At 51.2% G+C, this 109,428-nt stretch overlaps 3 protein-coding genes across 5 annotated transcripts; 1 reads left to right on the plus strand and 2 right to left on the minus strand.

The window, feature by feature from the left end:
• Positions 1 to 592: 592 nt before the first annotated feature.
• Positions 593 to 10,437, plus strand: LOC144272979 (uromodulin-like). The gene is made up of 7 exons (XM_077831414.1): positions 593 to 734; positions 2,095 to 2,300; positions 4,121 to 4,278; positions 5,263 to 5,508; positions 7,754 to 7,913; positions 8,745 to 8,889; positions 10,309 to 10,437. The coding sequence occupies exons 1-7, from the start codon at positions 593 to 595 to the stop codon at positions 10,398 to 10,400; spliced, it is 1,149 nt and encodes a 382-aa protein (XP_077687540.1). The 3' UTR covers positions 10,401 to 10,437.
• A 1,635-nt stretch (positions 10,438 to 12,072) lies between these two features.
• On the minus strand, positions 12,073 to 27,140 carry ADGRG3 (adhesion G protein-coupled receptor G3). Of its 2 annotated transcripts, XM_077831274.1 has the most exons (13): positions 27,000 to 27,140; positions 25,104 to 25,133; positions 23,043 to 23,223; positions 22,369 to 22,510; positions 20,152 to 20,298; positions 19,432 to 19,554; positions 19,315 to 19,354; positions 18,205 to 18,305; positions 17,381 to 17,493; positions 16,322 to 16,602; positions 15,734 to 15,827; positions 14,140 to 14,429; positions 12,073 to 13,369 (listed from the first exon to the last, which is right to left on the minus strand). In XM_077831274.1, the coding sequence occupies exons 1-13, from the start codon at positions 27,067 to 27,069 to the stop codon at positions 13,257 to 13,259; spliced, it is 1,725 nt and encodes a 574-aa protein (XP_077687400.1). In that variant the 5' UTR covers positions 27,070 to 27,140; the 3' UTR covers positions 12,073 to 13,256. The 2 variants fall into 2 exon arrangements, with proteins under 2 accessions (XP_077687400.1, XP_077687399.1); XM_077831273.1 differs by having other exon boundaries at positions 23,043 to 25,133; positions 27,000 to 27,111.
• A 4,370-nt stretch (positions 27,141 to 31,510) lies between these two features.
• Positions 31,511 to 70,872, minus strand: ADGRG1 (adhesion G protein-coupled receptor G1). Of its 2 annotated transcripts, XM_077830976.1 has the most exons (15): positions 70,725 to 70,861; positions 46,989 to 47,170; positions 46,164 to 46,253; positions 44,906 to 45,331; positions 43,305 to 43,413; positions 42,890 to 43,037; positions 40,919 to 41,047; positions 39,233 to 39,349; positions 38,768 to 38,813; positions 37,826 to 37,926; positions 37,584 to 37,702; positions 36,565 to 36,839; positions 34,116 to 34,224; positions 33,467 to 33,735; positions 31,511 to 32,975 (listed from the first exon to the last, which is right to left on the minus strand). In XM_077830976.1, exons 3-15 carry the CDS (start codon positions 46,201 to 46,203, stop codon positions 32,848 to 32,850), a joined length of 2,016 nt encoding a protein of 671 aa, XP_077687102.1. In that variant the 5' UTR covers positions 46,204 to 46,253; positions 46,989 to 47,170; positions 70,725 to 70,861; the 3' UTR covers positions 31,511 to 32,847. The 2 variants fall into 2 exon arrangements, with proteins under 2 accessions (XP_077687102.1, XP_077687101.1); XM_077830975.1 differs by lacking the exon at positions 46,989 to 47,170 and having other exon boundaries at positions 70,725 to 70,872.
• Positions 70,873 to 109,428: the final 38,556 nt, after the last annotated feature.

Raw genomic sequence — 109,428 nt, forward strand, 5'->3', positions numbered from 1 at the left:
GAAGGCAATTAGATTAGTCAGCCATGACTTGCCCTTGGTGAATCCATGCTGACTGTTCCTGGTCACTTTCCTCTCCTCTAAGTGCTTCAGAATTGATTCCTTGAAGACCTGCTCCATGATTTTTCCAGGGACTGAGGTGAGGTTGACTGGCCTGTAGTTCCCAGGATCCTCCTTCTTCCCTTTTTTAAAGATGGGCACTACATTAGCCTTTTTCCAGCCATCCGGGACCTCCCCCGATCGCCATGAGTTTTCAAAGATAATGGCCAATGGCTCTGCAATCACATCCGCCAACTCCTTTAGCACTCTTGGATGCAGCGCATCCGGCCCCATGGACTTGTTCTCGTCCAGCTTTTCTAAATAGTCCCGAACCACTTCCTTCTCCACAGAGGGCTGGTCACCTCCTCCCCATGCTGTGCTGCCCAGGGCAGCAGTCTGGGAGCTGACCTTGTTCATGAAGACAGAGGCAAAAGAAGCATTGAGTACATTAGGCAGCTTGCCTTTAGCTTACTCCACTATAGCCAGTTATTCACGATGCACTTAAACATTCACATGTCCCTCTGCTGTAGCTGATCTGAAGAAGCCCCGTCGCCGAATGGAAGAGGCTGCCCTCCGTCCCAAGAGAAGCCCGAGATTCTGCTTTCCGAACCCATGTAAGCACCAGGGAGTCTGCCGGGTAGTTGAGGAGAAGCCAAACTGCACCTGCAAGGCTGGTTTCACTGGGACATTCTGCCAAGGTAGGACTGGGGCAATGCTGGGTATGGGTGGGGTGCGCGGGTCAAGTCTAGCAGTAGTGAGCGCTACTCAAGCCACTCGGACAAGTATGAGGGGGGGACTTTCCCTTTTGCACTCTGGTGAGCGCCTTTCTAAGCTGATATGAGGAAAAGATTTGCTGAACTAGGAACCATTTCATGGGAATGGCGTGGGAGTCCGCTGATTTCTCGTGCAAAAAGGTGCCTGTGATGTGACTTGTGTGTACGCTTGCACAATGAGTGGGGTGGGTGGACACCTTCCTTTTCAGGGGAGCAGTGGGTGTCTGGACATGGGGAGGGAGAGTGGGGTCTCTAACCCTTCCCACGCTACCCTGCTCTGTGGATCAGAGATGGCCCAGCACTTGCAAGGGGTGCATGGAGCTGCTCTGGTTGTAGAGATAAAACCCCTAACAGTCAAGCTAGGATGGCTCCTGCTGGTTATGGCCCAGTCCAAGGCTTTCTCGGTGAACAAAACTGGGCAAACTGAGAGGATTTGCTTGGTTGCTCTCTGTTGGGAATTACTCTCTGGAGTCACTTCAGTTGTGATGAGACTCGTGAATGGTGACAGTCACAGAGGAGATCTGGCCTTAAGAAATGTGAAGCCCTGCACTTAAGGAAAGGAAACTACTGTCCCTCCTCTCCTCCCTTCTTATAACTAAGCAGCTCCAGCCTATAGCACTGCATTAGAGTTAATTTTCCTTTCATCTCACACCCGTCCTCATGTTTCATGCAATGGACACTTCTGCTGTGGGATGGGGAGACTGCAATGCCTCTGAGACTATCTCTGTAATTCCAGGGGCCTTGCAATAGGAGGAAGCACAAGAACCACTGTCTAGCAGCATCCCATAGCTTTCCTTGGTCACTAATGGACTCTGGCATAGCAAAGTCAAGTGTCCCTTGAGGAAAGTGAGCAAAAAATGTTGCTTTAGACTAAGGTCTGAAGCAGAAGCACTTCAGCCTCATCTGGCTTCCCAGGGTGATAGTGCTGTAGGGTAATGACTGCACAGACATCGGTCACGGGGATTAAATGTAGCACCTCTGGATCTAAAAGTGGGAGCCCTCTGCTGTCCTGAGTTAAAAGGCCACGTCCCTCAGCTTGGAGGCTGAGCAGTAGACTTGGAAACATCTTGGTGTCTAACCACTAGAGAGAGACAAGCTCCCACTGGATTCATGTGGGTTCTCAATCTCTTCCACCCAGCATCCTTTGCAGGGCTCTGAAAATCATTCTTGGCCAGCAGTGAAGTGAAGGACACTCTCAGTATACCGGTGCTGGGTCACACCATAGCTCACATAGGGCTCCTTCAGGCCTCTTCCTTATGGCTATTGCAGATCGCTTTTTCCCCAGATGTGGTGCTGAAACTGCAGTGTGAGGAAGATCACATGAAGATGATGGTGAGAAAGGAAGTGTTCGAAGTGTTGAAAATCCCCTTGGCGCAGGTCCACTTGAAGAATGGTGCTTGCAAGGTCTCCGAAAAGGAGGAAGATGGAGCAATCTTCTTTGCAGCCAGTCTCACTGGCGAGAACCATACCCTGTGTGGGTCAGTGATTCAGGTAAGGTGGGGTGTATCTGATTAGATCTTGGGAGGGGAAGCCATTCTGAGACAAGACACAGTAGTGAAGGGGTTCTAGGTATTTCTGCTCTTCCTGTTTTATCTCTGCCTTGTAGCATTAGTACCCAAGTCCTAGCTCTAAACGGAAGTCTTCTCAGGAGAACTGGTAAGGTGGCTAATGTACACCATCTAACATAGTCAATGATTCTTTCTGGACCTCCACTGAGTTGTTGATTGCGGTTTGAGGGGGCAGTGCTTGGCTACTTCAGCAGAGTATGGGAGTCCTGAGTTTCTATTTCCCAGCTGAGAGTAACTGTCTTTCCAGCAGCTATTGTATGTATTAAGATGGAATAAATGGGCTAACACAGTTAACATAACCCAGTTACAATCCAACAGTCAATAGTATCAACTGAGGTCCGGGAATTGATATGCAGAGTCCTCCGCCTGCTTAGCATCATGGCAAACACGCTATAAAATTAATGTCACAGGTTATTAAAGAGACTTTTATTGGACCAAAATCTGTTGGTGAGAGTGACAAGCTTTCAACTTTATACAGAGATTTTCTTCGGACCTGCATAGGTCAAAAGCTTCTCTCACCAAGAGAAGTTCTTCCAATAGAAGGTATTACCACACCCACCTTGTGTCTCTAATATCCTGAGACCAACAGGGCTACAACAGCTCTGCAAATGCCAAAGATTAGAACTTTTTACTGATTGAAATATACAAGAGGAAAAGAATCAAAACCAGTTAAAGAGCATTAAAATGGAAATTGTCTTGCACAAAGTCCCTTTTTGGAGACTGAATATGGCTTAAAGCCTCTTATTGAACTGAACAGTCCTTGGTGGGGAAGAAAGAGTTAATTCTATTCAATTCTGAATCTGGCATGATAGCCCCTTTCCTGCTTTAGACCAGACTAAAACCACCCCCCTCCCCGCACCCTCATAATTTTGTCCACCAATTAGGTCTAATTTCCAACACACCAATTTTGGTTAATTTCCAATCCTCTACTCCTCTTTACTAGTCATTAATCTGAATGGTCCTTGAACGGTATCAGCAGATGCTTTCTGTTTAAACTAAATCCAACTTTGTCTCCCTCTCACATCTTCTCTTAAACAGTTTCATACAACAAATCCATTGACTATTCGTCAACCTTTCCCCACTAGTCATCAGTTAGGTTAATGATTAAAGTAGGCCTGCTAGGCCCCAATTATTGTGATTGCTGCCAACTTTCCATCCCATAGCAGGACTGTGTCCCATTCTGGTGGCTGGACTGCAGAAGAAGAGCCTTCCTTTTGCCAGCTAATGGAGGTCTTCCTCTATCTCAAGATATAGGTGGCTCTTTCTGGAGTCCAAGGTCCTGGGTTCTGTACCCTGCCACACATGGGGCGTGGATTAGCTGAAGGTCTGTGTGCAACATATCGATCTGCTTTGGTGCTACATGCTTAGCCATATCTAGTGCAGTACAGACGTGCCACTACCAATCTATTACATACAGTGCTTTCTTAATACAGAGATCTCCCTTATTGGGGAACAGATGACTTGTTTTGGGCCAGATCTCGAGAGGCACACAAAAATTAAAGGCTGAACTTGAGATCTGCCTCTTTGGACGAGCACCCAAAAACTCCAGCTGAAATCAACGGATGCTTCTAGCCTTCTAGCTGCTGGGCTACCTACAGTACCTGACCTACTACTAGCTCTAACTGGGTTCCTGACCACCTTGCTGCAGGCAGGATGGGGTGAGCCAGACTGAGTGCAGAGAGAGAGAGAGACATGTTCTTGGCATGAAGACATGTCTTAAATACTCTTTCTGGCCCATGTCAGCAAAACAGGTCACACGTGTCTTACGCCAACGTGATGGAGTCAGACATGGAGGCTACGGGCGTGATCTCCAGAAGCAGCCTTGTGCGAGTGCACTTCTCCTGCATCTACTCCTACGAGCGGGTGGTCCAGCTGCCCTTCTCCCTTACTGCCATCGACACGTGAGTTGCTTGTCTTCCCCTCTCCTCTGGACAGGCATTTCCCTCCTATACTAAATGCTCGTTGGCTGCCGCCCTCAGGTGGCCGAGTTTCACTGGTGAAGCTGGATGATTAAGGCCTGATCCCCGGTGGTGCTGAACCCCCACAATTCCAGCTGAAGCCGATAGGAGCAGTGGGTGTGTGACTCCTCTAAAAATAGGTCTCATATTTACAAGCCATTAAAGGGTGTAAACAGCTGTAAAAATAGCTTCTGTCGATAAGATGATCTGCCAGGCCACCAGGAGGTGCTGGTGAGCTTTGAGAGCTGTGTGTGTCACATCAAGATCCTGTACGCTCACTTCATACAGAAGTGGTCCTAAATGCCTGACTTGGACTGGCTGAAAGCCGCCTTCCTGCCCCCTGCTGCACTGGGCAGCTTGCCTGAAGGGGCCTGTGCTTTCAGTAGCACGTGTTGCAAGCAACTGAGATGTTCGTCAAGATGTGACATCCAATTCCTGCCTTTCTATCTGCCCCTCCACTGCAAATAAACTAGCTTGCGGTTCACCAAGTGAGCTGGGGGGAGGGTGGGGGGCAGGACGGTGACCCCCATCAGACTCCCTGCCACTTGGTGTGTGTCGGGGAGAGACCCTCTTGGGAGACTGCAGATGGAGACGTCTTGGGTGCATTCTTCTCAGATGCCGCTGTTCAATACCCCAGTGGGGCAGTCTGGATGGGAGCTGCTCTCTCCAGGGGTCCCTTGTTCAGAAGGGCTGCTCTTTCTGTTCTCACACCAGGTGTATCTGGGCAGGTAGCAAACTGTGCGTGAGTGTTGCTAAGGGTTGGCGATGGGACCCTGGCTGTAAGGAGAGCAACAGACAGGCTTCCCTGTGGGCAGAAGCTGGTGGCACATGGGGATCTGTCTGCAAGCTCCAGAACTGGATGCTTGGTGGCTGCTTCCATTCTGCCTTTTTCTAACTCTGGGCCTGGTCTCCCTGATCTCCTCCTAGGCTGGTGAAGTTCGTGGTCAAAGAGGGGGAGTTCAACGTGACCATGGCCTTGTACGAGACCTCCGCTTACCTGCAGCCCTACCGGCAGCAGCCCCCGGCCCTCCCCCTGTCGGAGTTCCTCTACATCCTGCTGCAGCTGGAAGGGCAGAGCCAGGTGCGGTACTTCCTGCTGAGCCTCGAGGACTGTTGGGCCACCCCGTCAGCAGATCCCAGCCATGACGTGCAGCACCAGCTCATCGTGAAGGGGTAAGAGCAGCGGTTTCGAGCTCTCCCCAGGCTCCTCACCATGGCGAAAAGCCATGTGCTTTACTAGCCCTGATGCTAGGTAATTCCGGGAGGGGAGGGGTCCAGGTCCAGGTTGCCATGACCGTTCCACCGGAGCGACAAGATGTCAAGTCTTCACTGGCTGGCTACGACCACAGGAGCCATGTCAAGACTTTGTAATTGCCTAGCAGAGAAAATGAAAATGACCACTAACCATGTGGCATGCGGAGCGAAGTGCAAAACCCACCTCTTCCTCCCACACTTCATCTTAAGAGGAGGAGTGACCGTAATCTAGAGATGTTCAGATCCCAGAATGATTCTGGGGAGAAGGCCCTGCAAGAGAAGCCGGCTTATCTCCTGAGCATGTCCCATCTTTCATATCTGTGGGAGAAAGTGCTCGCTCCCTCGATCTTTTCCCCCATCCCAGCACCTGGGACAGTTGGCCACTACTCTAGTGCACTCTGGCATTCATGCATTAAACGCAACCTGTCTTGTTTTAAAGCTGCCTTGTGCAATCCTAAGTGACTTCCTTGTTTGTATCGTGGTAGTAATTGAGCCCTTTGACCCGTCGTGGACCCAGGAGTCTGTTGTGGCAGGTGCTGTACAAACACCACTGCAAAGCTGGTTGCTTTCTTGGTAACTCTCTGCACAGTTGTTCGTAGAACAGCATGTCAAAAGGCAGCCTGAACCCGGAAGACCTTCTAGCCTGTGTTACTCTGAGATGTGGCTTAGTGTCCCAAAGGAGGATGCGGGAAATCAAGACTCCTGAAAAGGATGCGTTTCTGGTCACAGTCATGATCTGACCGGATTCTGGAGTGAAGCTACCTCTCCACATAGCATCAGGAATATAAATAAGCCATTGCTGAGTTCTCTTGCATGGATAAGGATAGTGAAGCAGGGGAACAGGTTACCTAGGGAGGTGGTGGAATCTCCATCACTGGAGGTTTTTAGAACAGGCTGGACAAACACCTGTGGGGGGTGGTCTCTGTTTACTTGGTCCTGTCTCAGTGCCGGGGGCTGGACTGAGTAATCTTTTGAGGTCCCTTCCAGCCCTACGTTTCTCTGAGGGAGTCAATGACATGTTACTGTCCCATGCAGCTTGTGATCCAGCACATGGTCTAGCAAGACTAGTTAAAACTATGGGGCACAGGCCTGCAAGGGACATGAACAGAAGTTGGATACAGGGAACAGTGACACCATTAAAGCAGTTTGAGCTGTGGGCATGCAAACCACTAATAGAACAGTGGAGAGCCCCAAAATGCCATGATGATGCATAACCACAAGGCACAAGCATCCTGATACACCAGCCTTTCATCAGAGGCAGCGTGGCCAGAGCACTGGACTGGGGCTTAAGAGACCTGGATTCGATTTCCAGCTCTGCCAGTGACCTTGGCAAGTCACTACCCCTCTCTGCCTCAGTTTCCGCACTGTAAAGTAATATCCTTTTCCTTGACCTGCTTTGTAAAGTGCTTTGAGATCTACTGATCTATATAGGCATTATCGCCTCCTTGGCGGTTGGGAGGAAGAGAATCTTTTCTTGCTGCGGTAAGGTAGGACTGAGCTTAGACCGTTTCTTTCCTCCCCCATCTATGGGCAGGGAGTGACTTGGAAATGAAACTCTCAGGTAGAACAAGGAGCACCCTTCCCCAGAGAGATGCACACAGATGCAGGCACGTAATGCTCTGAAAGAAACATCCCCTTCGTTGCTTCCTGCTCATCATGCATCATCTGGAAAGGGGAAGTGGCTTCCCTGCAGAGTTCAGATAAGGAATTAATCCAGAGGTCACAGCTGGTCAGAACTCAGCATTGTGAAAACTGGAAACTCTTCTTGGTTTCAAATTTAAAAAGAAATTCTTCCGGGGGGAGAAGTGGAAGCATGACTGTTTCTTGTTCCCCCCAATCCTTCCATGGGGAAGGGGAAGAAAATGGGGGGAGGGGAGAAACGGGGGTTAACATTTTTGAATTGAAAACCAATCTGCATTTTTGTCCAAAGCCATTTTCCGTTCATGCTGGCATCCTTTCTCCCTAAAAATCCCCTACCTCTACCTGAGACTGCATCTGGCAGTTACATTTGACCCCCACTGCGTAAAGCTAGACATCTCAAGGGCAAAGCCTTCTCCACTGAAAGACCAGACACTGCACGGGGACTGCTGGCACCTCGTGGTGTAAAACTCCCCAGGCTGACTTGGCTCTTGAATCTCTTCCCCCTCCCCCCCCCCCCCCGCAGGTGTCCCCGTGATGAGACTGTGATGTACATCAATGATATCGGAAATAGCACCATGGCAAAGTTCAGCTTCCAGATGTTCCAATTCATCAACTACTCGGAGGTGTTTCTGCACTGCCGAGTCCGCCTGTGCCTCCCTGATGGCCCCGAGCCCTGTGCAAAGGTGAGGTCCCCTCTCACTGCGAGCGGGACTTGTTGGAAACCCTTCTCCTCTGAGCTGCCTTAGCTGTGGCAGAGGGCTCTGCTCTGACCCTACGCTGGATTCAGCTAACCGTTGGCTACAGGCCTCTCCCTGTGGAACTGTTACTTAACAATAAGGATCCGTTGGACCCGTTTTCTTTAAGACTTGCCTCCCTTGTGGGGCCTGTAAATTGGATAGTGGGACCTGCACAGGAGAGCACTCCTGCAGCATGACCATATGGGGCCCCATTAAGGGCCCTTATCTCTGTCTGTCTGTCTGCATTACTACAATGCTAGCAGCTCTAGTCACAAGCCAGGACCCTGCCGTGCTAGGCAGGGTACAAACACAGACCAAAGAGACTGGCCCTGCCCCCAAAGAGCTGACAATCTGCGCTGGGCCTCAGATTTGCCCCAGTTCTTTCAGCAGCTCTCTGGCTCTCCTTGCTTCCAGAAAGAACAGAGCATGATGGTGCTTCCTCTTAAGAGGCGGCTGCCCAGTGATGGAGGGCCTCTTCTCCTTTCCCTCAGAGCTCCAAGATTACATTATGGAGGGCTTTTACTTTAACCTCCCCTTTAATGATAGCTGGTTCCATCCAGTTCATTGGTCTGCCTGGCTGCTGGATAAATGAACTGAAAACATCTCGTGTACCTAGTAGAAGGTTCCTGGGACCATGCAAGTGGAGGCTTTTCACTGCCAGTAAGTTGGGCTTGATCTCCAGAGGAAGGGCTCTTCCTACATGGCACGGGAGGGGAAAAAGCAAGCGTCCCATCCTGCCCCCGTGTCCTAGCTTTCTTCTCTCTGTTCCGCTCACAGCAATGTCCCAGGAAGACGAAAAGCAAGAGGGCACTTGAGGAGGACTACAAGAAGATTGTCTCTTATGGACCCATCCATCTCCTCGCCTCTCCCCTTTCTGGAGCACGGAGTGCTGAGTCGGGGACAAAACTGCAGGACCTTTGGGGTATGTATGTCCCTCCTGGATACCTGTACAAAGCCAGTTGAGTAGGAACAGTCCAATCACACTTGCCCCCTGTTACATATAGCCCTGTTAAAGGAGGCTGTTAAGATCTCTCCCCTGCAATGTGGCAGTTTGGGGTCTTTCAGCCTGTCACATCTCAACGCTCCTATATTGTGTTCTGCAGTGACTAGAAGTCTCAAGATGTAAATGTGTATAGAGCCTAGTCTGCCCCACCGAATCTGCCTCTTCCTAGACCAGACATCTGCCATGGTACAGAGTCATTTGGAAGACCAGGGAATGGCTTGGAGGAGAGGAGCTGATGGCAGGAAGCCTGTAGAATCCAGTGATTAAGGGCCAGGCTTTTCGAGAGCTTGGTGCTCCACATGCTGAGTGCTTTTGCAAATTGGTGGGTGCTACGCTCTCTGGAGAATCTGACCCTAAATGTTATGAGTGAGGGACTGGTTAAGATCAGGGCTTCAGATTTTTGGTGCTAACTGACAAGTGCCAATAAAACATCCAGATCCAAAAAACAAAATCAGTGTTTATCCAATAAAATGCTGGAAATAGTGATTTGTACCTAGAGAGCTTGTCAACACAGAGCAGTAATGCGGACTACAGGAATGTGACTTCTAAAGCACACTGTGTTGTGCGTGAATTGGTCTGTGTAGATCTTGCCGATGCACACCAAGGTTCCCGAGTGTGCTGTAACATTTGAAGCTGTCCTACATTAATGTGCACTGGCGAACATTACAAGGAGATGACTCACTATGGTATGAGTGTAATAAGTATTGTGTATATCTGGGATCGGCAACCTTTGGCCTGCAGCCCGCCAGAGTAAGCCCCCTGGCAGCACTCGGATGGTTTGTTTACCTGCCACGTCCACAGGTTTGGCTGATCGCACTGGCAGCGGTTCACTGCTCCAGGCCAGTGGGGGCTGCAGGAAGCAGAGGCCAGCACATCCCTCGGCCCATGCCGCTTCCCGCAGCCCCCATTGGCCTGGGACGTTAAACCGCGGCCAGTGGGAGCCACGATCGGCCAAACCTGCGGACACAGCAGGTAAACAAACTGGCCCGGCCTGCCAGGGGGCTTACCCTGGTGGGTTACGGACCAAAGGTTGCTGATCCTGTGTGTGTGTGTACAAAGTGCCTTGAAAAACTCCCAATTTTGGGGGCCATCTACATAAAACTCAAATGGCTGAAAATAAGCCCTAATTCAGAGACAGCCTTGAAGTCCACAGGCCTTATGGGCCGAGCGTGTCTTTGCTGTAGAGCAGTGTGTCCTGCTCACTGGTGTGGAGATCAGTAGCCATGATGGCTCTTGCCTATCACGAAGTGACCCCACCTTCCCAGGCCTACTGCAGTGGCAGGCTCTCGACTAAGGAATACAATTCTGGTTCTTCCTTGTAACTGCTTTCTTTTTTAGGGCCACACCTGTGGATTCCTGGTGCCCTGGTAACGCTGATCATAGCCGGCCTCTTTGTTCTGGTTGCTATCGCTAAAGCCATGAAGAAATGAGTGATATCAAGAGAGCATAATTTCTAAATAAACCTGCCACTTGCAAAGACAGCGGCTGTCTGCTTCTTTAAACAAACTTCTCTGGAAGAACAGGCTGCTTGTTTAGAGGAGGGAAGCTGGTATAATACTCAAATCGTTCAACCACTTGAGTCTCTTGGCTGCTTATGTTCTCTTGTGCCTATAGCTGCTGACACGGAGCAGAATTTCCCAGCATATCCCACAACATCCAAGCCCCTATGAGCAAGCGCTGTGCTGGATTTACAAAGCTTAACCACTCTATGGAAACCAAGGTGGTGATGGGTTGGAGCCATCAGCCAGCAAACAGGATATTAGGGGAGACTTGCAAAGGGCAGTGAGGTGCTCGAGCCCATTCCAACCACTGAGCTGGGTGCTTAACACTACTTTGTGCCTTTGACAGTCCTTCCCCTTGCTGTCCCCAAGAGTGTTGGTTTTAAAGGAAATGAATCCGATGAAGTGAGCTGTAGTTCACGAAAGCTTATGCTCAAATAAATTGGTTAGTCTCTAAGGTGCCACAAGTCCTCCTGTTCTTTTTGCGAATACAGACTTACACGGCTGCTACTCTGAAACCGGTTTTAAAGGGGATGGTGATGCGCTATGCTGGTTAACCACTGAAACAGCGAGCTGCAAGTGTTGGTTCCCCAAGACACTTGCTGAGTGGAAACACTTAGGGGAAGAATGATGGGGCTGTTGCTGTGGGAACCAAAACTTTAGAACTTGCTGGTCAATGCTTTAACATCCGCTTCCTCTCCCAGCCAGCCTGTTCTTGCCCATAACCTCTTGCCTCCAGTATCTATCTGGCTATCCATCTGAATGCACTGCAGGTGATTTTTCCATGCAGTGGGGCTCATTGATACATGCCATATCCAAGAGACTTGGACTCTTTTAAACACCAGCAGTGATGCAGCCCATGATCTTCATGTAGTTGGAGGTGTTGCTATTCAAGCCAAACCTCTGCCTGGAGCAAGCTTTCTAGCAGGTTTAATGCTTCACCGTGAATGCAGAGGTTTGGGTGACTTTAGTGAAGTCTGCAAGTTTGGGCACAGTGGGCACAAATCTATTGAACTATTCACCTGTAAGTGATTACCCTAGGAACCCTCAGAAAGAGGCATGTGGCTGTTTGCAGCAATGTAATGACTCATGTCTGCTTAAGGGAGAACAGACTCTTTGTAACTGGGTGCAGTTCCATAATTCTGCATGGAAATTGTAATTATTGCTCATTTGCATAGCCAAATTAGCACAAGTGCAGAGCCTCCCCTACAGGAACTGCGAGCTCTGGCCTGTGTATGACTATACACTAAGTATAAAAACCTCTTGCATTACTTTATCTAGAATTACTCAGTAACAGTTCTCACTACCCCTAAGTATTTCAGGGACTGTTAATGCCATTTAGGAGGCTATTCTGTACATAAGTGGTGAATGAGGTGTGTTGAGCCTGTTTGTAAAAGCAGTCATTGCAGTGAAATCTGTTCGTGCTTCAAACCATGCCCTTTTTCAGGAGAGGTGCAGATCAGGCAACTCTGTACCCAAAGGAAAGGAGTAAGCAGAGAATATGGAGACAGATCTGCTGCCCCCAGACTTCTGATTGTGCTCAGTGTCACACCCTGGAGGTTCCCAGTGGCGTCAGGAGGGAATAATCTCAATATGCAGGGTGTATTAATTCACTTATTTATTGAAAAGTGCTCAGCAGTACATGTGCAGTGCCATGGATTAGAAATGGATTCAGGAATTTTGATGGAATGGCCTAGTGCATAATGGAGTTCCCACTGATAAATGGAAGAGCTGCTTTTTCAACTCCAGGGAATGAGGAGGGAGAGAGAAATAAGTCAGCCGATCAAGCCTCTGCAGCTCTGAGAGATGTGTGCACCCTTCTACCTATCTGTATTTATTGGAATCTGCTAACTGGGAATTGTTCCCAGGAGCCAACTTATTCCCCATTAATATATAGCAAGAGAGACACCTGCAAAAGGGGGGACAGAATCCTCTTATCTGATTGTGCTATAGCTCAGTTAAACTCCATCCATGAACCTGTAGTGACTGTCAGGTTTCACCCCTGTCCTGCTGCGCTTAAAGATTTTCCTGCTGGCTCAATTCCAACCCCTGGTCCTCTTCCGCCTTAACTAAAGGGGCAAAGCTATAGAGCTTGAATCCATCAAGCTTATGCCTAGAAGTCTCCATTCAGATCTCATTCCTCTTCTCTCTCTCAAGAGGGAGCTCCTTAGAAGAAAAATCCAATGGGAGTAAGGTGCTTAAATACCTTTGCAGATCTTGACCTAAGTGAGTAAGGGGCAGTTGTGAGCCCACAAGAAAGCTGTGATGATCTGCAGGGACATTAGCTGAAGTAGGTGAGATGCCAGGTGCTCTAGGCTCTGTCTTCAGGTAACCAAGGCCCCTTAATCAGACAGAGAGGTTGGCCTCTGTGAAGAGTTTCTCTTATGGCAAATCAATTTCACAGGGGGATAAACTGAGCCATAGCTGGTAGCCTTGGGCAAATAACTTGACTCCTCTGTGCCACGGTTCACCCATCTGTAAGGAAGGTATTATTCTGATCCTCATGCAGTGCATCAGGTTCAGAACAAGGCACAGAACGCAGGCCACTTACTTCCAGTTCCCTGCTCTGACTGCTAGACAAAACTTCTCTCCCCCACCCACCATGGGAAGGAGCACAGAAAGGGGCTCATCTACTGCATGATTGTGCTTGCCACGCAAGCCTAAGAATGGCTCTCCACCTTGCTAGCGCTCTGCCCATCCCTCTCCGCTCATTGAGGAAGCTACGTGGACTGGGCAAATTCCTCTGAACTAGCCCCCCTCTGCCTGGAAGAGAAGCTGGGCCTACAGTTAGCTGTGGGAAGCGGTGGTGACTTTCCCATTCTTGCCGCTGCTGGAGGAGGATGTGGTTGCTCCTTTCTTTGGATAGTAGAGAACAGCGAACCAGATGAATATGAAGAGACCTGTGGAGACAGAAAGGCCTCGGTCAGGGTGGAAACGTTGGAATCTGTCCTGCTGGCGAACGCGATGGCTAATGGCCCAGGGACCTTTACCAGCACAAGTTTGAACCTAGCCTCATGAGCTCTTAGTACGTACAGGTGAAAGCGGAGATTGGCTTACACACCATTCCGGGGGGAACGTCCCCTGTCTCCTGCTGCCTCAGCAAGCCCATGGACTTCCGAGGTGAAGCTGAAGGAAGCTCCTAAACTCACTTGCCCTAGCTGAGCCGCTGTTAATGGTCCAGCCCTCGCTAAAGGGGGGATTCCGAAGAGTAAACTCTTGCAGGGGGAGAGTGCAGGTGGGGTGGTAGCCACCTGCGTGCCATCCCTCCCACCCCCTGAGAGCTACATCCCTCGCTGTGGGGGCAGGCAGCTCTTTAGCACTGTGCTCCGCAGAATGCTGCAGTTGGGCCTGGCCCCCCAGAACTGCCTTCCTCTTCAACAGGGAAGCGTGGCCTGCAGAGAGGTCCCAGCATGCACTGCTCTAGCTACGAGAGGTCCGAATGGCTTTCCGTTCGGTTCAGGATGTAGCACTGTTCTTTGCGACCTACAGCGCTAGTGGGTCACATCTCTCTATTAAAGGGGAGGGCAGCTGTGATCTGGTCCACCCTGAGCCACGGCTGCGGCCCTCCAGCCTGGGGCGAGTTGCCAGTGTAGCCACTCGGCAATGCCTGAGCACCTTTGGTAGGCCGTGCCGCCTGGCCTTGTGCTTTAGCTGGGAGCTGTGCCCTGACCTTGGAGAGAGTTCAGTACTGTGAAGAGGTACGCTGCAGGCACGGACATGGCGCCGTAGGTGAAGAAGGCCAGCCCCCAGGTGCCTCCCAGCAGGCAGGAGAGGCCTAGCACTGTGAGGCCCCCCTTCCAGGCCTTTATTTTCTCCTCCTTCCCCGCTGTGGCGCGCTGCAGGCTGAACAGCTTCCAGGCTACGACCACAAGGACCAGGGTGTTGAAGAGGAGGATCAGGCCGAAGTAGCTGCAGTTGGTGACGTAATGGACCACCAAGTGAGCGGAGTCTATCCAGCACCTGCAAGGGACAACACAGTGAGCCTGGATGGCGGGTCTAAGATGTCAGAGCTGGGGTGGGCGGCAGGCAATGGAATGGGGCCGCACACCAGGAAATTGCTCCTGTACGGATCGGCGCACGTGGCTCTCCCAGCATGGGGACCCCTCTGCATAGAGTCCCTCCTAGAAGGCAGGGCCGGGTGCTTTCAGAAGGGGGGTGCGGGTAGAAGGGTGACAGGGTCTGTGGTGGGGAATGCCCCGGTGCTAGGCGCCCCTGGTCTGTGATGTTGGGCAGTGACGTTCTTCCCCCTCTCTCACCTCGGGAACTCTAGCGAGCACTGCAGCAGACAGCGAAGCCCAAAGACACGGGGCAGTGGTGTGTACTGGGATAGGGCAAGCAGCCCTTTTAAACACAGGCTTCCCGTGGGCTGGAGCGGCCAAGCTCTAGGAATGGCCTCCACTCCCATCCCTAGGCCATATGATCCTGCCAGGAGCAGGCTGGAGCACGGATGCTGAAGGCCAGATCCTGCTTTCCTTGTTTTCCCCAATTCCCCGCTGAGGTCCGTGGGAGCCTCGGCTGCCCAAGGAAGGCACAACTGGGCCCTGAGTCTTCCCCTTTCACTTCTACAGTGGGTGGTGTCCCCATGTCACAGCTGGGGCACAGTCTGGGCATAGCGCTATGCATGGGGAGTGCATGGTTTCTCCATGTGGGGAGGCTGCAAGTGCCTGGACCGTGGCCCCCCCCCCCTGAGGCCCACCCCTGCTCAGCTGCCTCCTCCTGAAGCCCCACCCATGCTCCACCCCTGGCCCTGCTAAGCCCCCTCCCCAAAGCCCCCCCACCCGCTACTCACTGGCTGCCCACTCACTGCTTGCGCGTGCCTCTTCACCCCGTCCTGCGAGGCCCCCATGCGGGCAGAGCTGGGACGGGAAGAGGCGAAGCCGTGGGGGAAGAGCACGAGTGGGAGCGGGGCCTTGGGATGGAGCACAGGCCAGGCTACAGCTGGGACACCCACCCTTTCAACAGCGGTGCGCTCCAAAGGCGGTGGGCTGGCTGTTTGGGGAGGCTTAGCTTCCCCTGGCCTCTTCTACCTGCCCCTCTGGAGCTATGCAAGGGCCGCCCTGCAGTGAATGGGGTGGGCTTGTTAACACCGCTGCAGCAAGCTTTTAGTGCTTAACCTTGAACAGAGGGCAAAGCTGAGGAGCAAAGAAAAGATGGGTCCAGTTTCCTTTCTAAGGCAGCAAAGGAACAGGAGCGGGCTTGCTTTGTCCAAGCCGAGACACAGCTAATCCACACCACCGAGAGCCAGGAGCGAGGGTGCAACTTACAGGGTGACGGTGGTCCGGTTGGCCATATCCATAATGGTGTATTTTCCATAGCTGTTCATGCTGCCAGTGATGGTGACCACGAGAGCAGGGAAGCCTGAAAAAGCAAAGGGAGGGGTCCGTGAATGCCCGAGGAAGGGGGAGATGGGTGGCTATTTTTTCTTTCTGTTTCTAAATGCTCTGGTCTGACCTCTTGTCCATCTACGCCCAGGTCCAGACGTGGTCTGAGACAACAGGCAAATCTCAGCAGACACAAACTGTTTTAAGAAGCCATTTTGTGGAGCTGTGATACCATTTGGAGACTTAGGTTGGGTGGGCTCTGGTCTCCTTCTCCTATACTCCCAGCAGTGTTGCTGTGCCTTGTGAACCGCTGCTGTGCCCCACTCCAAGGGTGGGGTGGATTGATCTCTGATAAAGGTAGATATTTAAAATCCAGAGGATCTAACCTTCTTACTAAGGGAGGTCAGACTTTGGTCCCAAACAGGTTGTCTGTGTCCCTTTAAGAGCTGGCCCTAAGCTCTCCATGGCTAGGGAGCCCACCGTTGAGCCTGACAATCCAGCCCCTAGCAAGCTGGGGGAGATGCAGCCTACCCCAGCCGACGAGGGACAGCTTCGCCATGTAGTGCCGAATGTAGATGTTGGTGACTTTGATGACCAACAGGTAGAGCTGAAAGGCCTCAATGGCCATCCAGGTGAAACAGCAGAGCAGGGAGTAGTGGGTGAAGCCTCCGATGCCCTTGCATAGCCCTGTATGGCCCAGGCTGAAGATCCGTCTGTTCAGCAGGTAGGCCAGGTTCAGGAGGAGCAGGCTGCTCGTAAGGTTCACGTGGATCTTGGCCGTGTCATTGGACTTGAATATTTTGTAAGCGAACCTGAAAGCGAAATGAGGCTCAATGAAGACCCAAGACAGCTCAGGGAAAGAGTGACACCCATCAGAGAGCATCACTGCTCTCAGAGCTCCCATTCTCCGCTGCCTCTTAGGAAATCAAGGAGTGGTTACTCTCATCCTTCACTGGGGGTGAGATAGCCCCATGAATGTGGGTTGTTGATTTAATCTCTCCAACCATGTAGAGAGAGAGAGAGAGAGAGAGACACACGTTAACGCCGGAACGTCCTAATGAAACACAGAGCAGAGAGAGACGTGGCACGACCCAGGGGAAAACAAAGGACCCGGTTGGGGGAAGAGAGGATGAGAGGGGAGGAGACTGGAAGCCTTTTGGGGCAGAGACTCTTTTGTTGTTGGTATTTGTGTGCATGGAGACCAACATGACAGCAGCCTAGTCCCTGGTTGTGACCTCTGGGCCCTACTGCAATCCAAGTGACTGGCAGAAAATGAGACACTCAGAGGCTGCCCCTTGCAATGGGGTGACTGCGGCGCGAGGGATGCCTCAGGAACGCCGGACCATGGACGGTTCTTGCTTCCCTTCCCCTTGACTCAGGGGGGATTTGGGGCCAGTCTCAGCCCTGGTGTAAGCAGATGGTACAACCAGTGAAGTCACTGGAACTGCACCAGTTTACACTAGGGCTGAGCTTAGCCCATAGACTCTGCGTTCGCCCAGTTCCAGGCTCCAGCGGGAGGGCTGTATAGGGAGGGTGGGGATGCCAGGAACATTCAGAGAGAGCCTGAGAGAGAAGCTGGAAGTGTCCTACCTTAGAGCAAAGTACAGGCTGATGGTGAGGGCTGAGAAGACCACGGAAATCCCACAGCCGACATCTGCGATAGTAAATAACTTCTGGGCTGTGGCATTGTCTAGGGACGGATTCTGTCAAACACACACACAGGCGCTGGGTTACCACAGGCGCGGGCTGGTGCGACAGCAGTCAGCAGAGGACGCGAGAACGCAGGCAGCTTAACAACCTGCTGGAGCCGCTGGGACAGCAACGCTGACCTTCTGGGCAGGGTTGGGGTGGGGATTAAAGGGAGGGCTGCTGCTGCAGGTCCAGCTTGGAACGCCCCTGGGTGAGGAGAAGGGGAGTGGAGCGTGAGAGAGCTAGTCAGGCTGCCTGGCTAAGTGCAGCACAAAAGGAGAGATGTGGTTCTGAGCAGACCAGTCACTCCTGCCATGTCCTGTAAAGATGGGCGAAGGAGGAGCAGGGATTAGCTATGGTTGCAATGGACAGTAAAGACTGGTCAGCACCTCACTGGGGAGGCGAGAATTTAAGTCTCTCTGCCTTCGTATTGCAGGCCAGATGCTTAGCTGGAGAACGTCCCCCTCCGCCATCCAGCCACTGAAGGTGTTGGGTTGGGTTTGTTGCTGATTAGAGACCAGGGGCTTGGAGAGGTGGAGCCCAGCTTTGTCACTGGAGCTGGGCTGACTTTCTACAGGCCTCAGATGAGGTGTAAACGTACAGCCATCATGCCAGTTCATATATGGAACAGCTCCAGCGCAGATTGGACCTGGCCTCTGGAGTTCAGGATGGAGCAGGCAGCAGAAGCCAATGTAAAAGCAGTAGGTACAGAGGATACGTGATACCATTAAGAGGGTAAAGAAGGTCAGGTGATCACAGCAGCACATGGTCCCCCTGTCTCTGAGTTCGGTGAGGCAGCCAGATGTGTTCCATCCTCCGCGCCTGCCTGCAAAAGTCACATGGAGAAACCACGGAGTGGAAACTAAGCACATCCTCAATCCTCGCTGCGCACAGCCACCAATGAGAAACGGAAGCTGAATGGCCCTGCGAGTGCCCTGGAGACCTCAAAGTGAGTGCCCTGGAGACCGAGTAAAGCCTCCAGTTTGGGGAGGGGATGGTGAAGGAAAGGACGTGGGGTGGGATGAAGGCCTCATCTGTCATGGCTTGCAAAGACTATGGTATAGGCTCAGATGCGATACTGATGGGGGACATATGCATACATAGGTTGGTGTCTGTCTAGCCTATGAGAACAAAGGACATATACCATGTGATCGCCTCTGGCACAGCCAGAGCCTGGACATTAAGTTATTAAATGTGAAATACATCTTGAGGCAGAGATGATGAGGGGAGGGGCCCATCAGATACATGTACACGGGCTGGTTCCTGTATCGCTCACCTGGCTACAGGGAAATTCTGAGCTCTGCTCACCAGAGGCCTCTCTGGGGATTATTCTAACAATACATTAGCTCTCGTGGTTCCTGCCTGCCGGAGGGCCTGCCCCCACGCCGTTGACCAGGAACGGACCCAGGACTGGGCACTTCAAATTTGCGAGCAATTGCAGTTAAAACACACACAAAGCCAAACACGTCATGCAACCGCAGCCCAACCAATTCTGAGTGAGCACCGGCGCCCAAGGGTGTCCGTGTCGCCTTCCAGACAAGGCCTCGGCGCTGGAGGGCGCAGGTGCTCCACAGAGGTGAAGAGGCAGACTGGCCCCTGCCCCAGTGCTGCCAGCTCTCAGCACAGAGGGGTTGGCAGGGCGGCAGGGTCTCGTGGATCTAGTCCCACCCTGGTAGGCCCGAGGTGCAGTCCTTTCTGGACGCGCGGCTTGTCTCTGCAAGACTTTTCCTGCTCTCGTCTCAAGCCTCTCCTGGGCTGTGCCAGGGGCTGCCTGCACTCCCTGGGTGAAGCTAGTGTTTATTCTCAGTCCTGCCAAGGCCCTCCACCTCACGTACCTTTCTTGGTGTCCCAGAAGACGCACTGACGGGCCACGTTCTGCAAAGACAGAGTGGGTTAGCGAGCAGGGTGGCCTCCCTCGGTGAGGAGGAGAGGGGAGGGGAATGCTGGCTTACCTGGGGCAGTAGTCCGTGGGAGAAGGTGAGTTCTACACAGTCATTGAGCCCGGTGATTTGCCTGCCTCCCACTTTCACACTGACCATGACGTTGTCTAGCATGGTGCCTGTCTGGTCAGGGTCCTGCGGGACATTGGCATAGTTCCATGGCCACAGTTAGTCTGTACGCTTGAGGACCTCAAGCTCGCAAGGGTGGCAGAACCCGTACCCACTTAGTGCAGTGCTCTGTCTCTCTCTAGTGGAGACTCAGTGGTTGATGAGCCCCCTTGTCTAACAGGGCTGGATCCTTTAGCTCAGGTAGTCGAGCTTCATGCCTTTAGAGCCAGCAGTCCTAGGCTTGTTTCCCTGCTGCTGCCCCACCGACGGGTGCAGCATCGCAATGCAGCCCTTGTGCTGCCATGGGTCCTATAAGACTCTGTATGGCCACAAAGGAGTTAATTCAGTCACCTGGCCTTTATACCTCTCTGCATCAGCTGTGGAATCAAGTAGTGGCTGTCATGGGTCAGTGTCTACTTCATCAGGAGAATGTACCCTCGTGCTGCCAGGCATAATTTGATCCCCGCCATAGCCAACCACTCCCTATTCAACACCGCCTGATCAGTGAGATGCGTGATGGGGGCGTTCGCCTTCCTCTGGAGAATCAGGGATTGCTCAGGGCCAGAGGCAGAACGGCTAAGAGATCAGCTGAACCTCTGCTCTGACTGTTACGGCAACACTTACCTTAAACAGGCCCACCTGTCCAACGTCAAGCACCAACACTGCCACTTTGACGTAGTCTGTCTCGTTGTGAATGGACTGAAATAGTCCCCTGGGGAGTTTTACGTTGCTCCCGTTCCTCTTCCCACTTGTGTCTAGCTCCTTGGGGACCTACGCCGTGGACCATTAATAGTTGATTATTATTTGCTAACAATGCCTTGTTCTTCTAGAGCACCTTCTGCGACGTTACTGACATAACCTATGACCGTGTAAATCATTGTTGCAACCACTGTTATATATTTGCAGCAAACATTGTACAAAGGGTGTCGTGTGAGGTGTCTATGGAAAGGTTGTGAGTTGCTAATTATAGTTATGCTGTCTGAATGTGTGGATCGTTTTTGTAGTTGAAGTTATGAATACTGGCTATGTACTTGTATCTCAATGTGTTTTGACTCTGAGGTAGCCTTAGCAAAACATTTGGTCAGCTTCTTGAGAAAGGAATTTTCAAGGTAAGTGCCCAGTCAAGAAACACTTAACTGATAATAAACCTTGGAAGACTCCAATCCACATAAGAAGTCTTCCTGGGGATGTTCAAGATAGCAGGTGAGCAACGGCTGCCACCGGTAAAGAATGGAGTCATGCATGGACATGTGACTTGCCCATGTGACTCCAAACTCCATTTTGCTGTAATTTTCCACAGTAAGAACAAAGAGGTGTTCTTACACCTGGAAGAGACTAGGAAAGGCAGCTGCCTCATTTCCATCTTGTCTTCAGTCCTGCTCCTTACTTCTGGAGGGACTTTGCTACAAACTGAAGCTCTGACCAAAGGACTGAATGACCCATCCCAGCTGTGGATGTTCTCCAGAGACTTGATTTGAACCTGCAGTTTATTCCATCACTGCTACAAGCCTGAACCAAGAACTTTGCCGTGACTGTATGTCATTGATTCGATTTAACCAATTCTAGCTCTCATCTCTATCTTTTTCCTTTTCTGAATAAACCTTTAGATTTTAGATTCTAAAGGATTGGCAACAGCGTGATTTGTGGGTAAGATCTAATTTGTATATTGACCTGGGTCTGAGGCTTGGTCCTTTGGGATCGAGAGAACCTTTTTTCTTTTACTGGGGTATTGGTTTTCATAACCAGTCATCCCCATAATGAGTGGCACTGGTGGTGATACTGGGAAACTGGAAAAAGAAAAGGAGGACTTGTGGCACCTTAGAGACTAACAAATTTATTTGAGCCTAAGCTTTCGTGCATCCGATGAAGTGAGCTGTAGCTCACAAAAGCTTATGCTCAAATAAATTTGTTAGTCTCTAAGGTCCAAAAGTACTTCTGTTCTTTTTTGCGGATACAGACTAACACGGCTGCTACTCTGAAACCTGGGAAACTGGAGTATCTAAGGGAATTGCTTGTGTGACTTGTGGTTAGCCAGTGGGGTAAAACTGAAGTCTTCTCTGTTTGGCTGGCCTTGGTGTGCAAAGGAACCCCAGCCTTGGGCTGTAATTGCCCTGATTTAAGCAATTTGTCCTGAATTGATACTCTCAGAAGTGTCCCAGCAAGTGCAGCATTGTTACACCTTCCATCTCAGGATCCACAAACACTTTACAAACATTGATGAAGCCCCTGTGAGGTGGATATTATTCTACCCACTACAGAGATGGGGAAACAAAAGACAGAAACAGGAAGTGACTGATCCTAAGTCACTCAGAGCATCTGTGGCAGATCTGGGCCTAGAACCCAGGAGTCCTGATGCTCAGTTCTCCACTCTAGCCACTAGAAAACATTGCAGCCGAGCTGTTGCCACACAGGCTGGGCGTAAGCTCTGTGAGAAGAAGGAAGTTCTTGCCGATAAGGAGGGCCTCGGTGTCCTACGTTTGCTCGACTAACTTGGCCCACAGCAACCATTGTGGTGAATGTGAGAGCTACAGATAGCAAGATACAGCTGCCAGCATCCCCCACCTTCTCTAGTGGTGTTTTCAAGAGGCTCTTTTCTTCATAGCTCTAGTGCAGCTGGAATCGTGAGCTCTGAAGAAGCACCTGGCTGCATCATGGCTTGCAGTGCACTAGCAGGGGTTAACACCACATGGCAGTTGCCTTCAGCACTCTGGTAGTGCAGCCATCCCATGCTATCACCCAGGCCCTGAGGTGTCCGTCTGAGAAGCTAGAGACCCAATGATTTATTTCGCCCCTGCTCAGAAGGAGAAGATGCTGCCATTTTGGAAGGAAGGTGTTTGCTACCTCATTCGGCGTGAGTGTGAAGACGAGATCGTGGGCGATGGAGGTCCTCACGTTCTGGACCCGCGCCTTTGCCCCTGTTATGTCTATGACGCTCTCATTCGCATCGTTCCCGGTGAGGTACTCCTCGAAGTCAGGCCAGAAGCTGCAACGGGAGGAGGGACATGCTGAGAACTGGTGAATGGGGGGGGGGGGGTGCAGCTGTTCCTGCCAGGCAGGAAATGGCCACCATGTACTAAGTGTCCTATCCCCAGGAAGCTGACGCAAGGGAAGTGCTTCCTAGGCATATTTAAGCTAATGGGGAGCAGGGAAGAGAGCCAGAAAAGAGCCCGGCTGGTGTGGACTATGGGAATAACCCTTCCCAGGGTGGGAGGCCATGAACTCTTCACCTCAGCACAAGGCAAACTCTGGGACTGACAGACCCCTCTGTCCTGGAGTGGGCTGGGGGAAACTCTGGCATAGACCCCCTCTGTCCAGAGGATGAGCCCTTTCCTGCTGGGGTGGAATGAGGGGGACCTCTGGGCCAGGTTCCTCCCTCCTGGGCCAGGACATGGGGGAATCCTGGGTTGGCTGCTGTAGCACAGGCCTGCCCGTCTCCCTTAGCCATGAGGGACCTTCTCCAACAGAGCCCTGCCCGGGTGACACTCTCCTTCCCGCTCCCGTGCGCGCCCTCGTACCTGTGGATCTTGTCCCTCACACAGCTGCAGAAGGTGTTGTTCTCCTGCAGCAGCTCCTCACACGAGGCGGGGATGCTCGTGATTTTCCTGGCTGACTCCAGCTGTACTGGTAAATCGCCGTCGGTCAGGCCGATGTCACAGCAGCTGGGGTAAGAGTCCCCCCTGGGTTCTTTCTGCAAAGCTGAGGGAGGCAAACACAGCAGCGGGGGTGTTCCCAGGTCACCCCACATCCCGCTCACCCTCTGGCTGTCAGGGAACGTGCGGGGAGCAATTTGGAAACCCAGGGTTACGAAGAACAAAGGAAAGTGAGTAACAGGGTCCAGGAGGCTGTGACTGCCTGAAATTAATGGGCTAGAAAAGAACCACGAGGCCCCCCCCCACATGCTATTTCAGGGGCTCAGAGGGACTGCAGCTGGGCACCTCACAGGGGAGCAGCGGGAGGCTGGTTAGCTGTGCCGGGATGCAATCTGTAAGCCTTGGCAGCCCTATGCCGAGCTTTCATTGCATGGCCAGAGGAATCTGACAGTAGATCAGAACCTGCCCTCTGTGTTGGATTGATCTGCCCAGATGCTCTGAGCTGGATTCACCCTGGCACAAACACCTGCAACGCCCCTGACGTCAAAGGAGTTGCACCGACTTCCTTTCGGTCTCTCTCCCTCCCGCGGGGATCCTGCTGTCCATTTGCCTCTTGATTCTGCCCCTTAGCACCCATGCCAGCTCTCGAGGAGGGCTGGATCCAGCTTGCTCAGGAGCCTGCCAGAACAGCAGCAGAGCCCCATGGCTGGCCAGGTGGAAGGAGAGACTCTTGAGAGCAACACAAGACGCACTGTCTCTGCCCTCCCCTGGGATCTACTTTTGCTGCCGGGGGAGCTCAGGTTTGGAAACTGGTTTCCTCACCTGTCCTTTTGCCTGCAGCAACAACATCTCCTCATACTTTAAGCAGACTTTCCTCACTCCTAGCCTGCTATCTGGGCTCTCATCCTTTTTGCCTTGGTCCCATGGGACCAATCTAATTGCATTGCGACTTGGCAAGGGAGAGAGAGAATCAGCTCAGCATGAGACCTCATATAGAGCCGCTTTCGGGCTCTTGCAAATGAAGGCAGGCCATGGTGCATGCGATTCTAGCCGGAGATGGGTCTAAACCAAACATCCAGATCCAAACGAACCTGAAAGTCAGCCCCTACAGGGAGGGCAGCACTTCATGGAGTCACACCAGGGAGGTTTGGTGGCAGTGGCCTGGTTAATGATCAGATTGAATTCCCTGGACGTAAATCCCTGAATGGGATGTGGTTCTACCAATAAACCTGTGGGAGCAGCCTACAGCTAGGCACTTAAAGCATCTCCCAGGCTTTTAGGAACATCTGGGGTGAGCTGATGGAACAGGGCCCAGGATGGGCTAAGGGGCTGTTCGGGTGGGCTAAGGGGGTATAACCAGGAGTAATGGGTGAAAGTGAGACAATAGCAACGTGGGCCGAATATGAAGGAGAGCTTTCCTGGCAGTACTTAGTTTTCTATCTTCTTAGCCCTGTACAGACATTGGATAATTAATCCTATAGCACCCGGGAGAGGTAGGTGGGTCACTAGTCTCATCGCCATTGGCAGATGGGGAAACGGAGAAACGGAAGTGAAGTGACTTGCCCACGTCACACAGCAGATCTAGTAGCAGAGCCCTGATTGACTGAGGGCCTCCGAAGGGGGCTCCTTCCTCAGACCACTCTACGAGGCTGTGGCCCTGTCTCCCACAGGATGTAGCGGAGTCTGTCTGAACAGGGGTAGCTCCACTCTGCCTTCGGGCTATGGTTACTCTCCCTCATCAGCCCAGCCCTGGCAGTGCCTCGTGGCATCGCAGAGACAGGAGGTGGTTGGCTCTTTGGGTCATGGGAGCTGAGGGTGCGGGATTGGGGAGGAGGTCTGGGTTGGGTGTCTGTTTAAGGCACTCTCGCATCGGAGGAGGAAGGAAAATGGAAAGCAGAGGCAGAAGGAGGTCCCCTGGGATTCATCCTTAGCAAGCCTAACATGGATCTGCACCTGCGGCCTGGTTCAGCAGAGGAGGGGACTCACCCCAGCACTTGTCTTGTCCTCTGACGCAGTCTGGAACAAAAAGGAAATGGAGAAAACCACCAGGGTCAGTGAGTGGCATCAGAGGAGGAAAAAGATCGTCACCACAATGCACGAGACCCAGCGGAAGAGCCATTGAATCACTCGGCGCTTCCTCGGTCCCGCGACACTGGAGCCAGCCTCAGTCTGTCTCGTCCTATGTCTCCTCCTCGCCTTCGTTTCTTTCCCCACCTCTCTCCCTCCCTCCACCGGTTCCCTCCCATTGGCTTAGAGCCACTGGAGCAGGGCGCCTAGGGCAAGAACGTCAAGAACCCGTAGGGAAGGAAACAGGAAAGACTAGGAGAGGCGAGACCATCAGTGGAGGGTCCCTTAATATCACTCCTTTGCCTCAGCCACATGCACGGCCCCGAGCCAATCACATGCAGATTGTGACTGAATCGCCTCGCCCACATTGAGTTCACGCACATCTTCAGCATGGCACAGATGCCAATAGCAAAACCCCGGCCAGACCTACAGCTCGCCCGGTGTGCCAGCACCCTAAAGATACACAGGACGCTATTACACGGAATAGGTAATAATCCGTATCGCAGATCACTGTCCCTAATACCTAGCACGGGCATGCTACTGACACAGGGCCAGATCCTCAGCTGGTCTGAAGCGATGTAGCAGCTCATGGGCTAGCCAGTTATTTCTAGTGCCTTTCAATCCAGGGCTCTGTTTCAATACAACTGCATCAAACAGTGGTTTTTCTAGCTAAGAAACCTCAGAAGATTAGCAAGGGGCAGGAGCTCTCCAGGGCCCTTCCAGCCCCACATTTCTGTGAGTCTAGCTATGTCGAGAGAGAACGATACACATAAAAGATACATTAGTACATTGCATTCGTTGGGCTGGTAATCGGGGCTCCAAGGGTTAACAGATTTTTGTGTTCAGGTCAGTTGCTTGAATGTTGCGCGAGTGTTTGCTCGATCCTGCCCCATTTGGAGTCCCTGCAAAGACACCCAGTGACTGCAGTGGGTGCTGGCTCGGCCCACAGCAAATGCTCAGATTATCTTTGGAGCATATTTGCATAGATACTTCTGGCAGGATTCCCCCAGCTCTGGCTAATGTGTGATGTTCCAGGGACATCCGCCGGCCTAGCAGAGGTGTTCTAGACACCCCCTCATCATTCGGCAATAAAGCAGATCTGGCCTCCCGGGCTGTAGCCAGTATACTCAGCATACAGCTGGCGGTGGCAGGCGACCCCTTTCCACTGGATCGGGTGAATGCTCATGAAGTTGGTTCCCAACCTGCCCTATCCACTACAATGCAGGGAGCACAAAAATCACCCTACCAGCCGCTCCCTGTCAGACACCAGGGGACTGGCGCTGCAGTCAGCCAAAAAGCCAAACTTGGTCACATGATCAGAGAGCAGGCCCCCCCACCGGGCTGCAAGGCAACATATAGCGCAAAAGCTTAGGGGAAACCATCTCTCTTGCCATTCCTAGCTCTCAGCTGATCACTTTGGCCTTTCATAGAATCTCAGGGTTGGCAGGGACCTCAGGAGGTCATCTAGAGTCCAACCCCCTGCTCAAAGCAGGACCCATCCCCAATTTTTGCCCCAGATCCCTAAATGGCCCCCTCAAGGGTTGAACTCACAACCCTGGGTTTAGCAGGCCAATGCTCAAACCACCGAGCTATCCCTCCCCCTTTCAAATGGAAGTGTCTGTCCCACTGGTTAAACCAGCACTGCAGCCCCGTGGTTAAACAGTCTGTTAAGGGTGAGGGGCACTTTTCCCTTTTCTTTCTCAAAGCCCCAGATCCACTAGGCCAAAGCATAGGAAAGCCCCCAAAGCATCTGCAGGTAACACACACACACAGAGTGATTGGCTTCCCCCCACTAGCATCTTCTCCTCTACTCACCCAGCAGTGGCAGGAGGCTCAGGGTTGTCACCAGGAAGGAGTATTTCATGCTGTGCAGCAGATTCACCATTCTCCTTTCTTGTGTAAGTTTCTCTTTCTATCCACAGGGTTCTCTGCACCGTCCTGCTTCGTCTCTCTCTCTCTGGCTCTGTCACCAGCCCTGTGCTCTGAGGTTTAAATTAGGCAATGGAAGTGTCATTTCCTATCTGAAAACTTCACAATCCTTCCTGCTCCTTTACAGAGCAAACTAGCTGATAGAGGGTTTCTGGCTGATGAGTGACAGGTCGCTCGCCTCAAAGCTCAGAGCTGGGGGTCGCCTTTCCTAACTCCTGACCCATCTCGGGGTGGTTCTGAGGGTTCCTCTCCTGTTGTCATGGGGGCCACAATCCCATCTGAGCCCCTAAATCTCCTCTCTTCTAAGTGTCTGGCAAAAAACGTGCCCTCTGCCTCGGGTCCAAGGTCAATGCTGCTCAGTGGGTCGGAGGGCTAGAAGCGCCTGGGGAAGATGCGCCCCTTGCATTCCAGCCCATCAAGCACCCAGATGCTGTCACCTCTATGATGCCCCTATGCCCCCCGGCCCAGGAAAGTGATGGGCTCAACATTTTCTGGCCAGCGCTTGTGGCTTCTTGCTGGAAAGCTGGAAGGACCATATGTGAGCCCCAAATGTAAGTACCTTTCCAACAACCGTTCGCAAAAGCAGGATTACCAACTCCAGTCCGTCAGACATCAAGAGGTCAGTTCCCCCGAATCATAAGGTTGGCTTCAAACTCAGGAGACTTGAAGAAAAATAAATGCAGGGTTCCTTTCCTATGCGTTTTGGTGTCCCAGTCATCAGGGGGCATGTTTACAAGCTCTTCCCCCCAAACCCCGAGCATGAGGAAGGAACTTTTACAAAAAAAAAAATAGAAAGCAGAGAGTCTCCCCTAATCACATGACCCCAGGAGCTGGGGCTTTAAGAACAACCTCAAATAGCTTGAGACTTGCCATAACAGCATGAGAGTTGGCAACACCGCATGTGCCGTCAGTCCCAAGTTCCCAGCTCCTCCACACCACAGTGTAATGATGTCAGGGCCAGAACCCCTTGAGAGCTGACCAAAGCGACTAGCCTTTCTGACCACTCATGGGCCAAAGAACGTGGATTCAGAATTAAAAGCAGGGAAAGCTCTCAGTGGGCTCAGTGGGTTTCCATTCCTTGAGCAGCATGGGCAAATCAACTCTGGGGACTGCAGTTTATTCGCCCTTTCCCATCCCTGGAGCATCAGGGAGGGGTTAGGAATAAACATGAGGCCAGATTTTAGAGAGGAAATATGGTTCAGTGCTTAGGCTGCTAACAAGATTCAAGGGACCTAGGATAATGGGGCCTACAAGCTTCTGTGCAAGCGAGGAAGGGGCTAATGGGCTACTGAAGGCCCAGCTCGCCCAAAGGAAGACACCTGGGGCTGGAAACAGGATTCCAGGGAGCGGCTGGAAAAGAAGAGCCCAGCTCAGTTGCAAGGGGACAGGCAAAGAGAGCAGGCGCGTAGGTTGCACCCTGTGAAAGATAAAGGTGATAAGTCCAGGGGTGGGTCCCTAGCGGATCTCCCTAGAGGAAAGGGAAGTGTTTATGGCTATGTTGCTTAAGACTTGCTTTGACCCAAGGGCCTGGAAGGGGTAGATCTGTAGGTGACTAAGCTGGGAGCCTAAGTCGCTGCCCCCCAGAAAAATGTTGGAGAATAGCGGGAGCAGCAGACGAGTAGATAAGGAAACTGAGGCTTCTGCCCCGCACCGTGCTGGAAGGGGGTGATCTGCTGGGGGGGGGTGCAGTTCTCTACAGTTGGGGGGGGGGGGCATTTGATCATTCAGAGATTCCACGCACACACTGGCATGCCAATCATTTGGCCCACCGCCACGAACGAAACAACCCGTTCTAGACTAAAAGAATTTTTCCCACCTAGTTCGAAACTCGCTGCGTTGTCTCTTCTCCATGTTGCTTGGATACGTACGTTTCCCTCCGGGAGAAAGCCCCTCCGTATTTATTTGACAGCCCGTGGCCCCCCGCCTTCATAACAACACCGTCAGCTGGAGTATTTCTGCCTCCTTGCTCAAGAACGCTTGTGCCACAGAGCTCTCTCAGGTTCGGGCGGGGTTTGCATAGACCGCTCTTCCTGTTTGCGTGCGTGTGTGTGTGTGTGTGTGGTGGTGTTGTGTCTGTCGCTTGTTGCGGTTCCAGGATTCTGTACTGTGTAATTTGCCATCGGTCAGAACGCCTGCCAATGTAAATCAGATGTAGGAGCGGCTCATCTTACCCTCCTTTTGCACGTGCCATTACCCCATGAGTGCAGGTGTACAACTGCCCCCTTGTGGGAGCAAGCGCGACGGTTCTGGGCACCCAGAACCCTAAACAAACGTAGCAGTGGGGGGAAAAAATGACACCCGCGCAACAGCTGTGCTCCCTGGGTGTCATCTCGGCGATGGTGCCTCGCGGTACCGGAGACGCTCCGGTGAGCGCTCCCAGAGCCCGGGCAGCTATGGGACGATGTGCTGGCACCTGCTGGGGCTCATTCCACGCCAGCCAAAGCAACACGATCCTGGGTGAAATAAGTGAGTCAAGGCAGCTGGGCATGCAACCTTCAGCTTCGAGGGTAAGCTCTGTGGGGCAGGAACCCCGATTTGGCGTTTGTACAGCATCCAGCACAGCGAGCCCATAACGAGCCATAGACACTACAGTGAGACCAATATAGACTAATAATTGGCTTGTGCATGACCCCCACATTTTTACTGAGTTCAGTTTTTCCACATTTAATCACAGGGCTGTAATTCAGCCTCCTAAGCCAGTTGTGTGTGAAGCTAATAAATTAACTGACGTAATCACTTGGTACTGGGCCTGGCCTGGGAATCCCACTAATGAGCCTCAGGCATGAGCTGAGGTGGTACCTGGGAGACTGGCGCAAGAAGGAAATGATGGTAACAGCGAAGCACCACTCCCCGCCACATTTTTGGGCGAGTGTTCGCAGTGGAGCCTTTGCTAAATGCTCACCAGAAAGAATATGAAGAGAACGCGACAGTTTCAGGGCTCAGCACGTAAATGCTGGGAAATGGTAATGGCAGACCTGCAGGGATCACCTTAACTCTGCCCCTGTGTGTATGTGCCTAATGGCACGATCGCTCTCAATTTTTCACACACACGAACACCACAATTTTACCTCGCACTTTTCAGCCATGGATCGCAAAGGAGGTCAGCATCATTGCCCCCATGTTTCAGCTGGGGAAACTGAGGCACAGAGGTGCCTTGCCTAAGGCCATTTAGCAGCAGCGCTGGGACTCAAATTTAGCTCCGAGTCTCAGCACACTAGACGCTCGGCCACAAGACCTCTCTGCAATGTAATGTATCATTTCTTCTGGGGTGGCAGCCTTCTGCACGTCCCCAATAGGCCCTGGCTATTAACAAACACGCACGCACGTGTTTGTCTTTCGTCTGCACAGTGGCCTATGCATGGGAATGTGCACAATGAGGCTTTCCAGTGGGAGGCAGATGCAAAATCATGTAAAAACTTTTTTGGACGTGACTTTTTGCTGCCGTTTGTGATGCCACAGACTGGGGCCTAAGGGTCATCCTGGCACTTGGCTGGGGTGACCCGCATAATTTATTGAATTGAATGAAAAGAGCCCAAGCATAGGCCAGATACACCCGTTACGCATCCTTCCTCCTACAGACGTCTGGGCAGGGAGGGCAGACGCGTCTTTATTGCTACGTAGCTAGGACCACTCATGGGGATGGCTCGTGAGCAACTCTCTCCAAAGAAGTGGCAATACAAATGTTTATAATGCATCCCGTCACCCCAGAGTGCGTTTTCTTCCACTGTGGGTTGCTCCTCTTTTTCAATGAGAAGCCCTTGGCCTTTTCCATGCTGAAGCATGTTCGTTGTGGTGATCTCAGTATTTTATACCTGGTATTTACAGTCGGGCCAGTGATGACTCTCCAAGTGCTGTGTAAAGGTGACTGAGAGGAGGCTCTGGCTCTTGGGAGGAAGACCGGCCTTGTGGCCAAGACATGGGCTGGGAAGCTCTGTTACCACATAGACAACTTGCTTAACCCCTGAGTTTCCCCAGCTTCTTGTGCAAACGTGTCTCCCAGGAGTGTTGTGAAGCTTAGTTCAAGGGCTGGAAAGCACGCCGAGCTCTTCAGGAAAGAGGAGCCCACTGGTACCATGACACACTGCGGGAACTGTAAGAGTCCATGGCAGTTCTCTTGTGCAAGATGGGATTACACAGGCCTTGGTCCTCAAAAGGTGCCCCATGGAAATCTTTGGGCGTGAGGTGCCTAAATCTCTTTGACAACTTGGGTCCTAATTCCCATTGCCTTTCAGTGCCTACCTGCCATGTGCACCGTTGAAAATCTCTCCCTAAAAATACAACAGGAATCAAGTAGAGAATAAAGGCCCAACAGGGATCAAGTAGAGAATAAAGTCCCAGTGACAGACTGCAGTGGAATGGGAATGCTGTAATACGCAGAAATCAGATTTGACACCATCGAAAACTAGACACATTCGCCATGTAATATTTTATTTCGGGCGCGAGGGCTCTCTCAGCAGTTAGACAGATTATTGATTCCTATGTTAGGCTGGCAAAAAATGCACTTTTCCATCGGGTTCAAGGTGCGTGTGCAAAAATCCATCCATGGCCACCCACCTCCACCAGGCAAACCCCTTGGGGAAGTGACCCTGCATTGTGACCTACAGACAATGCGGGAGATTTCCTACAGCACAGCTGGGTTGAGATGCCCAACCCCCATTGACTTGCAGTCAGAGTTGGGTGCCTTACCCTGAAAGCCCATTAATTACATCGGTGTGAGAGGAGAACCGAGCCCTAGCAAACTCTCCCCCAGAAGCACGCCACACACATTGGGCAGGAGGGGTGATAGCACCCCCCAGGCCTTGTTACCTAAGATGCATATAACCCACACATGCCTACTCCATAGTGTTTGCCTGGATACACAGATACAAAGGTCAGAAGGGACCATTATGATCATCTAGTCTGACCTCCTGCACAACGCAGGTCACAGAATCTCACCCACCCACTCCTGCGATAAACCTCTCACCTATGTCTGAGCTATTGAAGTCCTCAAATCATGGTTTAAAGACTTCAAGGAGCAGAGACTCCTCCAGCAAGAGACTCGTGCCCCATGCTACAGAGGAAGGTAAGCTCTTTGCCTGATCCAGTCTGGACCCGCCAGAGATGCTCATGGGCCTGTCCTGCATTCTGAAGAAAATGAAACCTTTACCGTTGCCCAATCTCTCCTCTGCCCTTGTGGTTTCACTTGGCAGCTGCCTGATGTGACTGGAGCCCTGGGAGAGGTGGATACCAGGCTCTTCCCTGCCCTTCCTCTAGGCTGTGATGTGGATAGAGATGTAACAGGAGCGTGAAATAGACTAGGTCCATGATCCCCCATCAGAGAAGGCTGCAGCCCTTGCTGGCTTATAACACTCTTTTCCAGTGACGTTTATACTGAAGGGGTGATCTACCTGGGAGCCCAGGGGTATGCATGTGCTACAAGACTGGTGTTTAATGCTGCTGGGAACCAGGCAGGGCTGGACCCGAGAGATCCAGAAGGGAATGTGCAGAGAGAAACCGAGCTGCTGCTGTGGTCTTAGCGAACAACAGACTCCATGCCGGCAGCTCCCGGTTCAGAGTGTCTGGGTGTACGTGTGTGAATTTCTCTACATTTCTTGTGATTATACGTGGCCACGTGTAGCAAAGCAGGAGCATCAGACAAATGCGATGCCTCCACCTCCCCTCTGGGAGTGCGACGCCTGGTTCTTGACTCACAGGGCAGAGACCGTCCCAGCTATGACCAGAGAAAGCAGGAGATTCAGTCTGCGCTGTTGCGGCTGGTGCTGAACGGCAACATGGTGCTGTCAGAGCTATTCGGTGAGGGGTAGGACTTCAACTTTCTGACCTGCAGCACCATTGTCCAGTACCAGAGGAAGATGAGGAAGCCTGCAAGAGAAGGGAGAAATGGGTGAGCGCTCACTGGGCAGGGGCAATGCAGAGAGCAGGACGATGGGTCACCTGATTGCAGGGGGAGGCTGGCCCCCTGCCTGAGCATCCCATCACTCCTGCCCTTTAACTATACGGCAGAAGAACTGAGCTAGCGGGGTCTCGGATCCATCACTGTACCAACGTAGCAGAGCACTGTCTCGAACCTTAGCTGGTGGTACCCTCGTGTGGCCACTGGGTGCTATCGCACAGAAAATCCCAGGGCCCTGCAGGAGAGATCCCTACACACAGCGAGGCACGCTCTAGTACGGAGGGGAGCCTCTCCCCCATGGTGAGGAATAGGGCACAGGGTTGTGTCAGAGCCTCATCAGCTGCTCCTCAGAGAGACTCCAGACGCCTGCGCCATTTACCCCTGAAACTCGCCCCGGGGTGACGGCACGTCGCCGGGAGAGGGCGAGATGGGGAGAGTGCGCCCGGCCCTGCGCGCTCACCTTGCAAAGTGTTGATGATGGTGAAGAGGTAGATGACGACGAGCTGGAACGATCCCGAGGAAAAGGAGAAGAACGCCAGTGCCCAGGGGATGCCCAGCACGAGGCTCAGCCCCAGGAGCACCAGGGTGTGCTTAAGCTTGTGGCCTCTCTTCCTCTGCCTGCGGATCTCCCACACCATGGCTCCCAGCATCACCAAGTTGAAGAGGAATACCAGGTTGAAGATGCCCAGGTTGACTATGTTATGGATCAGGGGGGCTGTGATCCAGCATCTGGAGGGAGGAGAAAGGCAGATAGTTCAGGTCCATAATCCTCTAGGTTAAAAGGGGCTGAAGGTCTGATTGGAGAGCTCGGGGGGACCCACTGGCACATTCGGCCTCCAGCCCAGAGTTAAACATGGAGGCCGGTCTCCCAGCTGATGTAAAGCTGTACAGCTCCACTGAAGTCACGAGAGCTTTGCTGATTTATGCCAGCTGGGGATCTGGATGGACTGAGCGGCGGGAGGAAGAAAAGGTTTCGGGAAAACCCCAGCAGAGGGGATGTAATCTGTTGGTATGATCCAGGGTCCACGCTGTGTGAAACTGACTCATGGGCGGAGGCACGGCTAGCCGTGGTATAACCAGAACATGGTGACGCCATTCCAATTACTCACATGGTTGCATTGGTGGATTTCTCAAGGGATTCAAATACTTCAATGTGGAATGGTCCATAATTTGTCTGATCCGCCAGGAAGATCACACCCACGATAAAGATGGGAAGCCCTGGATGGAGAGAACAGCATTAGGTAGTTTCCCTCGCCCCAATTCCTCTCTTTGCAGGTCCCTGAAAAAGGAGCTCATCCTTTCTACTCCTAAGGAATTGACCATGTTGTTCTCCCATACCCTTTGTCACCCTAGTGGTGGACTGAGGACAGTGCATTGAACAGGGATGGTTGGGTACAGCTTTGGGTCCTCATGTCCACACTGCTCATAGGTTCATTGGTGTTGAGGCCAGAAGGGACCACTGTGATCATCTATGACAGGTTTCAGAGTAGCAGCCATGTTAGTCTGTATCTGCAAAAAGAACAGGAGGACTTGTGGCACCTTAGAGACCAACAAAGTTATCTGAGCATAAGCTTTCGTGAGCTACAGCTCACTTCATCGGATGCATAGAATGGAACTCCCAGTCTCGATTCAAATCCAAGTTAATGGTATCTAGGGTGGCAATTTTGCAACAGAAAAGCTTCAAAAACAGACTCCAGTGAGAAACTGCTGGGCTTGAATTAATAGGTAAACTAGATACCATTAACTTGGGTGTGAAGAGAGACTGGAAGTGGCTGGGTCATGATTATCATGCACATTGTGTAGAGAGTTGTCACTTTGGATGGGCTATTACCAGCAGGAGAGTGAGTTTGTGTGTGGGGGGGTGGAGAGTGAGAAAACCTGGATTTGTGCTGGAAATGGCCCAACTTGATGATCACTTTAGATAAGCTATTACCAGCAGGACAGTGGGGTGGGAGGAGGTATTGTTTTATGATCTCTGTGTGTATATAAAGTCTGCTGCAGTTTCCACGGTATGCATCCGATGAAGTGAGCTGTAGCTCACGAAAGCTCATGCTCAAATAAATTGGTTAGTCTCTAAGGTGCCACAAGTACTCCTTTTCTTTTTGCGAATACAGACTAACACGGCTGTTACTCTGAAACCTGTCATATTGAATCTATTTCCCCATGTTAAGTATCCTCACACCTTCTTGTCAACTGTCTAAATGGGCCATCCTGATTATCACTACAAAAGTTTTTTTCTCCTGCTGATAATAGCTCATCTTAACTAATTAGCCTCTCACAGTTTGTATGGTAACTTCCAACTTATCTGTATGTGTGTTGTGACGGGGCAAGGCCAGATGGCTATAGAAAAGTAGTGGGAGATAGATATATTAGCTCCAGGCTAAACAAATCCCTGAGCTGCTCCAGGTCAATTAAGACACCTGGGGCCAATTAAGAACTTTCCAGAAGGGAGGGAGAAGGCTAGGTTGATTGGGACATCTGAAGCCAATCAGGGGCTGGCTGAAACTAGTTAAAAGCCTCCCAGTCAGTCAGGTGGGTGTGGATGTCAGGAGCTGTGGGAGGAAGCTGCGCTGTTGGAGAGGCTGAGCAGTACATACCATATCAGGCACAAGGAAGGAGGCCCTGAGGTAAGGGTGGAGTTTGAGGAAGTGAGGGCTGCTGTGGGGAAGTAGCCCAGGGAATTGTACATGCCATGTTTCTAAAAGCTACCATAGCTGATACTATTAGGGTCCCTGGGCTGGAGCCCGGAGTGGAGGGTGGGCCCGGGCTCCCCCCCCCACACACACCTTTGCCCCCTGATTAATCACTGAGACTGGGAGACAACAGAGACTGTGCAAGGAAGGATAACTTCTCCTCACCTCCCTTGCTGGCTTATGATGAAAATGGCTCAGTAGACTGTGACCCTTGTCTCTAGAGAAAGAAGGGTTACGTGGAGGGTCACAGTGAGCCTCTGAGGCTAGCGAAATCCGCCAGGAAACGTGGGACCCATGGAGGCAAGGACAGAGCTTTGTCACAGTGTGTATGTATATCAATTTCTTACTATGTGTTCCATTCTATGCATCCGATGAAGTGAGCTGTAGATGACGAAAGCTTATGCTCTAATAAATTTGTTAGTCTCTAAGGTGCCACAGGTCCTCCTGTTCTTTTTGAGATCATCTAGTGTGACTTGCTGCACAGCACAGGCCAGAGACGTTCACCCAGTGCCTCCTGCCCATAACTGGTGTTTGAGTGACTGTGTATTTTTTACAGAGACAGCCAGTCTTGACTTAAAAGCCTCAGTGATGGAGATACCATTGCCGCCAATGCTTTAGGCACAATTCTGAACAGTGAGGGGACTGATCTCTACCCTGAATTTCTCTACCTTTAGTTTCCAGACATTGGTTCGTCTTATGCCTTTGCCTGCTAGATTAAACAGCCTCTGCCCTCAGAAATCTCTTCCACGTGTCGGTACTTATGGACGGTGAGCAAATCATCCTCTTATCCTCGTGAGAGGAAAGTCTTCTAGGGGCGCAGAGGCCTGGAGTTCTCAGGGCCATCTGGGCCTCCTTTCATACTCACCCCAGCCCACCGCGCAGAGCTTGAGAATGAAGTGCTCCACGTAGGTGTTGAAGACCTCCACCACAAGCCTGTAGAGATTGTAGCCCTCAATGCCCATCCAGGTCAGGCAGCACAGCAAAGATAGGTGCAGGAACATGCCGCCGGCTTTGCAGGCTGCCTCGCTGCCGATGGAGGCCAAGTGCTCAGTGATGAGGAAGCTCACATCCAGCAGGAAGATGGCCCCCAGCAGGTTCATGTGAATGTAGATGTTTATGGTGCTGTCTCTGTGCTTCCTCCTGGGAAAGGGAGAGGAAGAGATTTCACTCCTGATCGTGTCTGGGAGTCCCAGACCCAGCATCCACAAAAGCCCACGATGGGGTCCCAGTGCTTTGATTCAGGCAGTTCACGCTAACCGGAGACACACAAGAGATCTGTGTCTTAACAACAGGAGATCGTGAGCCCAGTGCCTATTCCACATGGCCATAGCCAGCTGATGGCTGAGATGGGTGAACTTACTGAGCCACCGGTAACTGCAACAGGTGAGCGATCCTGGTCCCCTTGTTCCACTGGGAAGCTACATCTCATCTGGCCTTTGAACCATGTGTGTAGGCGAGAGGTTTGGCCATTGCATACAGCCTAATTTCTCAAAGGAAGCCTCTTGTAGTCTGCGTCAGCCCCTTGTTAACACACTGCTAAAGATCTGTGCATGCCCATGCTCGCTGCATTAGTGCTAAAGACCAAGATGGCGGTCAAGATTATTAAAAATGATAGGTGGTTCTGGGGGCCCATCTGGAGACCTTATAAAGGGGTCTGGTTTCTAGGTGGGGGGGGGGGTGCTCAGCACTTCCTGAATATCAGGCCCCTTTCAGGTGTCTCATGGTGGACCCTCAAAATCACAAGTCCCTTTAGAAAAATCTTGGCCAATCTGTGTGTAATGGCAGCCGAGGGGGATGCTGCCTGCATGGGGAAGCAAACTGGTCAGCATGAGCACGAGTTACAGGCTGCTAGCTAATCCCCTGCCCCGAACCATAGTACTGTACCTGGAGCAGCAGAAGAGGATGATGGTGAAGAGGGAAGCCACAGCTGAGATAATGCAGCCAATGTAGGTGATAATCGTCAGGTACTTCTTGTGGATGTAATCTATCCCCGGAGAGGACATCTGAGAATGGAGAGGACAGGGGAGGTGTTAGAGCCACGCTGGGCAAGAGCTGAGAGCTTTACCCATCACCACAGAGACCATGCAGTGAGGATGCAGAGAGCTCGAGTGGGAGCTGGTACCCACCATCAGCACAGCAAAATAGGTGAGGTGGTTGCAACGGCAGACCGTCTGGTTATTACCCGTCTCTGTTTCACAGCCATCACTTTTCCAGCTGCCGTGGCCATCTGCAAAGAGAAAAGCAGTGTTTCCTGTTGTGGGTGGGACTGTCACACACTCAGCCCAAGTCAATGTTCACAGAAAGTCTTTGACCCACGGTGTCTGCAAGCAGGTGAGAGAATGAGAGAGTGCTTTGCAATGGGGCCCAGTGACTTCCTTACAGACCACATGGCAGCACTGCTATACTGGGGACTCCTAGCACCCGAAATCACCCCCACCCATATCTGCGTGGGGAGCAGAGCCTGGGACAGATTCTTTGGGATATCCGTGGGGGAACCGCCTGAGATCTAGCCATGCATAGAGATCTAGGGGCTGTATCCCTGGCATTAGAGGAATGGCAGGATTTACAGATGAGGGGAGGCGGTCAAAGCAAGCCCCGTTGAGGCTGAAAAGGAGAAGTCACAGGGAGCTGGGATGAGTGACACAGATTGGAGAAGGACAGAGTGAAAACTGATCATCTTCCACTGATGGAAAAGGGATGGATGTGTATCCAGCCACTGACCATGCGCTGGGCCATGGTCCATGGTAAACGAGAGTCTTTTCATCCACTCCAGTGAGAGCTGGACGTGGCCAAGAGTTTGTCTCTACAAGAGTTAAAATATCAAGGACAATCCAGTCCCATGTGTCAGGTTGTAAAGTGATTGATGCTCAGTCCCTTCCTTGGGCAGCTAGGCTAGGGGTCTGGTTCCCACCTGCCCCGCACCTTGAGTCCTCACACCTGTGCAAAGCCAGCATAAAGGTACTGTCAAATTGGGAGGGTAGCACTGCACTCCCCCACTGCACAGGTGTAAGTGACCTGGGGGAGATCCAGGGCCCTGCAAAACAGCCTGCTCTCTCTGAGATACTCACGGCTGGAGTCCACGTCCCAGAACACGCACCGTGGAGTCACGTTCCTCTGAAAGGACAAGAACATGGGTGGTGACGCAGGACCTTCTCTGGGTTATTCACGGGGCAGGCAAGTTTGGCTGAGGGGCAGATCAAGGGAAAGATGGGGCAGCAGGAGAAAAGAAACTCTGGCCCTTGTCATGTGACTGGAGCCAGGAAACAAAGATCATTCTCTCCCCAGCACTCCAGGGCGTCACCTCCCTTTTCAACAGGGAGGCTGCTCCCAGCAACAGGGAAAGATCAAGGACACCGGTTGTGTCACCTGGAAGTGGCTAGTTGTCCTGAGTTACGTTTTTTGGAAGGGCATCCCCTAGAGAGGATGGGGCGACAGAGACGAGGCAGAAGCTGAGCTGGCAGAAGTCCCAGCTTCCGCCCCCTCCTCCCCGGTCTGGACAGACTCATTTGAATGAGGCCGTTTCTCACACCTACCGGTAGCTGGTCATGAAAGAATTTGAGGACTACGTCCTGGGGGAGGCCTGATACGGGGGTGTTCCCCACAGTGATGCCAATCACCCTTTCACCGAGCACCCTGCTGCCGTTCTGGTCCTGAAAGAGATGGAAAGACCGTGATGCCAGCGTGGGAGAGTGACAGCTGCCGGACACCACGCTGCTATAAAACCCCTGGAGATCTCCGAGCCAGAGAGCTTCCTTGTCACCTTCCTCAGCAGACAATACAAACCCAAAGAGGGTCTGCGCACACAAGCGACAGGAGCCGCCGCAGCCTTTCCTCAGGTTGTGCCTTGTCGCTGTCACAGTCCTCTGCGGGAGGGCATCAGGGCACCAGGTGGCCTCCTATGTACCGTGGCAAAGGCCAGATCACAACCGCCAATGGTCCAGCTGCTCCGGTGTCTTGACGCTGAGAGGAGCTGCAGCCCGATACTTCAGGGGAAGGTGCCACCTTCCATACTGCCCCCAGCTGTACAATACCCTGCCGGGGGCAGGGGGCATTTCTTCCGGAGCCCAGCCAGGGACTGGTTTGAGCTGCAGTCACTAGGCACAAAGGGAGATCGCAACGGGCAGAGCTTTGGCAGGAACCTGAATTTTGGGACCCTCCTAGCACTGTCCCGGTGCGTGTCTATGATGGGTCCGCAGCGTTTCCCAGCGGGGGGTGGGGGTGGGGAGGGGACTGTGAGTACGCCGGCCTGCCTCCTCTGGAAATGGGAGCTTGGCTAAAGGCACACAGCAAAAATAACCTCTGGGGTCTCATCCTACTCAATCTGTTCACACAGGACACTGGGCCGCCGGGTACAGTTCAGATAGGCAGCATCAGCTCAGGGGAGCCTCTGGGCTGGGAGAGCAGGGGGTGCTGAGAGTCGCGGAGGGGCACTGGCAGGGCTGGCATAGCAGGGGGTGCTGAGAGTAGGGGCAGGGGCATTGGCAGGGCTGGGCATGGGGTCAGGGCTGGCATAGCAGGGGGTGCTGAGAGTCGGGGGGAGGGGCATTGGCAGGGCAGGGGGCCAGAGCTGGCATAGCAGGGGGTGCTGTGAGTTGGGGTGGAGGGTGATTGGCAGGGCTGGGCAGGGGGCCAGGGTTGGCATAGCAGGGGGTGCTGTGAGTTGGGGGGGAGGGGCATTGGCAGGGCTGGCACAGCAGGGGGTGCTGTGAGTCGGGGGGCAGGAGCATTGGCAGGGCAGGGGGCCAGGGCTGGCAAAGCAGCGGGTGCTGTGGGTCGGGGGGAAGGGGCATGGGCAGGGCTGGCATAGCAGGGGGTGCTGTGAGTCGGGGGGAAGGGGCATGGGCAGGGGGGCCAGGCTGGCATAGCAGGGGTGCTGTGGGTCGGGGGGAGGGGCATTGGCAGGGCAGGGGGCCAGGGCTGGCAAAGCAGCGGGTGCTGTGGGTCGGGGGTCAGAGCTGGATACCAGCCCAAACTTGGCTGAGCAGGAGGTTGCACGGCAGGCCAGGTTTCACGATGTTTGGCAGACCGAGGGAGTAGGGCAGGACCGGCAGCGGGGATGCTCTCAAGCAGCCCTGGCAGAGTTGTGGGCAGCACGTATCCTCCGCATTCGTAGCAGCTGCTCCCAACCAAACTTGGCCCAGCGCTGCCCAGCACTATTAGCCCCTCGCTTACTACACCCACGCACCAAATTCATTCCCATCCCTGAGCCCGGTCGTTACCTGGAAAAGGGCCTGGCTGTTGATATCTATCAGGAGCACTCGACTCTCAGTGGTGTTCTTCCTGCCCTTCGCCTGTGCAAAGAGGATCCTCGGCAGATTCACCGCAAACCCATGGACCTCTCTGCCCACCTGCAAAACAAAGCCCAGCAGAGCCCTTGAAGAGTGGCCGGAGGATGCGGCGAGTTCGGGGAGGACGCTAGGGAAAGCCTCGGGCTCTGGCTACACACGCACCAGAACATCCACTGGGGTAAATCTGCATCAACAGAGCTAGACTGATTTACCCCAGCTGAGGATCTGACTGCCGTCTAGCCCAGGCCAGGGACCCATATGCATCACTGCTCTGGTTTCTAGCGTGGACAGCACCGGGCTGGGTATTAAAGGGACGCCAGCAACTCAAGTTAAGAACGTTTCTATTCCAGTAGTTTTGCCGGGTTGGCTGCTCCCTCTCTTCAGCAGCACTGAGATGAAGCCTCACCCCCTCGACGCTCCTCCCTGGGCTCGAAAGGCGGGGTCCTCTACCTACCCTGTCTCCCGCTGTTTCCCAGCCTCATGCCAGAAGGGCAGAGCCGGGCTCCCCATGCAGGAGTCTCAAGGAAAGGAGGTTCCCTCCTGGCTGCCCTCGCAAGGGTGCGAGCCTGCCAGCGACCTCTCCTGGGGAGTGAGGGCAGGGGGCTCCTCTGATCACCCTCAGGAGACGGGAAGTGCGACTAGTCAGAGCCTGGGACTCCACCAAGTGCTGACTAAGGCGCCAAGGGAAGAAAGTGAAACCAGAGTGACAAGGAGATTTCCCTTGCAAACGGTACAAAGAACAGAAGTCTGATTTTTTTCGGGGTGAGGACATCCCTTTAACTACACGCTGTAACCAGACACGTCCCAGGTTACCCTGGTTATGGGAAGGAGTCAGGTCCCCTCTACGTTGCAAACCGTAATGCTGCAAAGACCAACCCAGGACCATGACCTGGAAAGATTCCACGGAGAACAAGGCACAACCTGGAAACATGCCAAGTGCATCAAGAGGTTCTGCAAACGCTCCGGTTGGTCTGGGGTCCCTGCTCTAGGCCCTGCAGGTCATTTCAATCTGTCACCGGAGGGCTGGGCCATTAAGAGGAGCAGGACCCAGCCTGTGACTGATCAGCTCGGGATGAGGCGATTACAGAAGCCAGCAGGCAGGCCAGCTGGGTATGGAGCCATCAGGAAGAGCTGCAAGCAGCAGATCGACTCCTGTGGGAAGCCCAGAAGCAGGGCATGACTTTCAGGTAAGAGACCCGTAGGGAACAGACATCCCCTGGATTTGGGGGAAGGGATGGCTGGCTTGGAACCTGTACTGTCTGTTCTTATGTAAAATAAAGCTCAAGCCCTCATGCTTCAGGGCTTCAGCTGGTCAGTGGCAGGCATCAGGGAGGGAGGGTTCCCCTTGCTACCAGGTCATTTTTTTTGTCTGCTTCCTCTGAAGCCTCAGGGATGGAGGTGGGACATTGAATGGGTTTGGCCGGTGAGCTGAGGTGATCCTGAGCGTCCTCTCTCTCGGGTGCTGGGCTGGCTGGTTCTTGCTCACATGCTCAGGGTCTAACTGATCACTGCCATACGGGGCTTTGAGGAGGAACTGTCCCCCAGCTCAGATGGGCAGTGACCTGGAGAGTTTTTCACCTTCCTCTGCAGCATGGGGCGCAGGTCGCTTGCCAGGATCATTTGAGGGTCTCTCTCTTCATCATTTCCCCACTGTCCCCAGGCATTCGTGCACCTCGGTCCCTGCTGTTCTCTGCCTGTCGCACACAATAGGCTAGTCTCCTTTAGGCTGTAATACTTGGGTCTTGTTCCAGTTGTTGGGTTTAGTGTGTAGGTGTTGGTGGCCTATACTGTACAGGAGGTCAGACTAGATGATCTGGTGGTCCCTTCTGGCCTTGAACTCTATTGTCATGACTTTGTGACTATGGGAAAAAGAGCCTGGACCCCTGGCACACCTGCACTCACCTCCAGTTCAGACACGAAGGGCAGATCCTGAGAGGCTTTGCTGGGTCCTATCTTCAAAACAGTTGCACGCACCATACTCGTCCCAAAAGTCTTGCTCTCCCCTTCAAACACCACCTGTCCCAGGTCCGATTCCAAATGCAGAAGTCTCCTTTTGGGGAAGAAGGAACAGAGCATGAATCTATAGAGGGTAGGAGGGAAGAGAGCCTCAAAGCAGGGGCTGTACCATCAGCAAGTGACAGAAGGAGAGTTTTGAGGACCCACTGCTGCGATTGGGAGGCCCTACATCTGACCCACCTCTCCCGAAAACCATAGCTCCCCAGACGGATCCTCGGGTATGTGAGGCTGTACAGACAGTGATGGCAAGCGCCTAATCTGGGAGAGGAGGAGATGGACATAGTTTGTATACTGTACTCACTCATATGGTGCTTTGGCATTGGTCTGTCTTCCAGTGGGTTTATTGGGATTCTTCATGAAGTTTGCTAAATTCCTTAATTGTTCTTCAATTGCATGCACCTTGCTGATGTCTTCAGCAGTCGATGTGGAAAGAAAAGAGAACGCGGTGATTAATTCTGTGAAGAGGGGACAATTCTGGTTTCTGCAGCATCCCTCCCCCCGGCAGCGAGTGCTTTATACTGTGTTCTTAGGCAACTGCATTATTAATTGATTGGCAGTCATGGGTCTGATGAGGACTGGTCTGAATTCAATGGAGCCACTCCTGATTTACATCAGCATGAGTGAGTGGCAAGCCAGACGCGGGGTGTTTGCAATGGCCATGCCTGGGTAGGTTTGAATGGCCAAGCAGAGCACGGGTACGGCTTAAGGCATTTGGGGCCAGACTTTCAAAGCTATTAAGCACCTCAGCGGATTCTCAGAAGCCCCTCTCGGCATCGTCTGGTGCCTAAATACCTTTACAAACCTGGCCTTTTGAGCCGAGTCACAGGGGCTAGCCATGCAAAAGGAAGAATTCACATGAGGTGATCCCTGAGCCTCTTGCATCCACCAGGACTCATGAGAGGGGAGACAGCCCATGGTGGTGCATTTCTTGCCTGTCTCATTCCTCTGGACTTCAGTTGCACAGGAGATGGGCTTGCTGAAGTTTGCAGAGGGCTCCTGAACAGCCAACTGGCTGCACCAAATTGTAAGGAATGGGCTAGCTGAGGGTAATAGCAGGTAATGGATACTTTGACAATAGCTTTGCCCCATTGTCTGGCAGGCCATTAGGTTACAGCAGCTCCAGCATAGGAATGACATGAGTTTGCACCTATCTGCACAGGCCGAGAACCTCAAGGTGCAATCTCGAGCATGTATGCTCCTGCTCTCCCGCCTCTTACTCTGTATGTCTCTAACCAGAATGCAGCTGAGGTCACTCCAGTACCCATGTGCAGCCATGGACACTGCAGGTCCTAGCACCCAGAGCTCCATCTTGATCTCAGTGGTCTCCAACCGTGCAGATGCTCTACAGGATGGAGTGTTGCTGGTGTCATGATGGATCCCTATAAGGCCCCCCATACAGCTGTGACCTGAGGACCCCGGCACTGCTGAAGGCAGCACAACTGACCATTAAAGGTGGGACACTGTGACTAGATGAGGGATTATCCGGTGAAATGCAGGACCTTTGCAGCTACGTCTTCAAAAGTGGTCACTTATTTTGTGTGCTTACGCAGAGAAACTTTGGGCTGGATTTCCAGAGGTGCTGAGAACCCACAACTCCGGTTCTCGTCAGTGGGAGAGGTGGGATTTCGACACCGTGGGGAAATCGGCCCCAGAGCGCTGCATGTGGGTGCCCAAAAAATGAGGAACCCAAAACTAGTGGCCGTTTTTGAAAAACGATGGAATTAGCGACTGGTGGAGAAGCCAACTGCCCTGCTCTACCTCCTAATGGTGCCTCAGCGGTTTCCCCAGAACCTTCCCATCCACGGGTGGGCAGACAGAGCCAGCCCCGCTTAGCTTCCAAGACTGAACATGCTCAAAGGCTGCAAGCTCTCTAACCCATTTAACATGTTGATTCAACTGTACCACGGATGGAGAAGTAGTAAACAGCAGCGCTGCTGAGGGAGGTGTTCCGCAGGCCTTTGCCGTAGGCGTAGGACACGTTGGAAAGCACAGGGACCCCACTTTTATTCTGCGGTGCGCTTGGGTTTGAAAAGTTGAAGGAAGGGTTCGCCTCGGTACTCAGCATGTAGTTGTTTCTGCCGTACGTGAGGTTGAAAATCCTGTCCCTTTGGTACCAGTAGAGGCAGAAGCGGTAGTTCCCCAAGTTGTCCGGTAACGTGTAGTTGTCAAGGTTTGGGAATGGCGCAGCTATTTGCAGCGTCTCAGCACTGTTCTCGATGGTGATGATGTTCTCTGGCCGCATCTGATAAATGATACGGCTTTTCTTCGTTTGCCTTCTTTCGCCACAGAATCGGAAATCTTCGGCATGGTGGCTGCTTCCGTTGACCCCTGCGTTACACAAAACCCGCCCGGTAAGGTGTAGCTCAGCCTGAGGGGCTCCATACGCCAGGAGTTCCCCAGGTTACTCATCCCCCTTGGTGACCCCACACAACACAGCTGTCTACTATTTATTACATGGATCACAGGAAGGCTCAGGGGCTCCATTGTGATAGGTGCTGCATGTCTACAAGAGACAGAGAGAGCTCCTCCTCTGAAAATCTTGGGAGCCATGTAAGAACCCATTAACACAGAGTCTGAGTGCCTCCCAGTCTTTCCTGTCTTCAGCCACACACTCCCCTGTGAGGCAGGGCAGGCCTGTTATCCCCATGGTATGGGTGGGGAAGTGAGGCCCAGAGAGACTAAATGACTGCCCATGGTCACCCAGGGAGGTGTTTGCAGAGCAAGCACGTGAACCCAGCTCTCCTGAGGCTCAGGCCTGGCCCATCCTTCCTCTGAATGGACTCTAACTTCACCCCGGTGAGCTGATTAGACAAGAGGAACATAGACGATAATAACGCATTCTCCATGTCCATCCAGTCTTGTTCCTGCCCTGATTCATCTACATGCCTCTAGCCTGTCCTGGAAGGAGAGGGGAATTCCATCTTGGAACACAATGACGGACTCTCTGTCTTTCAGGAAACTTAATTACAGGGAAAGTCCCTCTGTACCTCCTGCCCCCACCTCACTCCACCCATACTGGCATGACTGCTTCCTCCTAATGGGTACTATCCTGGCACTGGCGGTGGGGAGAAGGTTGATAATGCTACATCCCTGCCACCTCGGCTGTTGTAAGCCATATAGACCAGTGTAGAGGTGAGGAAATAACCAGGGAGCATATTACCTTGCAACAGGAGAAGCAGAGCCAGAAGGAGGCGATCCATCGTGGGCGGCTTTCCCAGCCCCTGATGTTCCTCAGTGATAGACTTTGACCCTGAGGGACAGAAGCACACAATGGCAGAGTGAGTTTGTCTAGAGAACTGCAGGAATTTTTCACAGCTCAGGGCCTGGAACAGACTGAAAAGCCTGCAGTTCTTTCTGCATCAGCCTGGGCTGAGTTGAGCTACCGCGCTAGGTGTGGGACACCTGCAAATGCCAGGAATTGTGTTCTTGTGAGTACCAGAGAGAAGAAAAAATGGTAGCTCTATCCATGCAAGAAGGCTAGACACAACTGTTCTATTGTCATCTGCCATTCGGGCAGTGGTGGGCAACCCGTGGCCCATCAGGGTAATCCGCTGGCGGGCCGCAAGACAGTTTATTTACATCGACTGTCCGCAGGCATGGCCGCCCACAGCTCCCAGTGGCCATGGTTCACCATTCCTGGCCAATGGGCGCTGCGGCAAGCAGTGCGGGCCACGGGTTGCCCACCACTGCACTAGGGGGAGTGATGGATTGCTATAGCCAAGTGAAATTTTATGGGGCCAGTGGAAGAGTTTCATAGAGGGAGGGAAATGAAAGAGATGCTGATCCTTGGAGGAGGCTGGATTAGCCCTGTGATTCGCTGCTCTCCCATTCCCTCCCAGGAATCCAAAGCAGGGAGCTTTTAAAATAACCATTAAACAAAATTCCTTTGCCTGTTTCATTTAAAATATTGCCCAGTGTTGGGGTGTATAAACCCCACACAGGCTCACAAAGGGTTAAGGGGATCCGGAGATCCTAATTAGCCCACCTAGTTGCACCTGGAGGGTCTGTCAGGCTCAATTCAGGATCAGACCCAGCTGGGAAGGAGCTGGATGGTTTCTATACAGGAAGGAGTTCAGAGCCGTAGAAGGTGATGATTCTGCATCCTCTTCTCCTGAGGAGAAGGCCCAGGGGAGACAGAGGGTGGAAATTTTCTCCTGCATGGAGAGGCTGAAGAAGTATCCATAAGGGAAAGAAGAGAGGAACAAGCTGAAGGAGCCAAGATTAGCATCTGCGGTGGGTTCCTAGGGAGCGAGACACGACACGGGAGAAATGGCCCTGTGGGTTGGTGCCCTGAAAATAGGATGGAGGACAAAGGGGAATCAGAATAGATCGTGGAATCTCAAACCCGTAGCAGCAGGAGCAAGCTGGTGGTGGTTTTGTTTGAGGTTACTTGGTGAAGAGACTGAAGTAAGACCCCAGATTTCTTGGTTTGCTGCCTGCGTCTTAGTACGGGTGAAGGGCATTATTTAGGACACTGATGAACCAGAAAGGTTGAAGCTCCAGAGGGACCTGGCTGGAGGGTCAAGTACCCTCCCACACAAAATGGGTGACCGCAGCAGAAGGGGCTGCTCTGGGATAGTGTATGATGGCAATGCCATGAGAGGTGCTCCTGCACCGTAAGACTCTTGAATTCCCCTATTTTAAACAGAGTTAATAGTAACAAAACCGAACAGAAGCCAGTGTGATGTCCAGTCACATTTAGATTTATTTTCCCTTGGGTTTTATTTTCTCTCTTTACAGCCTTTGGGAATGGCCCATGACACCCCTCTGCTGCTGTAAGTCGGAGCACCGCTGAAAGCAGTGGAACTATGCTGATTTACCCCAGCTGAGGATCTGGCCCTATGTGATCAGCCACTTTGGGTTCAGCGACACCAACTGTATTAAGGGAGGAAAAAGTGAGAGACTCGGTGCATCACCACCAGCACGGCCGATGCAGAGGACACGGAGAGCGAGGGAATATTTCTGCTGCACTTAGGCAATGCTCCATTTGTTAGTGCTAATAGGAAGTGCTGGATTGAGAGCCCTGGGGGGGGTCTAGTCCTCAGTTTATTGCAGAACAGGTGCCTCGTTGCTGAATCAACAGGACTACCCCCCGGGCAAGGGGGGTAGCGTGGTCCCCAGCGTCCAGTCAACCCTTGTCATCTCTTCTGAAAAGTCTGCCAGTCCGGTACCAAACCCACTGGAACTGTGCTAGGTCTGCCCAATTAATTTCACATAGGCCACCAAGTGGACACCAGCTGGTAACAACTGCTGACCCCGACTGACCTGGGCTGCATTGTGAATCGGTGACCAAGGGCTTGATTCTCATTTATACACCACCCTGGCAGTCACGTTACATCTACACCAACACCAGCTTTAAGGACCCATTAAACGACGAGAGTGGGGTAAAGGGGCTGAGGCCTGGTCTACAAGAGAATATTCTGCTTGTAATAACCTTGCGCAGTGGTGTGGGGGTTTTTTTATGCCAGCAAAAGCACTTAGTATAAGTGCAGCTATAAGCAAAAAATTCTTCTTGCTTATTTCACCTGGGGAACTGGGATAAGCTATACGGACAGAATGAGCCTTTTGCCAGTATGTCTTATGAGTTCAAACATGACCCTTTTTAGTAGAGAGAAAATTTGAGTGCAAATGAAAATCAGGGTACTAGAGATTAGATGGTCTAGGTATCTCAATGCTGAGCCCATCAATCCCTCTGAACTAAACTGAAGTCATGGGGCCTGATTCTTCCCAGACCAGTGTATGTGAGGTGTAACTCTTTTGAAGTCAATGGAGACGCCAAAGTAAAACTGGTAACACCATAAGTTTCAGTGGAGTTAGTCCTGATCTACACTGGTGTTAGGAAGAGAAGAATCAGTACCATGGAATTTGTCTTTGTGAGACAACGGTGAGGTTATCGCTGTTGGCTTTCCATAGAGAGAATAAATACAGGCCGGATCTTCAGTATCATGATTTTGGCTTAATCTCATCTTATCCATGACCTGGAAATAAATATAAAATCACTGCTGATTAAAATTTGTGGATGATGGAAAAATTGGTGAAGTGGTTAAAAAAAATTATGAGAACAGGGCAGTCATACGTAGCAATCTAGATTGCTTGGTAGGCTGGGCCAATTCAAACAAAATGCACTTTATACAACCAAATGCAAGGTCCTGCATCTGGGAACAAAGCATAGAGGCCATACCTATGGAACTGTACTGACATGAGCTCCTGGCGCAATGCTGTGGCTATAGGGGCTAATGCAGGCCTTGGGTATATGAACAAGAGGTGAGGTAAATACTGGAATACTGTGTACAGTTCTGGGGGCAACATTTTAAACAGGATGTTGGAAAAAAGTGGAGGGGTCACAAAAAAGAGAGGGCTGGTGAAAATGCCTAGGAGAGGCTTGGAGTCCAGTCTAGTCATCTTTTCAACAAGAAGACCGAGAGGTGACTCAATTACGGTGTCTAAGTACCTTCATGAAGAGAATATACTGAGTAATAAAGGGCTCTCTTAGCTAGCAGAGAAAGGCAGAGCAAGAACCAATGGCTGCCTGGAGGTTAAAGTCAAACTAATTCAAATTAGAAGTAAACTGCATGTCTTTACAGTGACGGTGATTAACCACTGGAATAAACCACCAGTGGAAGTGGTGAATTTGCCATTTCTTGATGTTTTCAAGTCTGGACTAGCTGCCTTTCTGGAAGATGTGCTTTAGCCAATCACAAGTTGCTGGGCTTGATACAGGGGTAGCTCAGAGAAATTATCTGACCTGTGCTAGACAGGAAGTCAGACTAGCTGATGTAATGGTCCTTTCTGGATTTAACCTCTAGGAATCTTGAGAATTCAGTGTGCACATGGGTCAGCATCCGCTGTCTGCCCATGCAAGCCCAGCAGGCAGGGGGCCCATCACCTGTAACCCTCCCTCATGTCCCTCCTAGGATTTATAGTAGCAGTAGAAACAAATGATCATGTTGCAATATCCATACTCTAGCTCAGTGGTTCTCAACCTTCTTGGGTTCAGGACCCATTTGTAAACCTTGATGGCCTGCCGTGACTCAGTGCCCTCTTCCTCCCCCGCATCCAGGGCAGAAGGGGCTGGGATGTGGTGGGAGAACAGCTGGGGACCAGGAGAGGTGGTTTGGCTGTGGGGGAGTGGTACATTGGGAGGTCCTGCAGGCTGGGGGTACACTGGAGTGCAAGCATTTATCAGAGAATGTGACACCAGCCACTCCCACCCAGCTCTTGGCCCCCAGGGCTGCCTGGGCTCAGCTCCCCGCTCTGGGTGTTGTGACCTCTGGGGTCGCAGTGCTGCTCAGGTTTGGCCTGGCGGGGCCATAATTGTGTAAGTGGAGTTGTGACCTGGTGCCTGGGGTTGCAGCACCACTCACTCCAATTTGGCCCAGCTGTCCCAGTGTCGTCATGATGGAGGGGTGGCTGGGGCAAACTGGAGTGGCACCGAGACCCCATGCACCAGGTCACTATGTCCAGAGTGGGGAATTGAGCCCAGCCAGCCCCACAAACTTTTGATACATTCTAGCGACCCAATCTTGGGTCGTGCCTCACAGGGTGAGAAACCCTGCTCTAGTTCAACCCCTACTTCTACAGCCAGCATATCTGCCCCAGCTGTTTTTCTATAACCATTTTACAGCATTACATCTGATTCCTGGCTCGCTCCTCATTTTCCTTCCTCCCGTTTTGATTCGCGGTGCTGCTGAAATTATAACGAGGTGAAATCAAGCAGAAGGAAAGAACAGAATGTTCTGACAGCTGTTCAGGGACATGTGCAAAAAGAGCTACTGGTCTGGATCCAGCTCTTAAAGGACAGGTGTCCCCATCCCAAAACCCAGTGCTACAACTGACAGTAACTGCCCCTCTCGGCAGGTTAGCCCACCGTTTTCCAACAGCGGGTTTTTGGCACCTTTCTCTGAAGTAAGTGGGACTGGCCGTTGTCAGAGGAGAAGTCTACCATGAAATCAGAGCCGCGATGGCAGCTCCAGCAGATACACGCACGCTATCATGGCTAAAAACGGAAGACTAGAACCGTGGGTTTCAGCAACGTGAGTAGAAAACCAGGGTCCCCGGTGTGCTTGTCCAGCCCACGCTGCTGCATCTACGTTGCTGTTTTTAGCCATGCTAGCGTGCATATGAGAGTCTGTCTGGAGGAGCTGCATCCACACCTCATATTGCAGGGTAGACATACCCAGAGACAGGATATTGGACTGGCTTCTCCACCGGTCTGCTCTTAGGTTCCTTGTTGAATCACTGATCCAGTGCGGTGATTCCCATTCTCCCATAAGTGGTGTTCCCGTGGAGGCTCTCTCAGCAGCGAAGCCGTGGAGACTGGTGGGAGAGCGCGAGGGAAGCTCGCTACTGCCCTCCTTGTGCCTGTTCTGTGGCTACAAGGGAGGACTCCAGTCTCAAGGGTTGTCAACCCAGCACCTTCACAGCACTAAAGCAACTAACCAATCACTTGTGAGTGCAGAGGGAGTCTGTTTGCCCTTTCGAGGGTTGTGATTTCTTCCTCCACCCTACTGCTTCTCCAGTGCTGGAGGATTTCACAGCAAGTTCTTTGCACTTGTATATCAGCCTTTCCCACGCTACTGCTCTCAGATAATAAAACCAGCCAACACAGGCTCATTTACGTTCTAACACACTGAAACATGCAACACTGTGGGTGTGTCACCCACAAGGGGGTGAGTGCGGGGGGGAAGGCGGGAGAGAGAAAGAGAACAGTGAGAAGCAGGACGTCCGAGGAGAAACATACCACACACCAACTCAGCTGGGTGTGCGGGCCGGGGTTCGTGGCCCCCTCAAAGGAAGTGACAGCTTTTGTTCATTATTTATATTGCCGTAGTCCTAACAGCCCCACTCAGGAATCCGGGCCCTGCTGTGCCAGGTACTGTACTTGCATGTACAGAGACAGGCCCTGCCCACAGTACTAGCTTGTCTGCACAATCTCTCTGGCCACATTCCATTTTCTGCTTTCAGAATTGAATAGTCTGGTCAAAACTCTCCCCACCCCCACCCCTCAAATGTCAGCTCATTCCTTCCCCCCCTCCTGCCTGCATGGGAAAGTTGGGGTGTCTTTGTTACCTGCTCCTTTCCCAGGATACCAGGCCACACTTCCATGGTTACACCTTTCCAGGTGCAGCTGCAGAACTAGTATAAAACTCTGGAGCAAGACCATATGTGTATTTTTCTTTACTGCCGTTACGAACGTCTGGGGGTGATTCTGCTCTTGCATACACAGGTGTAAATCAGTAAAAACTCCCTTGGGATCAGCTAAATTAAACTGGGGGAAAGCCCCTGAAAGTGAAATTAGAATCAAACTCTCTGGATGAAATCCTGGCGTCAGTGAAATCAATGGAAAAACCTCCCTTGAGTCAGGATTTTAAACCTCGGCGGATTCTCTGAGTGTGGGATGCAGCCGCTAGCTTTCCAAAGCCCGACCGCCAGCCCCTACAATCGCCAGCCCCTATGCGCTCTGCTCTGCACAGAGCCCGGCAGCCCTCTGGCAGGCAGCACGGACCTGCTGTTACTCCTCCAAGCGTGAGAGCTGCCCGCGCTCATGGGAACCGAGTCTTTGGGTTTTAACCCCAGCGCTCAGGTACTGGTTTCTGTCTGAGTCAATTGTGCTGTGGCTGCAGTGTGTTAGCATAGATCCAGCATAACGATAATGGGGAATAAAGGGAAGAGGAACAGAGGTTGGCTAGGCCAGAGAGAAAACTCCGAGTAGGGGAAGTCATGAGACATGCTCTTGGCCATCCCTTAGTGACTTCAGCTTCAGGGACAGACAGCTCAGCAGCCCCTGTTTTTGCTAGCGTGGCCAACTGCACAGCTCGTGGTTCTGTTCCCAATTTGAATAAGATCAGAAGAACCCACTGTGAGAACTGAGGCTGGAGGTTTCCAATGCAAACACAGATCAAGCTTCGTTTATGAGCCCTATCTGTCACAGCTGCTATGCAAACAACGCGCCAGGGGATGGTAGTATGCAGTGCTAGGAGGAGTGGTCTTCACAGCTTCAGATGCCAGCAAGAGGTGCCAACAGTGCCACATGCCTCCTTACACCAGCCCAGCTACATCAATGGGCCAGCACTCTTAGCTTGAAGGCCAGAGTGGGCGCTTCCTGCCTGAATGCTACCTCCACCTGCAGCAGACACGGCCCCACCTCCAGGCTGCACGGCCCTGCGTGTTCCTTTTTAGAGCAGTTTCATTGTCTAACCACACCACAAACTAGGGTGTTGATCAGCACGGCAGAGCAAAGTGACTGGAGCCCCTGTGCAGCTGCTCTTCGGAAACTCTGGCTCGCAGCGAGAGCTTCGCTTTGCCCGATGCTGTCTGGCACCATGTGAGCCAGGGAGCTGGCAGACAGGCCAGGGAATGAGACAACAGGGCCTGACAGCTGCTCTGAAGTAGCGTCTGATGAGGGAATGCTGGCCTGCCCGCCTCCTGGGGGAGTAGAAGGGGCTGTGGGGGAGGCTCTGTTCCACTCTGAATTAAACCCATTTCCTTCTCTCCATTCCTCTCACATTCCCTCCTTCTTTCTGCGTCCCCCTTTGTCAATCTTCTCTGTCCTCCTCTTCTCCCACATCCTCCCTTCCAGCCTACGCCCAGTCTTCACTCCTTTCCATCGACTCTACATCTCCGGACCCGATCCAGCCCTCTCACCTAATAATCAGCCCATTCCTCTATCTTCTCTCTCTCCATTTCCCTCTCCCTCCCTGGGTGATATATGTTTGCCTGTCTGGGTAGGCCTACACAGCAATGAAACCCCCCCAGCTGGGCTGGGCCAGCAGACTCAGGCTTGCGGGGCTCAGGCTGGGGGGCTATTTCATTGCTGGAGCCCTGGCTCCAGGACCCTGCAGGGTGGGAGGATCCCAGAGCTCAGGCTCCAGCCCGAGCCTAGAAATCTACACAGCAGTGACACAGTCCTGCAGTCAGAGCCCCGCAATCCCGAGTTGGCTGGCACGGGCCAGCTGCGAGTTTTTCTTTGCTATGTAGACATACCCACAGTCTTTCATCCTGTCTCCTGGGTGGTCATTTACACTAGGACTCCCAAAATTGCTAACATCTAGTGCAGACAGACTGGTTCTAGCAACAAGGGAAAAGTGCAAAATTTCCCCCAGGGTAGATGTCAGGGTTCCCTTCCCACTGTGAACTCTAGGGTACAGATGTGGGGACCCGCGTGAAAGGCCCCCTAAGCTTATTTCTACCAGCTTCGGTTAAAACTTCCCCAAGGCACAAATCCTTCCTTGTCCTTGGATGGGTACTGCTGCCACCACCAAGTGAGTTAGACAAAGATTCAGGAAAAAGGACCATTTGGAGTTCCTGTTTCCCTAAAATATCCCCCCAAACCCCTTCACCCCCTTTCCTGGGGAGGCTTGAGAATAATCTACCAACCAAATAGGTAAACCAGATGAACACAGACCAGGGAGGGATAGCTCAGTGGTTTGAGCATGGGCCTGCTAAACCCAGGGTTGTGAGTTCAGTCCTTGAGGGGGCCATTTAGGGATCTGCTTTGGGCAGATTGGGGATTGGTCCTGCTTTGAGCAGGGGGTTGGACTAGATGACCTCCTGAGGTCCCTTCCAACCCAGATATTCTATGATTCTAAGACCTTTGGGTTCTTAGGGCACTAAAAACCCCAATCAGATTCTTAAAAACAGAACTTTATTATAAAGAAAAAAAAGTAAAAGAAGCACCTCTGTAAAATCAGGATGCAAGTTAACTTTACAGGGTAATCAGATTCAAAACACAGAGGATTCCCCTCTAAGCAAAACTTTAAAGTTACAAAAAACAGGGATAAACCTCCCTCTTAGCACAGGGAAAATTCACAAGCTAAAAACAAAAGAATCTAACGCGCCTTGCTTTATTTACTTACTCTTTTTGCAATACCGAGATTCATTTTAGCATGATTTTAGGAGGAGTTTTCTGACCTGATGCTTCTCTGCTTCCCCAGAGAACACAAAACAAAGAGCACAAACAAAGCCTTCCCCCAGATTTGAAAGTATCTTCTTTCCCCATTGGTCCTTTTGGTCAGGTGCCAACCAGGTTATCTGAGTTTCTTAACTCCTTACAGGTAAGGAGGAATTCTAGGTTACCCTTAGCTGTATGGTTATGACAGCAGACGTGGCCTATGGTGGCTGGAAAACTAGTAAAATGATGACACAAGAGGCTGAAAGTTAAGGGGCCAGAAGTTGTAGTTAGGCAGTTCAAAATGCTTTGTAGTTGTTGAGGCCTATTTAATTCTAATGACTAATTAACATTTGGGAGAAAGGAAGATTTTTGCTAAAGATTCAACACCACCCTCACCCTTTCCCTTAGAGTTGTTTCTGGAGATAGTGGAAGTCTGACCATTGGCTTCAGCAGGAGCAGAGTCAAGCCAAGTCTGCAGGCTTTTGAAAACCACCCCTTACGTGGCCCCTGGCATGGTGCAGCTGGCTGTCAGGGCCCGGCCCCTTGGCCTGTTTCGTTCCTCTTCTCTGGTCTCCAGCCCCAGAGCTGCTTTCTTGCTAGCAGCCTGGCGAGTTCTAGACCTGACTGCAGGTCTCCCTGGCGCGCCATTCGCTGCCCCAGGTATTTTCATCGCCGCTGTTTCTGCTTTCAGGAAATGCATCGAGCCAGGAGCCCGCACATGCTGCCCTCTCAGGGGTCACTGCAGCGCCCAGGTGTCAGGCAGCACACCCTGAAGCTGGGGAGGGATACAGCCTGGGTGCACGGTCACCATTTCCCCTTCCTCCACACGCTGGCGCACCCTGTATCAGCTTCATCCTGGCCTGTTTCTGAGGCACTTGTGCTGCTCGCCGAATGAAGCCATGTTGGGAAAGGGAGCCAGAGTGGGGGCTGCGGTTTCCCACCCTCTCTTGAACCCGGGATGTGCTGACATTGCTTTCCCATAAAGCTGTGTGTTGCAAGACCTCACGACTTGGTTCTGCCTCAGTGCAGGGAGCTGAACTTGAGAACCACTCAAGGTCCCTGCCTGCCCTTCATATGAAGTGAGCTGTAGCTTATGAAAGCTTATGCTCAAATAAATTGGTTAGTCTCTAACGTGCCACAAGTCCTCCTTTTCTTTTTGTGAATACAGACTAACATGGCTGCTACTCTGGAACCTTCATATCTATGATTCTTTGCAAGGGAATCAGCTATAGCCAGAGATGCATGATGTTATCCAGGAGTGGGGAGCTGTAGCAGGACGGTCACCCCGCTCCAGCCCTGAAAGAGTTAAAAGTCAGCCCTTGGAGAGGGCTGGGACGGAGAGCCAATCAGAAAAGGCGGGGAGGCAGCCAATCAGGGCCAGGCTGGGCCCTATAAAAGGGCTGCAGGGCCAGAGGGCAGGCAGTCCCTCTCTCTCCATTTGCGGAGGGAGATGGACCTGGCTGCCTGATGGAGAAAAGGCCTTGCTGTCAGGGCTGGAGGAGGTCCTCGGGCTGTGGGGAAGCAGCCAGGGGAGGAAGAGGCAGCAGGTCCAACCCCCTGGCTGATGACGAGTGACCACTTCAGACTGCAGTTTGCCCTTGAGGGAAGGGGCTAGATGAAGACTGGCAGTGGGTCACTGAGATGAGGTGGTCTTAGGGGATTGGGGTTCCCCAGAGAGGGGAGGACCCTGAGTGTGGGGGCACTGCTGCAGGGGAGTACCTAAGAGAAGGGGCACCGCGGGCTGGGAGGGATGCGGGACCTGAACTACGGTGGTGGAGAAGGAAAGGAAGCGGGTACCAGTAGGGAAACACTGGCCAGCAGGAGGCGCGCTGAGCCCGGGATGAGCTAATTCCCGAGGTAACCAGCAGGAGGTGCTGTGGCGGTGAGGGCACACCGTGTTACAGGAGTGCTGTCACGATATGCTCAGCCCTGGCAGTGCTATCCAGGAGACTTGGTTTCCTGGGCGATCCAGGACTTCCAGGCTCCGGCGCTTGGCTTTGTGAAGGGGGTGGTTGGTGACTACATGGAGTAGCTATGGGACTCATTGTCCTCTCTCCTCCTCTTGAAGGTGCAGATTACACAGTTTGCTACAGATGGTAATTAGTGAGGGCTGTGAGGTGTAACTAAGGATGGGCAGGGCCCCAGCTGAGGGGAAGTAACCACAAGTGGCCCTTAGTGCATGGCTGGTGCTTTGTATGTCTATGCGGTTTGGACTCAAGCGGTTCAAGCTCTGCAGCAGGGCTGGGAGTGTTGTAGTTTGTAGCCACATCCCAGGCCTCAGCAAACTAGTGATTTCTGGTCCTTGCTGGCGTTGTGGCCTGGGTGTGAAGCATGGGGAGGCTGGCTCTGAAGCACGCCCTGTGGTGGGTGTGATGTTGTTCTGCAGTGCAATGCCCCGACAATGAGCTGTGGCTCAGAGACCCGTCCATTTCACAGCTTCTCTTCCCCTTCCCTCGAGGTCCCGTATTTCAGCAGAGATCAGGGTGATCCACTCCGAAGCCCACTGGGCTGACTCCAGAATGGTCAGGATGGGGTTGTTTGTTGGAGGGGGGAGGGGGGTACACAAGGCACTGCCAAGCTGTGCTCCAGGACAAAGCTGCTTGAAGGCAGGGCCTGACATTAGCCCCTGCTTGGCAGCTCCTAGCCCTCGCTCCCTGCCGGAACGATGAGCAAAGGGCAGGGCTGGGCTCCCCTGCCGGTCGGTGCCAGGCTGAAGAGCACAGGGCAGCCCTCAGCTCTGTATAATAAATAAAACCTGGAGAATTTGCATGCTGAGCTCTGGTGCTCCCCCAAGTGGAGATTCTCTGTGGGTAGCACAGGTGGCTTTCAGTCCCCGGGAACGGGGTGCATTTCCCCTGAGGGTGCCTTCGCCACCCCAGTCTCCCCTCCTTTTCTGAGGCACCAATCAAATCTGATTCATCAGGGACACAGGCGACCTTTAGCTTTTCCTTGTTTCGTGTACTTCCTGCTCGCTCATATCCAGAGAGGGCTCCTTTCTTTTTAAACTACATTCATTCCTTATTTAAGTAACTACTTACAGGGGTGCTTCAGGTTCGCACTCTTTGCCCTGTGAGCACAGACTGAGTCCTTCATGCCATCTCCAAACCCTTCTCTTCTGCCGCCTGGGCTCCGCTCACCTCTGCCGGATGACTGAAAAACCACCACACGGGAATGGGTGGGAAATGGATCTTGTTCCAGGGCACTGGCAAGACAGCAGTGGATTTGTGTTGCTTTGCTTTCCCTGGGGAGCTTTTCCCACACAGGCCCATAGTCACAAGACAGACGGGGAAGGATACACCACGGTGTTTTCAGAGGCAGCCTGCATCCTGCCAGAACTGGTCCTCCTGGAATAGAGGAGCTGCAGGGAGGGGCAGCCAGACCTTTGGTGCTCTCAGAGGAGGCTCTCACCCTGTGTTCCACTCCCTAGGCTGGCACTTCTCTCTGGTTCCTCAGGGCCTTTTCTTCACAAGGAGACCTCCAGTCCCCATGCAGGTGGAGCCTGACTTTCTCCTGCTTCACACTAAAGCCAGGTGACTACCAGCGAGACAATCCAAGCTCTCGTGCGTGGGTCAGTCAAGCCCATCTCTATATTTTGGATTGGAGACCAGCAGACGGTTGCGCTGGGACAGGCTGATGGTGCATTGCCGGGGTGTGTCCACGGCTGGCCTGTATTGATGTAGTTATGTCCTAGCAGGATACCTTGCAGCAGGATCCCAACCCTGGATGGGGTTGTCAGAGGGTTTGGCTTCATCCAACACTGCGTTCACCTGGCCCCGCTGCCACCCCCTAGGAAACGTGTCATTGGTCGGTTGGGGTTTTATTGACTTATCTACAAATGTTAATTACAGAATATTTGACTGAAAGCTAAATTCCCCATGGGGCAGCTGGTATTTCCCTCCGCGAGGGCTGCACTCCCTGCCCAGAAGCAGTGCGACACTCAGAACGGAGTTTCTTGCTCTGAACAATGGCCAAAACATAAAACCCCCGGGAAGGCAGATACAGGCCCCTGTAACGCACACTCAAGGAAATAAGCAGACTCCCTGCTTCTGCATGGGGCCATTCGTCACTGCGGCAGCTGCTTGGTGCCAGCTCCCAGCAGGGGTCTTGGCCCACTGAGCCAATGCAGGGGGCTGTGCTTTGTTCCCCTCATACCTACTGGAGATGGGGCATGACATCTCTGCACGGAGGGGGCGGTGCACTCTCTACCATGCATGCTGGGCTGGGGCTCTAGGTACTGAAATTGAAGGGCTGCTGACACCAGCAGTAGGGGTGCCAAGGCTGCCCTGTGACAAGGCTTGGACATTGTGGAAACAGCCCTGGATTGGCAGCCCCCTGAATGCCTGGCTCTTGGCTGCTGGGCTTGCAAATCCCAGCTCCGCTTTCCAAAGAAATGGACTGGCTGGCTCTCCTCTGCTTCCGCTCTCTTGCCCTCTGTGTCATACATTCTCTCCTAGCCCAGTTTCTCTCCAGGGGCTGTTCCATACCCGGGGCAGAGCCATCCGGTGCTTGCACCCCCTCTGTCCAGGGGCTGGTTTGGCCCTGCTCCATGGGGCTTTGGATGGGTGCAGACATGCTAGGCATGGCAATGGCCTGACCATCCCTCTCCCTGCCCACACCTCCGTGAATCTCGAGGGGCTCTGTGCAAGGGGGGTCCTTGGGCCTGCCCAGCAGCCCCTTGGCAATGACGAATCAGGTCCACAGGGTGCTGCTCACCCAGCAGCACCTCTCAGGCCCCCTGGATGCTGACCTGCAGGGCTCCCCAAGAACAGATAGTGCTGGGCTTTTGTGGGTGGCTCTGGGCTTCTGCACCAGGGAGAGCCCGAAAGCTCAGAGGGGACAGAGGCGCCAAGATTTTGCTTGCTTGGCTGGAGTGTAGGCCTCTGAAACAGGGCTGGGATCCCTCTGACCCAGGGGAGTCCCAGATGGTGCAGCCGCACATCTCAACCGGCTAGGGCATCACCCTGCACCTCGTGCAATTGCTCACGCCAACACAACAGAGCTGCAAAAGGCTCCCAGGTGGGAATGGAGGTGATCCACACCCCCTTTGCAAAGGAGGATAAGGTGTGCAGGGCAATAGGGGACCAGGGCAGGCATGTGGAACAGCAGAGGAGAGGCGCTGAGCATCACAGCGGTGGTGACAGCCCTCAGCCCAGAACCCAGGGGACATCAGCGAACATTGAAAACCGTCCCACATTTTGTGGGACAGTGAGTCATCCCCCAGCAGCTCTCTCAGGCTGTCAGGCAGCTGCTGCGCTCTTCTCATATCGCTGCTGTCCACAGCTGGCTGGCGCTGGGCTCTCCCCCCCCCTTTGCTGCTCTCTAGGGCTAGGCTCTCCCCTCGCTGCTCGACAGGTGCTGGGCCCTGACTCCTAGGCACTATGGGAATACAAATTAATAACAGGCCTGGCTGCTGTGCTAGGACTGGGCTGTGCCCCAGTTCGCGGCTCCCCAGGTCTGGCTCGCCCCTCGCTGTGCCCTAGAGTTGTCGGGGGGGGGGGGGGTTGCTGCTCTCGGATGACGTATCCGTGCTAGGAAAAAGCAGGCCCAGCATTGGGCCTCACAGAGCTCTGCCGTGAGCAGCAGACAGCTCAGGTGTCTTGCCAAGGCTCCAGCCTCGGAGCCTGGTGGGGTGTGGGGGAGGTTTACCGCAGGCCCGAGGTTTGCTCATGGAGACCAGGCTTAAGGTTGTCTGGCCCCCCTGTGCCAGGCTCTCCCTCGGCCTGGGCTGGGCTCTCCCTTCGGTTCAGTGTAGTCACAAGGCCCCGATGCACCAGCTGCATGCATAGGCCGGCATTAGCTATATAGACATTAGGCAGATGGTGGGCTGTGCGGTCTTGCATGGGAACACCAGATCGTTGGCACTCCCCTCTCCTCAGAGCTTTTTTGTTCTTAGAAATTCACCACAGACGCCCAGCCTCTAATCAGCCTGAGATCTGACAACCCACCCAAGCCCATCACTATCTCCCAGGGCCAGGCAGATCCTTCCTCCCCACAGGCTCCGCAAGGCCAAACTGGGCTGTTTTCTGTATTCTTGTATCCTGAGACACCAACCCGCAGCCTCTTCCTCCTCCGTGGCAGCACAAACAGCCTTATCTCCCCCAGGCCGCAGCTAGGAACGAGCCTTGCGGTATATTTAGAACCCACCTCAAGGCCTGCTATTCAGTTACTTCAATGGGCTGGATGGAGAACAATAGCACATAAAAGTTCCTGCTTAGTCACAAACAGAGTACAGATGGATCTCAGGGGCATTAAGTAATCAGAGGGGATGCAGGCTCAGATGGAGCACCTCCCTTCCTGCCCCTGATGGCAGAAGCCCTGCGCTGCAAAAGCAGCCGTGTAATGGGCTAGGATCCTGGGGTCAGGCGGAGGCAGATGTCACTTGTGCAAGGCTCCTGATTCTGCCCCTTAACTCTCACCAAGAGACATCCAGCCCAGGGTCTGTGCATCACCCTGAGCCCACTTTGACTCTCAATATACAGCCTTTTGCAAGGAGTACCTGAAATCGGTATGCAGAATGGGACTACTCAGCATGAGGAAGGGTCCTAGATGGCTGGTTCTCTGTAAAGCTCCAGCCTAGAGCTAGCTGCAGCAAATGCAGGGTGCCAGCTACCAGAAACAAAGTGGGCCTGATTCTGACTTCACTAACACCAGTATAAATTGGGAATAAGAATAGGAGCCAACAGAATATAAAACTGGTGTCAATGAAATTGGACTTACACCCAAGAGCTGGGTACACAACAGTTAGCAGGATGTTGGCACCATGTTACCAGCTGTCATGATTGGTATCATAAGACTTGTGATACTAAGGAATTTTCTTAAAGTCCCAGCTCCTGGAGTAAGGCTGACTACATGAGACTACATAGAATGTAAGTGTTGAGCCCTGGTGGTGATAGAGAAAAGCTCAGAAACATGAATGCAAAAGGCTCAAAAACCGGGAGGCAAATAAAAAGAATGCAGCATTTTAAAAAAATCTCATGCTGTTTAAATGCTTGGGGTTAGCGATGCTGTTGGAAGCTTCGTTTTACTTGCTATTTGATCTTTTTTCCTTACGAAGGAGACGGATGGTCTTATATCTTAAGTGCATGACCGGTAGTGAGAAGACCTGGGTTCTGTTCCCTGCTTTTGGAAAAATGTCAACATTCTTTGCCTCAATTTCCCTATCTGTTAAATGGGGATAATATCTGCTGACCTGCCCCATTAGGGGGCTGGGGAGATACTTTCACTCGACTTTGAAGCCCTCTGAGAGCCCGGCTTACCCTGTAAATAAGGGAGAGGCAAGTCCCGCTATTGCTTCTTCTTGTCCGAGATAAAAACACTCTAGTAGAGCAGGTCAAATTCTCTTTGCTGATTTTGCTTACTGAATTTTTGCCTCTCCTTTTAAGAGCTGTTTGGGATGTGCAAACAACTCAAAAACATCCCTAATGAACAAATGGCAGCTCACGCATTATTCATAATGCTGGCATTTGAGCTGCAGAACGGGCCGTTTGAGTTGCAAGTGGCTGAAGGCACACTCATTCATCTGAATCATGCAGACCAGTTTCGAAGCATTGTGTATTTGCCATCACGAAAGGATTTGCATACAGCTGAGCTGAATGGAAACTAAGATTTGCCAAACATTTTCTCAGTCTTCAGCCAGCTCTGTCTTTTATTAAATACCCCATATCACTAATACTGGCTTCAAAGAAACCTCAAGCATGATGCATCATGGGTAATGGTATACACACTGAACCTCTCAGTCCTACAGTCTGAATTCTACTGAAAAGGAAAAAAGAACAGACATGGCTGCACAGGGGGCTGAACTCATTACAGTCAATGGGAAGACCCCCTCTGACTTTGCTGGGAGCTGGCTCGGGCCACTAAATTAGCTGACTCGGAATGAGAAAGCGGGGTGAGGAAATAAAGTGCTAACCTCACCTAGTGAGCTGCGAACAGTGGAAGAGGGAACTATCGGCGCAGACGGTTATCGGCATTTGTGGCTTTTCAGGAAGATACGTGGTAAGAGCTATTGTCTGGGGGCTGAAGGTTTAGACTGCTCGTTTCCTAAAGTGTTCTAGCTGGGTTGGCTAAAAATGCAACGCTGGTTGCTCCTGCTTTGAATGTGGAACTTCCAGCATTTTGCTCAATGAACCGGAAAGGCTGTAGCTTCTGCAAGAGCTATAAATGGACTGTAAAGGAGATGGGTTGGTGGCCACCCACCCTCAAGCTTTCCGGACCGATGGCTATTTCAGAGGAGTGATCCTGTGGCTTGCCGGAGGTTAGGTTAAGGCAATAGACTAGGGTCTAGTTCCTGGCTCATCTGCGAAATGGGGATGATCATATGGCCACGCTCCATTGTTCTGAGACTGTATGCTCTTTGGGCTGGAGCTGTCTCTTACTGTGTGTATGTACAGGACCTACACAATGGGGTGCTGGTCTCTAAGCTCTCCCACAATATAAATAATGTATCGCTAATTAATTGTCAGGGTTTGACATCATCCTGTGGCGATGTTGCCTCCCTAGATACTCAAAAGGCATTACACAGTAGTTGGGGAAAGCCTGGACAACCTACTTATTCCATCTTTGACTCTTTCACCTTCTCATTCATGAAGTGTTTTTTCTCTGAGCCAGAGCAGGAAGTTTCTCCCTGCAGATATGCAGGGCTTGCCGTGTGGTTTGGAAGCACATTTGTATCTTCTCAGAATTGCAACACTAATAATAATAATAATAATAATAGCCCCTCACCCCGTACGCTTAGTACACATGCAAGCTATGTCTCTGTGATGCTGTGGCCACATGATCAGATAAGCGTTTAAGAGGCAGCAGTAGAAACCTTTTCAGCACTGCAGGGTCAGGAGCTGAATGTTGGATTCAACAGTGACCATGGCCAAGATGTTGCTAAGATACTAAAGAGGAAGCACCAATCACATTGGTGCATATTTCTACTGGGCCCGGGGAGCTGACCCCCTGGTACATCTCCCCACCGGACGCTGCCTTGCTCATGGCTCTGAAGTTGGGTAGCTGGAAACAATGTCACAAGGCCAGCCAGCCAGTCAGTGTCTTGCAATGCTCACCACACTGTCCTGTCCTTTTGCAATCCTGTTTCTGAGAACCATCCGCTGAGGTCAGAGGCTACACCAGCATTGTCAGTCCCTCAATGTCTCTTGCCTTTAGCTTCCTACACACCAACCACGGACCTGTCCTGCTGAGCTCAGCTTGCTTCGACATACCATAGCACTCAGCTGGACATCTACTCTCCTGCTATCTTTTCAGAATTGGACAACAGGATTAGACTGTCCATGGTCTGACCAGCAGGGCAGAGAAAGAACCAAGAGGCATGCCTGTGACATAAAACACTATAGCATTAAAGGGAACAGAAGGTGACCAGTCCTCACTTCGCTTTGAGACTTGGGTGCTGCTGTCAAGAGATCTCATAAAAGACAGGAGGGTCCAGCTACCCACCTCAATAGGAGACTTCAATGGAAAACCCAGGTGCTGTGAGCAGCACTGCTGAGAGGGCACCCTACTCACACTCAGTGTTGAAATGAGAACCTAATATAGCATTGGGGGCAGATGCTGTCTTCATCTGGGTCACTCATGGTTGTGAAAGATACCATGATGCTTTGCCTTGGTGGACTGTCCACATTCCAGCTCGTGTCTTCTCTCCACCTAAAATTCTCCTGTGGTTTCAATGGGTTACAATACTCTTCCATGTATCCTGGACAGATGTGAAGTGCTGATGCATGCATGATGCTGGTAAACCAGGTGCCAGCTCTTGCCAAGGCTGTAGGTTTCAGCTGAGCACTTACAAATTCATAGGTGGAAACCAGACCAGCTCACCTGTTGTGACGTTACTGACATAACCTATGACCGTACAGATCATTGTTGCAACCACGGTTGTATATTTGCAGCAAATATTGTACAAGGGTAGGCGTTAGATTTGTAAAGATGAGTCTAAACATTAAACACTAAGTTGTGGCATGCATTAATCTTTCCTGTAATGTCTGTGTCCCGTGCTATAACGTAATAAGTTTTGCTTTATAACTGTAAAAGTGCCTGGTCTGAACTCACGAACCTAGACAGGAAGAGTGGTTCCCCCTGCCCATCGAGAAGGACCATCAAGACTAAATGGTTCCATTGTAGGACAAACTTTGTTGATTGCCCCATCTACCCATGAAGAAGTTACATGTAGGAGCTCTCATCCCATTGGTTTGAGCTCTGGGGGAAGGGTATATAGAGAAGCTCACAAGAAGAAACAAAAATAAAAGGAGTACTTGTGGCACCTTAGACTAACAAATTAGAAGAAACAGTTATCTCTTTGAGGTTTGAACTCTCATCGGGCTGAAGCTAGGAAACAAAGGCAGAGATCCCCAGAGTCAACCTGGGTTACCCCTAAAAGACATTCAGTGAACAGATGACTACCTCTGTCATCTTTTGGAACCACAGACTGTAGCTCACCTGTGCTTATATGGTGTCTGCTTTAACCTGTAAATAACTCATTTCTTTTTCCTAGTTAGTTTACTATAGTCTTGGCTACCAACATGGTCTTTAGTGTGAGATCTAAGGTACAAACTGACCTGGGGTAAGTGACTGGTCTCTCGGCACTGGGAGCAAAGTGAATATTTTGTGACTTTTGAGTAAGTGACCATTTATCACACAGCCCAGCTTGCCTGGGTGGCAAGATAGACTGCAGTGCCCAAGGGGACTGTGTCTGATTCCATGGCCAGACTGTTACCATGATCCAGGAGGTCATATTTGTTACTGGGGTGGTGAAATCTAATTACAGAACGTACCACCAGTTTGTGGTGTCGGCCCTGAGGTTGGCACTCACGGCATGAACCGTACCAGACAGTGACACTGCATGCTTTTAAACTGCTGCCCTCCTCTCTAGTGGTGCATTTCCGTAGAGGGATGTGGTGGGACGGCAGGATGGGGTAAAGTGATCCAGACACGCACACAAGTGTGTACTCAATGTTTTCCTGCACACACAGACTGTAATCACTTTGTTGGCTGCTTGGGGCTCTCCGGATACAAGGTGCAAGATAAATGCAGTCACTGAGTGTTACAATAGCTGTGGAGTGACATTCACCTATGGGTGCCAGTGAACATGCGGGAAAGAGCAAAAAAGACAGAGGTTCTGGATGGTACAGGGATTAGTGCTGGGAGTCCAGAGATCTGGGATCTATTCCCAGCTTGACAGGTTTCAGAGTAGCAGCCGTGGTAGTCTGTATTCACAATAAGAAAAGGAGTACTTGTGGCACCTTAGAGACTCTAAGGTGCCGCACGTACTCCTTTTCTTATTCCCAGCTTGGTCATTGACTTGTTGGGTGGCGTTCAGCAAAACACAATCTCTCTGTGCCTCAGATACCGTCATGTATAAGATAGGGGTAACGTAAAGGGCTTTGAGATCTTGGGAGGAGAGATGCTAAGTATTAGCATCATGCCAACAGATCCCTGCAGACAATCCCTCTGTAAGTGCCTGAATAGGTCAACAATTTGGAAGCATGAAACTCATTATGGAACAAGCCCTACTCCCCCTCTGTCTGTGCTGACTCCTGGCTGGGCCTTTTTTGCCACTCCCCTCCTGCTAGGCGTAAGACACATTATTCTGATCCCGGGAGTCATAGATGTGGCAAAGACAGGGCAATGTCATGGGAGTCTCAGACCTTTTTATGAGGAGGAGGCAGATTCTGCTCTCAGTTGAATGCATGTCAATCAAGAAAAATGCCATGGAAGTCTATGGCACAATACAGGGGTAAAGGCAGGGATTGGGAATGCAGAATCAGACCCAAAGATGTGTGTCTGTGACTTTGGAAGTCCTGAGAAAGCTGGCAGCATTGTGTACAAAGAGACCTTGGAAATGTTCCTGGGCTGGGTAAAGCAGCCTCGCTGTGCTTTATAGACTCCTTTGTAGTCTGATCACGGCTGGCTGAATGTTTGTGGCATTTCAATGAATGCAGAATTCCTAGGGGATGGCATAAACTCATGTGACACTCAAGCGCAATCGGTAACCTGCCAAGTCCCGCGGAGCATGGAGTGAGTCACACAACCTGGGGCCATGCATCAGACCTCACAAAAGCCTTTGTGCTCTCCCCTGGAAAGGGAAAGGCAGCGCTTGGCATACATTCTTGGGATTTTGTTGAAGGGTGGGGGGTTGGTTTTCCCTTGGGATCCATAACAGGTGAGGCTGGGTGTCTGTCACACTGTGGCTTTGGTGACAAAACCAAGGCCACTTAGGGATTTTTTCCAATGAGTCATGGGCCCTAATCTCAACTTGGGACCCAGGGACAGCAATGTATAGAGGTTGGAACTGTGCTACAAGGGGCAGGGAGAAAATTCACCCTGACCTGCACCCCCTGCTATTCTACCCCAGAGTGTCCCACTCACCCAGACCAGTGCACCCCGTCATGACCTGCACCCCCTGCCAGTCCACCCCAGAGTGCCCCTCTCACAGACCAGGGCACCCCCACCTGATCTGGGAAGGCGTGGTGGAGGCAGGAGGGAACGTGTCCTTAGCACATCCCCTGTGAGACTCTGGGCTATTCAGGACTACAGAGCCACCCATTGGAGGCTGCTGTGGATTGGAGCACCCCCAGTGGTATTCTAGTTTATCCTGGAAGGTCATTTAAGTCCCTGACGTAGCCCCAAATCCTGAGGTCACAGAAGTGTCTTAAAGCCAGCTTTGTCCCCAAGCTCCACTGGGCTTCACCTTCTGGGCACACAATCTCAACCCTGGTATGCACAGTGCATGCTGGGATGGGGTGGGGTGGAGGCAAAGACGGCTTTGAGATGGCCCCTGATCCTGGGCTGCTCGCCTGTGTGCAGGTCCAGTCCCCAGCATCAATCAGAGCAGTCTCATGCCCTGCTGTCGCTTACACTGGCTGCCAGTGACTCCAAGGGCCTGTTATGGAAGCTTGGGATCGGCGGGGTCCTGGGAAGCTCTGTCCACCCACCTTGTTCCCAGCCACACTCCCTATGCCAACAGCCAGGAATGGGTGTAGCAGAGGAGTTGCTACACTGGCTCTGTGGGATCCCCCTCCAATGGGGGGGATCTTCCTCTGGCCGGCTTTATGGCTGCCTTGTGCCAGGGGGACGATTCCTTGGGCTGCGTTAGTGCTTTGTCACCTGCACACTTCACCAGCCTCCTACACAGATGTCAGCACAGGTCCTGGGCAGTGCAGCAGTGGGGTGGTGAATGGTCATGACCTATTCGTTAATTGTTAACAAACAGCCGTAAGCCCTTCTAAAATAAAGGGTTTGTAGTTGGCTTTCCCCATCACTTCCCATGACACACAACCTAGCATTCATTCCAGCACTGTGTGTCATGACTTTCCCGTTCTCATTGTTATGCCTTTTGCACCCTTTCCCTCCACCAAACCATGGTTTTAAGATGCCAGCCTCAAAAAGGGGATGGCAGAGCCTTTCATCTACGTTGGTGCCGTGAAACAGCTGCTTTGGAGCTGCTGGGAAATGAGTTGGTGGGTCTCGGTCTGGTTACGCGTGAGCAGGTGTCCACATGATGAAACCACCACCCATACCGGCACCAATTAGTTCCCCTGGTGGTCTCAACAGAACTCAGTAGTCCTGTATCAGCCCCCTGGGCTCTTTCACTGAGAGGGACGGCTGCTCTCACACAGCTAGGAAAACTGCCTCCATCGAAAACACAGCCGTGCAACCTCAAGGTTTGGGAACTGTGCTTGCCACTATGGTTTTAAAGCATCAGCAGAGATCCCCTTTCCCACCACTACTGCTGCTGTTTACAAACCTGTCGCTTTCCGATTTCCTCCCTCTCCACCTTTTGCCCACTCCCCTCCCTCCAAATTGCTGGATTAAGATTTGGACGGCGATCAAATATGTAACATTTATCATCACCGCCTGATTTGTGCGAGCGCTACAGATCAGAGCCGGATAGACAGTGCAGAGGATACTAACTGGTCTCTTGTGGCTTCTGCTGGAAGACCAGCAACCAGCAGATCCATGCACTTGTTGCTCTGGACAAATCCTAAGTGCTAGCTGGAACCACCAAGAGCGAGCTGACATGATCTGAAATCCACACTAGGCATCCCTTGGGACAACAACGGTTCTCTGGGGTGTCAGCGGTTCTGCAAGGGAAGGCTGAGGTAGACCTCACTTGAGGTGGTACTAGCAGGGGCAGATGCGACCCTCCTTGTTAAAACGCAGGGGTGGGTGAGCCCAGATGTTCAGTGAATCGTCAGAGTGAAGTTCTCTTCAGGGCTGGCACCGCCAGGCGGTTCAACATGGTTCAACACCACAAGACTATGTCTGCGGAGGTGAACCGGCTATAGGGTCACAGGGACAAGAGATGGAAGGGCTCCGGCAAGGGACAAGACTGAGTTGCTGGGACTAGGGCAGTGGTTTAAGATTTCCAAAGGAGTCTGTGCCTCCGCTCAACAATTTTTAGGGGGCTGCAAATGAAAAAAGGTTGAAAAACCCCCTGAACTAGGCTCTGCAGTCAGACCTTGTATGGCTGGATCAGTGGATAAAGTGATCTCTCAGCCCTAGCTGGAATGAAGCTATCACCCAGCCCAACGAGCCTTCACAGCCCCCAGGCCGGGCTTATCCATACCTGCCTGCCTTGTGGTCTGACCAAAGTTGTTCACACAGCTAAGCCTTCCCCTGCTGCTGCTGTGGGAAGGTTTTCCAGGATCCTTTCACTCAGCTAAGGGGAGCGGCCGTAGGCGTGGGGGGCAGTTGGAGGATGCGCTGTTTAATGGCAATGGAATTCATCCCCACCCTTAGTTGGGGGGCTCCCTACTCCCCGGGGCTGGCCAGACAGATCCAGCAGACACGGGGGGGAAAGACACGCAATCGCTCTCACGCCGAACTGTCGTTGCAATCTAACCTGAGCCGCTTGCAGCACATTGTAATGCACCCTGGGACTGGATATTTTAATACAAACCCTCAAAGGAAGTTACCCCCCGGACTGACCCCCTTATCGTCTAGCTCCTGCTGACTGGAAAAGCAGAGCACGCAGTCTTTACTCGAGCTAGTGTGCTAAAGGGAACGGTGTGGACGTTGCAGCTCCAGGCTAGCCCGGGGAGCTCTGACCAAGGGGGATAGGGCGAGCCTGGAGGCAGGCAGCTAGCCTGAGCCAGGCGCGCCCCTGAGGGCAGTGTAGACGCACCCAGCGAAGACTCCTCTGTGATCTCCGGAGTTGCTCACCAGCAGCCTGCCAGTCCCAGAGCCATCGAAACGTTTCTGACCAAAACCCCACCGCAGGACTGCCTCATTAGCAAGAGGCTGAAAAATACCCATACATCCACCTAGCCAGGTGCGCCTTAAAACTCAGGGCCTTCCTGAGGGATCAAAGACACACCTGGCCCCAGCCTGTCCGTTTTACATGAGTACCCATGGGTACGAAAGCCCCGTCTTTAGTAGTTTTGCAGCGGCACGTCTCAAATAAGTGGGTCCCTTTAGCCCCCCCCCGCCTTCCCTGCCAGCCCCCGGAACGAGAGATTCCTGCCGGCGGCTCAGTCCACTAGCCACAGATCTTCAGCTGGTTGCAGGGTCCCTTGGCCGAAATCCAGGGAGGGCCAGCGATTGTACAGGCGGGCACCTGGGGATTTAAAGGGAAAGTCCCTCGCCCCTTGCCAAGCGTTGCCCACCTCTGCCAGGCAAACACATTCCTGACGCCCGCCGCCGCCTCTTCCTAAGGGATTGACCAGCCCCTCCTCGCCCAAGGTGAGCGGTGCAGGGCGCAAGGAAAGAGCCCCGGAGTATTGGCGCTGCCTTATTTAGCGCCCTGATCGCTGCACCCCTTAACACCCCCCCCGCCGCGCTGGAGCCCGGGGCCCCCCGATGGCTGGCGACCCGCCGACGGCGCGGAGCCGGTACCTGTGTTCCGCAGGGGCGAGCGGCGGGGCGCGGCGGGGAGCGGCCCTCCGGCGGCGGCGAGCGAGGGCTGGGACTGCGGTCCCGCGCCCGGCCGGCGGAGGAAGCAGCCGGCAGCCCCCGCGGAGCGCCAGGCGCGCAGGGCGGCGGCTGCGGGGCTGCGCCGGCGCCTCCGCAGCGGGCCCCCCGCGCCCGTGGGCCGGGTTCCCGCCTGGCTCCGCCCCGGGGCGGCTCGGAGGCGTCCGGGGCTTCACCTGCGCCGTGCTGGGAGCCGGCCGGGCGGGGCTCGGGCAGGGCGCCTTCAGCGGGGGGAGAAGCGCCCCGGCTTTCTTCCAAACATCCCACTGAGCCCATCTCAACGCAAGCCGGCGCCGGGGAGCCCCCCCGCTCGGTGCGACGGGAGCCCCCCCCGTGCAGCCTGGGCCTCTCGCCTCCCCTGGCCCCGGCTTGCCAGGAGCCAGTCCAAACAGATAATAGAAAAAGCAACAAGCTACAAGCCAAAACCTAGCTGGCAAGCAACTCACAAGCCAAATAAGCCAAAACCAAGCCCAATTTGTGTGTTTTCCCCCCTGGGTTTGGCATGTCTGAAGGACAGCCGGGAGCGGGCTGGTTGCCCACCTCCCAGCCACCCTGAGCCCTCAGCAGGTCCCACCGCACGGAGAGACCATCACACACACAAAGGCACTCTCACACCCCTACACACAGACTCACGCACACCCGGGCACCCTTATACCAAAACACCCTACACACACAGAGGCACCCTTAGATCCCTACACACAGACACACAACTGGCACCCGTACACCCCTACACACACACACAGAGGCACCCTCAGACCCCTACACACACAGAGGCACCCCTACACATGCACACCCCCTCAGACCCCCTACACACACACACACCCCCTCAGACTCCTACACACACACACAAACACACTCTCAGACCCCTACACACACACAGAGGCACCCCTACACACACACACACACCCTCAAACCCCCTACACACACACACAAACACACCCTCAGACCCCTACACACACACAGAGGCACCCCTACACACACACACACACCCTCAAACCCCCTACACACACACACAAACACACCCTCAGACCCCTACACACACACAGAGGCACCCCTACACATGCACACCCCCTCAGACCCCCTACACACACACACACCCCCTCAGACTCCTACACACACACACAAACACACCCTCAGACCCCTACACATACACAAGCACCCCTACACATGCATACACCTTACACCCCTTACACACACACACACCCTCAGACCCCTACACACACACACAAGCACCCCTACACACACACAGAGGCACCCTCCGACCCCTACACACATGCCAGAGAGACACTGGTGGTCCCTCATTCCTCTCCCTCCCCAGTAGTCACCTTCCCCCGAGGTTTAATGCACTAGTGTTTAATGCACCGCTTATCATTGCTGAAGCGGATGGCTTGATAACTGCACCCTGGAGTGAGGCCCTGGAAGGAGAGGACGTCTCTGTTAACAAGTCAGTGAGGAGTACAGAGAGGATGGGAATTAATGTGCAAGTTACTGATACTATTACAGATTGATTCGCTCTTGTCTAGCTTCCCACCTGCCTCAGGTAAGCAACAGCTTGAATAAAATAGAAAATCCACAGCGTCCTTATTGGCCTTGTCCACACCAAGGTCCTGCTGCTGGTGTTAAAACACAGCTGCTCTGGCTGGGGATCATCCATTTTTAAGGCTATTCTGTGTATGTCTACACAGCAATGACAGCCCAGGGTTAATAGAACTTGAATTAGGAGACCCTGGGTTTGTTAACCTAGGGCTTGAGCATCTATGCTCATTTGTAACCACAGGCTAGGAACTGTTGAATCCTGTGTCTACGTATGCAGGCCCAAGTCCAATCACCCGTATGCCAGGCTTCCTTGTGCCCTCCCCAGATGTGGGCCTTAGTTCATGGTGCAGCGAGGGAAAACTCGCCTGTCCAGAGGGCAAAGAAAGTCAACCTCTGGGATCATGGGATACTTTTGGCAGGCTCCCAGTCCAGTGGGGCTGCCTCTACACGGCAAAGCAATAGGGCTTGAACCCTTGGTCCCAGCTTCACGCAGGCGCGGACCCTCCGCCCCCGTGGATCCTGGGTCCAAGTACTGGGGTAGGATGATTTGTATGTAGAGTGAAGTGGGGGAGGGCGGGGGGGGGTACTGAGGCTTGAATCATAGAATCTCAGGGTTGGAAGGGACCTCAGGAGGTCATCTAGTCCAACCCCCTCCTCAAAGCAGGACCAATCCCCAATTTTTGCCCCATATCCCTAAATGGCCCCCTCAAGGACTGAACTCACAACCCTGGGTTTAGCAGGCCAATGCTCAAACCACTGAGCTATCCCTTCCCCCTAGTTCAAGCTGTGAATTTGGTCCCATGTTAACTGTGTTACATCCAAGTTAAAAGACACTTCCTCTTCCCCCCGCCCCCAGCCGTAGCCTTGGCTTGTACCTGTGCAGTCAGTTTCACAGTGCAGACAGGCCCAGGGGGACCAGTACCCGGACGTTGGCAGCTCCACTATTCTTACGAATTAATGTATGTATTGTCTGTATTGTGGGAGTGCCTAAAAACCCCAATCAAGGATTGTATGGGGCACTCTACACACAAGTAGCACAGAGAGAGTCCTTGCTTTGGAGAGCTCACAGTCTAGGACTGAGACAACGTGCAACAGGTGAATAAACAACCCGGGAGGAGAAGAAGGTGAGACATGGCTGTGAGCCCAATCGCTGCCAAAGAGTAATGATTTGTAGGCATCCCAGGGAAGGGTCTGGATTGTAGTTCTCCAGCACCTCTGGGCCTGCCACATGGAGCAGCTTGGAGGATTTCCCCCTTTCTCTACTCATGCCAGGCCACTTGACTCCAGCTGGGAGTATGTCAACTGCCAGCTCCAGTTCTCTGCTGGGTTCCTGTCCCGACTGAGCTATTCAGGCTTCATCTGCCCCATTTTTGGCCACAATTCTGTTTTCTTCTGGCACCACATAATACAGGTGTGATGCACAGGAGCCGTGGGAAGAGACTTAACTGCATTTCGTGTCTCATGGCAGAGGGCAGTCGCCACCGACTTCAGTGGCTACTGTACATTCACCTGCTCTCTTGGACGGAGGGAGAAGAGAAAGAAGTCAGGTGTGTGGTAGACAGGGTGGGTGAGGCCATAGCTTTGATTGGACCAGGGAGGCAGAGAGAGAGGTATGATTAGCTATTTAACTGTCTGAGTTTACCATGGTCCCCAGCCAACCCTTATCTAACGTGAGGGTTTTGCTATAATAGCTGTATGGGGCTGTTGGCTGAGCAGCTCTTTGTTCCGCAAATGCTTGTGCACATATACATTTCACCGTTGGGGTGTGCACGCCTAGTGCACTTGGCCCGAGACTCTTAGCCAGCAGCACCTGGCTGGCTGGTGCATGCACCCTGAATGTCTTTGTACCCACCGACTCCCTCGGAGCTGGCAGCGAAGCTTGCTTTTCCTGGCTTATCAGCAGTTTGTCCTTGTGTAAATCGGAGTTAGCATAGTCGTTAGTCTGGGTTTGATAATGTTTCCTTTGTTCTCCTCTATAGGAAATCCTTCTGAATAATTCTGGTTCGAGCTTAGTCACGCATAAGTCCCCAGGTTTTAAAAACTGCCCCTCTTAGACAATTTACCACAAACTTTAAAGAGACATACAATGACATTATTGCACCGAAGTTTCTTCTCAGTGTTAATATTTCCTTTTGATCTTGCGATTTACAGTCTACAGGAACATTCGCTTTCTTTGTTAATCATCTAACCACATCTCCTCCCAAGTCTTGTACACTTGTATTTCTAATTTCAAACTCTACAGTACCTAATGCAAAATGGCCCTAATGGCCATTTAGACGTGTATCTAACATGTCTCTAAAGGTTGCCAGGCATTTGTGCCTGTTAATGACAGGCATACGAGATGCCTCCTCTGTCAGGCTGTGAGTTGGGTGTGGTGCTCATGGTAATCGTGAACTTGAATAGAGCCCATGACCCACATCGTGGCGACACCTCTCCCTCCGGGCATTGCGACCTGGCCCACATGGTCACAGCACCATACAGGTTTCATGCACCCGCCCTGCTGTAGATGGAGGGGTGGACGTGTCAGACCTGAATTGCTTTGCGACCCAGCCTGTTAGGTCTCAATGCCAAACAAATCTGGCCATCCACCCCCATCTCCGTCCACGGAGGGGTGGATTTGCCAGTGCGAGGTTGCACTGCAACCACGTGGGCCAGCTTGCGATACCTGGAGTGGGGACCCAGGCCCAGCCCCCTGGGACGGGGCAGCCGCTGCGGCGTGGCCTCACTTTCCAATCCTTCCTTCTTTTCCCACACCTCTGCCATTAAATGTATTACAATTTTCTGTGAATAAAAAGTGGAGCCCTTCTCATCTGTTTAGGTGACGGGCCTGGTAGGGACAAATGTAGTATCTGAGAGTCCTTCTCAAAGGGTATGTCTCCACCGCGATCAGAGGAGGGAGGGCAGCAGATGGAGCATTGATCTAATTAGTGGAAGAACAGCAGGAGTAAAGCCACAGCAAGCTGGGCAGCAGCATGGGCTGTACAGCCCCGCCCGGGACCCTGGCTACGTACATGAGTAGCTAGCCCCCAAGAGGAGGCAAGGCAAGCCTCAACAGCACCATAGTTAGCCCTCCATTCCACCTGACTCCTCCAGAAAGCGGCACAGATTTCCACGAAGGAAGCCTTCTGCTTTGGCATGAATATATTCGACCCATCAGTCTCAAGGCAGCCAATTTGGCTGCAGTGCACCAGTTATTCTGGATCTTCCCAACCCATCCCCCCCCTTTGGAAACCTGTCGTACCACTTCTCTGCTGCCTGGAACTTCATAACCACTAATCAGTGGGTTCTAGAGACTTGTGGAACTGGGATCCACCATCCAATTCCAGTTCTTGCCCCACCCCCAGCATCCTCCCCTTTCCCTATTCAGGGTCCTCCTCACAAAACTGTACTGCGTCAAGAGCTGCAGTTTCTTCTAGCTCTTGGAAGGGAGGGGGCCCTTTATACCATAGGGAAGTCAGTTCTACTCCTGATATTTTCACCCCAAATGAGAGGGGGTTCCTAGACTTAAGGAAATTGAACATCTTACCAATAAGCAAAAATTCAGGATGGTGTCCCCTGCCTCCATTTCCCCATCTTAAATCCCAACGATTGGTACATGGACCAACAGGATTCCTATTTTGATGCAGTTATCTACCCAAGCCACAGAAAGTACTTCAGGTTTTTAGTATGGGACCACCACTACCTCTCATCAGTCCCAAGAAGTCTCACAAAGTGCATGGTAGAGGTAGCAGTACATCTCAGGTGACTCAGATATTCCCATCTCTGGACGACTGGTTGATTTGTGGTCGCATCAAGTGACAAACAGCGTCCATCAGAGCCAGTCCCTGTTTGCACAGGTGGGTCTGAAAATAAACAAGGACAAACTGATACTATTCCCTGTACGAAGAATCGAGTTCACTGAGGCCATTCTCAATTCTACAACTGCAGCCCCTGGAAAGATTCCAGTCCCTACTAAACCTGTGCACCAATCTGTAAGTTCAACAAGAACCACAGGGAGCTCTTGTCTGAGGCTGCTGCTCCCCATGGCATCCGGCACGTATGTGACTCAGTGTGTCACATGTCACCTGAGGTTCATGCAAAGCTGGGTGAGGTCTGCGTATCAGCTGAACAAGCATTTTCTGGACATGCTGAGCTCCTTACCTGCTCAAATCGTATCTTTGTTACATCAGTGGAGGAGTCTGGAAAACATCTGCACAGTGAGGTATGCGGTTCCCCTTCTCTTCCATCAAAGATGTGAGTGATGGACACATCCACTCTGGGCTTGGAAGCTCATCTAGATAGCATACAGACTCAGGGTCTCTGGTGCAGCCAAGAATCAGCTGTCCAAAAAAAAACATTTTGGAGCTGTGGGCCATTCTTTATGCCTGTGAAGTTTCCCTACCATCTATCAAAGGCCTTCCCAGCCCAAGTAATGACAGATCATACGACTGCTATGTTTTACCTTAATCAGCCCATTGTCCTCTGGTGCATCTGCATCTGGAACGACATCGCCCTCAGGGCATCTCATCTTCTCAGAGTGCAGAGTGTTTGAGCAGGTCACCTGTGCAGAAGTCCATCCAAGCCCATGAACAGACTCTGATGTACAAAATAGTTAAGATGATTTTCAATAAAGGGGATATCCCTGCTTTTGAACGATACCCTACTAGGGAGAATAGAAAATGTCATCGCTTCTGTGCTGGGGCAGTCACAGCCCAGGATTGATAACAGATGCGTTTGTGCTTCCTTGGGGCTCAGATCTTATGCATTCATGCCCTCCATCCCCAGGATTCCCAAAGTCATCAGAAAATTGAAACAAGATCAAGCCAGAATGATTCCAATAGCTCTGGCATGGCTGAGGAAATTTTGTTTTTCAGATCTTCAGACTCCTCCAATACAGCCTCCCATAAGCCTGCCACTTCTCCCAGACTAAATCACCGAAGATCTCGGCACAGTCCTCACCCACATCACTGTGTGGATTTTGACTGGCTAACATCCTCAGAGGTTCTTCCTACATGGTGTCCAGAACACCTTGTTTAACAGCAGGAAAAGCTCAACCAGAGCAACTCACCTAGCTAAGTGGGGTGGGAGTGCAGGGGGGATTTTCAATTTGGGCTAGCCAACATCCAAGGAAGATATTGTGGAATACCTACTAGACTTAAAACAATCAGGTCTCTCTATGAGTTCAATAAAAGTCCACTTTGCAGCCAGTTCTCCAGTCACCTTCTGTTCTATAGGCATTCTATTTTTTCCCATCCTATGGTGGGAAGGCTTCTAAAATGCCTAAAGGGATTAACCTCCATTAAGGGAACTAGTGCCTTCCCCTGACCTTAATTTAGTATTGGCAAAACTTATGCGACTACCATTTGAGACACTGGCTTTCATGTTCTTTCTTCCATTTGTCAGCTAAGACAGTCTTTCTAATGGCAATAACATCACCAAGGAGAGTAGGAGAGCTTCAAGTTTTAATGGCAAAGCCCTTATATGCTGTATTTTGTAAGGGCCAGGTCTCATTAAGGCTTCACCCATTGTTTTTATTGAAAGCGGTCTCAGAATTCCACCTGAATCAGGTCATATATTTGCCAATATCCTTTCTGAAACTGCATGCTCATGGGGATGAGGAGAGGTTATGTTTGCTGGATGTCCCCAGGGCAATCTCATTTTACAAAGACAGGACGACACAATTTAGATCCTCAACAAGGCTCTTTGTGGCTTACTCAGAGAGAATGAGAGGCCAGGTCGTATCAGCACAAAGAATTTCCAACTGGATATCTTCGGGCATCAGGACGTGTAATGACTTGGCAAAGGGGACAGCATCATTCTTCCAGGGCTCAAGTACCTCAGTGGCTTTTCTCAGCAATGTTCCAGTCCTAAACACTTGGCAAGCAGAAGACTGGTCTTTGCTACAAATGTTCACTCATAGTGTTCTCAGTGAAGCATCTAGAGCTGATGCAAACTTTGGAAAGGTAGATCTATGCTCACTGTTTAAGTAGACTCCATTGAAGGAGCACTGCTTGGAAATCACTAATAGTGGAATATATACGTGCACGATTACTCAAAAAAGAATAAATAGTTGCTTACCTGTACAGTGATTGTGGTTCATCGAGATGCGTTGTGCACGTCTATACTCCATGGCTCACCCTCCATCCAGCCTATTAATGTCACAATTTCAGTGGTGAAGGAACCTCACACCCTCAGTTGTAAGCAGGAGGGCACTCAGAAAGGACGTATGCACCATCCCAACAAGTACTGCTGGCCCAAAAGTCCCCTGGTCAAGTGCATTGGGCATACACACACCGGCAGAGGAACATAGACGTGCACAATGCATCTTGAAGAACAGTAGTTGCCATACAGGTTAAAGTAACCACATCTTCTTCTAACTGGTCTTTCCTGTGTTGCTGTGCATTACCCTGGCGGTGTTGCGACATCGTTGTGTGGAAGGAGACAGCTGAGCTGTTCTATGGCACTGCTGCTTGTGTTGTTCTAATTACACAAACATTTTCATTCCCATGAGAAAGAGGAACTTCTTGCCTCAGACTGTGCCCACCAAGATCTCCCAAGGGGATTCCAAACACACCGGCTGCCAGTGGCCCTGCAGTGTGACTGGAAACACACAGCCCATGCATGACCATGGCTAACGCATCCTCCTTTGAAGTGCAACCGTTCTTGCACAGAGAGGGAGCAGCAGATGCAACCAGATGGTTTTTCAGCACAGTCAGTCACACAGTTGTCTCTCTGTGCCTCAGCACGTGGCCCTCGAGCAAATTCATGTGGGCAGAGATCAAAGCCAACTGTGATGGGGGGGTGGATAGGAGGAGGGTGGGGAATGAGGAGATGGCGGATGGAAATAGGAACTCAGCTGGAGCAGGCTTTTAGCTTGGCTTGAGCCTGAGCCACAGAGGGTGGCTCCGGATCCAGATTGCCCCAAGATCAGGAGCATTCAGATCCAAGGACTTGATTCAGGCCCATCCACCTCTACATCCTTGACCTTTAAATAAACCTGACGCATTGGCACAAGACAAGCCAATGCAACCAAAGGGCAGGGAATCAAGAAGCCAGCCCTGGAGATAACAGGAAGGAGAATGTGGTTAAAGGGAAGCGTACTGACTCAGAGAGAAGGTCTGGGGACTTGTTCACTCCTATTCTGCAGTGCAAAACTACAAACCTAGAGGTGTAGAGCCAACACCTCCTGAATTTATGGGATGGCCCTGAATCCCATGTGGGGCTATGGAGTCTACTGCTGTCTGAGAGCCCTGAGGAGAGCAGGAGGGCAAAGAGAGACTGCGGAGACCTGGGAAAGGGATTGGGATGGTGTGGGGGTGGGGAGGACTAAAGGGATGAATTTGGAAATCAGAAACTGCAGGGCAGGGGTAAAATCCTAAAGCTGGTTATGCTGTCAGGACAAGTCCTGCTTGGCTTTATCTGTGGGGAACCTGTCCCCAAGGTACCAAGCACCCACACACAGGAGAAATTATATAGCAACAGATGTTTGTAATCTTTGCAGTTGTTGATAATCTCTGGTGCACCTGCTCCTGCTAAGTCACCAGCATCACCTGTTCTTTAGTTATCACAGGAAAGCTTTTCTTCTTAGCGGTTGACATGGAGATGGTCAAGCACCGCAGCTACGGTAACGCTTGGTGTGAGTGCAAGAGAGAGCGATCGCCCGAAGGGCCAGGAGATACCCTTGTCCTGCCTAAATGCATCCCAGCGATTCAGCCATCCTGACTTGCTCCCCCTCATTAACATGTCCCCCGCTTGGCTCTTGGTAAGAATGTTGTTAAGCAATGAGCCCCTCCTCTCGTTTCCGATGGGCTAGTCTTGATGTACATTGTCATAAATGTAATCCCTTTTTTAAATTCTGGCGGCTAGAGGCTGCTAGCAAAGGTCCTGGGCATTCACTCCGTAGGTATTTCAGACTGTCATCGCTCCCCTTCCTCTCCTGCAGGTGCCCCCGGGGGGGCTCTTCCTGCTCCAAGCGCTTGTTTCCTGTAAGCTTCACTCCACATATAAGCAGGGACAGGTGTGTGCTTAAAGGTGAGTGGATACAAGGCTCTGAGACCTGCAGCGTGGGCTCCACCATGCAGCATTTACCTTTTAATGTCACAGCCTCCCGCTGAGTCTTTATCTTCAGGTCACCATGACTGGCTTGCTGCCCTTAATTAGGGACCCCTGTAAATCTGCAGTGCATTAAAAGAACAACAGCAATGAAAAAATCCAGCCAAACAAATCATAACACCCCTTCTCCCCTTGTCTGCCTTCAAATAGCTCCATAGTCCTCAGAGTTGGAACGAACCTCTGAAATCACTGATTCCATCCTTGCTAGTACAGGACACAGTCCCCCGATCAAAGATAAGGCCTGTATTCTATGTATTAGGCAATCAGCTCCGTCCATTGTGTGTATGAGTAAGAATCAGCCTAGGAGAAAAGAACATTTCAAATCACTTGTTTTATTGCTGTTTGTGACAGAGGGCTGGAAACTAGCCGGGGAACCGGCTCTGATCACTTTGGCGCCAATCAGTTTCCCTGGGGAGAAGGCAGATTGGGACTGTGCAACTGATTAGCTGATCAGGCTAGGAGGGCTGATGAACCAATTAGCAATAGCTGAGGGGTATAAAAGAAGACACCGGAAGGTAATGAGGAGGGAGGATCTGGTCTAACTGAGTCTAGTTTGTGTGGGAAAGGTGAGCATTATTCTTCACTGGCCTTGTGAGAAAGGGCAAAAGACACTGTAAATACCTTACTGCATGAGACTGTATTGGGGTGGGGAATATAAATGAGTCTATGGAGTTGCCACTTAATGGACAGAGTCTGAGAGGTTTCAGGGGTATGAAAGAATGGGGATGAAGTGTGCCCTGTGGCACTTTAAAGAACAGAATGACTTTCAGATCCCTATCTGATGGGTTTTTTTTCTCTCCTGCTGGTAATAGCTCACCTTACCTGATCTCTCTCCTTACAGGGTGTATGGTAACACCCATTGTTTCATGTTCTCTGTGTATATAAAATCTCCCCACTGTATTTTCCACTGCATGCATCCGATGAAGTGAGCTGTAGCTCACAAAAGCTTAAGCTCAAATAAATTTGCTCGTCTCTAAGGCGCCACAAGTCCTCCTTTTCTTTTTGAGGTTGAGTGAGTTATTTGTAATGTGGTAATTCATAGAATTGATAGATACAATCAGGTCTTACAACACTCGTGTAGGGTTGATTGCTGTCTCAAAAGGAAACCATAGGCCAAGGATGCCCCTGCTTCATCTGAAGTCAAGGTATATCTGCCACTGATTACAGATGCTCAAGAGCACCGAGACAACCAACTCCCATTGAACTCAATGGGTGTTATGCCCCTAAATAACTTGGGTGATCTGGTTGTGAGTCCACAGTGATTGGACCATGTGAGAGTGGCTGCAGAGTGTGTTAAATTTGAGGGACCTAGAGCCACCCCTCAAATCTGTTCACTTTGTGGTGTTACCTGTTAAAAACGTTTCTCTTAGAATTGGCCCCTCCCAAATGAAAGTATTCTCTTGCCAGTGGGTGAAGTGATGGACCTGAGGACTCTTCTCTGGGCCATGAAGGTGACTCCCCTGACGGTTCTTTTCCTTCCAGTCATGAACTTTTAGAAGGAAGCTAGTGGCCTTAGCTCAGCTTGGGAGCCTTGAGTCTGACCAACAGAGGACTGGGGCTCTGGTGACTTAGAACTGTAAAGTTTTTGAAGCCCAGTGGCTCTTGGGTGATATCATTGCAATTTAGGTTTTTTTCCCCCTTTATCCTTTGTAAGATGACCTGCAGGAGACACTATCTATGTTTGTACCTTTTATTGCTTCTTTATCATGGCTAAAGAGAGCCTGAAATGCTTATATTTAGTTTATCTTGCCTGTCTGGGAAGACTATGGGCTACTAGGAAGCTGGTAGCATCTATATTGTCAGAGGAACCAGATTCGTTGGGAAGGGGACAGATTATTTTTCAGCCTGTTTAAACATTTTCTTGCTGTGAGTTAACACATATGACATATATGACCTTGCTCCTGGGTGTCTGCAGACTGGAGGCTGCTGACTCAAAAACCACTGTATCTACAGAGGGAGATAATGACCAACACTGGTTTAATGTGAGTTACGTTGACTTGATTGGGGGGTTTCTCTTGATTGTTAAAGACAACAAGTGGGAGCCTTCTGTTCTCTAACTGAAGTGGTGGAGATACTGAAAGTTTAACAGAAAGCTTTTCTCCCAAGTGCTGCTTGGATAACTGTGGGGTTGGACTGGACTGTGTTTTAGGTTCCTGTATTGTTATCACCATGGTATCGAAGCGTATTCAGTGACGTGACTAGCATCTGTGGCATGTGGCTCCAGGCACTCTTTGAACAGCTCCCCTTCTACCTGGAAGCAAAAGACTCCAATTCCCATAAGGGCTGTGGGGCAAGATGTTTCCTGCAACAGACCGTGGCCTGTTTAATTACTAGTTTCAGATTTGGAAACTGATACAGGCCAGGCCAAGGGAGAATGGGGAATTGAGGCAGGAGAGCCTGGCAGATCTGGTAAGTGTGGTAAGGGGAGGCCTTGGACATTTGAGGAAAGGACCTTTGGCTCCCATGCTAGCACCTCAACTTAGTAGGGTGAGCACCAATGGGGGCCAGAGCAAACTTAAAGATGGAGGACCATGAGGATGGCAGAATGAGCCGGACTCATGACTAGAGAGCTATGGCCAATGTGGGGGGGAGGGGTAGGATGTCTCACTGAGGATCTGCGATCTTCCCCACTTCCCAAGCTGATAAGATATGAGAGGCATACTTGAGGGTCATCAAGGATGGGGAGGAAGAGGGGAGAGCTGGAGTAGCTTGAGGCTGCAAAATGGCGTGGGAGAGACCTGGGGTGGGGAAACATCCTGGATCCTTTGTAAAATAAATAAATAAAAAACCCTTTCCTTGTGCCTGCGGTCCCAGGCTCTGGAAGGGCTCTACATAGACTAATTGAGCATCCCAAACCTCTGGAGGTAGGTAGTTATCTCCATTCTGCAGTTGGGAGGAAAGTGTGGCACGGAGAAGTTCCATGATATGTCCAAGGTGTCGCTGCTAGCTAGTGTGGATCAGAACCCAGGAGTCCTGACTCCCAGTCTCCATGCCACCCTGGAGAGAAAACACTGCTTTTTTTTTTTTTTTTTTTTTTTGGCCACAGCTGCTCTGTGGGGAAACGAGGAACACTGCATGGGGCTTTGATCTGGGATCAGGGCAGCTCCTGAGCTCCAGCAGAGCAACACCCAGTCGGAGTCAGCACTTCAGCTCTAGGAAACTGATCGAAAAGAATCGATGCCTCCGGTTCCCCGTGTGGCTGGGGCTGGTCTAGATGGCTCCTTGCTGGCTGGGGCTAGGCTCGACTGCTCCCACCTGGGCTCGCTAGCCATCTCTGGTTGTACCTGATCTCAGTAGCTCATCATATTGGAATTGGAAAAGGTTCAGAAAAGAGCGACAAAAACAATGGGGAGTAGGGAACGGCTTCCATATGAGGAGAGATTAATAAGACTGGGACTGGTCATCTTGGAAAAGGGACGACGAAGGGGGGGATCTGCTAGAGGTCTATAAAATCGTGACTGGTGTGGAGACAGTGAATAAGGAAGTGTTGTTTACTCCTTCTTATAACACCAGAACTAGGGGTCACCCAATGATAGTAATAGGCAGCAGGCTTAAAACAAACAAAAGGACGTACTTCTTCACACAACGCACAGTCAACCAGGGGATGTTGTAAAGGCCAAAAATATAACTGGATTAAAAAAAGAATGAGGTAAATTCATGGAGGATAGGTCCATCAGCGGCTGTTAGCCAAGATGGTCAGGGATGCAACTCCATTCTCTGGGTGTCCCTAGCCTGTGATTGCCAGATGCTGGGAATGGGCAACACGGGATGGGTCACTTGATGATTACCTGTTCTCTCTGAAGCACCTGGCATTGGCCACTGTCGGAAGACAGGATGCTGGGCTGGATGGACCTTTGGTCTGACCCTGTAGAGCCGTTCTTATGTTCTTATCATTGGTCTGGATGGCCCAATCCTGATCTCACTGGCTCCCTGTTGCCCACTGCTGGGATCAATGGTGTCATGTTGGTTGTTGCTAGGATTGCTGGCCCCTTCCTAATTGTTTCTCATCTCAGTGGCTTCATGTGGGTCATGACCCTCATCCTGGCTGTTGTGGGTCTTGGTAGCTCTGTGCTGGCTATCCATGTGTTTGCCATCTGCCTCCTGGTCACTGCTGGGATTGGTGGCCCCGACTATTGTTGGGGTGGTTACCCTGTTCCTCTTGATTCTTTGCCTTTGCCCTTTACCAGTTATAACCCTGTTTCAGTTAACTCTGTCTTTCTCCTGTTAAAGTGTTTGGATACATTTATTTTTTTAAAAACGTGATTAGTCCTTGATTGGTTTTAACTTGTAATGTCCCAGAGTAATAGTGGCTGTATATTTATTCACCTGGCCAAGGCCCCAGGCCTCACTGACAAATGCATGACTGGAAAGGAGTCTGGCTTACCTGTGTATTAATATTGTTACAATAGATACTGGTTAGAAGAATGTGTTTAGAGTTGATGGAACGCTTGTAGGATGCTGCATGTATTAACCTCACTTCAGGGGCATGTGCGGGAGTTTAAATTTGACTGATTTTGGAGGGGTATGTTAAACACATGTTATTCACATTAAACCATATCAACAAAAGCACATGCGTCATATGCACAGAAATAAACTGCAGTACACTCACAATTTCAACCAAAATCCATGCGCTTGGAGCCATCTGAATAAATGTATCCCCAAGTGCTTGGCCGTGGCGGGATCACAGAGCTCCTCTGGCCCCAGGGCTGCAGTGGAGAAAGTGAGCGAGCTCTGTAATTATTAAAATCTTTGCTAAGACTGTAAACCCCCCACCACTGGGGAGAAACTTTGCCAAGTGTGAAATGCTAGTTTACCGGAAGAGATGTTGTTTCCTCCACAACAAAAGAAAGTCTACAGATATCAGACTTCTTGTTGATTGCTTCTCCCACACCCCTGAAGAGGGTATGTGCACTAGCCCTCATTACATCACAGCTTGAATGCTGAGGGAAGGAAATAAAAATGCCTTCTCCTTATGCTGCTTGCACTCTGAGGGGCAAAGATTTCTGAGCATAAGCAAGGGATCCCCAGCTGCTCTGTGTGGGTTAACCCCAAAGGACATGTAAAGCTTGAATAGTATAGCAGCTACTATCATCTTTTGAAATACAAGACTGTGTCTCGTGTGTGTAGGTTTACCTGATTTAGCCTTGTAGATAAGTTTCTTTTCTTAGTTAATTATAGTATTGGCTACTAGCATTGTCTTTGAGACAGCTAAGCTGCAAATGACCTGGAGTGAGTGACTGGTCCTGTGGGACTGGGAGTAACGTGAATACTGTTGTGATTTTTGTTGTTGTTGTAAGGGACTATCCATCACAGAGTCAGGCTTGCCTGGGTGGCAAGATAGGCCCCAAGGGGACTGTCTGTGATCCCCTATTAAGACTGCGTTAGTGCCTGAGACGTTCACGCGTGTTATTTGGCTGGTGAAACCGAAGTACAGAACGCGCACCCAGTTTGGGTTTCAGGCTGTGTTTCTTGGCAGTCTGCCCTGAGGTTGGCACCCAGGGTCGTGAGCCACTCCAGGCAGCGTGACAGATACTGCACACCGACTAACATAGCAGCAGCGAGCTGGGACCGGATAGCGTCCTGCCGAGCACAAAAGTCCAGGTCCTGAGGTGGGACCCAGAGTCAGGGCGGAGGGAAGAGCGAGTGGACGCTACTGTGCTTTGGGCTCTCCAGGAGGAGCAGCTCTATGCCCTCTCGGGAGACGGGGCACTATTGGGTGTGCAGCCTGGTATTGCTTCGGTCTCTTTGCTGCATGAGATGGCAGCAGGACTCGAGGAGGGGGAATCTACAGAAGCCGTCCCACTGAAGGAGAATCCGGTCGGAGACCTGTCTGCGTTGCCCCGTGGGGGTGGTGGGAGGCTCCGTTACTTGTTGCCTATAAGAGCTAGGGATCGTGGGGTGGTTTTGCTGCTTTTGCAGGGACGAGGAACTCTCCCAACGGCTCACAACCTGCTGCAGAGAAGTCGGGTGATTACCTTTTTTTGCTGGGTAGCCAGTCAAGGCAGAGACTTCCTGCAACTGCGCTGCTGGGGGAAAGCCAGAAAGCAACCCCATGTCAGTACAGAGGATGGGGGGGCAATACGGACCTAACCCTGAGAGGGGCTGAGCCCCCCCCATCCTCCCAGGGAAGTGCAAGGGTACAAGGCAGACTTGGCTCAATCCCGATCTGACTAATCAGCCTGAATTTGAAAGCAGCTTGTGGTTGGCAGGGAGGAGAGCAGCTGGAAGGTGTCAGCCTGTCCGCCCCCAGGCACCAGTTGGCCTACTCAGAGGGTCGGAGGCTCAGCTGGTATAAGTTTGCATACCTCTATTAAAGTCAAAGGTGCTACCCTGACTCTCACCAGTTGTGGATCTGGTCCAGAAGTACCAGCCTCTCTGCCAGGGGATCTAATCTGTCTGTCTTGAGCCACCTGCCACACAGGAAATGCCTGCTTCTCTTCTCTGCAGGACCACTCAGAGGTGCTAGCCTTCCTCTCCAGCCATGCCAGCGGGTGTGCTTAAATGGTCATCACAACTCTGGACAACAGCTGCTCATCCCTGCCTGGGTACCTGGGGAGCAAATCTCTCTGGAATTGGGATGTAGGAGGGCACAAAAAGAGAAAGCACTTTGATCACAAGAACCGTATTTTGGGACGCACTCTGGGACCAGCTAACAGGTATATGAGTTGGGGAGGACCCAATTCTCAGTCTCCCAGGTCCAGGGGAATTCCGGGGAGAGGATTTCTCCTTAAATCTCAAAATCTGGCTTGTCAGATTTTATTTGTAGAGCCTGGACACTAACCCAGGGCTGATGTGTATCAGTGTGTGCAACCGTTAACTGAATGGTAAGTTCTTGGGGCAGGGACCATCCTTGTGTTGTGTGTGTGCAGCACCTAGCACAATGGGGTACTGATCAGCACCTCTAGAGGCTACTGCAGTACAAGTAATGAATAACGGTGTCTGTGTTGGGTGTTGCTTTTCTCTACTGGGGTGACTGCCTCCTGTTGGAAGATAACTGGGCTGCACTGAAAGGGGAGGTTTCCTGGGAAATACTATGCCCTTAGGGCATTGTATGTTTTCTTATTAAAGACCTGGAGAATGGTTCGTCATAGGGAGCCCCAGCCATGTATCTGAGGGCAGGCTCTGGCTCTGAGGCTCCATCACTCGCTCTGAGTGGTGGCACTGAAAAGCTCAAGCAGAGGCTGGAGAACCAGGTATCGCTCCTGGTATGCTCCAGAAGCCACCCTCGATCCAACTGTGAACAGCTAGGTGTCGCTCCTTGAGGAACTGGCCAGGAAGAGTCCCTGAACCTTGAGAGCCCCCGTGCTATGCCCAGGTCTAACGTGCTAGCCAGACAATGGAGCTGCAGCTCCTCTGCACCTTTGCAAATCAAGCTATTTAGGAGCCTAAATATGGGTTTTGCTTCCTAGCTTTAGACAAACCAGTTAAAATGTTGGTCTGAACCTCTGTGCCTCAGTTTCCCTATTAGGAAAGAATAACCCCCTTTTACCAATTCCAAGAGCCTTAATTAATCTCTGTAAAGAGTTCCAAGAGCCTTGGATGAAAGATGCTATAGAACATCCCCATCTAAGTAGGTTTCAGAGTAGCAGCCGTGTTAGTCTGTATCCTCAAAAAGAACAGGAGGACTTGTGGCGCCTTAGAGACCTACAAATTTATTTGAGCATAAGCTTTCGTGAGCTCCAGCTCACTTCATCGGATGCATCCCATCTAAGTAATGGTTCAGCTCTTGGGGCTGTACAGAAGGGCCTAACCTGGCAGGCTTCTAGAGGCAACTGCCCTATAAATGTTGAACAATGTTTGTCTTCCACACACTTATGGTGCTCGCCTGTATGCTCGAGCTGTAACCATGCCTACACGGCAGCGGTGCTGGAGGGCCATAGTGTAGATGCTTCCTATGTTGACAGAGGAGGGGTTTTTCATCTATTGTAGTTAATCTAGGTCAGAATTCTTCCACTGACCTAGCTATGTCTATACACTGGTGGCTAGGCCAACCAAATTACGTTACACCGGGGACAACATTTTCCACAGCCCTGAGTCACGTAGCTAGGTTGACCTAAGCTTAGGTATGCCTAAGCTTAAGTTGTGTGCTCAAAGTGGAGATTCAGCCTCGTTGTTACATACAAGGAATATAGCGTATCCTCCTCGCGCTTACAGCACCTGTTCTTTGAGCACACTCTGGGGACACGAGTTCACACTAGCAAGCAAAAAGTGGACTGCGTCTAGAGAGATAACAGCTGCTTTCCTAGAAGCTGTAACCACACTGTGTAGCTACCACATTCACACGCTGTTTGTAAGCCTTTCTGCTGAAAACCTTCTCGCCAACCTGGCCGCTCAGAGCTGCGTATTGACACTCGCAGCCACAGCAGTGGAAACGCCTGTATAGACCCGGTGCGGATAGCCACTCATGGTTTTGTAAGTGTCTCACAGTCCTGCTCAGAACATTCATGGGAAACTCTTCAGACAGACTTGTGAAGGTCCAGCCTCCAGCAACATGAGAATCGGGCGATTTATTTGCACAGCAAGGTTGTTTGTTTTGATGGAGTCAGGCCTTTAGCTTCCTGTTGCCCGTCATAGAACAATGGGCATCTTTGTGCGGTGACTTACTGGCCTTTATCGTAGTGATCAGATCCTACCTGTGGAAACACGAGCCAATGCAATGATGGAGGCACGTGGCAGCCTGAAAGATGATAATGGGTTGGAGATCAGAGCTAGGGAGCCCCTTCTATTGTTAACTTCCCCTCTGCATTTGGCTAACAGGGACTCAGAAACAGGATAGCAGAGTGCATCATGTACTCTTGGAGCAGATCAGGACTGGTCACAGAGCTTGCTTATACATGCCAGAGGTGTTCATCATAAGATCCTTTAATGCTCTGCCAGGTATGGCTGAGGTGTGTTTAAGGTATTTTACACAATGCCACCTAGTGGCTGAACAGTACAATGCAGTTTAGTATTCCATTACAGTGTGTGTACGCCCGCCTGCCTAGGGATATGCAATGATCTTTTCACTAAGCTTTACTGGAAATCACTAACAATCCAAAGACCCGGGGGACAGGCTGTCTCTGTCACAGGACTAGACCACTGGTGATAGGGTCTGCTAAATAGGAGAGATTAAAGAGGCTGGGATTTTTCAGCTTGGAAAAGAGGAGACTAAGGGGGGATATGCTTGAGGTCTATAAAATCATGAGTGGGGTGGAGAAAGTGAATAAGGAAAAGTTATTTACTTATTCCCATAATATAAGAACTAGGGGCCACCAAATGAAATTAGTGGGCAGCAGGTTTAAAAGAAATAAAAGGAAGTTCTTCTGCACACCGTGCACAGTCAACTGTGGAACTCCTTGCCAGAGGAGGTTGTGAAGGCGAGGACTATAACAGGGTTTAAAAGAGAACTGGATAAATTCATGGAGGTTAAGTCCATTAATGGCTATTAGCCAGGATGGGTAAGGAATGGTGTTCCTAGCCTCTGTTTGTCAGAGGGTCGAGATGGATGGCAGGAGAGAGATCACTAAATCATTACCTGTTAGGTTCCCTCCCTCCAGGGCACCTGGCATTGGCCACTGCCAGCAGACAGGATTCTGGGCTGGATGGACCTTTGGTCTGACCCAGTGTGGCCGTTCTTATGTTCTTGTGATAGTTGGTTTACTTAAGCATTTTTATCCCCTCCCCAATCATTCTCATTATGTTCAGAATTGCTCAGCATTCAACATGCTGAACTGCTTTGTAAAGCTGGCTACTCAGCTTGGTGTCACACTGGGCGCTGAGGTCTCGAACAGTAACTCACAGCTGTATTACAAGCTTCTTGCTAGCATGGTTTCAACTTCAGAGCCGGTCCATGCTGGGGTAAATGGGATCGTTTTAACTAACGTGTTTTTTAAAACACTGGTATAGAGCAACTTTATAGTTTTAGTACATGGTAGCTGGCAGGGGTGCTGGAACAATTTGTATTGTTTTAAAAGCCATTTTACCAAACTGTAAACACTTTATATAATGGAAACCACTTCAAGCCAGGGGGTGCAGCAGCACCTCCCCCACACCCCCCAGTTCCAGCATCTATGGTAGCTGGTCCTCTTAACTTCATGCTGAGCACATAACATGGGAGGCAGTGTGGCCTAGTGGGTAGAGCACTGGATTGGGACTCGGCAGACCTGGGTTGCATTCCCACTTCTGCCAGTGGGCTGCTAGGTAACCTTGGACAAGTCACTTCACCTCTCTGTGCCTCCATTTTCCCCATCTGTAAAATGGGCATAATGATACTGACAAAAACCAGTTTTCCTGTTCTGGGAAAACTTTTGAAACTTTAAAAAACTTTTCCTTTCCCAAATCAATATGAAAAGTCCATCTCAAATGTTAACAAACTGGCATTCTCTGCCCCCTCTTCCCCCCCCCCCCTTCCAAAATCAACTGAGGTAAATCAAAACATCTTGTTTGGATTTTTGATGTTTATTTGAACACTTTACTATAATTAGTTTACATTGCTCAATGGAAAGTCATTCTGAATGGGGAAAAAAACAGAATTTTTCACTTTGGAAATGTCAGAGTGGGATGTCTTGAGGATTTTTAAACTTTTTTTTCCCCATTTTTCTTTTGAAATAAGAAATTAGTTAAAACTAGCCCTTGACCATTTTGACTTCAACAAATTAGCGTTTTCCAATGACTCTTTTTAAAGTCCCTATCCGCTCCAGTACTGACTTCCTTTTGTAAAGCGTTTTGAGATTTACTGATAAGTCGTATAAGAGCTCAGTGGTGATAGTATTATTAAAATACCTCTCGCCCTGTGCACACTAGAATTGCCTTGTCTACGCGAGGGCTCCTGCAGGGAGCCTACTGCCAGTGTGGCTGCATCAGAAGCATCTTTCTAAACTCCCCTAACATAGGCATGGCTAAGAGACCGGGTACGTGCACTGGTGTGCAACCTGAACCAGATTATAGCCCCGGGCAGCCCCTGCGATAAGGGTAACACGGCTCTTGCTGCAGCTGTCTGAGAGTTGCAAATCAAGTGGACGTTTAACACCGCCACTGCAGTGAATTTAGTGCTGGTAAGAACAGAATCATCCCTCCCTTTCCTCAAGCTGCTCCCGCAGTGCGCCTTCTTCCCTGCCCAGGGGGACAGTGAGCAGGGCAGTTCAGCATCTACAACCTCCCTGCTGAGCTGCCAGCAACAGGACCTATCAGTGGCAACCGCGATGGTTGACACAGGCCCACAAGGCAGGGGAGTGAGAGCCCCGCATAGCCTGCCCACTCAGCAAGGGGAGGGAGGGGGCGAGCAAGGTCTCGCTCTGGAGAGGCTTGTTGGCCTTTTGCGTGAGAGGATGTGAGGTCCGCATTCCTCCCCCAGTGTTGCAGTAAAAGTGGCGCATCCAAATGAACCCACAACTCAAAACAAAACTTCTAGCTGAAGGCAGCTTTTTCCGATCTACTGTGGAAAGCAGAGTTCTGTGTCATTTGCAGCCAAACCTATGAATTCCTGCCTGGAAGATGGGCCCAGATCCAAGCACATACCCCGGCCCACCTTGGGATCCAGGTCTGAGCTTTGGCTTGGGTCTAACCCTAGTTTTTTATCCAGGATCTGAAGAATTCTCTCTAGGTCTGTTTATTAACTTACTAACCCTTTATGGAGCGGTTTAATTTGTTCCTCTCCATGGAGACAAATGCTAGCTTCCTAAGTCAGTCAAGCCCTCTTTTGATAGGGATAACAGACGGCAAATAGGGTGGTTTTCTCTGGGTTATTGGGCGGGGTTGAAAGAACAGAACCTCACCCTGCTTTAAAGAGAGAAGGGGGGAAGAAAGAACTAATAGAGTCTGTTCACCCCCCATTCATACACATGCTAGGAATGGGTCCTGAGCAGCAGATGGATGAAGGGGCCTAGTGCCAGGAGGAGGGATGAGGAGGAATGGAACTTTTGCCCATCCCTTGCCAGAGTACCACTCCTCTGGAAAGCATGAACAAAACATGGCAAGGCTGTTCTCGGCTATCAAAATTTCCAAGACCACTTAGTTCAGGACCTCAGAACAATGAGCAAACCCGTATGGGGGTGTGTGTGCCCACGGATCTGTGACTGATCACCTTGCCCTTAAATTCGTTCTAAAGTTCATCCGCTCCCCACTTGTTCGACACTGGCAGGCATCACACGTACGCTGCAACCTCTGAGTGCTGCGTCTCTCTGCCAGCACCAACCCACTCCCTTCGCATCTCAAACCCATGCCTTGCAGCTCCCCACGCGTTTCTCGCTGGCACGGCTGTAATCCTCTACCCAACCCACATGCATGAGGTGAGGGGAAGCGGAAGTCACGAATTTCTGCAGCAAAAACTCGGGCCTCTCCTGTTCCAGCTAAAGGGCAGTCGCGTTCGTGGCTTGAGGGCTTTCATCTCTCCTTTCAGCCCCCTGCCGTGTCTCTCGTCTGTGCTCAGAAGCGTGGAATCGTAGAATTGAAGGCCAGAAGGGACCCGCTAGATCATGTAGTCTGACCTCCTGCGTGCCACAGGCCAACAACACCACATCCCAGCACCCGCATGCTGTACCTAACAACGGAAATGAGACCAATTACAGCCCACAGGAAGCGGTGTTATGTGCCACAGGCAGAAAACGGGAAGGACTGAGGTGCATGAGCACCTCCGGCCTCCTGCAATGGCAGGGAAATGATTTAACAGATGGACCCAGAAAATCTTGGCTAGTGATCTGCACCCACGTGCTACAGAGGCAGGTGACTCCCCCCCCCCTCCTCGGTCACTGCCAGTCGAACCTGGGGGGAAATTCCTTCCTGAGGCCATATATGGCAGTGATCAGTTAGACCTTGAGCATGTGAGCAAGAACCAGCCAGCCAAGCACCGAGAGAGAGGACACTCAGTGCCACCTCAGAGGCCCCCCCCGCCCCCCCCCAGTGTATTTATACAGAGCAATGATATCCCCCTCAGCCTTCCTCTGGCTAGGCTGAACAACCCAAGCTCTTCCAGTCTCCTCCTGTACGACAGGCCCTGCATTCCCCTGATCATCCTTGTAGCTCTTCTCTGCACCTGTTCCAGTTTAAAATATTTTTTTCTTGAGCATGGGTGACCAGAATTGCACACACTATTCCGGATGAGGTCTTACCGGTGCCTTGTACAAGGGCATTAATACTTCCCTATCTCTCCTGGAAATGCCTTGCGTCACACAACCTAGAATCACAGCTGCATCACGTTGGTGGCTTATAGTCACCCTCTGATTGACCTGCACACCCAGGTCTCTCTCCTCCTCTGTCGGCTCATCCGATGAGCCCCCAGCTTGCAGCAGAAACTTTTAGCAGACCTTAACTGTGTGACCTTGCACTTTGTACACTTGAATTTCATCCCATTTCTGTCACTTCAAGGTCATCCAGATCTTCCTGTACAATGCTCTGATTCTCCCCTGTGTTGATTCAGACTTGTACTGCTCTGCCCTGCAGGTTGACTTGCCAGCCATTGAACAGGGATCTAGCCAGGTGACTGCCATTGACACAACCTAAGCAGAGTGCTTCCAAAATTCAGCACTGAGTCCTTGGCTTGGTAGCGCTGGACTTTCTGCCTCATGCCTCCTTCTGCCTGCTCTAAGTTTGGTTTAACTTCATCCGTAACTAAAGGACAGACATTTTAGCTGTCAGAGTAGATGAGCCCAGTTCTGGTTGGTGTGACCTGGGAGCCCCGGTCACAACACGATTGTGCTAGAGGCTGCATAAACAAAGGATGAAAAACCCCAAACAACTTACGATCCAAGGCAAATTTTTGCCTATTGTTCACAGCTGGTGTCGCAGCACCCCTCTAATTCCCTCGAATGCCTCTTTCCATTGGAGCCAGTCCATAAGCATTGGCCTGCTAAACCCAGGGTTGTGAGTTCAATCCTTGAGGGGGCCATTTGGGATCTGGGGCAAAAATTGGGGATTGGTCCTGCTTCGAGCAGGGGGTTGGACTAGATGACTCCTCAGGTCCCTTCCAACCCTGGTATTCTATGATCTCCCTCAAAATTTACTCCTTGTACACCCTGAAAGTGCTCTGCTGGTGTTGCGTTGTCTGAGACAGCAGGATCATTTCACTGCAAAGGTAGGACTTGCAGGCCCGGATTGTGGGGCTCTGGCTCAGGGGCTAACGGCACTGAGAACAAAATACGGCTTGTGACTTCTGGGTGGGTGACTTGCCGGCCTTGGGCAAAACCTGCTGTATGTTTGTTGTGGAAATTGGAAAATGGTTCAACTGCAAGGTTTTGGGGGGAGTACTGCACTGGTAGGTGTGAATAAACTGCGGTCAGAGGCAGGCTGCATATTAGACACTGAGCTACTGTGTTCTTTTGCATTCCCCAGCGAAAGGGGAAACTGCGGCAGGAGCACCTGTCCTGTTGCAAGCGGGCGCCCCAGGAGGCGGCTGTCCAGATGGCTTTTAGGAGGGGCAGAGAATGGTCAGAGCCTCACGTGAAGTAGCGGTCTTTTCGCAGGAAACTGGGGAAGGCTGAGAGCGCTTCAGGGAGGCTGGAGGAGGAAGAGGATGGCCGTCTGAGATGATCACTGCTGGATGTGAAGTTTGTGGTGTGAATGGAAAGGAATGGGTGGACTTTGGAGACGATGATGATTACCAGCAGGAGGTAGGGACAGTATCCAGTTGGGAGAGGAGGAGAGAGTGCACCAAAGTCGCAAACCTTGGAGGGTGCAAGGCAGGGAGGACGATGGCATTGTTGACCGCAATGGAAAGGAAGGGAAGTGGGAGGGTTTGGAGCAAACTAATTCAGCTGTTAGCACTTTGAGCTAGTACGGGTAGAGGGACTACCAGGGTGGGGGAGATGTCCTAGGCATAGCTAGGGCCTTAGTCCTTCATGCAGTCCAGCACCTCCTAAATTCAGCTACCGTATCTAGAGCCCCACAGTCAGCTTCCCAGGCTGAACACACTCTGTGAAAGTGCATTCCTCCTTATTTGTTTTAAACAGACCTGCCGTTGGCTTCACTAAGCCATCCTGTGCTCTCTGCCCATGGAAGCCACGCTCGTGATGCATCCTCCAAGCTGCTGGCTTCAACGCAGGCCTCAAACTGATTTCACTTCTCAAACCAGACCCAGCCAACCACTAACCTTGTGTGCTGTCAAGCTGTACTGTTCTGCGCTCACCTGCGCTCGGCATCTGCCAAACCACATACATGAGAAGTGGGGAAATGGAGTCCTGCTTCAGCAACGTAAAACACAAAAATCATTGTGATCCTTACCCCTGGTTTCAAACTGAAATTATTGTGTGCCAGGCAGATCTTTCTGAAAGCAAAGGTGGTGTGGTAGCAACGTGGTTTTAATTACCTCAGCCCCGTGCAATCAACTCTGGTTCGTTGGGTGGCCCAAAGACCTGTTGCTTGGGAGTTCCCACGGCTTCTGATGGAGTTATCGCGTCGTTCTAGCAACAGACCAGGATCACTCTGAGATATCAGACAATGCCTCGATGTGGACTACTGGATGTTTAGTTTGATTGGACGCTTTGCATGGGACAAGGGTGCCATCCCTTCAGGACACTCCATTTCTGGGGCGCGCCTTTGGTGCCTTTAATCAGTCACCTTGTCAAAGGGCACCCTCCTTCACCATCAGCACCGTCCCCCACCATGGGTGACACCAACATGTGCTGGCACCCAGAGATTATCTGCATGTTCTTGGGCCTCTTTTCTGACTCTGAAAGATCTGATGAAGAGAAGACTCCAGGCAACATCTCCATCCCCATTACTCTTTCCTGAGCAAAGTCTAAGACACGAACCACACATTCTCCCTACTCCAGTCCCATGTCCTCTGATGTGTTAACTTCACCCCGAACTTTTTCCTCTCACCTCTCTTTTCTATTTCTCTTGCCACCTTCTCTTTAGTAAGAATCGGGCTCCTTTAGCCAGGATAGATGTACCCCTGGAACACTTTGCGTTGACGAGTTTGGCAAACTACGAAGAATGCATGAGCAGCCTTATTCTAGAAAGGGCTTTACTCCAGTCGTCTTCTGGAATCTAGTGAGCTGTTTTTCACAGCCAGGGCAGCAAAGCTGGGGTCCAGGAGTGACTGACTGGGTCACGTGCTAATGCTTGCAGTCTTCCAGGAGCTGAGGGAGTGTCTACCCAGCAAAGAAAAGCCCACGGCTGCCCTGTGCCAGCTGACTCAGACTTGCGGGCTGCGGGGTTGTTTCGTTGCAGTGCAGGCTTGGGCTGGTGCCTAGGCTCTAGGACACTGCAGGGTGGGAGGATCCCAGGGCTTGGGCTTCAGCTATACAGTCCCAGATGGAGCTGTGGCACGAGGGTGTCCTCCACTGGCTGCTGCCCCTAGAGCCCCATCTCATGGGGGTGGGTACGGGAGCATAGAGGGGAACCCCTGCAAGTCAATGCTCAGCGTTAAGTTGGGGTGGGTCTGCTGACAGGCTTGATGGTGATGGGAGATTTGATGATGTAGACAGCAGCTGTTTCATCCCCTCCCCACCTACAGATCCTGACCATCATGGTGAACCCATGGAGAGGCTTCTGCTGGGTCAGGGGAAAGAGAAGCATGCCACAGAGCTGGCCCTTCCCATTCCCTGGATCACCACCCCCAGACCAGGGGACTGGTGCTCCATTCTCTTACACCAATGTAACTCTGTGATGTTACAGAGAGGGGAATTGGGCCACAGATTTTTGCTCCTCCCTCCCCCACCCACTCACCAAATTATAAGGCCCCATGGGACCCTATCGCACTGGTTAGTGACTGTGGTGACTCACAGCTGGTCTTCCAGATGCTAGTGCAGCCTAGCAAGGTTCTGCTTTATTACGATTCAATTTCCCTCTTCCACAATTATGAAACCTCAGGAAATCTCTCCCCCGCCCCCCCCAAAGTCACCGTGTTTCCATAGGCACATTATCCGTCAGTATCCACCTGTTCTATCTTGTCTTAGATTGTCAGCCTTTTAAGGCAGGGGCTGCCTTTAGTTCTACGTTTGTACAGCCCTTAACACCATGGGGTGGACTTCAAGAGGCTATTGAAATACAAATACGTGAAATTGGTTGAACTGATGTTCGGCAAGCGCGGATGGCTTTGGGAACGCACCGAAGCCTGATGCTTCCCTCTGCTGCTCTGAGCACGGCCGTTTTGCAGTAGCATTAGCAGGTGTGAGACAGAGGGAACTTTTCTGTTCGTCAGCATGCTCGTGCGGGTGAGGTGGGTGACAAGGGCCACGGTTCAGAACTTATGAGTAAGGGCCGGAATCTCCACATCTGCCTCCAGAGGAGCAGAGTAGGAGGAAGGGCCACGCTGAAAGCTCTATAGGAAGGGAGATAACAAAGGTGTCTTTTGTCACGCTCTCCTCCTAGTTTCCTAGCAGGCAGCCGCATTGGCCATGCCTTGTTGGGGAAACGGCTCCTCCCTCAGCCTCGAGGAAGCATGGGCCAGATGTAAGCTGATGCAACTCCATTGACTCCCATGACAGCCCTGAATTTGGCCCTTATAATGCAACTTGCTGTGTAAGCTGACTTGTGGCCAGACAGCAGAACAGACAGAAGCAGCAGGTTGGTGGGGGAGCGGTGCGAGCATCGTGTGTGTTACCGCGGGTGGGATGTGCAGAAAACCTCCCGGGTTCTCATGCATCGTTCTGTGAGCGGAGGCAGCAAGGGCCTTTCTTGCTTTATGTCTGACCCAGCAGCTTGTCTCTTATCAGCTAGAGGATATTTCTGGCTTAAGTCAGACAGCATTTGATCTAACAGAAGCCGCACCAGTTAGATGGTGTGGGCTGGAGGCAAACCACCTCGTCTGCCAGGATAAGATCTCTGAAAATAACTCTCTTTCTCTGCCGTTTCAGAGAAGACTTTTTTTTTTTTTCAAAAATGGCTGGTTTCTAACACTTTGTTAACTTTAATCTCCCCCCACCCCCCAAAAAATCTATATTTAGGTCAAGGGAACATTTGATTTACATCTGGTGTAAATCAACATAGCTCCATTGTAATCAAGGTGCTGATTTGCACCAGCTGAGCATCTGGCCCAGAGTTCCAAGATCCTCCTGCTTGTTTTTACCTGCTCCTTCACTTCTGCAGGGCCCGTTCTGCCCCTTCGCCGCAGCGTCGGAAGGCCCCAGCTGCTCTGGAACCCATGCAGCTCCTCTGCAGCTGGATGTAGGACTGGGTCGGAGTGCCCACCACGCTGAGGGGGTGGGCTCCCTGCAGAGGGTCGATTGGGGTGGGGGAGGGGATGAGGAAGTTGTGGCCAAGGGATCTGCCGGCTCTACAGAACAGCATTGCAGTAGAGCCCTGCTGCTCCTGCAGCCTACAGCGTGGCTGCGTCCTGAGAGCCCAGAAGAGGAAGGTGAGGAGGGTAAGATCCCTTCCCTCCCCACCATCTGCTGAACCTGAACCCTAACCTGGGAAATAGTAAAGAGAAAGAGAAAAGGAACATCCCTGACTCAGTCAGCTAACCAATATCTGGGCTCTCAGCAATATCTGTTCCTGGTCCCACAGGGGCTGTCGTTCTGAGTTTGTCTCGTCCACATCCTGATTTGCCCCCAGTTCCTAAGCAACAGTTTCAGTTTTGAAATTTTTAGTTTATTGGGACTGAGGTTATAGATAAACCCCATCCCTGCATTCCCATCTACACACTTGTTCTAACATAATAGCATCCCATCCTGCCCTAGTTACTCTCCTCTAGTGCAAAATGTAGAATCATAGAGATGTTGGTGTGACGGATTCCCCTGGGGTGCCAGCTGGAAGTGGGGTACTACTGAGCCCCCCTGACCCACCAGCCTGGGCTCTCTCTTACACTGTACTGCTGTGACAAGCTGCCAAGCCCTCCAGGCTTCAGCCTGCACTTTCACCAACATACATACACGCAGGGACACACCCAGCTGCAGTTACATGCTGGCGCTTTGATCAGCCCCTGCATGGGAAAGCGACAGCTAGGGCAATAACCAGCTCCTCAGGCACGCACCCCATCTAGTGTATAAACCCAAAAGTATACCATCGTGCACTGCACAGGGAACTGGACAGTGTAAGCTCATGAAATTCACCCCTTCCCTCAATGTGGAAAGGAATATGTCCAGCTGTCTGCCCCTGAAGTAGGATTCCCACACATCGGTTTAGATAAAGCAAAAACAAATTTATTAACTACAAAAGATGGATTTTAAGTGATTATAAGGGATAGCAAACAGATCAAAGCAGCTTACCTAGCAAATAAACAAAAGCAAACTAAGTTTAATATACTAAATAGATTGGATATGAATAGCAGATTCTCATCCTAAGTGATGATACAAGCAGGCTGCAGATTCTTAAGGGGAAAGCTGCGCTTGCCTTCAGCTTGAAATCCCCATGTGTTCCATTCACAGGCTAAAAATCCCTTTAGCCTGGGTCCAGCACTTCCCCCAGTTCAGTCTTTGTTCCTAAGGTGTTTTCAGAAGTCGTCTTGTGTGGGGAGCAAAGAACCACAAGTGCTGTCACTCCCCGCCTTATATAGTTTTGCATATGGCAGGAAGCCCTTTGTTCCAAAGCTTGGTTCCCAGAGTGGTCTATGGAAAAACACTAACATTCCAAGATGGAGTCTAAAGACATGTGGTCACATCACATGTCCTTGTAGAGTCATAGCAGCCATTATTCAGAGGCTGTCTGTAGTGTTCTCAGGAAGGCTCCCCCGGTGAGAGATAAGCTTCTCCTAATTGTGTTCCTAATGCCCCATTCCCCACCCACTATCTAGAATGAAAACAACAAGGAGTCTTGTGCCACCTTAGATACTAACACATTTATTTAGGCATAAGCTTTCAGGGGTTAGAACCCTCTTCATTCGATGCATGGAGTGGAAAATACAGGAGCAGGTATAAATACATGAAAAGATGGGAGTTGCCTTACCAGCTTGGGACTCCAGAACCCTGCCTTGTTGAGCCAGACACTCTAGCCAGCTGCAAACACAGACCCAGGTCTGGTCCAAACCCCCAAAGCTGCAGACTTTAACTAAAAACTGCTCATCAGGTCACCTATCTCCAGCACCCAGACACCCAGTTCCTAATGGGATCCAAACCCCAAATAAATCTGTTTTACTCTGTATAAAGCTTATACAGGGTAAACTCATAAATTGTCCACCCTCTATAACACTGATAGAGAGATACGCACAGCTGTTTGCTCCCCCAGGTATTAATCACTTTTTCTTGGTTAATTAATAAACAAAAGTGATTTTATTAAGTATAAAAAGTAGGATTTAATTGGTTCCAATAACAGACAGAACAAAGTAAGTAACGAAGCAAAATAAAACAAAACACGCAAGTCTAAGCCTAATACATTAAGAAACTGCATATAGGTAAATCTCACCCTCAGAGATGTTCCAATATGCTTCTTTCACAGACTAGACTCCTTCCTAGTCTGGGCCCAATCCTTTCCCCTGGTCCAGCTCTTGTTAGTTCCAGATCAGGTGGTAATTCGGGGATTTCTCATTAATGGCAGCCTGTTTTGTTCCATTCCACCCTCTTTTTATATCTTTGGCACAAGGTGGGAATCCTTTATGTCTCTCTCTAGGTTCCCATCCCTCCTTCTAAATGGAAAAGCACCAGGTTAAAGATGGATTCCAGTTCAGGTGACATGATCACGTGTCACTGTAAGACCTCCTTCTTCGTTACCTAGTAGCTGGAGGACAGGTCCATAGGAAGGCATGCAGAAAAACAAACCCATTCACAGTTCTTTGATTTTGAAGCACCCTTAATGGCTTCCATTTAAGATGTTTGCATCAGTAATACAAGTTTATATCTTATTCTCCTAACTCCAGACATAGAAATAATACATGCAAATGAATAGGATGACTACACACAGTAGATCATAAGCTTTGTAATGATACCTTACAAGAGACCTTTTGCAGGAAGCATATTCCAGTTACATCATAATCACACTTATAAACATATTTCCATAAAACACGTGGAGTGCAACATCCCACAGCTGTTTTTCTTAAGTGACTCTGAAAAGCACATCGTCGACCCCTAGATTCCTCCTCACTCAGGATTCCAGAGAGTTGCTGCTGGACAGTCGTGAAAAGACAACTCTTCAAACCACCACTGGAAACGAGCATTGAATTACTTTTTGGACCAAGTGCGATCCATGCAGGAGTGATTTAACATGAGAACTTGCATGGGTCTGGCCCCGGGGATGTCTTGTACCACTGCAGAAGGGGACAGCTCGAGTGGAGGAGAGGCAGTTTGTGAAGCCAAAGAGGAGAGAAGGAGAAGAAAGCTATGGTGAAGAAAAGCTAGGAAGGAGGGTCCAGTGCTTAGGGCACTAGGCTAGGACTTGGGAAAGCTGGGTTCAATTCTGTGCTCTCCTACAGACTTCCTGTATGACCATGAACAAGTCATTTAGGTCCAAATCCTCAAAGCTCAACCTCCAGTTGAAATCAGTCAGAGTTAGGATCTGGGCCTTCACCTCTCTGTTCCCCATCTGGGAAATGGGGATAATGGCACTTCCTCACCTCACAGGGGTGAGTGGAGATACCCCACTAATGGGGACCATATAAGTGCCTAAGATAGGGAAAGTAAAAGACTGTCTGAGGGAATAGAAAGAGCCTGTTCTGGAGAAAGACAGGCCCTGAGCAATAAAAGAAACCTCCTGAAGTGTGTACCCCTTGGAGATTTTGTGGCCCAGCTGACATAGCAAATAAAATGCTGAAACTTGGCTCTGTGCACATGCCAGGGAGCCCTGGCAACTAGCCTTCCATTCCTGAAAGAGTCTGCGGGACTAATCCCTCCCCCACCTACAGATAGAGATGCAACCCAAATAACCCCAGAGGCAGCTTTGTGATCATAGAATCATAGAATCTCAGGGTTGGAAGGGACCCCAGGAGGTCATCTAATCCAACCCCCTGCTCAAAGCAGGACCCAACTAAATCATCCCAGCCAGGGCTTTGTCAAGCCTGACCTTAAAAACCTCAAAGGAAGGAGATTCCACCACCTCCCTAGGTAATGCATTCCAGTGCTTCATCACCCTCCTAGTGAAAAAGTTTTTCCTAATATCCAACCTAAACCTCCCCCACTGCAACTTGAGACCATTACTCCTTGTTCTGTCATCTGCCACCACTGAGAACAGTCTAGATCCATCCTCTTTGGAACCCCCTTTCAGGTAGCTGAAAGCAGCTATCAAATCCCTCCGCATTCTTCTCTTCTGCAGACTAAACAATCCCAGTTCCCTCAGCCTCTCCTCATAAGTCATGTGTTCCAGTCCCCTAATCATTTTTGTTGCCCTCCACTGGATGCTTTCCAATTTTTCCACATCCTTCTTGTAGTGTGGGGCCCAAAACTGGACACAGTACTCCAGATAAGGCTTCACCAACATCGAATTGAAGGGGAACGATCACGTCCCTTGATCTGCTGGCAATGCCCCTACTTATACAGCCCAAAATGCCGTTAGCCTTTTATTGGACCAACTTCTGTGGGTGAGAGAGACAAGCTTTCAAGCTTACACAGAGCTCTTCTTCAGGTCTGGGAAAATGAGGGAGGCCATGTCTACACTACAACAGTTATATTCTGGTCTGGGAAGTAAATCCCTTCCTGTAGCCATTTAAACAGACCGGAGTTCCTGAAGACGCGAGCGTCATGAACCTTTCCCGGCCATCCCACGTTGATGTTGGTGAAACGTCCCTTGTGATCCACCAGAGCTTGCAGCACCATTGAAAAGTACCCCTTGCGGTTTATGTGCTGGCTGCCCTGGTGGTCCGGTCCCAAGATAGGGATATCCGTTCCGTCTATAGCCCCACCACAGTTAGGGAATCCCATTGCAGCAAAGCCATCCACTATGACCTGCACATTTCCCAGAGTCACTACCTTTGATAGCAGCAGCTCAATGATTGTGTTGGCTACTTGCATCACAGCAACCCTCACAGTAGATTTGCCCACTCCAAATTGATTACCGACTGACCGGTAGCTGTCTGATATTGCAAGCTTCCACAGGGCTATTGCCACTCGCTTGTGAACTGTGAGGGCTGCTCTCATCTTGGTATTCTTGCGCTTCAGGGCAGGGGAAAGCAAGTCACAAAGTTCCATGAAAGTGCCCTTACGCATGTGAAAGTTTCAGAGCCACTGGGAATCACCCCAAACCTGCAACACTATGCGGTCCCACCACTCTGTGCTTGTTTCCCAGGCCCAGAATCAGAGTTCCACGGCATGAGCCTGCCCCAGTAACACCATGATCTCCAAATTGACGGGGACCGCGGTTTTAGAGAAATCTGTGTTCATGTCCTCATCACCGCGCTGCCGTCGCCTCCTTGCCCGGTTTTTCAGGTGCTGGTTCTGCATAAACTGCACGATAATGCGCGAGGTGTTTACAATGGTCATAACTGCTGCGGTGAGCTGAACGGGCTCCATGCTTGCCATGCTATGGCGTCTGCTCGGGCAATCCAGGGGAAAGGGTGTGAAATGATTGTCTGCTGTTGCTTTCACGGAGGGAGGGAGGGTTGACTGATGACATTTACCCATAACCACCCGTGACGAATTTTTGGCCCCATCAGGGATTGGGAGCTGAGCCCAGAATTCCCATGGGCAGAGGAGACTGCGGGAACTGTGGGATGGCTACCCACAGTGCACCGCTCAGAATGTCGACGCTTGCCACGGTACTGTGGACGCACACCGCCGAATTAATGTGCTTAGTGCGGATGCATACACTCGACTTTATACAATCTGTTCCCAAAAATCGACTTCTGTAAAATCGGAGTACTTTCGTCGTGTAGACATGGCCTAAGAGGCTGTAAATAGGGGACCCCACAATGCCATTTTCAGTCACCGTAACCACCCTTTAATACCCTCTGGGCAGACCCTCTATCCAAAGCAACTTTAAAATGTCTAATCAGACTTATGTAGTCAGGCTCCTTTAGCCACTGTGTATTTGGGCAGGTGTTAGACTTCTAGCAGGTTAGAAAGACGCCTCATACACTTCTGGAAATCACAGCAATCTGACCCTGTTGTTAGTCATTCCAGTGCTTAGTGCTCCACTAATGAGCTCCTCATCCTTTCTCAAATATGAATCATGCTACCTGACATAAGTCACCTGCCAGTAACTGTCTTTGATGACAAGTGAGATGTGTGAAGCCCAGCTACTGGTCCTTCAGTCTTTTTCCATAAGGGATTTCCTTCAGGGCTTATACCTCTGATGTGCTTGTATTTCATGAACAACGTTTGCCTTGATATTTTTGATGTTTGTTTTTTTTTCAAACCTTTCCTTCGTCTTCCTTCTGCCACCTTCCTGTGAGAGGCAGAGTCATTGGGAGTGGACTGAGCCAGGAGCCACTGAGATGAGCTCTGCTCTGACTCAGCATGCGGACTTGAGGAAATGCCTGAGTCATCTCTGAGTCAGCTTCCCAACTCTGTGAAATTGGGATGAGTACAGTTGCCGGCCTCGCAGAACTGTTGCAAGGACTATCTAGTTAATGTGTGTGTCAAAGGAACAATTCCAAGACCAGTCAGCGCTGAACTTAGTGCTGTCCCAGAGGAAACCAGAAGCACAGTCCAGAACCAAAGTCACTAGCCACTGATGATCTCAATTTAATCAACCACATGGACAGATGGACGAGTTCTCCGCAGCAGCTTCCTGGTGGGTGGCTGCCATCTAGTGGTAACATGAGATAGGCAAATAAGGGTTGTTTTTTTTTCCTTGTTTTTCTTTTTTGTTTTGTTCCCAGGAAATTCTGAGAAACTAGGGGGGAGAAATCATTGTGGATCGAACAAAATATTCATTGTGATCTTGAGCATTTTAATGCTTCTCGTTTTTTTCATAAATAACAGGGAAGGAAAATGTGTTTACAATAGCATCGTTTCAAACCTGCTGACTTTGAAAAAATGTATCCTAAAAAATCAAAATGTGCAAGCTGGTGAAATTGATGCAAGTTCATGAAATGTTTAGATGTCCCTGAATCTGCCTTTTTCATGGGGCAGGGGGGATTTTGGTTGAAAAGTTGCACCCAGCTCTAGTGTGGAGCCATTTCTATATCTATATAATGTGCATAGGCCAAACTGGACAGTCTCTACGCAAAAGAATAAATGGACATAAATCTGACATCAGGAATTATAACATTCAAAAACCAGTAGGAGAACACTTCAGTCTCCCTGGTCACTCAATAACAGACCTAAAAGTGGCAATTCTTCAACAAAAAAACTTCAAAAACAAACTCCAACGTGAAACTGCAGAACTGGAATTAGTTTGCAAACTGGACACCATCAAGTTAGGCCTAAATAAAGACTGGGAGTGGTTGGGTCATTACAAAACCTAATTTTCCCCATACTAATTTCCCCCTACTGTTACTCACACCTTCTTGTCAACTGTTTGAAATGGGCCACTCTCATTACCACTACATATGTAATTTTTCCTCCCTTGGTATCCTACTGTTAATTGAATTGTCTTGTTAGACTGACCTCCCACTTGGTAAGGCTACTCCCGTCTTTTCATGTGCTGTGTATTTATACCTGCCTACGGTATGTTCCACTCCATGCATCTGATGAAGTGGGATCTAGCCCACAAAAGCTTATGCCCAGATACATTTGTTAGTCTTTAAGGTGCCACAAGGACTCCTTGTTGTTTTTATATCTCCTCTGTTCAGCCCTCTCCCACGCTAAGCTTGCACTGGCAGCTGTCGTGACTAACTGGGGGTGGGGCGGGGGACTTGGTGCAGCTCACCATGTAGCACCTCTTCTTGCTCTTCACGAGCGTAGTATCCAGGAGGGCAGAATGACCCTGTGCAGTGGGCTGGCACATGGCCCACACACTCTTCCAGTCCCATTCAGGGGGATTCAGTGGGACTTCAGATGGGCCCCTCGGCACAGGAGTGAATTTCACACTTTCCACTGTATTTATTTTTGCCATATCTGCTCCCCCTCTTCCCCCCTCAGTCCCAGGAAATCTCTTGTACAGTTTGTCACAGGATGGTCCCCTGAAAGTCTTTTCCAGCCTCCAGAGATACATAGACACAAATGTTCACGGTGAGCCTTCCAGCCCCAGTGAGGATGTGAGTGGTGAGGAGATGCCTGATCTTCCAGTCAGTCAGAGAGCGGTGACCTGGCAGCTACTGCAGCATCCATATCTCCATCTCAAATGGATGTAACCATGCACATTCCTGAAGAAAAGTGTAGATCAGAGAAGAGTGTGGTGGAGGCACAAGAAACAGCTGCTGCTGAGTTTAGTTCCTTAAGTCTAGATGATCCAGGACTGTGGACCCACTTGAGCAGTAGCCCGAGGGACTTCCTTGTACTGCACAGGCCACAGCAAGTGAAAAACTTCATGTTCCCCAAAGACAATGAAAATAGAAGTTTCCATCCAACACGTTGGCTTGAAATCCCCAGTGGTGACAAAGTGGAGAGGCCATGGCTTACGTACTCAAAAACCCAGAATGCTGTATACTGGTTTTGTTGCAAACTCTTCCAGTCTAATGTTCCAGCCACATTGGGTTCTACAGGAACAAAGGACTGGAAAAATCTGGCTAGAAATCTGGCCTGCCATGAGAAGGCAGCAGATCACCAGAGAGCATTCCACAGGTGGAAAGAGCTTGAGATGAGACTATGGTTAAAGGCCACCATAGATGATCAGCATCAAGTGAAGATTGCATCAGAGTCTCTTTACTGGCAAAATGTTCTGAAAAGGCTCATTGCCATTGTGAGAATGCTTGCTACCCAAAACCTAGCACTGCGTAGCACTTCAGATCAGCTGTATGTGCCAAACAATGGAAACCTCCTTAAAATTGTGGAGCTGATGGCTGAGTTTGATGCTGGATCCAGGAGCATCTAAGAAGAGTCACCACCCAAGAAATGTACACACACCACTACCTTGGAAAAACAATTCAAAATGAGATCATACAGTTACTGGCAACAAAAGTCAAACAGAAGATTGTGGCAGATCTGAAGTCAGCAAGATATTACTCTGTTATTCTGGACTGGACCCCTGACATCAGCCATATGAAACAAATGATAAACAAATGACTTTAATGGTGCGTTTTGTAACAACCACAGAACTGAGTGAAAATGTCCCTGCAATGGTGACTGTCAGAGAGCATTTTCTATAATTTATTGACATTGATGAAACTACAGGAGCTGGTATGACAAATGTGCTCCTTAAAAAGCTGGAAGATACGGGAATTGCGATAGCTGACATGAGAGGTCAGGGCTACGATAACGGTGCCAACATGAGAGGCAAGAACAGAGGAGTGCAGACACGGATCCGAGAGTTAAACCCTCGAGCTTTTTTTGTCCCATGCAGTTCTCATTCATTGAACTCGGTGGCCAGTGATGCAGCATCAGCTTCTAGTGAGGCTGCTGAATTGTTTAATGTAATTCAAAGCATCGATGTATTTTTCTCTGCATCAACTTGTCGATGGCAAATTTTGAAGCAACATCTGGGAACATCGTCTCTGACACTGAAACCACTGGGTGCCACACCGTGGGAAAGTCGAGTGGAGGCGATAAAGCCTATCAAACGCCAAATTGGGAAGATAGATGATGCCATAGTTGCTAGGAAATGGGGGGGGGGTCGTCTAGGGAAAGCGGGGCACTGGCATGCATGGTGCAGCGCAGCCCCTTGCCCCCCCGGCCCCCTCCCCCCAGCTGGCTGGCTGTGGTTTTTGCCTTGGTGGTTTTTTTTGTTTTGTTTTTTTGCAAAAACCACAGCCAGCCAGCCAGGGGGACAGGGCCGGGGGGGAGTTCGGAACCTAGCTGCATCAGCAGCCTGGTTGGAGGAGGAGGGCGAACAAGGAGAAAAATGGGACCGTGAGTTTTCACTTTTTCAGGCTTGTTCCAATGTTAAAGTTTTATTACAGACAGTATTCATAATAGCAGTAGCTTTATTTTCAATAGCAAAGTCACGCAATGGGAGGGCTCCATGAAGTATGTAGGAGAGGTGGGTTGCTTGCAATTGGACCGTACCAGTAAGAAATGTAAATGACTTTCACCCCTGGAATGAGTATGTGACACACTAGGACTCCCATAAGGCATTTTGGCAGCACATCCAAACTGAAATTATGGGGTGGGGGGGTTGACTAAAATATTCCATTTTTTGAATTTTTGCCAGAAAAACAAATAAATTTTCGATTGCTTTGCCTATTAAACCTAGTGAGACCTATGACCCATCTGTCCCCAGCAAGCAGGTATCCCAAACCACTGGGGCTGCTCTCGCTTGCTCAGTCATTGGAGACTTAAATTTATAAGAAAATGATTATTTTTTCCGTTTTCACTGAATTTCCCCAGGAATATATTTTTTCCAACCAGCTTTAGTAGCTACGTACTTGTGACAGTAACAGTCTCAATACTGATGAGCCCACAGAGATGGATGTAAAACCTCTCTGCCCCGTGGCATCATGCATGTGTTCTAGGCTCCCATCACTTGTATAAAGGGTTGTCAGGTGGGGAGTGAGGGGGAGGGAGGCAAAGGAATCCCTACCAGCACAGGACCACTGTAGGGGGGTGGTTACCCTGCTCCTGAAATAAGAGGAGTGAGAACAGCTGGGGGAGGCTGACTGAGTAGCTGACCACAGGTGCGGCCAGCTCAGTCAGGGCCCAGCTGGCCCTAATAAGAGGGCTGGAGGCCAGGAGCTATAGACTCTCTCTGTGGAGAGAGAAGGACCTGGCTGCCTGGGAGCTCAGGATACCAGGAGCAGAGCAGTGCTAGGAAAAGGAAAGAGGAGCTGGGGAGCTCCAGCCTGGTAAACTCCCAGGCTGCAGGCCTTGTTAAGGGCCAAAGCAGGTCCTGGGGTTACAGAGGTGCAGCCCGGGGTAGGGCAGAGGCAGCTGGTCCAACCCCCTTGCCAGTGATGTGTGGCCATTGCAGTCTGCCCCAGTGAGCAGGGGCTAGATGATGACTGGCAGTAGCCACTGAGGCAAGGTGGGCTTAGAGGGTTCCCCTGAGAGGGGAGACCCAGTGTGTGAGGGTACTGCAGTGGGCAGAACCCCAAGGTAAGAGGCACCAGGGTCCGGGAGGGACACGGGGCCTGAGGCAGGTAAGCTACCGGCCAGCAGAGGGCGCTCCAAGGCTAAAAAAGAGCTAATTTCCTGACAACCAGCAGGAGGCGCTGCACTGGTGAGTCATCGACTTTGCTACAACCACC

Source organism: Eretmochelys imbricata, chromosome 12 (assembly GCF_965152235.1).
Source record: "Eretmochelys imbricata isolate rEreImb1 chromosome 12, rEreImb1.hap1, whole genome shotgun sequence".
Taxonomy (NCBI): domain Eukaryota; kingdom Metazoa; phylum Chordata; order Testudines; family Cheloniidae; genus Eretmochelys; species Eretmochelys imbricata.

Excerpts from the sequence above, each read along its gene's own strand:
- LOC144272979 (XM_077831414.1), top strand. The coding sequence starts at position 593 with ATGGAAGAGGCTGCCCTCCGTCCCAAGAGAAGCCCGAGATTCTGCTTT. Across the intron at positions 735-2,094 it reads CACTGGGACATTCTGCCAAG|ATGTGGTGCTGAAACTGCAG; the intron begins GTAGGACTGGGG and ends CTTTTTCCCCAG. Across the intron at positions 5,509-7,753 it reads CACCAGCTCATCGTGAAGGG|GTGTCCCCGTGATGAGACTG; the intron begins GTAAGAGCAGCG and ends CCCCCCCCGCAG.
- ADGRG3 (XM_077831273.1), bottom strand. The coding sequence starts at position 23,425 with ATGTGGGGGGGGGCCTCGTGGTTCTTTTCTAGCCCATTAATTTCAGGC. Across the intron at positions 22,511-23,042 it reads GTGAGGGACAAGATCCACAG|CTTCTGGCCTGACTTCGAGG; the intron begins GTACGAGGGCGC and ends CTCCCGTTGCAG. Across the intron at positions 16,603-17,380 it reads AGCCTGTACTTTGCTCTAAG|GTTCGCTTACAAAATATTCA; the intron begins GTAGGACACTTC and ends TTTCGCTTTCAG.
- ADGRG1 (XM_077830975.1), bottom strand. The coding sequence starts at position 46,203 with ATGGATCGCCTCCTTCTGGCTCTGCTTCTCCTGTTGCAAG. Across the intron at positions 37,927-38,767 it reads CTGGGACGTGGACTCCAGCC|ATGGCCACGGCAGCTGGAAA; the intron begins GTGAGTATCTCA and ends TTCTCTTTGCAG. Across the intron at positions 36,840-37,583 it reads ATCCTCTTCTGCTGCTCCAG|GAGGAAGCACAGAGACAGCA; the intron begins GTACAGTACTAT and ends TCCCTTTCCCAG.